General features: G+C 42.3%; 1 protein-coding gene across 1 annotated transcript; it reads right to left on the bottom strand.

Moving 5' to 3' along the window:
* Positions 1 to 112,309: 112,309 nt before the first annotated feature.
* LOC126273374 (piggyBac transposable element-derived protein 3-like) lies at positions 112,310 to 112,975 on the bottom strand. Its single transcript, XM_049976926.1, has one exon. The coding sequence runs from the start codon at positions 112,973 to 112,975 to the stop codon at positions 112,310 to 112,312; it is 666 nt and encodes a 221-aa protein (XP_049832883.1).
* Between the last annotated feature and the right edge of the window lie 31,204 nt (positions 112,976 to 144,179).

The raw sequence follows: 144,179 nt of genomic DNA, 5'->3' as shown, positions 1-144,179 counted from the left end.
GCTGTCCAGCACAGCATGTAGTTCGATAGCTTCTTAAGCTGTTTGGTCATAGTTTGCGTATAGTGGTTACTGCTTCCTTGGCTGTTTCTGAGCCGCGAATTTCTGAAGACTAGTGCTGTTCGTATCCTCATCCTAGGCCGATATTTTACAACGTTGTGCCATTGGTCGGGTGGAAGGGAATTGGTTAAATTGTTGGTCGGTACTTGGGCTGTCCCTAGTTTGGGTTGCCAACCGATTATTTAACTTGAACTCTTGGCCGCCTGTCTCACCTCACTGTACGCTACCATCTGAGGCCGACCCTTGGGAAACTTGTGAGCACCACTTAGTTTGAAGTATTGTGTGAGGCCTTCCGCCATGTATTAGTTCTGTTCTTTTAAATTTTACATTAAGGCCTTCAGCAATGTTAAATTAAAATTCTGAAGATTGATTTTGTTTTAAAAAAATTTTCTCGTTCTTTATGAAATTCTTTGTAATCCAGGTCCAAAGCCCTTAGTTGCGTTATGTGTGGCCTTGAGCTGAGGATTTACGTGAACACCTTTTAATAAGGGCTTCAGCCTCATGTATTCTTTAAACAAAATTTTTTTATAAGAGGGAAGGTGTTTATTTTAAATTGTTGTTTGACTTTTTGTTCAGGCCTTTAGCTGTTGTTTCAGATTTGTTTGTGGCCTTCAGCTGTGCAACAAATTAATATTTCCTTAATTAGGTTTTGGCTGTTCTATTGAAAGTTTAAAAAGAAATTTCTCGGTAGGAAAAATTGTTTATTAATGTGTTTTAATTATAGTTGTCCTTCAGGCGTGTAGTTTAGGCCTTAGCCTCTAATTGTTTCCAATTGCAGTTTTTCTTTTAAAGAAAAAATTTACCTTCTATTTTTTTAATTGCTTTTGATTTCTAAGACAGGCCTTCAGCCATTTTTGTTTTCGGTGTGGTTTTGGGCCTTCTGCCCAGAAAGCATCTCAAGTTCTTTAACTAGACCACAAGCCGTATTTTTTAATTGTGATTTCCTAAAGCAATGTGTAAATGAGAGGTTCTTAGAAAAATCAAGTTGCATGTTTGATTGTTCAACTCACAGTAACTGTTTACTTCCTTATCCACAATCATAACCTTATCCTGTGCGCTCTCTGAGTACCTCACAACCACGTTTCCACCGGCTGCGAGGCTCACTGGATTAATTGCCAATCCGACAGCGTTCTCTTTAATTTTCTTATCTATGGGCAGCAACGATCCTGTCGTCTGGTGAAGATTCCAGGCAGAATTACTGTACGCTGCATGAGCAGAGCCGCAGAGGTGGACATAGGAGACAGATGTTTATTTTCATTTCTTCTGCTTATTTATATATTTTTTTAAATTTATTCAGGTTCAGAACGTGTACATACACCATCTCAACATTGGAAGTGCTTTGGGCTGTTTGTTTTGATAGTTGAGAGTGTACACTAGCTAAAGTCGTACCCTATGTGTCATTGAAAGTGATGCTCATATCCGACGCCACTGTAAAGTAGAGGTAGACAGTTTGTAAGCACACTCCTTTTAAAACTATACCTCAAAGTTCGTCCAAGATGATCAACTAGATTTATGCCCTGAAATATACTGCCAGACACTGAAACTGACCTATTAATTACGCTATTTGACTTACACGATTGAGGTCGGTGATGACAAAACGTACAAAACACAACAAATAGGGATTACTTGGAAGTTGCACAGTTCAAAATTAAAATAACACATTAACTACAAATCTTATTCGATACTGCTTCAGATCGTACCTTATAGGTTCGATTTGTGCAGTACAAATGTTTTTCCCATCAGTGTTTGTCGTCTGTTGCCTGCACTACTAACAACGTAGAGAGAGAGAGAGAGAGAGCACATGCGGTGAAAGCAAATATACATGACGACGTCTTCCCGGCTGCTGTATAACATGCAGAACTGCAACAACGTCACGTAACCTGTATTACTGAAATTTCTGACGGAATGTAAATGCAAGGGTCCTTAGCATAGCCCATGAGGAAATGAATTATAAGTGAACGGAGCACGTTTATCATGACACGAAGATCAAGTACTAAAGAACAGATTTAAGGTAAACGTGGTAGAAATTTTGAACAAAACGAAGGTGTAAGATGATGAACTTTCGAGGTTCAGGTGTGTAAAAAAGCCCAGTACAATACACAAAGAGATATTATACACTTGTTAGCCGCTATGGCTACGAACAGACATTGAGTCAAACCGTATAACATCGCTTCCGAGAATTACTCTAAGATATTACGCAAAAATAACTTTAGAAACCATTTAGAAATATGTTCAAAGTACTTACGGGCATTCAGCCAGGTTGAATTTTCGACAACTGCCGATATTTCGGCGGATGCACACTCCGCCATTTATTTAGAAATATGTTTGCAAATAAGAGAAGTTGTTTGAAAGTAAAGACGGATACCGATCACCGTGATTTATAAAGCAATTGAAAACGACAGGTCCACATGCAGAAGGCAGGGCGAAAAGAGACAATTTTATTTAATGTAAATACTATCGCGTGATCCGGTCATGCGAGATCAACCCGAATGCCAGCTACCTTCTGAGATCTCACAATTTTGTTAAAACTTTCTGGTCGAATATGCCCGTGTCAGTATACAAGACTGATGCTCCTGGACTTACGGGCAGTTTTTGAATGACGGTTAAATCACAAGAAGACGACTATGTGTTGAACGTCCACACTTCATCACAGACGTGGATGTCCGGAGCTTTCCCGTTCTGTGAAGCAGGGTGGGCAGATTCGGTGACAAAACTGATGACAGAGTGCAGTTGAGGTACAGGTGCAAGTGTTTTGGAGCACACCGTTCAGAAAACATTGCTGAACTTTCGGCTCCAGAACAGACGACCGGTACGTGTTTCCATGACGACCCAAGGACAGCGTTAATTACAAATGCAGTTGGCACAGCCTCATCAAAATTGGTCCGTGGGTCAATGAAAGCGTATCGACTGGTCGGTGAACCTTCTTACACCAGGACGATAACAGTGTTCAGGTGCATCAGCACTGTTTTGCATCACCCCGGTTCCCAGTACTCCTGAAATTAGACGTTGACTGTGGATATTATATCACAGACACAGTCCCTTTGACTATTCAGTGATGTCACTAACCCCTCCCCCACCCCAAAAAAAGATGTAAACAACTATGCATGAGCAGAGCTTATTAGACGGAGGGGGTCCGACAGCCGGTCGGTTCCCGTCATTCCACCAGGAAGGAGGTACACGGCTTGTGTTGTCTGTAGTTCAACCATACCTAAACGGTCAATACCGCGGTTCGATCGCGGCCGCATTGTTACTTTGTGCCAGGAAGGGCTCTCAGCAAGGGAAGTGTCCAGGTGTCTCGGAATGAACCAAATCGATGTTCTTCGGACATGGAGGAGATACAGAGAGACACGAACTGTCGATGGAATGCCTCGCTCAGGCCACCGAAGGGATATTACTGCAGAGGATAGAAGCTACCTAAGGAATAGGGCTGGGTGGAACCCTGACAGCAACGCCACCATCACTTTCTTTAACAGTTGGAAATTGAAGTTTCGAGTGCCTCATACCTTAGTCCGGGATCAGGGACGAACTTCGTTTCAGAATGTGTGAAACAGCTATGGCATGTTTTAGGTATTCGGAAGTTATAAACATGCCCGTTCCACCCTCAATCCAACGGTAGGACAGAGCGCGTTGATAAGTCCATTTCGAAAATCTTCTACGTGAAAGCTAGACATGATTGGGACGCCTATCATCCGCGTATGGTTTATGCGTACGGCCTAGTAGCTCATACGGGAACAGGCCTGTCACCATTCCAGGTGGTGCAGAGTTTAGTAGGTATGGGCCGAGGGAACAGCCGATGGAAGCAACACCACTGTATTTAACCAGTATAAGCATTGCACTAAGGACTGTATTACAATAAGGTTCTGAAGACCATTCTTTAAATGTAAGTTCATGTTGGTAGTGGATAAGGGAGAAACCCACGTGGAACAGCTCATGATTAAAGCTGGGTGTTGCCATCAGCATGGTATGGAGTTTCTTGGGTTAATTTTTTGGGAAGCCTAGTCTTCAGAGCCGAGATGAATCTTCAAAGAGGAAGGTGTGGTGCGTACTGCGGCGCATGATTTGTAAATTGTTAAAGTTTTCGTCTAGCCGAAGCCAGTCGAGGGAGGCCAAGTTTTTGATGTGCTAATCAAGTGAGCTCAGTGGGCAGTACTATTGACATACGTCAAAACACTCTGGCCGGACAGAATCTGTGATACCGGTCACGGCCAAAGCGTATGGAACAGCTGATTCCTCAACACTGTATGACCAAGAGTGAAGTAACATTTTCTAACTCGAAGCACCTGCATGTTACCGAGAAACTCAGACATTGAACATTTAACTGGGCGTAGCAGCCTATGCTCGATGTAGAGCGAGCTGGGAAAAGCTGACAGGATGAGTAAAGTGACAAACACAATCCTCTCCACCCCCCCTCCCTCCCCCCGAGTAGGACTACGTCAGAAGTGTAGCTGTAAGGCTACAAATAACCGAGCTTAGGGGCCAAGGCATTCAGTCGTGCCGCCATTTGGTCTACAACTTGAACCGGAGAGAATGACGAGCCTTTGAGTAACAGAGAACCACGTCAAACCGTTGCTGATGATCTGTTGGCTGCCGACCCGAAGATTAACTCGTCTGGCACGGGGCTCGCCTTGACAGTGGCGAGGCAGCTGCATAACGTAGGAAACGCCACCAGTGCACAGAGAGGGTGTGTGGCCAACTGCTGCCCTCTGAGGAACTTCGGCTAACGGTCAGCTCTACGATCCGGCTGTGGGAGGCACGCCCTAGCGGCCTCACAGCCACCCCAATGTCATCGGCCGTCGTCCAGGATCGACCCCTGGTGGGCGACCAGGGCATTACTGCTCAGCGTCGGACATGTGGTTCAAGTGGCTCTGAGCACTATGGGACTCAACATCTGAGGTCATCAGTCCCCTGGAACTTAGAACTCCTTAAACCTAACAAACCTAAAGACTTCACACACATCCATGCCTGAGACAGAATTCGAACCTGCGACCGTAGCGGTCGCGCGGTTCCAGATTGAAGCGCCTAGAACCGCTCGGCCACAACGGCCGGCGTCGAACATGTAGTTTCGGTTATTGCACTCAAGTGCAAGACGTGGGGACTGCGAGAGTGCATAGCCTGGAAAAGTCTGTAGATTCTAAATGGTCCGCATTTGTTCGTCGTCCGCTGGCAATCCACATGGCACTGTTGCAGCTGCTAGTCATGACTCAGAGTAGTGGCATCATAGGCACCGAAGGATTCCGCAGCAGGCTGCGCAGGCAAACAGTGCGGCCTCGAGGACAGACGGCGTGCTGTGCAAGACAACTTTAAATAAACACGTGTCAGCACGATCGCTATTACACCCTGGCGTAAATCTATCCTCTACAGTATTTCTCTCATCCAGCCTGACGTGTAGCGGCCCGGAATAGGCCGGATTGTCACAGTACTGTGGTTTCCATTGCCTTCTGAATCTTCATGGGGTTGACCATTGCTGATTTTTTTGCAACCTGGGGCAGTTTCCCGCCACAAGAGCAAGAGAGTGCTCTGAACCCCTGTCCACCCTCCTCCCACTGGAACAAGGCTTTTGGCAGAACGAGGAAGTGTTTGGTAGTCATGGTTGACACTTTTCTTCCGAATTTAAGCAGTAGTTCATTTCGAAGCTACGACAAAAGAAAATTTTGATTACTAGTCAAAGACATTAGCTCTAGACCACGGGTGACTTATAGGCGCTATTCATTGCTTCCTACATATTATTTGATGTGTTTGCAAGTATATATTTCCTTACGCAGTTTAATATATACATTTTGGAATTTTTGACGTCAATTTTCTCATTCTTTCTGTTCTTAGAAATGTAGAGAATTGACTAAACGACCATTCATAGGAAAATCCACTATGAATTTTGTTTTAGTTATTAGTAAAATCTGTTTTCATAGCTTATTCATGTATTTTGTTAATGCATTTAGGTTTTTGTAAAAATGGGTGGAGAGCACAACAGGCATTACTCCCAGCACTAGCAAATTGGCGCTGCTGTGTTAACGAAAACGACCACACGTGACAAGCGGGAATGAGTAAGTACATGAAACGTAAGGAGCTCTGCAGTAGACTTACTTGCCAGTAGTCGAATGGGGCCAGAAAGTTTCTAGTGTAAATGTGGCTTAAGGCCCTCGGCTTTCGGATCATGCACTGGAACGTTGAACGTAAGCACGCCGAGTTTTTGATGTCTTAGCGTGGAAAAAGAACTTTGGGTAGTCTTTCCGAATATGTAGCATGTCAGAGACTCAGAATGTGCATTTGAACCTAGACCAATGAGATGGAAGAACGCCACCCACGTCCCATGATGCCATATCCGTTCAGTACACAGAATAGAGCAGCGAGACTTCATTTTGGCTTTAAATTGAAGCCCACATAAAAATATACCGTTTCTAAGCACCAGAAAATTGTGGATCTCTCGGATACCCGTCTTTAATTGTATGACTGGTTCTAACAAAAAGACGGAAAACATCATATTCGATGGTTAAAGATTTATTGTACCTTACCTAATACGACAATATGCCGTTTTAAGGGAACAGAATATCGAAGATCTATCAGAAACTCATTTTGCTTGGCACAATCTGTTATGGAAATGTAAATGAGGGTTTGGTGTCATTGGCCAGGAGGCCCCTTACGGGACAGGTCTGGCCGCCTTGGTGCAGGTCTTATTATATTCGACGCCACATTGGGCGACCTGCGCGCCGGATGGGGATGAAATTATGATGAAGACAACACAACACCCAGTCCCTGAGCGGAGAAAATCCCCGACGCAGCTGAGAATCGAACCCGGGCCCGTAGTATGGCAATTCGTCACGCTGACCACTTACCTGTCGGGAAGGACACAATTTGCTATACTGTCAGTTGATAACAAGACTTTCAGGATATGGTAAAATGCAAAGTACGGTAATATATCGTTCCAGGAGGGAATTGGGGCGTAGTGTAATGAGTAGAGACGCACATTATCAGCTTAACATGAAACGTGTAGGTCGCTCGAGTCCCACTGGATTCAAATATATTTTCGTACTGACATTCGTGTTTCTCACTAGACAAATAAATCCTGGTTCGTTTAGCAGAAGAATATTACTCTCAGTAAAGGGTAGTGTTACGGTGGGGGAGGAGTCCAGACAGTGAGGTCATCGGTCTCATCGGATTAGGGATGGACGGGGAAGGAAGTCGGCCGTACCCTTTCAAAGGAAACATCCCGGCATTTGCCTGGAGCGATTTAGGGAAATCACGGAAAACCTAAATCAAGATGGCCGGACGCGGGAAACAGAAGAATATTCTATAATATTCCATATTACGTAAGAGTAAGTGCGCTCTTTATGACGACTGAGTTTGTTCGATTGGATTTGCTTACAATACAGCTTGCAATTCTTGCAGTAAGGTATTTTGTACTTTCTTGTTTCAGGTTTTGTATTTTACATGTTGCAAAGATTCTGTTACTGAATAGGAACAGTCAGCAAATAAGAATGAACTCAGGGTTTTACTGGAAAGCGAGAATGATGAAACCATTTTTATCTTATGGAAAGAAGTAAATTGGTAGCGCACTATATGTAATGGAATTTTTACAAGCCGATGCCCTTATTGTCTGAAAATGGTACTATCCTTTTTGCCTTATAGCATGTTCACAGATATTGAAGTATTTATTTGTATACACTTCATGCAGAAAAACATGACTAACACATGAACAAGAAGGGGAATGTGCGTTTTAATAGAGCTAACATAGGAATTTTACGCCCGTCCATTTCGTAAAATGTGTGATTTACAAGCCAGTTACACCCGACAGCTGCCGCTGGATTTTCTGCGATCACGTCTGCCTCACTGAGGCAGGCGTACAGTGAGCACAAATCGCATAATTTCTGAGCCTTCAGCAGCACTTGGAACTCTGCACGCTCAATATTTACAGTAAGTTACCTTTAATTTACGTCTATGTTCGCAAACTTTTTGCTAACAAATTATCTGTTTCGGCCTTTAATGACCATCATCAGATTTGCAGCAAGAATGGGAAAAACATAAATACACTCGCAAACTCTATAAAGCTTAAGAACAATACATAGGCCATAATGAAAAGTATTTTCTTCCTTTATTGAATTTCGACTCCCCCCGGAGGGGGTGGGCTGGCAGCAGCTTATTATGCCGCTCCTCAGCCTACAGACTTTGTTTTAAAAAGATGCAGAGGATAAATCATAAAAACAGGCGACAAAATCACAGACTTCAATAGTAATATGGCGAAAAAATCGTGGAACTTAAAACATAGAACAAAGGGATGATGATGCTAAGAAAATACATAGGAAGCAGACAGGTAAAATAATAGACAGACAATAAAAAAAAAACACGGCGACAGTCTGATTTCTGTTCGCAAAAATAAAATTCACACCCAGTGACAACATGGTTTCTGTTCACAACACTAGAAAGACGAACAACACGAAACATTCACTGGAACACTGCACTAAAAAGTTGGCAAATGTGACATACCACAGCTGAGTGCAGGGGGGGGGGGGGGGACTGGATAGATGATGGGAAAAGTAAAAAGTGGGGGAAGGAGAGAAAAAGCGAAGGGGGAAGGGGGGGAAGGAGTCCATCGAGGATGAGGATCCATAAGAGGGGTGGGGGGATCTTGGGCAGACTCTACAGGGAGTGGGGAAGGCAGAGGAGGGGAACACAAAAGGACTCAGGGGGGGGTAGGGAGGGAGGGAGATGTTTGCCAGAGAGAAAACATGATGGAAGGACAGGAAGAGGGAGCCCAGGGAAAGGATGAAAGAAAGGAGAGGGGGTATGGGTCAGAGTTGATAGGAGGGATAGATGGAGGGATAGAGGGCATCATCTGGGAGAGGAAGTTCATGGAAGCCAACTTGGGAAAGGAGATGAAGGGTGTTGAGATGGAGGGTAGGGGGGGCGGGGAACACAACAGTGAAGGCATGGCAGGGGGCGGGGATGGGAGAGGAGAGGAGCAACCAGGGGGTGAGGGGCATCAAGGCGGCGTGAGGTGTAGAGTATGTGGATGTGTTCAAGGAATAGGTGCAGATGGGGGAAAGGAATGAGGTCATAGAGGATCCGCATGGGGGACGGGAGGCCTATGCAGAAAGCAAGGCGGAGTGCATGATGCTCAAGGATCTGGAGGGACATATAGAATTTAGAATTTGGGGGGGGGGGAGGGCAGATATCTAGGCAGGACTGGCATAATAGAGGATGGGGCATTAAGGATTTGTAGGTGTGGAGGATGGTAGAGGGGTGCAACCCTCATGTCTGGCAGAGAGGAGTTTGAGGAGTCAGAGGCGGTTGTGGGCTTTGGATTGGATGGAGCGGAGATGGGGGATCGAGGTGAGGTGACAGTCAACGGTGAGGTCAAGGTAGGTGAGGGTGGGGGAGAGGCAGACAGGATGGGTGCAGATGGTAAGGGAGAAATCCAGGGGCGAGTGATACGACCTATGATGATGGCCTGGGTCTTAGAAGGATTGATTTTCAGGAGCCACTGGTTACATCATGCGGCAAAATGGTCAAGGTGATTCTAGAGAAGGCGTTGGGACCGTTGGAGTGTAGGAGCGAGGGCGAGGAATGCGGTGTCATTAGAATATTGCAAGAGGTGTACTGGAGGGATGGAGGGGGGGCGGTTGGGGCATACCTGCCGTGTACAGGAGGTAGAGGGGAGAGGACAGAGCCCTGGGGCACACCTGGAGAGGGGTAGAAGGTGTGGGAATTGGCATTAGCATCATGGATGGTAACATAGGAGGGGTGGCGGGAGAGGAAGGAGGCTATCAGATCGATACAGTTGACAGGAAGGGCGTAGGTTTGGAGTTTAAACAGGAGACTGGGATGCTTTCGAGGTTGAGGGAGAGAAAAATGGCGGAGAGACGGGAGTTAAGCTGCAGGGAGAGGAGATGAGTGAGGCGGAGGAGCTAGTCATTGGCAGAGAAGGAAGGTCGAAAGCCACTTTGGGTTTCGGGGAGGAGGTGGTTTTGGTGGAGGTGGTGATGGATGCGCCGGATAAGGATGGAAATGAAAAGTAGTACTGACAAAATTTACATTTATACGCTTTAAATATGAAGAGGCATACCTTTTTCATAAAAACAAAATCCTAATGTACAGCAGCCATAGTGGCATCGTCAAATGTTAAATGCGGAACCAGCACCAACATCGTCAATTAATGTCGGCATACACCAGTTTTCAATAATTAGTTGAAACAGCGGAAATAACGGGGGGTACAATAGTTGAAGTCTGTAATAAGCTTATAACATATAAAAGGCATTACAGCAATAAAAAGATGAACAAGACAAAAGTAATATTGTTAAAAACAGGAAGAGTTAAAAACAGTGGTTGACATGTTCTCTAGTGCCAATATTCTAGATAATAACGTAAATATTAAACACCGTTGATAGTGTACCGGGTAATATTAAACAACCATAAAACAAATCGCTCAAGGAGCCACAAATGAAAGAAAACACAGTGCTGCACATAATCAGCGCCCTCTGTTAACGCTAACGCCAGAATTCCGCACAGGTGGGACGTGATTGGAGGAACGTGACCTGCAGAGGACCCCTCGTACCCTGCGGTACTCCGTTGCAAGAAAAGAACGTTACAATTCCTTAACAGTGGATGATCCACATTATCTGATTAATGTAGTCTATGAAATGAACAGAGAAGGAACAGGAACGTACTAGTCATGCGTAAAATGTATGAAAACGAAGTAAATATGTGATGCACTCAAGAGTAGGTAAACTTATCAACACGCTATATATAACAGAGGCGCGCAGTGATTAGAGTAAAACATTATCAAATAAAGCAAAGTAGGCATTAAACACAATGTCATTTTGCCAGTTAAGCAGTTTAGTTGGTTATCTATTTTTTGCTACATAAATTTCAAGCTTCTTTAACAAATTGAAGGTACGGTTTTTTTCCACTCTGTGAAGAATACGCATACATTATTCAGTGCTCACTATGGAATGACCAGTTTCAAGTAAATGATGTCCCAAAGCCGTTTTCTTTCGTGGCTGTGAGTGTTCTTTAAACCTTATCTTAAAAGAGTGGCCTGTTTGACGGATATAATATTTGTCACAGTTACTGCAGTCAATCCTGTATGCTCCATAACCAGCAAATATATCATAGGTCCCTTTCAGTTTATGTTTTATTCGTAGTTTTAGGGTGTTATTAACCTGAAAGCCACATTTGACATCAGCCTTTTCAAAACATTTTTCTACTTGCAGGGACATTTTGCCGTTAAATTGCATAGGAATGGTTTTCATTCTATCTTTGCCGCTTGTCTTTTGTGTGTGTGTGTGTGTGTGTGTGTTGTGTGTGTGTGTGCGCCTGCTGTTTGTTAAACGTTTACGTTTGAAAGCACGGTCCGTGTACCGATTGTGGCCGCGGCTGAGACTGCGAGCGCCGCCACAGAAGCTCCTAGCCGTAAGGCGAATGGCGGGATCGATCCTTTGGAAAGATCCGTGCCAATATATTCCCCACGTCTGTGCTGTCAAGCCTTGTGCTTCACCACTAATGACTTATCTAATGACGTGGAACGCCCTGCACCCTCCTTTCGATGTCATTTACTATAAGCCACCATTTTCTGTCATCGATACACCATCTTCAGGCCTTAACTGACGCCCTAATTGTATACACGATCCCATCAGTGACCAACAACTAAGAAACGGTTTCCGTAGACTGTAACAACGATGTTATGTCCATCAGTTCATGGTTGGAGACAAAACCGTTGTGACAGTCTACGGAAACCAGTTTATTGATAATAAATGAAAAGCGCTGTTTTGCTTTTGTTCTACAGTATTACTTTTATTTTGTTAACCAGTTTTTGGCTTATAAGGCCATCTTCAGACATTTTCTGATTATTGTTACGATATGTAGACCTTTCGTTTTATTGAACTTGTTTACGTAATCCATACAGACTGTAGTTACAACAGTTTAATCTTTGTTGTAACTGGTATTTGTTTTACTTTCCTTTTTCAATACCTCTTTTACTCCTTCCATTCATTTAATGCAAAGTGTTATATATATATATATATATATATATATATATATATACATATATATATATATATATATATATATATATATATATACTCCTGGAAATGGAAAGAAGAACACATTGACACCGGTGTGTCAGACCCACCATACTTGCTCCGGACACTGCGAGAGGGCTGTACAAGCAATGATCACACACACGGCACAGCGGACACACCAGGAACCGCGGTGTTGGCCGTCGAATGGCGCTAGCTGCGCAGCATTTGTGCACCGCCGCCGTCAGTGTCAGCCAGTTTGCCGTGGCATACGGAACTCCAACGCAGTCTTTAACAATGGCAGCTTGCAGCGACAGCGTGGACGTGAACCGTATGTGCAGTTGACGGACTTCGAGCGAGGGCGTATAGTGGGCATGCGGGAGGCCGGGTGGACACACCGCCGAATTGCTCAACACGTGGGGCGTGAGGTCTCCACAGTACATCGATGTTGTCGCCAGTGGTCGGCGGAAGGTGCACGTGTCCGTCGACCTGGGACCGGACCGCAGCGACGCACGGATGCACGCCAAGACCGTAGGATCCTACGCAGTGCCGTAGGGGACCGCACCGCCACTTCCCAGCAAATTAGGGACACTGTTGCTCCTGGGGTATCGGCGAGGACCATTCGCAACCGTCTCCATGAAGCTGGGCTACGGTCCCGCACACCGTTTGGCCGTCTTCCGCTCACGCCCCAACATCGTGCAGCCCGCCTCCAGTGGTGTCGCGACAGGCGTGAATGGAGGGACGAATGGAGACGTGTCGTCTTCAGCGATGAGAGTCGCTTCTGCCTTGGTGCCAATGATGGTCGTATGCGTGTTTCGCGCCGTGCAGGTGAGCGCCACAATCAGGACTGCATACGACCGATACACACAGGGCCAACACCCGGGATCATGGTGTGGGGAGCGATCTCCTACACTGGCCGTACACCTCTGGTGATCGTCGAGGGGACACTGAATAGTGCACGGTACATCCAAACCGTCATCGAACCCATCGTTCTACCATTCCTAGACCGGCAAGGGAACTTACTGTTCCAACAGGACAATGCACGTCCGCATGTATTCCGTGCCACCCAACGTGCTCTAGAAGGTGTAAGTCAACTACCCTGGCCAGCAAGATCTCCGGATCTGTCCCCCATTGAGCATGTTTGGGACTGGATGAAGCGTCGTCTCACGCGGTCTGCACGTCCAGCACGAACGCTGGTCCAACTGAGGCGCCAGGTGGAAATGGCATGGCAAGCCGTTCCACAGGACTACATCCAGCATCTCTACGATCGTCTCCATGGGAGAATAGCAGCCTGCATTGCTGCGAAAGGTGGATATACACTGTACTAGTGCCGACATTGTGCATGCTCTGTTGCCTGTGTCTATGTGCCTGTGGTTCTGTCAGTGTGATCATGTGATGTATCTGACCCCAGAAATGAGTCAATAAAGTTTCCCCTTCCTGGGACAATGAATTCATGGTGTTCTTATTTCAATTTCCAGGAGTGTATATATATATATACAGCATTGAGTATAGTGTTAATGCTTTCGCTATTTTCTTCTTTTGTATTTAATATACCAAAGTCGGCCTCAGTTGCGAAATGTTACTGGTCTTAACCCAGGTTTCAGCTAGAGTAATCTAGCCTTATTTAGAAGCATAAAATAAACTAATACATTACAGAATAAGGCTCGGTCAAACATAAAAATCTAAAGTACCGTGGTAGTATGTAAAGCTACGTTACCCAGCTGAGAAACAGCCCCGCCCCACATCGTGGAGTTTCAACGTAGCGTCTGGGGCTGTTCCTCACCTAGGTAACGTAGCTTGACATGGTACCTAGGTATTTTAGCTTTTTATGGTTGACCGTGCCTTATTCTGGCATGTATTACTTTATTTTATATTTCTGAAGAAAGTTAGGTTACTGTAGCTTAAATATTGGTAATGACCAGTAGCATTTCGCAACTGAGGCGGATTTTTGACATTAATTTACCACACTTGTTGACAGGGCTGAAACATGTTAAAAATTCTCTTTTATATTTGTCTATTGTTCAACTTTTTACTTTTTAAAATGCAGTACCACCACACTCTCAAAGATAGCATCTACTGTATGTTCCCTCACACTTCTCCATTTTCCTAGATTTTTTCATTTCTGTTTATCTTATTGATTTTACTTAAGTTCCTCACATACTCCGTAGTCACTCTGATAATTCTTTCTTTTAATTGGCTTACATATCACTCTCCATCTCTTATACCTCCTGAAATAGACTTATCAAGTACTAATTTAATTTTACTTTATTGGTTTTGTTTATGAATATAAACTGTTCTGTAGGATTGCTGTTCCAGTTTTGCGTTAAAGTTTTTTTCTGTATAGTCCCTTTATACTTATTTACTTTCAATTTTATACTTTTTATAGTGCACTACTACCAAACTGTCAAAGATGTTGTTTTCTGTACGTTTCTGCTTCAGTCCGATATGGTACTTCTGTTCCAATGTCGTTTCCAAACACTGTAAATTATTTGGCAACAATGGTCGTTAAATGTCTGAAGATAGCCTTGGAAGTATCACACTGGCCTACAAAATAAAAGTAATATTGTAGAACAAAATCAAACTAGCACTTTTCATTTAGTACAAAGTTATTCTACCAAGAGACGACGGAAGATTCACTCATCAGTTCATAGGTGTAGGCCAACGTTGTGATCGTGTATGCGGTAGGAGTTAACCCCTTCAGTATCAGTTAAGGCCAGAAGATGGTGTACTGAATCACTAAAACTGGTAGCTATTTAACAAATAAGATTGAAAGGACGGCTGCAGGCGCTCCTTTTCATTACGTAAGTGACCGTCCGAAGCCCCTCAAAACCTTCAATCAGAAGGATGGGCATCCAGAAGCTAATGAAGTCGTAGTTCACCGGACATTAAACCCTAATATTCCTTCCGCAAATCACGCATATAGTTCTGCACGTGCGACACAAATCAACAGTGCCGCTGGCCCACGCTCCGAGCGACCCAGAAAGCAGATGTAAATACGCCTGCCAGAGACTGCCGCTCTATGCGGCGAGGCGGGTGGGTGGGTGCTGGCCCGCTCGCTGTTTGCACATCACCAATATTGGTCCAGCCAGCCAGGCGCGGCATGCCGCGGAGGGCCGTGTTTGCCCTCTGTGGTCGCACAGCACATGCGTCACCACATAACACCCTGCCGCCGGCCGGCGTTGCACGGCTATCTTCGCCATGGGTGTCATTCACCAGACCATACACATCTATTTTTATTAAAAGAATAGTTGCTACTCATCATATCACAGACTGTGGTCATGTGTGTGTGTGTGTGTGTGTGTGTGTGTGTGTGTGTGTGTGTGCGTGTGTCTGTCGTCTATCGTTGACAACGATTTTGTTGGCCGAAAGCTTACTTCCAAGGGAACATCCCCATCGCACCCCCCTCAGATTTAGTTATAACATGGCACAGTGGATAGGCCCTGAAAAACACAGATCAATCGAGAAAACAGGAAGAATTTGTGTATAACTATGAAACAAATAAACAAAATATACAAACTATGTAGTCCATGTGTAAGATAGGCAACATCAAGGATAATGTGAGCTCAGGAGCGCCGTGGTCCCGTGATTAGCGTGAGCAGCTGCAGAGCGAGAGGTCGTTGGTTCAAGTCTTCCCTCGACTGAATAGTTTTCTTTCTTTATTTTCGCAATGTTATGATCTGTCCGTTCCTTCATTGACGTCTCTCATCACTGTAATTAGTTTAGTGTCTGCGTTTTGCGACCGCGCCGCAAAACCGTGCGATTAGTAGACGAAAGGACGTGCCTCTCCAATGGGAACCGAAAACATTTGATCGCAAGGTGACAGGTCAACCGATTCCTCCGCAGGAAAACACGTTCCAGACTGAAGCGCCTAGAACCGCTCGGCCACACCGGCCGGCAGACGCCTGATATATTCTATACAACACTGGTGACAGCATGTGCGTCACATGACAGGAATATGTTGTCGACCCACCTAACTTGTACACGTGGCGAATGGGTGAAAAGATTCTTGTACCTTGCCCGATTTAGGTTTTCTTGTGGATGTGTTAATCACTCCCAAAAAAGTGATGAAAACGTAAGAGTTTGTCACATCAGCTGCAACAAATGAATGCAACAGTTTCACAGTCGCACAGTTATCCGTGTGCTCTGTCAAAACATATGTTTTGTTTCGATGTTTGTTTAGGTGTAGCGTCCCCATACTACGGCGCAGTTACCTTCCATCGGACGGACGGACAGACAGATAATAATTGTCTGAAAATAGATCATTAAACTTCCCATTCGAGGGAAGACTTGAACCAAGGACCTCCCGTTCCGCAGCTGCTCACGCTAACCACGGGACCACGGCGCTCCTGAGCTCACATTATCCTTGATGTTGGCTATCTTGCTTATGGACTACTCAGTTTGTATCCTTTGCTTATTTGTTTCATTGTTCCACACAACTCCTTCCTGTTTTCTCGATTGATCTGTGTTCATTTTGTAAGTAGGCTGTGTGGTTCTTTTAATTGGTAACGCCACGTAGCGCTCTGTATAAAGATCACTGGCTGTGCTGTGTGCAGTCTGTGGCTAGTTTGCATTGTTGTGTGCCAATGTAGTGTTGGGCAGTTGGCTGTTAACAGCGCGTAGCGTTGCGCAGTTGGACGTGAGCCGCCAGCAGTGGTGGATGTGGGGAGAGAAATGGTGGAGTTTTGAAATTTGTAAGACTGGATGTCATGAAGTGCCATACATACACTCCTGGAAATTGAAATAAGAACACCTTGAATTCATTGTCCCAGGAAGGGGAAACTTTATTGACACATTCCTGGGGTCAGATACATCACATGATCACACTGACAGAACCACAGGCACATAGACACAGGCAACAGAGCATGCACAATGTCGGCACTAGTACAGTGTATATCCACCTTTCGCAGCAATGCAGGCTGCTATTCTCCCATAGAGACGATCGTGGAGATGCTGGATGTAGTCCTGTGGGACGGCTTGCCATGCCACTTTCACCTGGCGCCTCAGTTGGACCAGCGTTCGTGCTGGACGTGCAGACCGCGTGAGACGACACTTCATCCAGTCCCAAACATGCTCAATGGGAGACAGATCCGGAGATCTTGCTGGCCAGGGTAGTTGACTTACACCTTCTAGAGCACGTTGGGTTGCACGGGATACATGCGGACGTGCATTGTCCTGTTGGAACAGCAAGTTCCCTTGCCGGTCTAGGAATGGTAGAACGATGGGTTCGATGACGGTTTGGATGTACCGTGCACTATTCAGTGTCCCCTCGACGATCACCAGAGGTGTACGGCCAGTGTAGGAGATCGCTCCCCACACCATGATGCCGGATGTTGGCCCTGTGTACCTCGGTCGTATGCAGTCCTGATTGTGGCGCTCACCTGCACGGCGCCAAACACGCATACGACCATCATTGGCACCAAGGCAGAAGCGACTCTCATCGCTGAAGACGACACGTCTCCATTCGTCCCTCCATTCACGCCTGTCGCGACACCACTGGAGGCGGGCTGCACGATGTTGGGGCGTGAGCGGAAAACGGCCTAACGGTGTGCGGGACCGTAGCCCAGCTTCATGGAGACGGTTGCGAATGGTCCTCGCCGATACCCCAGGAACAACAGTGTCCCTAATTAGCTGGGAAGTGGCGGTGCGGTCCCCTACGGCACTGCGTAGGATCCTACGGTCTTGGCGTGCATCCGTGCGTCGCTGCGGTCCGGTCCCAGGTCGACGGGCACGTGCACCTTCCGCCGACCACTGGCGACAACATCGATGAACTGTGGAGACCTCACGCCCCACGTGTTGAGCAATTCGGCGGTACGTCCACCCGGCCTCCCGCATGCCCACTATACGCCCTCGCTCGAAGTCCGTCAACTGCACATACGGTTCACGTCCACGCTGTCGCGGCATGCTACCAGTGTTAAAGACTGCGATGGAGCTCCGTATGCCACGGCAAACTGGCTGACACTGACGGCGGCGGTGCACAAATGCTGCGCAGCTAGCGCCATTCGACGGCCAACACCGCGGTTCCTGGTGTGTCCGCTGTGCCGTGCGTGTGATCATTGCTTGTACAGCCCTCTCGCAGTGTCCGGAGCAAGTATGGTGGGTCTGACACACCGGTGTCAATGTGTTCTTTTTTCCATTTCCAGGAGTGTATTATGACTATTAAGGTAGATACATTGTTTGTTCTCTATTAAAATCTTTCATTTGCTAACTATGCCTATCAGTAGTTAGTGCCTTCCATAGCTAGAATCTTTTATTTAGCTGGCAATAGTGGCGCTCGCTGTATTGCAGTAGTTCGAGTAACGAAGATTTTTGTAAGTGATTTCTGAAAGGTATAGGTTAATGTTAGTCAGGGCCATTCTTTCGTAGGGATTATTGAAATATGAAACGTCCCCTTAGAACAATTATACATGACTGTGCTTAAACTGACACCCAATATTTTTTAACGCAACTCAGTCTGACTTTCAAAAATCCCTACAAAAGAATGGCCCTGACTAATATTAACCTATCCCTTTCACAAATCAGTTACCTCACAAAAATCTTCGTTACACGAACTACTGCAATACAGCGAGCGCCACTACTGCCAGCACCGAGCGAGGTGGCGCAGTGGTTAGCACACTGGACTCGCATTCGGGAGGACGACGGTTCAATCCCGTCTCCGGCCATGCTGATTTAGGGTTTTCCGTGATTTCCCTAAATCGTTTCAGGCAAATGCCGGGATGGTTCCTTTGAAAGGGCACGGCCGATTTCTTTCCCAATCCTTCCCTAACCCGAGCTTGCGCTCCGTGTCTAATGACCTCGTTGTCGACGGGACGTTAAACACTAACCGCCACCACCACCACTACTGCCAGCTAAATAAAAGATTGAAACTACTGAAGGTACTAACTACTGATAGGCATAGTTAGCAAATAAAAGATTTTGATAGAGAACAAACAATGTATTTACCTCAATAGTGTTCAAAAATGATAATATATATAGCAGTTCATGACTTCCAGTCTTACAAATTTCAAAACTCCGCCATTTCTCTCCCCACATCCACCACTGCTGGCGGCTCACCTCCAACTGCGCAACGCTACGCGCTGTTAACAGTCAACTACCCAGCAGTTCAATAGCCAACAACAATGCAAACCAGCAACAGACTGCACACAGCAGAGCCAGTGATTTTCATACAGAGCGCTACGTGGCGTTACCAATAAGAAAACCTAAACAGCCTACTTACATAGCCCTCATGGTCCCCACAAAAAATTTTACAAATTGTTTTGGGCAGTGGCCAATACAGATTTAAAAAAAAAATTCATAATAACAATAACAAAGAAATCAAATGCACACACTTATCGATACAATGTTGGTCAAAAGCTAAAATTTTCTCACAGTCCATAAAGACAGTATTGATCATTCATCACAGTAAAAGAAAAGTAGTGGATTTCCATGCACTCTTGAAGAAGTACTGTTGTCCTTCAAACGGAAAGACAGTGCTGTCTCTTGACATACAGACAAGTAATGGGCCACAACAGAGCAAACCCACAGCAGAGTCTGTGGAAATTTGGAAGAATATTGGTAGGTAGGTCATCACAGAGCAGACGCACTGTAGTCCTAGTAGAGATTATGGTATTGGTGGGCCACCAGAGATGCAGACCCACTGTCGTCCTTGTAGAGATTATGGTATTGGTGGGCCACCAGATATACAGACCCACTGTTGTCCTTGTAGAGACGGTCAGCAGCCATCTGTTGCGACTGTGCAGGTGCACAATCACCATCGAAGAGTTTTGCGGAGAATATAGCAAGTCCATAAACCACCACTTGTGGACTCACAAAGTTTTTGGAATTGTCCTTAGAAACAGCAATGCTGTTAACCAGTCCCTTGCTGAATTATTGACACTCGTGCAAACACTAACAGTCCTCTTTTTTCACATATTGCACGTAGCGCACTGTATGAAGATCAGTGGCTGTGCTGTGTGCAGTTTGTGGCTAGTTTGCATTGTTGTCTACCATTGTAGTGTTGGGCAGTTGGCTGTTAACAGCGCGTAGCGTTGCGCAGTTGGAGGTGAGCCGCCAGCAGTGGTGAATGTGGGGAGAGAAATGGCTGAGTTTTGAAATTTGTAAGACTGGATGGCATGAACGGTGGACGTAAGCCACAGTAATGTCAACAGGATAGAAACCAATATGATCAAGTGTATACGAGGCGTTTCAGATGCTCTATAACTTACAAAATAATGAGAATAAGACGTGTATTTAGATAATTAAACGAGAGAAACGTTACACTCCCTGGACAGCTATGAATATAGATGATTTACTTTTTTTTGCTTCAACAAGTTGTAATTTGTTAAAGTAACATTTTTTTTCTGTCTTGTAACTGCGCGCTAAGTGTTTCCATCAAATTTTTATCAACTGTGGTTGAGGAAATGGAAACGTTCGAAGTTTCAAAGGAGGATGTAACGTGTTATTCATAATATTGTTGGTATCATGGAACGACAAGCTTCGTCAACGCGTAGGTTAAGGCCATATTATGTTGGATTGCACAGTATCCTGACAATGGCTTATACAGCACCTGTCGGAATGCACTAAGAGACAAAGTTCAGTCTGCCACGGATACTGACGTGGAACAAACATGAAATACACATCCTCGAAGTACATTTCTGATGCTCGTCGAATGCCGCTACGATACTAATGAAGTAGCCGTACCTTTTACAGTGAGATGTCCTGGCCTAAGTTCCTAAGTGCCGAACAACGACTTCAAAGAACAAGTAATCTGAGAAGTTGCGGCGGTAATAGACGAGGTCCAGCAAGAAGTGAGAGTACAGATGTTTTTGTTTTAGTCAGAATACCGACAAACCGTATGTCACCATACGAGATACTGCTGCGGTCACTGGTGTCAGCCTTACATATGTACGGCGAATATTACTCGGTCACAAGTTTCGTCACGATAACTTATCAATGACACAGGAGCTGCATGGGAACGATTTCAGTCGAAGATTTAGACTCTGAGAATGGGTCGTAAATAACTTCATCCTGGATGTATTAAAACGTGTTTTGTTCTCTGATGAATCCACATTCACGATTTATGCTCCTGTTACACATGAAAATGTGCATTACTGGTCCACAGAAAATCCCCAAAGAGATAAAATCGTCCGTCCACACTTCGTTGCAGGTACTCTCACTGTTGAAAGTTATTGATATGTTGGGTCCTCTCCTTGCAGCTGTCATTCTAGACATTGGAGATAGTATGTAGATGAAGCACAATGGTCATCATGTCAGCTGAACAACAGATTTCCAGGAAAATGGTTAGGATGCCATAGATCTTAGGAAAGGCATGCTGAACCACCCAATTTAACAGCACTAAATTTCATTTTGGGGGGCTATTTAAAGAATCACGCTTATGTCACCGAACCCACGATCACTGATGGCTTCAAATGCCGAATGGAGAAAACTTCTAAATCGTTTTGCAGTTAGTTTTGATCTTCTGATGACCTTATTAGTCGATAAACGACAGCGTCATCTACAAACAACCGAAGACGGCTGGTCAGATTGTCTTGCAAATCGTTTATATAGATAAGGAACAGCAAAGGGCCTATAACACTACCTTGGGGAATGCTAGAAATCACGTCTGTTTTACTCGATGACTTTCCGTCAATTACAACCAACTGTGACCTCTCTGACAGGAAATCATAGATCCAGTCACATAGCTGAGACGATATTCCATAAACACGCAATTTCACTACGAGCCGCTTGTGTGGCACAGTGTCAAAAGCCTTCCGGAAATCCAGAAATACGGAATCGGTCTGAAATCCCTTGTCAATAGCACTCAGCACATCATGTGAATAAAGAACTAGTTACGTTTCACAAGAACGACGTCTTCTAAACCCATGTTGACTGTGTGTTGTTTATGGTTTTATTGCACACGCTGAAGGTTCTCCTTCGTGATGGGATTGATGACGCAGTGTGTGTGATGGGTGAATGTATGAATGAATGCATCATATTCCTTTATGAAGAAACACACCAGTTTATTAATGCAGCGACATGGAAGGAACAGAAAAAGTAACAGAATAACAAAATACACTGACAATGGCGATTACCATTGTAGATAAGGTGAAGATAGTGAAGCGAGGGCTTGAATCAATGTGGTGCAACGAATACCATACCCCGACGAACAGCGTATTAATTTTTCCTACAGAAAAAACTTAGTAGGACGAAGAGCCTGTTTGCTCAGTGATGATGCAAGCGTATTTGAGGTGTTATTCTACAATGGAGTGCTAGCTTATTTTTCTCAGTTTTACTTTCATTTTGTTACTTTATTTCTATTATCTTTATTATTATTATTTTATGAAATGGACATGGGCCATAAAATTATTATAACGGTCGTGCTAAGTACAGTGAAAGCTATTTTCACACAGCCTTTTGTATGAAACCAACTAACAATGTGTGTGTGTGTGTGTGTGTGTGTGTGTGTGTGTGTGTGTGTATGAAGGTGAATATATGTTTGTGAATTTGGTAAGCCTATACAAGTGCTGCTATTTGTAACATTGTAAAACCTGCTCACTAAAGTCACCTCGCAGTACATGCACCTTGCGATAACGGGAATGTTTTAGTTTCCCTAGACACTTATTCTTCAGAATCACACAAAAATCCCTTGTATTATCGTTAAAAAGCACGGAAAAGTGATACAACAAGCCCCCCTTATACTAATGGAAGTTTCCCCTTTGTGACATGATTGGAAATATGACGACTACTGTGGTAGAACGTAGTTGATATAAAATTGAATGCAACAACAAAAGAAGTTTATTAACTACGCAGTCTAGAAATATGAGAAGCAGGGGAAATATTTTCATTGAGCTGAATAACAATTACGAATAAAAGCAGTCGGGCTAACAAAACAGGCGGGTATTTTCTCTTGTAACAGGAGAGCGGCAGCGCTTGAATAGAACTCAGTTTCTGCGCGCTCAGATTAAAACCGGGAGCCCTCACTACAGCCGGTAGACTGTTAACAAGGCCTCAAGGTGCTGCAGCCTGAAATTAGGTGCTCGGCGACTTTGCATTTACAAAGTCTTAGGCAGCACAGGGCTTTAAATACAGAAGTTTCGAATAAATCGAGCTTTGTACGTTTTTCTCTTTCATTCTTGCCTGAAATGATGCCAGCATACATAAAAACGTTAAATTTATTTACTGCTTAAGGAAATGTAATTTAATTTTTCTTGTTGAAGTAGTGGCCCGTTGATAGGGAATTTTGTTTTAGATTGTAGTGACGTGAAGATTCTATTTATGAGGGCGTGCTGAAGACTCTTAAGTCTCTTTACATAAAAGAAGGTTATTAAAATTGTACATCTTTACATTCTTCATATCTACATATTTGCAGCCCTATGCCAATAGAGAGCTTTGCGTTGTAGCACGTAACATGGCAGTGTGAAAAACAGCGTGCTGTACGTGATCGAGTTCATCCACAAATGGAACACAATTCCCTTCAACATGACAGTGCGAGACCACACGCGGGCTTTGTCATTCCTGCAACAATCATCTTCCACACAGTTACGACCTGGCCCAAAAGTTAAAGAACACCTTCAAGGACCTGCGGTGCCAGCAGAGGTGAGGTGGTGTCTCCATTAAAAAAGTCAAACATTCTCGAGTAACGGTACTAACAAAGCTGATCTCTCATTGGGAAGAATGTGTTCGTCTTTAGAGCGAGAAATAAAGAATACAGATGTATAATGTTAACAACGCTTGTTTTATATTTAAAAAAAAAAGCTTTAATAATTTTCACATAAAAATTAGGAGGCATTGCTTTTCAGAAAGCCCTCGTAATCGCACTAAGTTCTAGTTGCAGTTAACGTATGGCTTACAAGCTTCATGTTGTGCTCATCCCACAACATCTGGCCTCATTCGTTCTGTGGATATTCATGTAATTGACAGCCGTTGGTTTATAACAATATAAAAGATGTACTGTCATACATGTCCATAGGACTGCATGTAGCAGATATGCCAGAGACAGTTGACAGGACATAACAATGGTTACGGTGTGACCCTGAAAATAGGCATTTGCTCCGATATCGGCTCTGCAGGATAAAATTTGAAGAATAAATTTTATGCCGCTGATGTCGACTTTTAGTCATAAAAAATAATGTTCCTGAGATCACTCATAAGCAAGCTATTCCGTTAACAGCTAACTTCATCTTTAGACCTGTTCAGATGGTGTACACCACAAACAAAGTTACTTATCTGAGGTATCTGCTCGGAAAAAATACAAACACGTGAAATATGTACCACTCTTATGACCCTCTGACAATGATATCTGTAGAGCTCTAGGTCAATGTGCTCAGAAACGGGGATGGTGGGCTATATGGCAATCACTTTAATTAGATTTTCCAGTCGTTTAATTAGATCCTTCACTTAATTTTAGTACATATATATTTTTTCTTTTAGCTGGTTTTTAGTAGTTCACTTTCTTATCTGTTTATCCGTTAGATTCAAATTTTTCAGTTAATTTTAAATTAACTTCCGAATGGGCTAGAGACTTGAAACGTTCAACATAGCTCATAACTGGATGACAATGTAATATTAACTCGCTTTCTTCTCCGGTACATTGTGGAGGGTATTTTGTGCACCACTGTCCTGTTCCTGTTCCAGACGCGAGCGGTTCGCGCGACGAGCAACTGCTGGTAAGCCTCCATGCGTTCTCCCTAAATTTTACGTTTTCGATCTTTTTTGGAGACATACGCAGGAGGTAGCAATGTCATTGGTTGACTCAGGTGAAGAGAAACTGAAATAAACGTGAAATTTTCCACGTTTCTCTTTTGAAATCTAATCAAAATGTAAATCATCAATTTAAAAACTACCCAAGTACTCAAAACTAAAAATCGGCATATAATCATACAGTAAAAATTGAATTTTTAGTATAATATGTTTTTGAATGGGACTGGAAAGTGTAAAACAATTTCTCCTAGCCCAGTAGAGATTGCAAACACCATACAGGTAGTCCTGAAAATTTGTTATTGTGAATTTTTTCTGAAAATACCTCTAATTGTAAGATAAAAACGAAAAACGTGAGTCGCATACAGTACATAAATGATGCGTGGATGGTTCCCCTCATTACTATTGTCTATTGCTTGCGCCCCACGTTTCCGTTTTTAATTCTTCCAAATATTTTCACAGCTATTAAAAATTCACAATCACAGATTCTCAGAGCTACCTGTATAGGGTTGTGAATCTGTATGCAGCTAGGAGAAATTATTTTGTAACTTTTAGTGCGATTTAAAAATGTAATACCTTAAAAATAACTTTTTTAAAAATATTACTTGTATGTGGTTGTAATTTCCAGTGTGTCGGAGGTCAAAGAACATGACAGATAGTAGAAGTAACACATATTTTGTGTAAAAAAGAATCGATTGTTAGAATACTTTCAGTCTGTTGTCTGGCACTAGAAGTAATGTGGTCTATCAAATTCGTTTGTAACATACTGACATGCAAAGCAGTTGTTGGAAATTATAAATATTATTTATGAATATGATCGTTCGTAATTGCATGAAATTTGCGCTAATTGTTGGTATATAAAAAGTATTGAAGTGTTTCAGAAAAAGCCTAGTTATGTTGTAGGTCATATGGTTGTTAACAAAAATACAATACAAAGCGTAAAAAGACACGGATGATTCTAATGTGTAATAGGTCGATTACAGTCAAGGTTTTGCAGGTTGGTAGTAAGACAAGTGATCGCCTCCTTCCTGATTGGCTTATGTTTGTATGTTTTCTGTCGAAAGAGGTTCTGGAGTACTATTTCTGATGTGACGTTCTGTAGTTTGTTTAATAATTGCTTTCAAGATAAATAGGAATGTAATTTTTTGACGCTATTCAAAGTTCACAGCCACATATTTCGCAAAAAGTCGGCAGTTCGCCACATTTGGAGACCGATATTAACTTCTTACTTCTCTTACATCAGTTAAACATTGCATAAGATAGTGGAATTTTCGCTGTGTAACACATACCCAGCCTTTTTTATATTTTCGGAATGAGCCACTGAAAACAAGATGTGCTGTCGTGATACCCGTATGCTTGTATAACCAAAAAATGTGCAGGACTCAGAGGGGAATGAAGAAACAAAATGAAACTTCACGGATTGGGAAGGTATGTGATGTTATTTCAGTGATTACAAAATCGAGTCATACTTACAAGTAACAGGGCTGTATGAGCTTACTCTTCAGTAAGTTGCTCCATCCAGTCTCACTTGGGTGAACACACTGGTTTGGGATACTGTCACAAAACTGTTGTATCCTCTCCTGAGGCAAACTGGCCCACAGTTGTAGTAGCAGGTGTCTGATATCCTGGATTGTGCCATGGAGATGGCGTCCGATCTGGCCCAAACGTGTTCTCTCGGGGGTAGATCTGTGGACCTTGCCATCGCAGGAGTATCGCAACATCACGCAGAGAGTTCATAGAGACGCATGCCATGTGTGGACGAGCTTAGTCTTGTTGAAAAATGGCACTGCGATACTGTCGCATGAGAGACAACAAGTGAGGGGGCAGTTGAGAGTGCATTACTTGTTGTCCGATGGCTGAGATAGACGTGAAGGAATTACGATGCACCTTGTAATCGACAGACATGGTCTATCAGAACCTCGATGACAAATAGGTCTGCCCTCACGTTCCCATATATAGACCACTGTGGTGCCCGAATGTCTCTCAAATCTAGATATTACACGATTAATTCAAGCGGCCAAACGGATACCCACAATAGGAGCCCTTTCACATTCTGCCAGGTTATGATAATGCTGTGTTATAGGAGTACGCTGCACCTTTGTCGTGATTACTCAACATCTGTGATATTCACGCCCCTTACATACTCTGCCACTTTTCGTGACGGCACTAAACACGTATAGTATCAGTGCACTCTTGTGGCCTTTCTGTCTGTTACAGAGTACTGCAACCCTTACCATTTATATACCCGTCTACGGTATGCACTTGTACGAGATTACGAGAGGAATTCAAAAAGTAATTTAATTATTATTACGGCAAACTAGGTAACTTTTATTGAATACTGCACCACAGCTCAAAGTGAGTCACACGATGCTACTTTTCAACGTAGTTATCAAGTCTGTGTAGATAACGGTAGGAAAGTTCTACCAATCGTTCACTTCCTCGACGACAGTGGAGACCGCTCTGTGGTCAAGGAGCCAATCGAAAACCGCTCACCTTTGGATATCCTCTTTCCCCCAAGTGTCCTTTCAGTTGCCATAAATATGCAACTTGTATCCTACAAGATCTGGACTTTCCAATTGACATCATCCATGTCTGGGTAGCATTGTCTATTTGTTGGCACCATTTCACTACTGTTCAACGAGAAATTTCGTTTGGTCCATGCTACCCCAGAATTTCACGGTGAGCCTGTGTGCTGTTTAGACGTTTGCCGCCACGAACCATGTCTTTCCCAGTTGCGCACCACTTCAACCACACACGGTGATGCACCAGTTATTCGTAGAACAGCAGAACTGTGCATGCAGGTAACTTTGAACATGTATTATGTTCTGAAAGTGCGCTACTCTGATTGTGGAATGAACTTAACGTGACACAACATGTCTAACTTACTTTCTGAAGTTCCTATGCACACTGTAATCTCACCATGTATTCTGGGTGCTTCGCTTTTTTTTTTATTTTTTTTTTCTACAGCGATTGTATCGCATCAGCTGGGTAAAATAAACCTCATGGTTCCTTCAGTATTTTGTTACATAAAGATGTTACATATGTACATTGTACATTGAAACACATCATTTACCAAAAACCGGGTTTTGATGACTTAACCTATCAATGCTTTAAAGGGTGTCAAGCTAATGTTAGTCTGTGTGTCTGTCGATCCAATTACGGCCTCATAATTTTTATGGGACAATGCATATTTCATACCGTTTTTATACTCTAGAAAAGGCAATGATCTGCTTTATTTTCAGGGCAGTCTGGCAGACAGAAGTCCAACAGTGATTCGTCAACAGATGCCTAAATATTCTACGGCGTTCCTCAGTAATGTGTGGTAAGAGTATTCACGACAACCATGTTGTCATTTGTAAATATTTCTATAGCTAATAAGAAATAGCATCAAAGACTTGCATTTGAGTGTCCACGAAAACAAAAGGAGTATGTCCTGTATTGATGAATACATCAATAACACTGAGACAGTCAACACAGTCAACTATTTAGTGCTTATATTCATGACAAGACGACTATACATAACATAAATGAAAGTCCCCCGTCACAATTTTCTACCTATGTGAGGTCGCTCATGTGAGGAACTATTGTAAATATTTTCAAACAGTTTCCACTAATAGTGTTTCACGATGAATTTTTGTGTGCATCACTACATAGTATAAATAAGTTATCTGCCTGTAGAACTGTAGGGCTACCTACGCGAAGCCAGAATGGGTCTGTAGTATAGTATGAACTAAAGTTTTCATCGCTTCATACACCATTTTGTGTTGAATCTATGCGGGAGGAAAAACTACAAGGGTGTGAAATGTGTAAGAATGTACATTAACAATGTACATGTACATTGGCTTCTTTGAAGAATCACACAGAGAGATCTTTGGTGTGACGTCACGTGTGCTGCACTGCTGTTGAAATTGCTCGTTAGTATTTTATAAAATTTTAGACTTCATTTACTTATTTTAAAGTTCATTTGTCTTAATATTTGCGTAAAAGTAACTTATTAGTGGATTTTCATTAATCTCAGTCTTTCTGCCTATGTTATTGACTCTAGTGGTCTATTATTCGTGAGTGTGCTTGCGTCGTTCCTCTAAGCCTCGCGCTTCAGTTGTGTGTTTACATTTTGCGGCGTACACTATAGCTGTAGCGGTTATAAAGTTAAGTACTGACAAACTTACTTGTGCTCTGTAAAACTGTTACTAAATTTAATAGCTTTCAGCCGTGTTGCGTGCCGTTCCTAGCGAAATAACGACTAATAAACTTTTGTAATCGTTCGCTCGCTATGTGTTTTGAAGTTTTATGTGCGTCGAAGTCGTTTACTAAATTTCATGTTTTAGTTTTCAACTAACGTTTATCATTGTTTCTAGTGAAATATTTCAGTACAGTTTTCTTTCAGTAGTTTAACTCCGGTTAGTGTTCCAGTGGCCGTCTGAATTTTTTGATTTTATCTAATAATTTTGTGAAATTTTGTTCGTTTTGGTATTAGTTGTGGTGTAGTAGTATTAATACGAGTAGATGCTTTCCTAATAGGCAGAGAATTTCGAGACCATTATTGCAGTTCTTAAATAGTTCTACTGGTGTAGCTGAACTCTGGAAACGTAGATATATAGTTTTTTTTTCAGTTACAGTAAAATAATACCATGAGTGAGAAGTGTGGGCTCTGTCGTAGGTTTGTGAGTAGTGGGTTACTGTGTGGGATTTGTTCAAGGTACTTTCATTGGGGGGAATGCAGTGGGGAAGCCAGTACTCATTTTAGTGATATCCCCTCCTGGGAGTGCAGAGTCTGTAGTAGAAATAAGCTGACAGAGGAGCAGGAGCGTAAGATCTGTGCCTTTCAGGTGCAGTTACAATGCGCAAAGGAGGAACTAGATAGGATGATGAGGGTGAAGGGTGATGGGGAATGGGAACTGGCAGTTGGCAAGAAGGCTGCTAGGAAGAGGAGGTATTCAGACAGTTTCAGTTTGCGTAAATGCAATAGGTACGACCAACTGTCCGAGATGAGTGGAGAGGAGCCTCGTGTAGCTGTGGATGTCGGGAACATGCAGCGGTCCTCAGCAATTGGGAGGCCTAGGTTAGTCGCAAAGTATAGCAGAAAGAAGGTTCTGCTGCTAGGTAGTTCTCACGGTAGAGGTGTGAGCCAGCAGTTGCAGGAAGTGTTGGGGAGTGAGTACCAGGTCACCAGCATTGTCAAGCCTAGTGCAGGGTTGGCTCAGGTGACTGACAGCATAGGGGAGTTAGGTAAGAATTTTTCAGAGGAGGGTCAGGTAGTGATAGTGGGTGGAGCAGGGAATGGTCTCGATAGGGATGGGGCATATGATGTACGTAGTGACCTGGTAAAGATAGCTACTCAAACTGGTGGTACAAATGTGCACTTCATGCAACTTTGTGTCATAATCGGCCTCAACTTAATACGGCTCTTAGGCGCTTTTACGTGGGGCTGGGGAGGGCGCTGATGGCAGAGGGCATGAGTCACATCTCAGTGGTGCCAGTTGGGTCTATCAGTAGATTGGGTTTCACTAGGCATGGCCTGCACCTGAATAGGTATGGGAAGGTGATGCTGGCTAAGCTTATAGGTGACAATGTAGTGGTGGTATCACTCATGGAAAAATTCCTGTAGTTGTTGGTGTTAGAGGTGCACCTTTTTTTAGATTGAAGTCAGCTGATAGGTATACCTACTTAAAGGAAGTCCCTCTAACTAAGGACTCACCTTCTGAGGATGGATTGTTTCCAAGTAATGAATGAATTAGCATATTTCATCAAAATATCAGGTATTAGAGATAAAGTTAGTGAACTACTTATAGATGTTGACTATGAAATTATTGGAATATCAGAGCACCACTTAAATAATCCGACAATTCAGAGACTTTCTTTACCAGGCTTCAGATTAGCTGGCTGTTTCTCAAGGAGTTCCTTGAGGTGTGGGGGAGTAGCTCTGTACATAAAAAAACAGTATTCCATTTGAGTTCATAGACGTATGACACTGCACTGAGCAGATCACTCCTATTCTGTCGAAGAGTTCCTTGAAAAATTAAGATGTTTTTTTTATTGTAGTGCTGATAGCGTTTATTTAAACTTATGGACCGACATTTTTAAGGTTCATGAACATTTATTTTTATGTTATTACGTTTGTTGAAATTTCATGGACTGACACGTTCAACGACCTTGGAGGTTTGCTCCTCAATTTGGTCCTACGGAACTTGACGAGTAAATAAAAAAACTAAACAAAATACAATACAATCTTGCAAACTTAATCATTACACTTTGTTACCAATAATCACTGTAACTGTTAATGCTGTTCGCTTTTAGACAAACTAAACGTCACATAATAAATATGAAAAACTCATTTACGTCAAATAAAGCTTGTCCTCTTAAATTATATTAGTAGTTGTGGTTTACTCTTAGTGGTAACTTGATACTTATTTGAGGGGATTTGTATTTTCGAAAGATAAGTTACCTACCAACTTCTGTATAAAATGAGGCCTGTAATACTATTAAACAACTATTTTCGAAAACTGTGTTGTACACTAAGGATAAAGAGTTATGTTCCGCTGTTTTAAACAGACTGGCCTTGTATTCCTGTCTAAATCTCCCCTCCCCGCCCCCCACCTCCAATATGGATTTAGCTTTTCCATTATTTCCCAAAGTACTTCACGCAAATGCCAGGATGGTCCATACCACAAGGACATGTCCGACAGCTAGCTGTATCCTTGTCAAATGAGACCTGTAATGACATAAAAACATGTACACGAGATAGTTTTTCGTCGTAAAATGCTTTACTAGGAGAAGTACCCTTACAAAACTGACCCACAGATGCGTAAAACAATTACGCTACTGTTGTTACAATGAACACTGACACTTGTCATAAGTTAAGACATTTTAGTCCTTTGATTTACATTAATACACAATTCCGTAGCGCAGTTTTCTAATCCCGTCTTTTAATTTTATGTTAAATTGGTAAAAATTCCCAACTTCTTCCCCCCGCATCATCCTTCTGAGCAATAATCTCGCAACACCAGAATGGATACCAAATGAGAAACGTTACCTATTCTACACATAGTGCATTACAAAGAATAAGCGATTAAATCTGTAGGTGATTTGGTCTCGTAGAGGGTGTGAAATTTAGTACACAGCGCTACCACTTCTAAGAATGATGAAGCGTCTTACTCGCCAGGGCCTCGAACTGAACCGCGTTGGAATGACAGGCACTGGTGCGTCACTCCACGCTGTCCCAGCACTACGCCAGTGTTAATCAATCGTAGTGGCTGGCGGGTGTTGTTCATCCCATGACCAGATGTGTTGAGCGGGTGTGAGGTCTGCAGACTGTCCTTGGCATCAGTCCAACAAGTTCTGTTTAGTGGTAGCTCGGACTAACACAAGAAACATGCGATCTTGCGTTGGAAACGATAAACTTCGATGATAGGATAGAGCCGCGAGCCTTAAATCTCAGAAATGTAACATCTCACGAAATTGCGAGTTAAGCGAACAACAGGTGATGGTGTTGTGTAACCCAGCACCCCATATCATCGCACCAGATTCTGAGCATATATGACAATTATGAATGCAATCGGACAGATTCCTTGGAACTTCCTAACAGGGATATATCTACAGAGTGAATCAACTCATTCACCCCAGATATTGGGAAAATGAAAAGTGCTGCTGATGCGCGGTTTTCACATGAAGGATTGATATTCAGGGGCTCTTATGATTAACCAATAAACAGATTCTAATAATAATTAGAAAGTGCATTTTTGTGGAAATACACACTTTTTACATGGAACAATGCCTATTTACATTAGCAAACTAACAGCAGGGTAAATCAGAATGTCAGTGGTGCTTGTTAAGATTCTAGTGTGAGTGGTTTAGGAGATACGTGTTTTGAAAAGTTTCCACACCGTCACTTGGTCGTGCCATTCGACCTGCGTAATGTTATGTTACCTTACAGCGTACTTTCTTGCTTCTTGTGTGCACTGCGACTTGCTAGTCAGTGTGTGACATTCGAAGCAGTATGTTGTGAGTGAACAATGGGATATACTGATGCAGATAAAGTAAGCTTACTCATGGTGTATGGAGCGTGTGGGGAGAATACAGGTTCTTCTTGCATGGTGTATGCGGCGAGTTATCCCAATAGACGTCAACCATTTCGCAAATATTTATCGACCTCTTCCGTCTTCAAAACGTTTCTTGAAACTGGTAACTTAACAGCTAGACAACGTAACAGTAGGAATCAGATAATGACAGAAGGGGATGTTCTTGCTGCTGTTACTGTCGATCGGACGAGAGAGCTTGACTTAAGCAAGTGCTTTATGCATTCTCCACCGTCATAGGTTCCATCCCCATTAAACCTCTCTGCATTCAGGGCTGCATAGAAACTTATATGAGAATCGTGTTAACTTCTGAACATGAACAAAAATTAAGACAGGATACGCCAGGTGTATTATGTATATTAGTGATGAAGGCACGTTTATCAATTATGGCCTAAACCGGCGAAACATGTACTACTGGTCTGTCTACAATCCCTGTTGCCTTTGCCAGGTAGAACGTCAGCATCCATCGCGTATAAACGTGTAGACTGTGATAGTGAACCATCAGCTTATAGGCCCATTTCCCACAAAGCACTGACCGCAGCCTACCTACAGACCATCTTCCAAAAATGCTAGGAAATGTGCCTCCCCAGACGAGGAGGCATCTGCGGTACGAATGTGATGGTTGTCGGCCGGGGTGGCCGAGCGGTTCTAGGCGCTACAGTCTGGGATTGCGTGACCGCTACGGTCGCAGGTTCGAATCCTGCCTCGGGCATGGATGTGTGGGATGTCCTTCGGTTAGTTAGGTTTAAGTAGTTCGAAGTTCAAGGGGACTGATGACCTCAGAAGTTAAATCCCATAGTGCTCAGAGCCATTTGAACCATTTTTGTTGTCTAGCCCATAGTGTCTTCACGATTTGTTTCCAGACCTTTGGTATGGACACAGTGGACGTGTACCTCGGCGTGCTTGTTCGCCGAATTTGACGCCTGTAGACTTTTTCTGAGGGGAATGCTGAAAGAAGCTGTCTACAAGGACATATCAAATACACCCAATGATATGCTATGATATATTTCTGTAGCCTGCTCGGACATGTACGCTGAAATGCTAGAACGTGTGCTGCACTCGTTGCATAACAGAATGGAAGAATGTGTGCAGAGCCTGTTTCCAGTGTTATCGTTGAGAGCATCACAGTTCGCGCACCTATCCCTGTGACGGCGACGAAGGAAGCAAAGAAAATGGTGTTCCAGATGTAGTCGCACAGTTGCTGTGGAAATGTCATGTTGCAAATAAGCTATTTTCGTGAATCGTATAAGGTGACTGTGCGATCAAATATGACCGAATGGTTAACACATCCGTCCCCCCGCCCCTCCCCCCCCCCCCCCCCCCCCCAAGCGCTAGTCACGTAGTGCCATTGACATTTTGTATGGCGTTGAATGTTGTCCTTCTGAGCTCAACGATTCCATATTTGCCTGAGAATCGTAGGATTCCTAATAGTGCAAGCATCACAATCGAGGTAAGATAAGATACGGTCTTCACAGTCCACTCTTCTGAAACTGTAGGATTCTGACACTTATTGGTAGACGTTTCGTCTTCCATGAATGGTAACACGTCCTTACCATAGTCAAAAACAAGAAAAGAAAGAGAATTCAAATAAAATTTCTGAAACCGAAAGGCACTGCACGTTTCCTTATATGCAGGAAGTGGAAGGTTTGACACGTAGTTTGTTCGGTTGCCGTGTTATGACTCTCTTTTGCATATCTAAGTACACTTCATATCAGTTTGACATATGTTGCATGATGCCTTCATGATGTTGCACGTTTAACGGACACCAGTGTTGATAAGATCTTGCTGAATATTTCGCACCAAAGTGAAAATAATTTACTCTAATCCTAGACGAGAAGGCTAAATGTAAATGAAAACGATTTTATGCGTTTTACTCTGATTGTGCCAATCTCAATTAAACTGAAACTGATTTTTATGTAAGTAAGAAATACAATTAAGTTGTAAAAGGACTAGAAAGTTAGAAAAAGAATTATTTTTTCTTTAATGCTATCTCTGCGAGATGTACTAATATTTACATTATTCAGTTACCTACTGTTTGCTCCTGCTCAAGCACTTTACTTTCTGTGCAGTAGCCCAAAACAACTACATAAGACAACAGAGGAAGGAAATGCACAAAATAAGCCAAGACGCAGTTAGTTCAAAGAAAATTTTACGACAAAATTCAGAACAACACAGGATTTCGTAAACTAATCCTGGCCAGGAGTGGCCAGTAACCTACTCGGGGTGTTGGTTAAGGTCTTTGGCACAGCCTTATAATGCTAAAGACCGATCTCTGGTGGGCAAAAGAAAGAGGAAGCACCCATTATGCTCAGGCACATTAATTAAATGATATAACAATGTTACACAAAGGAAACGTCTTACTGAATGACAGTTACTAGGAATGGTCCAATTAGACATGCAATATAGGTGCGACACCACGCATACAGACATATTAATGAAAGATAGTATCCTCTAACAGAAACAAGCGATCACTATTAAAATCATATTTACTATAGTAAAGTAAAACAAGAGTTACCTACTGAGATAAGCAACTAAACATTAAATTGTCGGACAAGAGACTACAAAGGTGAACTATAACGGAAAGTTATAAGTACAAAATTGATTTGATCAAATTATTCAGCTCAACTATTGTTGGTGTAATGACTAGCATAAAAGTTACAACCATGACTCTATGAAAAGACTAATCCTTCTCTAAATCAGTAACAGTATTCAGCTTCGTAAATTTAGACAATGCCCTGTTCAAAAACGATCACAGTCATTAGTAGATTTTTGAGAAATCGCAGAAGTATTCATGTCTCACAAGAAATGATTTGCGTTGTGGCGAATGACATTGAAATGTTGATCCCACTTCACACACACACACACACACACACACACACACACACACACACACACACAGTGAGATAGAAGACTTCGCTGGTAACAATAATTTGCATGTCTTTGAATAGGATTCAGATGTATAACGATAGTTGTTCGTTGACAAATGTGTAACATCTACATCGACCTAGTGGCATCTCAGTGGTCTTGGAACGCGGGTTGTATAGATCTTCCACATAGCGCTACTGATGGTTCTCATCGACCAAAAGCATGCCTGACAAATGACGTTGTCCCTGTGGGTTTGATGAACTATGTCACATAGCTTCATCTGTGGAAGGGATGGTTAGCAACTACAGTAAGTGCATCAATGCCAAGCTATTTCTTGTAGCAGTGGGTCAGCGCTCAAGTAAAGTGATTAGGCGTTCGTGGAGGAGAAATGAGTTATTCAGAGGTGAATAGGTGGCGTCTCAACGTGTGATCACCACGCGCCGTTGGTAATGGGGGCTCCCTCTGCTTAGCAGTAGCTGAGATGGCGAGCGTTGTAACGGAATAAGAGGCACCCAGTGGGACGTCTAGTTCTGCCTTCGCTACTGAGTCACAGCCGTGTCGCTTCGGCCGGGGTCAGCACTGTCTTTCATAGACCCGCGCTTCGAGTTTCCGTGCGATCATCCGCCTCGTGTCCAACGTACAAACTCTCGAACAGTTACATCATCACATTAGAAGTACAGTAATGAAGTTCCACATAAGACCATTGCACATGACACTCATATTTACACAAGATACTACAAATTTAATCAAGATAAGGTAATTCTGATCTGGAGAAATACAGTGCTAATTACGGCTCTGTGGCCTTAAAAAGTTTTACAATAAGTGCTGTTGCTCTTAAGTCTTTAAAATTCTAATCAAGTACTGGAACTCTTAGGCCTTCAGATGATTATTACTTAGGCTCCATAGACAAACACGTTAATAACTATAGCTATCTTGCCTCCTAATAATGGCAGAAACATCTGATAAATTAATTTTACATTAACGTCACCGTCGATATTAAATTTCTGGTGGATAGCATGAGATCATTTTTTTAAATTTTCCATCTGATTTGAGATGTAATAGTCCCCCATATGTCTATACACAGTGATTCATATCCGTCACCTGTCCAGTTGCACTTCTACCGCATGAAATGGCATCCCATCATATGATAACAAATTAGATTCTGCGTTTCATACATGTTCATATACTAATTGGCCAGTGCTCAAGAATTTCACTGGACAAAATACTTACTACCTACTCAATTTCTAAACTTACACAAACTACATCTTATTTATGAACAAAGAAAACTCCTCCCGTTGGCATTTCGTCTAACAGAACAGTCGAACACGGCTGTCGACAGATATCGTCTCGTCACACTACAGTTCCACACTGAGATTCGTAAGATTCTCAATGTAAGAATTTCAGTTTTATCTCTAATTTCCTTCCAGTTGTACCCTATTGCATCCCCTGGTCTGGTTTCAAGAAATGGAACGAGTACGCACGGATAAACACTTCTCAGTAATCCTAATCCGCCATCCATCTCATACACAGCAACTCTACTGCTCTTCGTTTTTCTTTAAATTTTTTTTGACTCCAGAACTTGGGCTACCCGTTGCCTAGTGGCTAAAGATCTCACGCCTCTTATTGGTACCTTATCCAAATTAACAACAGGCATACCTCATCTATTTTGCTTACTCTTTCTCCATCATTATAATCTCGACACTGTCTTAATATAATCAAATGATTCAAATCCACAGCAGCTGGGACAGCATTTACTTCATTAGCTATAATTACTCTCTTCATCTGTTCTTAGACAGCAGCACTTGTTACATCCGATTCATCATTAATTAACCTAAATTGAACGGTATCTCCTAGCTCCACACTGTTCTCTATTGTCTGCAATCTCCTCAGTTCAGCCTGCTCCATTACTTGTCTTTGTTAACTCAACTTGAACTACATCCTCTACCTATTGTTTAACCTGCACTGTATGTTCATCTGGTACAGAAACGATCTCCTCTTCAACATCTCTAACCTCTTGCATTTCAATATGTCTTTAATTTGGATTCAGATTTCTTGAAGTTATTAAAATTAGGTTCCTTTTCATTCGCTACATCTGATTTCGTTTCTATCATTTCTGATTGTCTACGAATATCCTCTACTCCTTCACTCTGTTAAGTTTCTCGAATTCCTGTTCTTCCAATAGACGTGATCTCTATCATTTTCGTTGCAGTCGTCTGAGACAAGTCTCCCTAACTTTCAAATCTGTTAGGCGTATCATACACGATACGAGTAAACTGTTCTTCTGTAATCGTATTTTCCTCCTCGGAAGGTTTGAAGCTTCTGTTTTGCTGTTTCAGAGCGCTTGGCCGGGCACACCCGAAGGTATCATACACATATCAAAAAAAGGTTTGCAACACCTCGATTCCAAGAGTTGCGGAGCCTGTACAGAAAACTGGAATAGAGACAAACATAAACATCATTTCCGTCCTTATTATTAAAACCACACATTGCATGTTGTACCACCATACAGTGAGACCTTCAGAGGTGATGGTGCAGTTTTCTGTACACACTGGTATCTCTAATACCCAGTACCACGTCCTCTTGCATTGATGCATGTCTGTAGTCGTCGTGACATACTATCCAAAAGTTCTTCAAAGGTACTGTTGGTCCAGATTTTGTCACTACTCAAAACCTGCTGATATTGTTGCATTATCGGTCGGAGGATGGCATTCACGTATCGCGCAGCTGTTATGTCGCCTTCCCTGACAACCAGCGGCGTCCGTCGGCCCCACATAATGCCACCCCAAAACAGCAAGGAAGCACCAACTTGAGGTTCTCGCTGGACAGTGTGTCTAAGGCATTCGGACTGACCAGAATGCCTCCAAACACGTCTCTGGGGATTGTCTGGTTAAAGGCATATGCGACACACACGGCTGAAGAGCACGTGATGCCAAACCTGCGCGGTCTATTCGGCATGTTGCTGGACACATCATTACCGCGCTGCATAGTGTCGTGCCTGCAAAGATGGACCTTGCCATGGACATAGGGAACGAACTTGCGCATCATGCAACCTATTTCGCACAGTTTGAGTCGTAGCACGACGTCCTGTGGCTGCACCAAAAGCATTGTTCAAGATTTTGGCGTTGCTGTCAGGGTTCCTCAGAGCCATTATCCGTAGGTAACGGTCATCCACTGCAGTAGTAGCCCTTGGGCGGCGTGTCGTCGACAGTTCCTATCCCTCTGTATCTCCTCCACGTCCAAACATCGCTTTGGTTCACTAAGAGACACCTGGACACTTCCCTTGTTGGGAGCCTTTCCTAGCACAAAGTAACAATGCGAACGAGATCGAACCGCGGTACTGACCGTCTAGGCATGGTTGAACTAAAGACTACACGACCCATGTACCTACCTCCTTCCTGGTGGAATGACTGGAACTGATCAGCTGTCGAAACCACTCCGTCTAATACGCGCTGCACGTGCATGGTTTTTACATCTTTGGGCGGGTTTAATAACATCTCTGAATAGTAAAAGGGACTGTGCCTGTCATAAAAGATCCACAGTCAAAGCCTATCTTCAGGATTTCTGGGAACCAGGATGATGGCAAAGTTTTTTTGATGTGTGTATATATCTTTTATCTTACTCCTATCTATCTCTACACGATAAACGGCTAACAATATGGACAAAAACTTTAAAACTTAATGAAATCTTCCCTACGTAAACACTAAATAGAATTTACTGAAAAGAATGTAGTCTACTCTGGGAATAACCTGATATCGTCCTTCATTTCTCATAATGCAGACCAAAACCCTACTGTGCAAAAATATCTTAACAAAACCTTAATCAACCCCCAGTTCGGAAGCAACATGACTAAACCCAAACCTAGCACTTCTCCTACTAATGGCATTTCACTACGGCGTAATAAAATATTAAACTCAACTTCCAAATCACAAATACAACAATATCCCCCTAATAACCAGCTTTATAACTCATATATCTCAGAACATAATAAAGTCCTGTCCGAATACAAACACACAATATTTCCCCCAAAATTTCAAAGACGAAATCTCATGACCACAATGAACTTTTACTCAACAACCTTACCTGTAACGCAGTATAAAGTAGTAAAGGAGCCTGCAGCTTTCTTTTACAAAATGAGATTTTCCTCTGCAGCAGATTGTGCGCTGATATGAAACTTCCTGGTAGATTAAAACTGTGACGGACCGAGACTCGAACTCGGTACTTCTGCCTTTCGCGGGCAAGTGCTCTACCATTCTGAGCTACCCAAGCACGATTCCCGACCCGTCATCATACGTCAATTCTGCAAGTACCTCGTTTCCTACCTTCGACACTTCAGAGAAACTCTTCTGCGAGCCTTGCTGATGTAGCCGGAAAGAAAGGATATTGCGGAGACATGGCTAAGACAAAACTTGGGGATGTTTCCTGAATGGCAGAGCACTTCCCGCAAAAGGCAAAGCTCCAGAGTACGAGTCTCGGTCCGTCACGCAATTTTAATCTGCCAAGAAGTTTCAACTTACGTCTATTATTAATTCTTGGTGTTCATTTTTTTAATAAATTGTTCGTCCCTTTTTCCGATTAAAACATATTTTAAACAAATTGTGACTACGAAAATCAGAAGATCGGTATGTTTCATAAATTAATGCTAAGATCTTGTGTGATGTGTCGGTTACGCTGTTTTACGTACCTCTATGCTGGACTCCGATCTCTGGTTACTTACAGATACCGAAAACGTTTCACATTATCATGCCAGTTAATTAAAGGAAATGATGATGCTATACAGTGGAAGCGTCTTATTGAATAGTAATTGATAGTGGTGGCTCAACCAAACATGACAGTGTGGGCATCACAACACAGACGTTGACATTAATGAGAGGAGCAATCATCTAATCTATAACACAATCAAGTGGTCAGCATAACAACCAGATCTACTACAGTAAAGTAAAACACGCGAGGTACCAATGAGGTAAGCAGTTGGACATAAAATACTTGGACAGGCAGTTCTAATGGTGAACTGTTACCTTGTCATAGGATGGTCGACACGATAAATGCAATATCATGTGGATAATTCACGAATACGGCCAATGACTGTAAGCATATTTAGTAAATTATAGGAAGGAAATAGAAAAATGGAATCGAACATCACCGAGATAGCCAAAGGACGTATTGAAATCAAACTAGCTGACTGCGAAGTACTGAAACGGAATAATTGGCTCCTGAAGGTAGTGAATTAATATCGTTTCCCTAAGAAACTGCCGATTTGCAACAATGGTGCATCTTACCATTCTCTTAACGTAAAGAAGACACTGGCGGTCGTGGTTGGATAGAGTTAAACTCTTTTTGTGTCCTCAGCACCAGAGGAAAAACATTCTTCTCTGTTGGGACCCTTCATCAGTCATCCAGCAGCCTGTGTCATTACGCTCCAGTAGCTCAGCATGAAGTCATTGTTCTCCAAAAGCCTAATGTGAAATCCTCTGTCTGGACACTCTGTAACTTGGCTGCTCTTCGTCACTGCAGGAACTCGCAGACATCGCCACTTCTCTCCTGCAAAACCCAAGTAGAGATGTTAAATAGTCTCCTACCCTTACCGATCTTTGCTGTTTCCAGGAAATAGTGCTCTGAGATGAGGAGGAAGGCAGAAAATATCTCCTCCTACATGGCCTAATTTTGAAAAGGTGCCCAACGCTGGCACAAAGGCACTGTGAGCTCTATCGAAAATATCATTAAGAACCAACAACGACGCTGGGTTCTAAAATTGGAACTGAACTTTATTCCCTGGACGTCCGTGAAGTAACGCGGATTCACTCACTACACTCTAGGAAGCGACATCTAGCAATCTTTTAGCTCCCTAAAAGGATTCCATAGAAAGTGGCCATCCCATGGCCTGCCTGACGAGTATGCAATGAGGGAACTGAATGCCTGCCTCTTTAGCTGAGGCTGTGGATTTATATAAGATTCAGAACACTTTTAGAACAGCTAACTCCTCTTCCAAGGATTCTTATCTTTTTGTAGCCTGCTCACAGGCTTCACACTGTCAGTCCTCCCACCATACTAAAACCAGAAGTGAACAGAAAGGAATAAAAGGAACAGTCACTAGTGGTATTGAAGCTTTGTTGCAATCATAACCAACTGATCAAGGTAAGTGAGCATAGTCTAAAATATCTTCTTGTAAAAATAGGCAATAAGTTGCAAATTGGAAGGTTTAGCAAAACTCTTTTACTACATGTACGTTTCTTAAATCGTCTTTTTAAAGGACATATAGACAACTGGATCACATGTTGTGGTAGAGGCACCTTAAACATATCCGAAAGCCGTTAGTCAAATATAAACCAAGATGGCCGCCAAGTGAGATCACAGGTATTATCTTCGTCCGCTAAAACTCATTTAAGAGGAAATAGTGTCAAATTTAAATTTTCTTTGTTTTGTATACTTCCTATAGTGTCTGCTCTTTTCACACAACTGAATATCAGCGCCCCAGCAGCGCTTGTTCTTGAAAAGTTGTTCTTTAGCCGAAATCCCAATAACCGCGGCATAACCCGAAATTTTGGGTGACATAAACACAAAAAATTCTATTCAAGTTTTCTTGATAGTACAATATTCGTTTAAAAAAGACAGATGCTAGTTTCATCAGCGTCTGTAGTCGCAACAAAAGTGTAATTAAACTTTCTAAATCGTATTTAACTAATACATTTCGTATTGTTTACTAGTTAGACGCTATCTAGGCCTAAATTTTCCGACTTATAAACGTTTACAGAGTTGACGAAAACGCCTGATAACGTGAATTCTCTAAAAGCAAATTAATTACAAACCCATTCTACGGTCATTGTATCTCTAAATCAGTATAAAAACAGTCACGCGGGATTAGCCGAGCGATCTCGGGCGCTGTAGTCCTGGACTGTGCGGCTGGTCCCGGCGGAGGTTCGAGTCCTCCCTCGGATGTGTGTGTTTTCCTTAGGATAATTTAGGTTAACAAGTGAGTAAGCTTAGGGACTGATGGCCTTAGCTGTTAAGTCTCATAAGATCTCACACTGTACAAAAACAACCACCACCACGCACAAGTCCTTTGTGTTTTTTTGTTTACACACAGTCAACTCGCGTCCTTGACAAATTTCAAACATTATTTACACTTAATTATTCTTTCGAAACTGAAAATGGGTGAGAAATGTGGGAGCTTTTATAGGGTAGTGAGTAGAAGGATTTGTTGCCAGTCTTGTAGGAAATATTTTCACTGGAAGGGGGTTGGGGTGCAGTGGGGATAATGATGGGAGAACAGAATAGGCTCCCTCGTGGAACTGAAGAGTATGCAGTAGGAACATTGTGATTGAGCAACAGGAAAGGAAAATCTGTGCCCTTCAAGCACAGTTGGAGGAAGCAGGGAAGGAACTCATAAGGATCAAGAGAGATAGGGGAGGAGGGTGGCTGGGAACTGGCAGCTGGTATGAGGATAGAAAGAAAGAGAACGCGATCCGACAGTTTTATCATCGACACCGAAAACAGGTATCTACCACTACCAAAGTAGAAAAGAGACTAAGGTCGAACGAGGAGCAGGAAATCTGCAGCACACTTCAAACAAGGCCAAGAAGCCTAGGAATGTACAAAGTCTTAGGAAGAAGAAAGTGCTGCAGCTGCTGCTAGGTAGTAGTCATGGGCGAGGTGAAGGCCCTCAGCTACAGGAAAGTTTAGGGGCAGTGTACCAGACCATCGGTATCGTCAAGCCAAATGCAGTGCTAAGTCATATGATGGAGGACCTAGGGTCTTTATGTAAGGACTTTACAAAAGAGGACCATGTAGTGATAGTGGGTGGAAAAGGAAACTGTTTGGACAGGGATGGGGCATGTGACATAGGTGGTGACCTGGACAAGATAGCTTCCCTGACTCATAGGAACCAATGAACACTTCGATGAGCTGTTACGGCGTCATGATCGACCACATCTTGATGGATCTGCGAAGCGAATGAATGTGGAGTTAGGAATGGCCCTGAGGACACTAACTTTGCTCATGTTTTTTTCTGGTGGCCGTCGGGACTATCAGGAGATGGGGTTTCACTAGACGTGGCCTACACCTAAACAGCACTGGGAAGGGAAGATTGGTACAGCTGATTCATGAAAATATAGGGGGTGGATTTAAGGCCACACATGGTCAAATACCTGTTGTCATAAGTAGGAAAAGTAGGTCTGTATTAGGATCAATCCTGCCAACAGTTTCCCCTGTCTAAAGAGTATCTCCAGCACTTTAAAAAATACTGAAAATATCACTGACAAGATAGATTTTAACACTTCAAATATCACATATACCAGATGTCACACAGAAAAACAAACCATTGAAAAGTGTATCATGGAGCATTTCACAGACTTAACAATCCTCCATCAAAACATGCAATCAATAAAAAATAAAATACGACTATTAGAAGTTGAGCTAGAATCTTCGAACTGCATAATAGGTTGTATAACTGATCACTGGTGTAGACACAGAAATCCAGCATGTAGTATTATCATTGTATAAAAACGCAAACTCTTACTGCAGAACTTCAAGAGGTGGAGGATCATGCATTTATGTAAGAAAAGGACCACACTTCTAATCAAGATATGACCTCAGTACAGTAAGTGAAAACAAATACTTTGAAATATCAGATATTGAATAAACAGGGCTCGATATCACCAAGAAATTAATCATGTTGTGTGTATAGATCTACCAGTGGTAGTGTGTACACTTCTTTCAATACGTTAACAGAAGTTCTAGATAAAGTCGCAAGTACAAAGATGTGTGGAGACATCACCAACACTAATATCATAAGTGAATCCAGCAGCACCTTCATAAACATCCTTCAAAGTTTTGGCATGACCCTATTGGAATATACTGCAACAAGGGCTTCTACAAAGACTTCATCAGTAAATGACCAAGTGGCCACAAATATGGACAGGGCAAAATGTGATGTAGCTGTAAAAGATATTGGACTATCAGATCGTCTCTGTCAAATAACAACAGTAAAATCAGACATCGAATCATTCCCTAAATTACAAGCCTACAAACGACATCTATCAGAAACCAAAATAAAAGATTTTTCAAAAGAACTACTGGAACTACTGGAACTACTGGAACTAGAACAACAAGAAAAATAAAGCTGGGATGAAGTGTATAAGGAAACCAATGTGTATATGAAAGTCTCTAAATTATCCACGTTGTTTAAATTGAATTTTAAAAGGCATAGCCGGCCGTGGTGGTCTCGCGGTTCTAGGCGCGCAGTCCGGAACCGTGCGACTGCTACGGTCGCAGGTTCGAATCCTGCCTCGGGCATGGATGTGTGTGATGTCCTTAGGTTAGTTAGGTTTAAGTAGTTCTAAGTTCTAGGGGACTGATAACCACAGCAGTTGAGTCCCATAGTGCTCAGAGCCATTTGAACCATTTTTTTTTAAAAGGCATTTCAAAATATATGCATGTCTGTATCAACATCTCACAAAAACAGACGGATAACAGTAGGTATTAAGAAGTCCTCCAAGGAATAAAACTGTACAATAAATAACCAAAAGAGATTAAAAAATTGCAAAAATACTTATTTAAAAAGGCAACTAAAAGTACCTGTTATGCAATACAATTTATACATTGGATTACTTAGCTAAAACAGAGTAAGGCTATGATAAAGTTACACAAATAAATAATAATGATTATAAAATATCCAACATTCCTCATAACACCTTCACTTTGTTTCTTTCCTTCTTCTTTCCTTTCTAGAAATACCTACCCCCAAGCTATGCCAAGCACAATACTAACACCTCTTCCTCTTTCTGCCCTCAACGTCTCTCTTTATGGAGGGATACTGACTCAGTTTTCAGTATAGCAAATGTGAAGTTGGAGTACAGAAAGTGGCCCTAAGAACACCAGTGTGTGTGTGTGTGTGTGTGTGTGTGTGTGTGTGTGTGTGTGTCGCGCGTGTTTGTGTGTGTGTCGCGCGTGTTTGTGTGTGTGTCGCGCGTGTTTGTGTGTGTGTCGCGCGTGTTTGTGTGTGTGTCGCGCGTGTTTGTGTGTGTGTCGCGCGTGTTTGTGTGTGTGTCGCGCGTGTTTGTGTGTGTGTCGCGCGTGTTTGTGTGTGTGTCGCGCGTGTTTGTGTGTGTTTGTGTGTGTTTGTGTGTAGTGACTGATGTTGGGATAATCGTGAACAGTGTGGCATTACATTATTTAATAAGTTATTTGTAAAAATAGTATTTTATACCAGGAGTAAATGTAATGATTGTCTCTAACTCTCTAATTAGAAATCTGTAAATGTATGTGTATACGAATTAGCTTATTTTAAATAGATCTAAATTTCTAAATACTTTGACATGTCCTATATCGTTGTAACAATAGATTACAGATGAATAAAGCTACTACTAAAACAAGAAGTTTTTAACTCCATAATAAATTAAATCACGCAGGACATGGTTGTTGTGAAATGCTGTTTTCTCTCCATTGCACAGCAAGTGCATTCATTGTTTCTTTGAGAATGCACATAGCAATTAAATGAGAGTATACAAATTAACAAATCCTATCACTGATCATGATGCATAGTTAGGAGAAAAGAGCTGATTGTTAAGAACCCTGTTTCTTAGAAACATGCAGATTTGTCTAGTTGAAATTATCACACACACTAAAGCCTGTGGAAATAGGCACAGTAACAACTTTAAGCTTCAAGTCAATGTAGCCCAGTTAATTCACATATTTTATGCTCATATACTCACAACACCTATAGGGTACTTCCATTCGACTTGGAATAATGATATTTGGTAAGAAACAAGGTTTTGTGGAACAAGTAAACAAAAAATTTGAAAACCATTAATTTCTCATTACACCACACAAAAAATTAGTTTCGTTATCCGACTGTCTTTCGCCGTTCAGTGTGGCTGAGCCGTTCTAGGCGCATTAGTCCGGAAACGCGCTGCTGCTAAGGTCGCAGATTCGAATCCTGCCTCGGTCGTGGATGTATGTGATGTCCTTAGGTTAGTTAGATTAAAGTAGTTTTAAATATAGGGGACTGATGACCTCAGATGTAGTGCTTAGTCATTTGAACCTTTCTGTCTCTTTCCTTCTGTTAAAAGACCCCTTTTTCACATAAATAGGTGCACATACTTACCTGTATATATATATTAAATATAACTTCTCGCCACATGAACTATTCGCTTATAGCCCCTCCGCTTAAATCAACCTGTTGAACTGTCGTTTCACACAAGCCACATAGACTGAAGCCTGCATGCGACTTAACTAATTTCTGATATAATGTTGCAAATTCCATGATTTTTACTAGCTTTTGTTAGTAATTTTTGTAGAGCACAATTATTGCCGGTTCGTTACTTGCTCTTGAACAAATTTATTTTCTCCTTAGTTTCCATGAGACAGTTTAATCCTGATGATTTTGTACAAAGCTGCTTGGTGTCCTTTCTGATTAGCTGAAAGCTGTTTTCAATTTGTGATAAGAATCCATTACGGTTTGTATTAAATCTTGTGTGAGCATTAGGTTCATTATAAATTTCATTTCAGGTCATGTCTTGTAAACCATTCTTAAAAATGTTTGTCGTGTAATAGTTAATTAGCCTGATTTCCACTTAGGTGTATTTATACTTTATAGCCCTATGTTCTTTCTGATAACTGCACATTATGATCAGAGAGGGCATTTCTTACTTTGTCTACTGTTATTTTCTGGCTATGAGCTTCTTCAAAGAAACCGCAATGAAGAAGAATCCTACTGTCTTTATACATGCATGTTACAAATTTAATTACTAAAATTAAAGTTTTAGGATGCAAACGGTTTCCCAAACAGTTTTCCTATCCGAATCGTTTTAAAAATCTAAGCTGCATACACCACACACTATTAAATGCTTGCTGCTGTCTGACAGATGGCATAGTAAGGAATCTGTATGTCTTATAAACCCTTCAAATTTTCCCACTAAAACGTCTGCTTTTTCTGTTTTTTTAACTTGGGTCTGTCTTAGTATGGTACCAACTCCCACTTTTCCCAAGAGAGAGTGTATGCTTTTATGCACTAAAGCAGCAAAGAAATTGGTCTAGGTATGTGTATTCAAATACAGAGATGTTTAAATGGGCAGAATACGGAGCTGCGGTCGGTGAGGGGGAGTCAGGAGGAAAGGTACATGCTTTGAGGGGTGGTAGTATTAGTGATTATGAACAAAAAAAAACTTCATATTGACGTATGTCCTATTCCGAATGGTTTCCGAGTTAGAACAAGTGTAATATCACTTTTGTACGTTTTTCAATATTTTCGCGCTCTCTTCGCACAAACCATTAGTTCTAGAGAAAAATAAATAGGACTTTTTCTTTGCACGAAATTTCATACAATTTAATTTAGTACCACGGCCTGTTTTCACTGGTGGTTGCTGTTTCCTAGTTATTCGAGAAAAACGTACAAAAGTGATGTTGAACTTATTCTATCTCGGAAACCATTCTGAATATGGCCTACGTACATATGAAGTTTTTTGTTCAGTATCACTATTACTATCACCCCTCGAAGCATGTACTTTCCCTCCTGACTCACCCTGTATAATGCAAAACGTGTCTAGCGTAGTTGTTTGATAGGTTACTGTCCCCGAAAGGGCAGGTTATCAAGATTTGATTTTGAACGTTGTGGTACAGTCGGCGTACGAGCGATGGGAAGCAGCATCTCCGAGGTAGCGATGAAGTGAGGATTTGCCCGTACGGCTATTTCATGAGTGCACCGTGAATATCAGGAATCCGGTAAAACATCAAACCTCCGACATCGCTGCGCCGGAAAAAGATCCTACAGTGGGACCAACGGCGACTAGACCCTTTCGCAAATTGCTGCAATTATCAGTACTGCGCCATCAACCATGTCAGCGTGCGAACCATTCAACTAATCATCGTCGATATGAGCTTTCGGAGCCGTAGGCCCACTCTTGTACCCCTGATGACCGCACGACACAAATCTTTAAGCCTCGCCTCGACCCGTCAACACCGACGCTGGACTGTTGATGACTGGAAACATGTTGCCTGGTCGGACAAGTCTCGTTTCAAATTGTATGGACGTGTTCAGGTATGGAAACCATCTCATAAAGCCACGGACCCTGCATGTCAGCAAGGGACTGTTCAAGCTGATGTAGGGGCTCTGTAATGGTGTGGGTCGTGTACAGTATTAGTGTTATGGGACCTCCGATACGTCTAGATAAGACTTTGACAGGTTACACGAACGTATACATCCTGTATGATAACCTGCATTCATTCGTATCCATTGTACATTCCGACGGACTTGGGGAATTCCAGCAGGTCAGTGCGACACCCCTCACATCCAGATTTGATACAAAGTGGCTCCAGGAACCTTTTTCTGAGTTTAAACACTCCCGATGGCTCCCGACTCCCCAGACACGAACATTATTGAGTGCATCTGGGATGCCTTGCATTGTGCTGTTCAGAAGGGATCTCCACTCACTCGTAAACTTACGGATTTATGGAAAGCCCTGCAGGATTCATGGTGTCAGTTCCCTTCGCACTACTTCAGACATGGTCGAGTCCATGCCAAGTCGTTTTGCAGCACTTCCGTGTGTTCTCGAGGGCCTTACACAATATGAGAGGAGATGTACCAGTTACTTTGGCTCTTCAGTGTATTTCACATCCCTAACTCTGTGATTATGTGGTGCTCAGATAAGTACTAGATTTCTACGTCTTCATACTTCTAAATTTTCGAAACAAACTCTTCTGCTTTATTTGTCTATCCTCTAATATTCTGACGAATTTTGATTGAATTATTATCCATTTTGTGGGACTCTTACGTAGTTGCAATTTCTTTCGGAACAGAATGACTTTAATAATGATTGTAACTCTAAAAAGATACTTCTCTGACACCAGTAACCACAGAGATCTTCTACATCTACATCCATACTCCGCAAGCCACCTGACGGTGTGTGGCGGAGGGTACCCTGAGTACCTCTATCGGTTCTCCCTTCTATTCCAGTCTCGTATTGTACGTGGAAAGAAGGATTGTCGGTATGTTTCTGTGTGGGCTCTAATCTCTCTGATTTTATCCTCATGGACTCTTCGCGAGATATACGTAGGAGGGAGCAATATACTGCTTGACTCTTCGGTGAAGGTATGTTCTCGAAACTTTAACAAAAGCCCGTACCGAGCTACTGAGAGTCTCTCCTGCAGAGTCTTCCACTGGAGTTTATCTATCATCTCCGTAACGCTTTCGCGATTACTAAATGATCCTGTAACGAAGCGCGCTGCTCTCCGTTGGATCTTCTCTATCTCTTCTATCAACCCTATCTGGTGCGGATCCCAGACTGCTGAGCAGTATTCAAGCAGTGGGCGAACAAGCGTACTGTAACCTACTTCCTTTGTTGTCGGATTGCATTTCCTTAGGATTCTTCCAATGAAACTCAATCTGGCATCTGCTTGACCGACGATCAACTTTATATGATCATTCCATTTTAAATCACTACTAATGCGTACTCCCAGATAATTTATGGAATTAACTGCTTCCAGTTGCTGACCTGCTATTTTGTAGCTAAATGATAAGGGACCTATCTTTCTATGTATTCGCAGCACATTACACTTGTCTACATTGGGATTCAATTGCCATTCCGTGCACCATGCGTCAATTCGCTGCAGATCCTTCTGCATTTCAGTACAATTTTCCATTGTTGCAACCTCTCGATAGACCACAGCATCATCTGCAAAAAGCCTCAGTGAACTTCCGATGTCATCCACCAGGTCATTTATGTATATTGTGAATAGCAACGGTCCTATGACACTCCCGCTGCGGCACACCTGAAATCACTCTTACTTCGGAAGACTTCTCTCCATTGAGAATGACATGCTGCGTTCTGTTATCTAGGAACTCCTCAATACAATCACACAATTGATCTGATAGTCCGTATGCTCTTACTTTGTTCATTAAACGACTGTGGGGAACTGTGTCAAACGCCTTGCGGAAGTCAAGAAACACGGAATCTACCTGTGAATCCGTGTCTAAGGCCCTTTGAGTCTCGTGGACGAATAGCGCGAGCTGGGTTTCGCACGACCGTCTTTTTCGAAACCCATGCTGATTCCTACAGAGTAGATTTCTAGTCTCCAGAAGAAGCCAGTTCAGCCATACGGTAGGTGCGAAATGCGATAATGTCTCTGTCGACAAAACTTTCAAGTCCATTTACATTTGGTACTCCTGTACCTCCTCGAACAATGGCTACAGTAAACCAACCGTTACCATGACCAAATGAATCATTTATATCTAAACTAAAATTAAGTCTACAACTGCAGAAAACAGCAGGGCCGTCCAGCAGTGCTTGAGCAGCGACTGACTTGCTTTTTATGAGGTCCTACTCCCTCTCCACCAGCAATATTTCCTGCAAGAAACTCACCAAAACATTTTTTCCTTCTCTTATTCAGGGGTAGGCTATGTCTTGTATGTCCCCATCTTCCTGTTATAGTTTATACACGCAACCTGTGGGTAGATGCTGGGTAGATGTTGGTGATTTTCATGGCTAAATTCTTCACTAGCTGTTCCTGCAAAAGATATCAGATAAACCGATAAATAATAATGTAGGTTATTTCTTGGATGTAGAAAATGAACTTACTTTCATTATTAATTGCAATATGAAATTTTGTTGTGTTAATGTGGCGTGATGCGGTGTTAAAGTGGTTCAAATGGCTCTAAGCACTATGGGACTTAACATCTGAGGTCATCGGTCGCCTAGAACTTAGAACTACTTAAACCTAACTAACCTAAAGACATCACACACATCCATGCCCGAGGCAGGATTCGAACCTGCGACCGAAGCGGTCTCGCGGTTCCAGACTGACGAGCCTAAAACCGCTTGGCCACCACGGCCGGCGACGCGGAATAAAATCGTATTGACCCAATAACAATGTACATTGATTTGTTAGGTTGTACATCTATCTTTTTCACATATGAACCGACCTATGGGGGCAGTGGTTAGCACACTGGTCTCGCTTTCGAGAGGAGGGCGACTGTTAAAATCCTGCGTTAGGCCATCCAATTTACGTTTTCCGTGATTTCTCTAAATCGCTTCAGGCAAATGCCGGGATTCACAGGTCACGGTCAATTTTCTTCCCTAATCCTAGATTGTGCTCAATCTCTAACTACCACATTGTCGACGGGACGTTAAACACTAACCTCCTCCTCCGTCACGTTGAGATTATTAACTAGGACAAACACACATCACTGTGCAGTTGAATTTACAAATCTGTGTCCTAATACTGGAAGAGTATCTGCTGACGCTCCCCCACTAGTGCCACAGAACTTGTGGAGAGTGGTATTTCTGCTTTAGAGCTTAGCAGATGTTCGTGTCAAGTGCTCGTTAAAAAAAGTATATTTCTAATGTGCTCCCAAGGTATTTTTGATACATCTTATGACATAGTCCATTTCCGTCTAAGAAGTATAAAGGACTCTGTGTGATAATCGACTGGACAGATGAAAACATGCAAGAATAACCTGTAAAAACAATTTACGGGCGTAGAGGTGAGGTATCTACTCTAATTAAAGGATAAAGTTATCGAAACACTGTAGTTGTGGCCCATTCTAACGCATAAGTTTGAAGTTTGGCTCAAAGATGCCTACATCCTCCCCTGTAATGGTGCAAAACCATGGCGCTCTGTGATGTCACGCTCGCGCTCAACTGCGCTTCAGACAGAAACGTATCGACACTTACGAAAAAATATTAAGTAGTCAGAAATTTACGTGATATGTAAACTGGATTAATGATGTCACATTGGCACCAAATTTCACCACAGCTCCGTCCAACACCCCCCTGGACGTGGCACGATATAGGTAGGTCGTCACAGCCTCTCTCAGCCACATTTCACCCCTTCTCTTGACGCCTCTGCGTTGGAGGTCAGAACTGCGATATACCGCATTTTTCTTGTGAGTGGCCTTGGAAAACCCAGACAGACAACGTTTGATACGGATGTCACCTTCAAAGGTTTCAGCCCTTCTGTAGGGACATTGTAAGGTTCCATCCCCAACTTCGGAGTGCAGCGTTACTGCAATCTCTGCACAGGTTGGAACCACTAGGGAGAGTTATAATCATTCAGCGAAATATGAACGTGATCTGAAGCAGTAAAGCGTAAGTACCCTTTTTTTCAGTGTTCCAGTTTCAAGCCCTATTGTAACAAGACCGGAGAGACGTGTGAAATAGAGATACGCGAGATAAAACAGCAAAGGGTTCCTCTTAAGACCCCACTGTTCGACAAAACCCCATCCAAACTTATCGACAAGTTTCAAAACGTGCGTTTACAGAGAAACCCTGCAAAGTAGCCTTGCCACACCACTAAGACCGGTTGCCTGCAACCACACTCAAGTGGTGTTTCTCAGATTTTTCTCCGTGAAGAATAGCCAGTAAACGTTGGCGGGTGCACCGAGTTTTTGCCAAACAGGGTGTTACAGAGGGACACCTTTACGTTTTATTTATGAATACGTAAATGTCCCAAAATGTCCCATCCATCCACAATCACCATACACGAGGGCATGAGAGAGGAGCACTGGAAATGCTTAAGGGTACTTTGGTGCTTCGGACCACGTTCAAATTTCTTCAAATGAATTTGAACGGTCCCTAATGGTTCATCCCGTACATCAGAGTGAAAAGTTGTGATTGCACTCCACTCCAGAAGGGTGAGGTCATGTTCATTGGGGTTACAGCTCTCGTTTACGACTGCGAAATGTGTTGGAACAATTCCCCAGGGAAAGGGTATTTTTATTGACTATTTTTATGCTACCTCCTGAAGTCACTTTGTTTAGAGTCTGACCACTCATGAGAATACCGCGTGATTTCAATGTTGAGCGTCCGCGCTCTGACCTTCAGGGCACAGGCGTCAGAAGATACGAAATGTGGTTAAGAGGGACTTCGAGGACATTCCTGTCTTGTAACATGTCACATGAACTTCTAAGCTGCGGATTTCTCCCCACATGTATCGATGTCTTGATGTTTGAAGCGTCGTCGACCTCGAAGAGACTCACGCTTTTGCACTATTACAGAGGGGGCACTGTAGGGACCTTGGCCCAAATTTTAAACTCATGAATTTCAATGCCTTAAATTTGTGGGATTTCGAAAAAGCGATCTTTTAACTCTGTTGTGGAGTGTAGAAGAGAAGTTATTTCTTCAGTTTTTTCAAATCTTTTGTGTTGGATTGCTATTGCTCAGTCATCTGCGTAGCAAAAGCTTCCGGCTGTGTTGGAGGACTATCAGATACATACAGTTTAAAGAAATAAGTGTCGACAAATCCCTGCTGTAGCCATTATTTGTTACTTTTGGAGATATAGTCTATTTTGCTGTAATTACAGAAAATGTCCTTTCAGCTAAAATGTTGTCGGTTTTGCTGTCTTTTGCATGGAGTAAGCTGTAAAAATTTGTAAAGCCACCCATAACTCGAAACGGTATCAAATGCTGCACTCAGATTAACGGAAGCAACTGATGTTTTCTGTTTCATTTGATATCTTGTTTCAATAAAGGTTATTAGTGCTTAGACCTGATCAGCGTAGCCCTGTCATGGTTGGAATCCACTTTGCTCAACAGGGAGATTCTCAAAGATCACTAGTGCTAAAGGGAGATTCTGAAAGATTACTGGTGCTAAAGAACAGTCACATAGAGGCAAATATCTAAAGCCGAGCAGCACAGACAGTAAAATAATCACAAAGATGTCCTGGCTAAAATGAAGTTATCATAGATCTGATAATTTTATGTGAAGTTCCTATAAAATTGAGCAACGGAAATGTAATAATAATAATAATAATAATAATAATAATAATAATAATAATAATAATAATAATAATAATGTTCTTACACACTAGGGAGATGTAGCATAGACCGTCGCTCCACGGTAATTCTTTCACTTTATCTTGCTGAAAATTAGCAAAGCACACCACATGGCTACGCAGGCGCACGGCTTTTACTTGGATATCGACAGACGAGGTCTGCGGTCAAATTCAAAGCACTCCAGGCGAGGTGCGGCTCCTGAGATAACTATATGACGTTTGGCACCTCTGATTCTTTATCAGTTTTCTGACTGGTTTGACGCGGCCCGCCAAAAATTGCTCTCCTATACCCTCTTCATCTCTGAGTAGCACTTGCAACCTACATACTCAATTTTGTGCTGGATGTATTCCAGTCCCTGTCTTCCTCTACACTTTTTGCCTCTAAAGCTCCCTCTTGTACCATGGAAGTCATTGCTCATGTCTTAACAGATATCCTATCATTCTGTCCCTTCTCGTTATCAGTGTTTTCTATATATTCCTTTCCTTTCCGATTCTGCACAGGACCCACTCATCACTTTCCTTCATCAGTACACCTAATTTTCAACATTCGTCTGTAACAGCACATCTCAAATGCTTCGATTCACTATTGTTCCAGTTATCCCACAGTCCATGTTTTACTACCATACAATGCTGTACTCCACACGTACATTCTCAGAAAATTTTTACTCAAATTAAGGCCGGTATTTGATATTAGTAGACTTCTCTTGGCCAGGAATGCCCTTTTTGCCATTGTTAGTCTGCTTTTGACGTCGTCCTTGCTTCGTCCGTCAGTGGTTACTTTACTGCCTAGGAAGCAGAATTCCTTAACTTCATCTACTTCGTGACCATCAATCCTGATGTTACGTTTCTCGCTGTTTTCATTTCTACTACTTGTCATTACCTTCGTCTTCCTTCGATTTATTCTCAGTCTATACTCTGTGTCATTAGACTGTTCATTTCGTTCAGCAGATCACGTAATTCTTCTTCACTTTCAATGAGGGTAGCAATCTCATCAGTGATTCGTATCACTGATATCTTTCCACCTTCAATTTTAATTCCACTCCTAAACCTTTTCTTTATTTGCATCATTGCTTCCTCGATTTACAGACTGAACAATAGTTTTAAAGGCTACGTCCTTGTCTTACACCATTTTCAATACGAGCACTTCGTTCTTGGTCGTCCACTTTTATTATTCCCTCTTCGCTCTCGTACATATTGTATGTGACCTGTATCTCTCTATAGCTTACCCCTACTTTTTTCAGAATTTTGGACATCTTGCACAATTTTACATTGTCGAACGCTTTTTCCACGTCGAAAAATCCTGTGAAGTTGTCTTGATATTTCTATACTCTTGCTTCCATTATTAACCGCAACGACAGAATTGCCTCTCTCATGCCTTTACCTTTTATAAGCCAAACTGATCGTCATCTAGGACATCATCAATTTTCTTTTTCATTCTTCTGTATATTATTCATGTAAGCAACTTGGGTGCATGAGCCTTTAAGCTGATTCTACGATAATTCTCGCACTAGTCGGCTCTTGCCGTCTTAGGAATTGTGTGGATGTTGCTTTTCCGAAAGTCAGATGGTATATCGACAGACTCACACATTCTACACACCAACGTGGATAGTGGTTTTGTTGCCGCTTCCCCCAATGATTTTAGAAATTCTAATGGAATGTTACCTATCCCTTCTGCCTTATTTGATCTTAAGTTTTCCGATGCTCTTTTAAATTCTGATTATAATACTGGATCCCCTGTCTTTTTCTAAACCGACTCCGGTTTCTTCTTCTATCACATAAGACAAATCTTACAGAGACCCTCATAGACGCTTTCAATGTACTCTTTCCACCTGTCCTCTCTCTTCTCTGCAATTAGCAATGGAATTCCCGTTGCACTATCAATGTTATCTCCCTTACATTTAATGTCACTGAAGGTTGTTTTGACTTTCCTGTATGCTGAGTCTGTCCCTCCAACAATCATTTCTTTTTAGATATCTTCACATTTTTCCTGCAGCCATTTCGTCTTAGCTTCCCTGCACTTTCTATTTATTTCATTCCTCAGCAGCATCTATTTCCGTATTCATGAGTTTCTCGGAGCATTTTTGTACTTCTTCCTTTCATTGTTGAACTGAAATATTTCTTCTGTTATCCTTCTTTTCTTCTCAGTTACTCTCTTTGTACCTGTATTTTCCTTCTCAACTTCAGTGATGGCCCTTTTTAGAGGTGTACATTCCTCTTTAACTGTATTGTCTACTAAGATATTCGTTATTGCTTCATCTATAGCCTTAGAGAACTTCAACAGTATCTCGTCACTCCTTAGTACTTCCGTCTTCCACTTCTTTGAATATTGATTATTCCTGACTAAAGTCTTAAACTTCAGCATACTCTTCGTCATTACTATATTGTTATGAGTCTATATCTGCTCCTGGGTACCCCTTACAATCCCGTATCTGAATTTGGAACCGCTGTCTGACCACGATGTGATGTTACTGAAATCTTCCCGTATCACCCGGCCTTCTCCAAGTACACCACCTCCTCTTGTAATTCTTGAACAGAGTATTCCCTATTACTAGCTGAGACTTGTTACAGAACTAAATTAGTCTTTCTCCTCTCTCATTCCTCATCCCTAGCACGTATTCTGCTGTAACCTTTCCTCTTACTCCTTTCCCTACAACTGCATTCCAGTCCCCCATGACTATCAGATTTTCATCCCTCTTTACATACTGTATTACCCTTTCAATATCCTCATACACTTTCTCTATCTTTTCGTCTTTAGCTTGCGACGTCGGCATGTGTACCTGAACTATCGTTGTCGGTGTTGTTTTGCTGTCGATTTCGATAAGAACAAACCTGTCAATGAACTGTTCACAGTAACACTTTCTCTGCCCTACCTTGCTGTTCATAACCAGTCTTACTCCCTTTATACCATTTTATGTTGCTGTTGATATTATCCTGTACTCATCTGACGAGAAATCCTGGTCCTCCTTCCACTTCACTGACCCCTACTATATCTATATTGAGCCTTTGCATTTCCCTTTTCAGATTTCCTAGTTTCCCTACCACGTTCAAAGTTCTGACATTCCACGCCCCGACTCGGAGAACGTTATCCTTCCGTTGATTAGTCTTTTTCTCATGGGGACCTTCCCCTTGACAGTCATTGCCGGATATCCGAATGGGGGACTATTCAAGAATCTTTTGACAATGGAGATATCATCAAGACAGTTCTTCAGTTACCGGCCTCATGCCCTGTGGATACACGTTATGTGTCTTTAATACAGTGGTTTCCATTGCCTTCTGCATCTTCATGCCACTGATTATTGCTGATTCTTCCGCCTTCAGGGCAGCTTCCTGCCCCTAGAACCTCTGTTCACTCCTCCGTCGTCTTTGACAAGGTCCTTCGCAGATTTAGTGACTTCTTATGCTGGAAGTCTTTGGCCACCAATGCTTATTATTAAGCAGTACACAGATAATACGGAGTCTACTGATTCAGCGAGATGTTGGCTCCACCTCAACCGGCGCTTATGTTGAAAAACAGGGTTTTACAGCCGAAAGAGTGGGAAACAGTATAAAGCCACTCTAGTTTCAGAAAAAAAAGTTGCATTACTTACTGAACGACGCTCTGATCACAATGCAGCTATAAGGGACCTAAGTACAATGAGTTTTGCGCGTGAGCTCTTCGCTGATGGACAGTGTATAACACTCCCATTTTCCTTATAGTTCGTTGCACGACAGTGACTTGCAAGAAAGAAACAGACAAACCATAAACCAGTGGTTTTATTCGATGATGGAAAACAAATGGTTTTGGGAATTGCTTGGAACTGTTTGTACTCTGCTCATAAATATAATATTTTATCAATAACTTTTTCATTACACGAACAATGTTAGTATTGAGATGTTCACAGCTAGGAAGTTATTATTTTTGTCAATAAGGTGTTACTATAAAATGGATGAACTGCCTTCTGTTGTTATACACTGAAAATCATACGCAGTTTTCGACAGCACAGGACCGACGAGAGCGAAAAGTTTCGGGCATAAACGTGGATTATAACATTACAAAACAGACTTATAGTGCAGCTTTAGTGACATTTAACCCAAGAATATCTTCTTGTTTTGTGACGCTGTTAGGAAAAGAATTGTGAGAAGTCAAAAAAAGATACTAACTATAGTAAAGTATAAAAATAATTGAAAGATATTATGGAGGTTCATAAAAGAGCGGTAGATAGTACCAATTTTCTCTCAGTGATTTTCGTATATTGCGTGAATAACAGGGGTACAAGCTAAGTGTTTCGTTAGCACTTATCTAAAGATCATTGAAAATTAAGTTTAAATTAGCTTACTGAAGTAAAACATAGCAACACTGGTGCCAGTTCATTGTTGCTACAACATTTCATTCTTATTTCTTAACCGAAGTAATAGAGCACATTCATTATTTAGTCTTAATAATTACAGTACACTACTGTTCTAGTAACCATCCAGTAGCTCATCTGAATTTTTCAGAGCTGTCTGTATTCCTTACTTTGGGTAAGGAGACCAGACAACGAGGTCATCGGTCTCATCGGATTAGGGAAGGACGGGGAAGGAAGTCGGCCGTCCCTTTTGAAAGGAAACATCCGGCATTTGCCTGGAGCGATTTAGGGAAATCACGGAAAACCTAAATCAGGATGGCCGGACGCGGGATTGAACCGTCGTCCTCCCGAATGTGAGTCCAGTGCGTATTCACAGTGACATAATAACTTCTAGAGAGACCATCATTTACAGCAGGGATTATTAACAGTACCACTAAAAGCAGTATTACATTAATAACGCAGCATAATAAAAATAACTGATAATTTGGATAAATCAGAGCTGTCATTCTAAGCTGAAATTATACACAATGAAATTAAATATGGGAAAATACTTTGGAAAAGCTAACATTCTCTCTTTAGTATCATTAATCTATTGCATGCCTATGTATATATTCCGTTCGTTAGAATTCGATAACAGAAGATTCTTGGTTCATTAGAAAGAGGCGTAACAGCATCCGCAATATCTTGCACGTTTTGAGGATTGTCTAATGTCGAATTGAACATCTTAATTCATATGGACACATTGATCCATTATGGTTTGCTATTCGGTTTTAATTTCAGTTCCATTTAAAGCAGACTGACCGTTTAGATTGTCAAACATTCTTGAACTAATGATGTATTAATTATGAGTGTTGTTACATAATCGTCTGTCGCTACTCTGTTCCTTCCTTTGCTCTCTCCAAGTGTACTGACCAGCCCATTTATTGTGAATATTCTCTAAACGTGTAGCAAAACTGTTCATTTATAAACGATATTGCGTAGAACACTATTTCACCTTCATTTATTCCTTCATTTGTTCAAGGGTCACTCTTCACTTGATAAAATGATTACACAGCTAGATATTCAGTTTTCACGGCCTTCATGAAATTCTTAAATAAGTATTTTATATGCTCAATATAGCAGTCTTACATCATAAACACTTTGATTTATTAATAATTTCCCCTTAAAACTACCGTGGCAAATTTCCTTTATTGTATCGAAGTGCCATCAACTCTGCTCACTGACAACAATACTGCTGCAAAGAAAGTGAGCAAATGAGGCTATTGCCGTAAACCGTCTATTGAAATATATCAATATTAATAAATAAAAGATTGCGGAAGGAATTGAATTTAGGTAACGGATTGCATAATAATCCCTATCAGTCATAAATTTCCTGAAATTACTCTATCAGATTATTCTTAGTGCTGTTGTTTTCTGTCTCACTTCATTCCAGAATTTAAGAGTTAAATTTGAATTTCTTTTATGTTTCCAAACGTATCTCGCTATTATTATCTATTCGTTAAATTATTACTGCTATGGGTGTCCAACTGACTGAAAATTATTCGAATATAGATTTCTCTTATGAGATAAGAAATTGCTGTCACTTCAAAACCTCATACAGAAAAAGTCATGAGCAGTTTGTTTCTTTTAAAGTATTTGTTTCGATGTCTGATGATACTGAGCATCATAAGTGTACCTATTAAAATATTTTCTAATAAAACTTCTCTTATCTTACTAAGAAACGAATGAAAGTTATCACACTTGAGGTGAGTATCATGCATTGGTTTGCGCCAGCCTGCAATGAAGTGTACTGTTGGTGATTCATGATCCGGGAGCCTTCCATTGAAGCGTAGAGATTAGACCAGCAAATTGACCAGTTACATTTGTCAGTTTTTATTGCATTCTTTAGTGTACTTCAGAAAGATTTCTTTCTTTAATATACACCCATTAAATCATGTGCCCTTTCAACCACCCTCTTAACAATATGAATGTTCTGCAACAAATAGTGGCTATGAATGATCCGACAGCGTAGTTAACAATACAAATCATGGGACTTCAGTTTCCACAATGCGGATGGAGAGTGATCGACGGATAAAGAAGTGACTTATAGGATGCCCCAAGGAGTGTGGTGTGATCCTTGAGGTTTATGTTGTTTATTAATGACATTCCAGACATTATTAATAGTGGACTCAGAATGCCTGCAAATGATGCAGCTACGTGTAAAGACGTTCTCTCTCTAGAAAGCTACACAGCTATTCAGTCGGATATTGATAAAATTACAGTGTGGGTTGAAAGATTTCCAACTTGTTCTAGATGTTCATAAATATAAGTGTGCATTTCACGAAATGAAGAAACGCATTTGCCTGTTAATGCAACAATGAGTCACGTTCAGAATCGGTAACCCATGCAAATAATTTAGTGTAACAATTTGTAGGGATACGAAGGAGAACGATCACAAAGGTTTAGCCGCAGGTAAAAAAAGTAGCACATTTGGGTTTATTGTTGGAATGCTAGGGGAATGCAAGGGAAATTGCTTCAAAACACTCATGTGACACAACCGAGCATATTGCTCCAGTGTATTGGAGGAGTGCCAAATATGACTAGCAGGAGATACTGAATACACACACGGAAGGGCAGTCCAATGGTCACAGGTTTATATGGGACGTATGAGAGTGTCATTGACATGCTAATAAAACTGAACTGGCAGGCACTGGAAGATAGATGCAAACTATCCCGAAAAAATCTACTTACAAAGTTCCAGGAAGCAGTTTTAAATGATAAATCTAGGAATATACTACAACCCCCTATGTATCACTCCCGCAGGTATCGTGAGGACAACAGCAGATTAATTATATCACGCACAGAGGGATTTAAACATTGTTCCTCCACTCCATACGTGAATGGAATGGGAAGAGGATTTAATAACTGGTATAGAGGAAAGTTCCTTCTGTCATGTACTTCACAGTAATTCGCAGAGGATGAATGTAATAATAAATACACTGACGGAAAAATGTCACAACGTCAAGGAGTTGTGGGACATTAATAAACGTTCGTAGGCGTGTTTCTGCATCTTGTAGCGGCACTGAGGATGCAAATCAAATTTCATTCAAATACACGCAGTAATCGTCGTGAGCATGTGTTACCTTTGAGACTGGACGTGGTGAGCTGATGATAGTCATTAATGCCTTTGTCACAAAGACGTCTTTATCAGCACGTCACTGAGTTCGAACGAGATCGTGTAATAGGGCTACGAGATGCTAGAAGTTGCTTCTGCGACACTACAGATAAACTTGGCAGGAGTGTAGCCACCGTATACGACTGCTGGCATCGGTGGTCACGAAACTATGCGGTTTCAAGCCCACTGTCCTCCGGACGGCCACATGGCACTACCGAGAGGGAAGACCATAGTGTTCGGCGTTTGGCTCTGGAGCATCATACTGCATCTGCAGAAGCAACTTGTGTGGCAGGTGGCACCACAGTGACTCAACGAACTGTCACAAATCGTTATTTCAGGAAAGCTGCCTAGCCATACGCCCCATACCACGGATTCCACTGGCCCCAAACCACCGCCATCTGCGACGTCAGTAGTGTCAAACGTGAGCTCGTTGGAGGCCATGGTGGAGGTCTTTTGTGTTGTCTGATCAATGCCGATTCTACGTCGGTGACAATGATGGCCCTGTTGGTTAGGAGGGGAGCAGTTGAGGGCCTTCAACCATCCTTCCTGCGTGTTAGACACACTGACCTACACCTGGAGTTACGGTCTGGGGTGCTATTTTTTATGACAGCAGGAGCACTCTCGTGGTTATCCCATGCACCCTGACTGCAAATTTTTACGTGAATCTCGTAATTCGACCTGTTTTGCTGGCATTCATGAACAGCATTCCAGAAGACTTTTTCCAGCATTCGCCCACATATCACTACTGTAACCCAACTTGCTCTGCAGAGTGTCGACATGTTGTCTCGGTCTGCTCGATCACCGGATGTGTTGAATCGTGCACACATGCGGCATCATCGGATGACAACTCTCACGTTATCCACAACCATCGTTAACTACCCCTGCACTGACCAAGTGCAACCGGTATGGAACTCCATTCCAAAAACTGACATCCGGCACCTGTGCAACACAATGGAAGCACGTTTGAATGCCTGCATGCAACATTCTGGGGGCTACACCGGTTACTGACGTACCAGCATTTCACATTTCCAATGCCTTACCTCACTTATACATTAACCTGTGATCTTACAATGTTAATCACCTAAGTATGTTACCTAGACAAATGTATTCCCGAAATTTCATTACTCTGCGTTAATTAATTTTTGGTGTTGAGGTTCCTTTAGTCAGGATATAATAGTTGGTTCTTAATACCAAATAAAAAAAAAAAAAACGTTTCTGTCCGTGAAGAAAAGAAACCAACTAAATGCTTTGCTGTTCTCAAACTGTACAACAGAGTACCTGGTAAGATCGTTCTAACTAATATTAGATTAGATATACTGTTAGTTCCATAGGTCTATGGTTAAGAGATCCTGGAGGGTGTGAAACGTGATGCAAAAGCGTTAACATGTAACACATACCTACAAAAGAAATGATGCTCGTACCAGAGAGCAAAAGTGAAATGATCCTCGAGGATATGCACATTTGTAACATTTACGTGCTGTTTAAAATGTTGAATGTTACTTCGAACCAAATTCCTTTGAAACTTTCTAAGCTTCTTGGAATTTAGAAGTGATATTGCCACCATGTTAATAGGAGCTATCGCCTGTTCATTCCAAGGTAACTGCAGCCAAACATAAACACAAACAAAATTAGTTTACGAAACTAATTACAGTGATAGCGTTGATACACTGAACTTGGGCCAAAGCCAGATATTACAACAACAAGTCGTGTGACGAGGACCTCCCGTCGGGTAGACCGTTCGCCTGCTACAAGTCTTTCGATTTGACGCCACGTCGGCGACTTGCACGTCTATGGGGATGAAATGATGATGATGAGGACAACACAACACCCAGTCCCTGAGCGGAGAAAATCTCCGACCCAGCCGGGAATCGAACCCGGGCCCTTTGGATTGACGGTCTGTCGCGCTGACCACTCAGCTACCGGGGACGGACAGCCAGATATTAATCAGCATTCATATTATGTGAAGTAGTTAATAATATACGCGTTTATTGGTTCTACCATTGACCGGTGTAATAAGAGCAATTATATACCAATAAATCCTTTAGGCATCTCTTAAACTAGTGTCTATTAGCAACTGAGCTATTCATGAAGTGGATGAAATTGTGTTTGTCCATAATGAACGTCGGCGTCATGTAACATAGCAGACATGATTTTTACAATGATGTGTTCAATATAAATTTCTACGTATTGTTGATTTTTTCGGATGTCTGTAGCTGCTTTAATCGTACTTAGCTATTAAGAGAGCTGAATTTCTTGTGAGTGTTTAATTGCCTCTCCTTATGTTTCTGATATGCCAGGGAGTAGGTGGCGCCAGTGACTGGTCACTCTGGTGATGTCTGGTGATGTTGATGTTGCAGGCATTGATGTGTGCGACACGCTGAGGCGGCTGCAACGCCGCTTGCTGACGGGCCTGCACACACAGGGTGAGTAACGCTGCCACGTCCACCATCTCACTACCAAGTTTTAAGCCTTTGCCGCCTGCTCTTGGACATCGATCGACGTACAGAGTTTCGTCTTTCGTTGCAATATCACATGTACAGCATTCGCATTCGCAGAGTCTGAAGAAGGGAGAAGCCGTGGAGATGATGTAGCATAATATCTTATAAAATGAATATGAATATCATTACAAAGCTGTGCTTATTAATTACCTCACATACAGTGTGAACCTGAAATGCCCATGTAAGAATTTATCGTCGCAAACGTTGACATGATCTTTGGCCAGATAACGTCATGACGTCTACCAGCACGGGCCTATTGTGAGGCTATCACGACTGCAACTGCTGCTCAGTTCTTCCTGGTGAAGATGATGGTGTCGAAAGCGGGAATTTTCTTATCTGATTGGATGTGGCAAAAAGAGTGAAAATTACGAACAGTTCAGTCTGTTCAACCGCTCAGATTTATATGTCCAGTATTATCTGCGTCCTGTCATGGGCTTGGGAATTATCTGACGGGACCCTGCCTACGATTATCTGGAAACTAACAGCAATCCCATGTTAGTTTTTATAGATTCCATTATTACTTGGTTATTGCAATAAATAGTCTACGTAAAGTAGTCTCATAAAATTTCTTGAAACCACTATGCAAATTCCATACGATATGTGACTTCACTTGGTCCTACTGTTGCCTTCTTCTTAGGCTGCTACTCGTGTAGATTGTCCCCATGTTATTATCCAGACATAATTATGTGATCTGTACATACAGGATGAGCACACACAAAATGTACACTTCTGCAGCTCGCTATCAAGATACTCCCGCAGTACTGGGGAAGCCACATCACGGATGCTATTGCCATCATTTACCAGGGTACCTATGCTCGTATATAAACCAGATTTTCTTCCACTGCCCCTCACTTCACCAAAAACGTATTCACGTCTACGAGCTCAAACCATGCTGAGACGAGAACTTTTCATAATGAATATTTCCTGAAAATTAAATTTTAAGCACAGTTCATTTATGATCTTCCAGTTGAGATTACATTATATTGAAAATGTATAAGATCCTTCTACCTCGCGTTTAAGGAGTCTGTTGTGTTGTTTCAGCACAGAGTATCACACCGTAGTGATGGAGGTGGCTAAAATCGCATAGACGCTCGTCCCAGAGGTAACAGGGTCCAATAACGGCTGGGAATTAATTTTGTCACTGAAAATACGAGACGGAGAGATTGCAGCGTTCAATTCCTGACCTGAACCTCTGCACCATGATTTTTGTATTAATTTCCAAATCTCTTCTGTGTGTCTGTGTCTCTCGTGGTAAATGCATAAGCATGTCCGATGGGTGTAGACGTAAAGGCAAGTGGCCTCCTCATTGTGTTTCCTAAAATTAATACTCAATGTTAGTACTGTGTTTCAACACCTTCCTTAATGAACCTCCATCACAAACAGAAAAAAAGCAGTGGTGAACTCCAAAACTTTCAAATAACGCACTCTGATCAGTTACATTTATGTTTCTTAAGGAACAGCGTCAATCTGTCAGTTTTAAGGAAAACACTTCAAGTTATGACCGTTTAGCTCCCTCTCAACTTCTTCAAGATGACTGTCGCGTTTCATCAGCACTGCGTAGCCGCAGCAGTAGCCGAGTCGTGAACACGTGGTTGTAAGGTGGCTGTTGATTAGTAGGTAGCCAAGTGAAATCCTGGTAGTGGAAGGAACTTCCCATTTTTCCAGCAAGATGAGGAGATATGCTGCTGTATATCTAATGTAAAGACGTAACAGGATCTGCACCAATTAATTACAAACCTTTCTCAAGTGTCTCATGACCTCCAAGTATGTAACTCTAGTGATGGTGACCTGTCCATCGGGATGGGGGCGTTCAGTTAAGCGAATCCCCATGTCTGTGTGTTTGTGTTGGCACTGGTATTCACCCTTTCTCTTCTCTCGTAATGTCGGCAACAGCTCTAAATAACACACACACACACACACACACACACACACACACACACACACACACACACACACACCTACGTCATCTCAGTAACTGAGAAGATATACTTACTTCATAACACTCGAATGTCGCGATAGTAGGATACTATTGGCGTGAAGTAGGAAAACATTTTCAATTAGGTGAATGTATTTCCCGTCGGGATGTCCTAGTCAACAATGCCAAACTATTTTGTTTTACCCCGAAGAACGTAAACAGGTAGATTACGTAATGGCTCAAGCGACAGCTGGACTTAGATTTACAGCGTGAGGCTAATCAACAATAATTACGGATGTTTCAAAAGTTAATTGCACTAATTTAACGCAGTTATGAAAGGAGATACATTTAGTCTCAACAGAGCGAGTATTATTTAATACGAGATACAGATACCGCACGGATGAGATTAATTTAGGTCTCCGTTTAATTATTCGGGAAATTTATATTCATTCTAATCGTATAATTAATTGCCGAATGAACATCACAGAATTAAGGCTTAATACTGCGAGCAATACAACGCAATACAACGCAAAGGCTTGATAATCATCGTAGGGGCTGGACAGGTATAACAGCAATTCGATTCGAAGAGCTCGGCAGAATATTTTTTTTATTGTTATTTTTTTTATCGGAAAGCTTATTCACCATCCGGCCATCCGGCCATCGCCGTGTTTCGCTGACGGTGCAAAGCGAAGCGCGACGGCACTGCGTGTGCAACCAACATTCACTTTCATGACCTGTTCGGCAGTAAGTCTCACTATGAAGAAGACTTAGATGTGTGTTACCCTAGAGAAGAGGGATGGAAAGCTTCGATTCATGTTATCAGCAAAATAAATAACAATTTTTAAATAGCAACTTTTTATTTCTTACAAACATAATAGCCGCTGTATGTCAGTATAGTATTGTTGCGGTGAACCGAGCAAATTAACGCGCGAATTGAAGTTCTTCAACAGCAGTTACAAGAGTGTCCTCTTGTCTGCATCTGTCATCATCTTTCTGTTTCACGGCGAGAAGAAAGTGGACTGAGTAGCAACAGTACACAAACAAAAACCAAATCCGCAATTAGCTGCTCGGAAACAAGTTTATGTGGATACATAAAAAGTTGGAGACGAGAAATAAATATTTTTGTAAAATAAAGTTCAGTCTAGCCAGTACGTGATATATCATAGACCTAACCCAGTCTTGTGTTTGAGAAGCACGTTATTTTTCACATATCCCGATGAAATAATTTTCCATCAGTGCCACATTACTTCATTGTTATTAAAGCTAGATTTGATATTTTTCTATTTCGTGTATACTTCATGCGATCACAGTTTTATGAATAAAGTCGCATGTAAAAAAGATCCGGAAATGTCAGAGTACCATTACAACAGTTCGAGAGAGCTGGAATTGCTGATATCGAGCTCAGTACGGGAAGTTGATAAGGTCGCCATCACCATATTACTTCCGTAATGAATGTTAACCAGTAGCTAACGTACTAGGGGCATTTGTCGTCATGATATCTAAATATTATTTTTCTCTCCGCCGTTATTTTGTCATGTCGTGAAACTGGTGGATAGTTCTAGGCTCTAAAATTTTTCGGAAGCGTAAGACACTGAATTCGTCATTTTTCATGTTGACATCTCAACCAATGTAAAATAGAAATGAATATAGAAAGCACTCGCATATATCTGAACGCCACATCTGCGTGACAGCAAAATAGCGAGTAAAAATCTCATACATACAATATTGTCAGTTACATACGTTGTACGCAGTACAGGCCAATTATAGTATGCACCTGAACTTCACCAACAAAATTTCGCACTCTCATACAACCAATTCTCTCTGTTACGTACGCAATAGGCTCCACGTGGCTATTGCAGTAAGCATCTGAGCTCTAGACACTAAATTCCGCTGACTCTTTCAGAGACATTTTCAGAGTATATTAAGATAAGGGACCCGTGATCACCAGTACACAGCAATTGGTTTCATTGATATCTTACCCATCCATTTATCTTTGTACTTAGACTGAAGGAAGAAAGCAAATCTCAACACCAAGATGAAGTTGTATGTCGTAAACGAAAGTTGCTAGGCGTATTTCTACATCTGAAAGACGATGTCTCTTCCAATTTCACGCTAATCTCGTAAGAATGGCGCTAGCAGCGTCACTGTGAAGATGCAAATAAGGTTTGCTATAAATACATGTTGTAACGGTCGTAAGCATTGGTTACCTTCGAGACTGCACGTTTTGACTTCTTGTTAGTCAAGAATGCCTTTGAAACAACTAAGACGCCATTATCATCATCTCACTGAGTTTGAGCAAGTTGGTGAAGGAGAAGCTGGGCGCTCCTCCTGTGATATTGCAGAGAGACTTGAGGAATGTAGCCACTGTACGTGACTGCTGAGAGCTGAGGTCACGAGGATGTACGGTTCAAGAGCACCGGGCTCCGAACGGCCACAAGGCACTACTGAGAGGTAAAACGACCGTGTTAAGCGTATGGCTCTGTCACACCGTGAAGAATATGCAATAACCGGTTAAGCAGCAGTTGGTACGACAGTAACACAACGAACTTTTATAAATCGTCACGCTTAAAGGACAGCTCCTACTCAGATGCACTATAGGGTGCATTCCACTGACTCCAAACCAGCACCCCATAGGACTTCAGTGGTGTTAAGCGGGAGCTGACTGGAGGGCAGGGTGGAGGTCTGTTGTGTTGTGTGATGAAAGCTGGTTCTGCTTCAGGGCCAGTGATGGCTGTGTGTTGGTTAGAAGTAGGCCAGTTGAGGGCTTGCATCCAATCTATCTGGATGTTGGACACACTGGATCTAGTCTGGGGGGTGCGATTTCGTATGACAGTAGGAGCACCCTGATGGGAAATTTGTACGTGAATCTCGTGATTCGAACTGTTTGCTGCCATTCATGAACAGCATTCCATGGGATGTTCTCCAACAGGATAACACTGGCCCAAATACCGCTGTTTTGACCCTGTACAAGTGTGTCGACATGTTGCCTCGACCTGCTAGATCACCGGATCTGTCTCCAGTCGAGCACATGTGAGATATCATCGGACGGCAAATCCAATGTCATACCCAAACAGCATTAACTGTCCCTGTATTGACCGAGCAAGTGCATCATCCAGCAGCTGTACGGCACAATCAATGGAAATCTGCATGCTTGCATTCAACATTCTGGCTATAATTGCGCCAGCATTTCCCATTTGCAATGGTTTATCTCACGCTTAATTTAAACTGTGATCTAGCTAAGTTAATCACTGAGGTACACTACTGGCCAGTAAAATTGGTACACGACGAAAATAAAGTGCTGCAAATGCGAAGTTTAACCGACAGGAGGAAGATGCTTTGATATGCAAGTGATTAGTTTATCAGAGCATTCACACAAGGTTGGCGCCGGTGGCGACACCTACAACGTGCTGACACGAGGAAAATTTCCAAATGATTTCTCATACACAAACAGCAGTTGACCGGCGTTGCCTGGTGAAACGTCGTTGTGATGCCTCGTGTAAGGAGGAGAAATGTGTACCATCACGTTTCTGACTTTGATAAAGGTCGGAGTGTAGCCTATCGCGATTGCGGCTCACCGTATCGCGAGATTGCTGCTCGCGTTGGTCGAGATCCAGTGACAGTTAGCAGAATGTGGAATCTGTGGGTTCAGGAGGGTAATATGGAACGCCGTGCTGGATCCCAACGGCCTCGTATCACTAACAGTCGAGATGACAGGCATCTTATCCGCATGGCTGCAACCTCTCGATCCCTGAGTCAACAGATGGGGACGTTTGCAAGACAACAACCATCTGCACGAACAGTTCGACGACATTTGCAGCAGCACAGACTATCAGCTCGGAGACCATGGGTACGGTTACCCTTAACGCTGCATCACAGACAGGAGCGCCTGCGATGGTGTACTCAACGATGAACCTGGGTGCACGAATGGCAAAACGCCATTTTTTCGGATGAATCCAGGTTCTGTTTACAGCATCATCATGATCGCATCCGTGTTTGGCGACATCGGGGTGAACGCACATTGGAAGTGTGTATTCGTCTTCTCCATACTGGCGTATCACCCGCGTGATGGTATGGGGTGCCATTGGTTACACGTCTGGGACACCTCTTGTTCGCATTGACGGCACTTTGACGGTTCTAGGCGCTCAGTCCGGAACTGCGCGACTGTTACAGTCGCAGGTTCGAAGCCTGCCTCGAGCATTGATTTGTGTGATGTCCTTAGTTTAGTAAGGTTTCAGTAGTTCTAAGTTCTAGGGGACTGGTGACCTCAGAAGTTGAGTCCCATAGTGCTCAGAGCCATTTGAACCATTTGAACTATCCCGTCATTTGGCTGAAGTGATGTAGGGAAATCACGGAACACCTAAATCAGGATAGCCGAACGCGGCCTCGAAACGACGTCCTCCCGAATGCGAGTCCGCTGCGCTAACCAATGCCCCACCTCGCTCGGTCCCGCAGCAAGACGTTTTTACCAAAAAGGTTTCTTAAACTTTTTGCGACGATGGACTCATTGCTTCAATGCTCACGACGATTTTGCGTCATTGGCATACCGATTCTGGCGTGTACGACATTCGAAAGCGAACTTATTGATCGCCCACTTGAAATAAGTAGACAAGGTGGCGGGTCTCCTGCGCGCGTGGATGCTGCAGGCAGAGCAAAAGTGTGGCAGTAGGCCGCAGTGAAGCTGTCAGCAGAAAGCGCCCTCCGCCACTTTCCTCTTCCGGCGGCGGTCTGCCCGCGGCAGATGACGCCTTCGCACGTCGCAGGCAACCGGGTCGCTGCTCTGCCTACTGACATTTCGTCCGCTGTCCGCGATAGACAGCATCTCTGCAGGTCGTCGAGCTGTCGACCGACAGTTTTCCTATCCTCCGACACTGCTCCAGACTAGCGCCACCAAAGTATGAAAACCACGGAAGTGTAAATTTACAATTTAATCAATAATTGTGAACGGCAACCAATAATTCTACAAAACCCGAAAAGTTGTCGGTAGCATTTATGGATGTAGAGAAATCTTTTGGCAATGTAATGAGGTATAAGATGTAATAAAATTGCTGTTGAAATATGGAGATACCCTACATTTACCAAATGAATGGTGTACTGTAAACTTTTTATAAAGAGTTGTCTGCCTGTGAGAAAACTGAATTTTTTGATTTCTTCGCTTGTAACGTGCACTTCAGGTATCGTGGACAACTGACTGACTGTTGGTTGGCCCTGTGTTGCGCATGTGAACAATGTCGTGAAATAAAACTTTAACCTTTATGAAATGCAAAATTTGAAATAAAGAAAATGAATCTAATTAAATTCCAAAAGTAACTGTTTGCTCCAAGAAATTATATAACTAAAACTGAGTACCGACGTACATTACGAACGTTGCTTGATATGAAGTATAATGTTGGTTTTGGAATCTCGACAAAAAATAAATTGCAGTTGTACTCGGAAGAAAACAGCTTTTTGAACGAGCGAGGTGACGCAGTGGTTAGCGCACTGGACTTGCATTCGGGAGGACGACCGTTCAATTCCTCTTCCGGCCACCCTGATCTAGGTTTTCCGTGATTTCCCTAACTCGCTCCAGGCAAATGCCGGGATGGTTCCTTTGAAAGGGCACGGTCGGTTTCCTTCCCCGTCCTTCCCTAATACGATGAGACCGATGACTGAGCTATTTGGTCTCTTCCCGCAAACAATCCAATCCAACTGTTTGAAATTACCAGTACTCTTCACTGAAAATTAATCTGCTTGCTAGCACCTGACAATTCTGACTACTCATTGTTGGCTCAAGAACGCAAAGTGAGATCTGCCCTGAACTAAAAGTGACTTACCTCTTGCACAGTGTGCTGTTTTGTGTCTGATGCACTGACGGAAGCAAACTCAAATCAGCAGATGCAGCGGCTGAAGATAAATAATCTACTCTAAATTTTATTGTTTCTCAGAAACAATTTATAACTTCGTTTAGCGTAATGTATAATGCAAACAGTACAAAATCTTCATACCTTTACTATAAATCATGGAGGTGGGTTTTACGCTAAAGAACATCCTCCTTGAGAAATTCAATTCTTATCATTGACAATAATTACAAAATTCTCTGATTACAATAATTACAGACGTAACAACCACTCGTGTGATTAGTGACTTAATGAAAAACAGAGATCACATAAACATTAATCATGAAAGCTATTAGTTACCTGAGGGACAAAGATTTCTTCCAGTTAATAGTTCTGACAAACATTTAATTCCTGTGCATGTCTTCGTTACCTTTATAATTCCACCAACAGTAGAAATTAAAGTGGAAGATCAATAAAGACGAACATCCCAAAACGGGTCTAAGAAACGGTAGCAGCGTCTCACGTCTACTCTTAGTAATACGGGGAAGAAGCAATAAAGGAATCGAAAGACACACTGTCGAAAGAGGAAGGAGTCCAAGGGGAATAAATACGAGTGACGGGTTTCGAAGCAAAAGTAGCCATTCCATCAGGACGTGAGGGAGCAGAGAGCACCTGAAAAAGGAAATGAGCACGTAGTACTAAAGTAGAAGAAAAGAAATGAACGCCTTCCTTAACATCGAAGGTGGGAACCAGTCATTAGGGAAGCAGTCCTGGAATTTTCTATAGCACAACTCAGTTATGGACTTCTTCTAGCAGCAGGTTGGTTGGGTGGTTCGTTGATTCGGGCAGAGGGGACCAAACAGTGCGGTCATCGGTCGCATCGGATAAGGGAAGGATAGGGAAGAAAATCGGCCGTGCCCCTTCAAGGGCACCGTCCAGCAATTTGGCTGAAGTGATTTAGAGAAATCACGGAAAACCTAAATCAGGATGGCCGAGCTCGGCGATGTACCGTCGTCCTCCCGAATGCAAGTCCAGTAGTGGTCAATAGCTTAAGAAGAAAAGTTACATCAACGAAAGAGCTGACATCATACTAAAATAATAAAGATTCGCAGAAGTGTGTGTCAAAAGTAAAGCATTCTATACAAATGAAATGTAGACCATCGGAAATCTGGAGAAACGGGAACGATTGAAGGGTGGTACTATCGAATAATGTTACGAGTTAAGTGTACAGATAAAGTAAGAAATGAGTAGGTGGTAAAGAGAATAGATAGGGGAATAAGGGGGATGTTAGTCGGATGGAGCATTTTCACTGATTTCAGAAATAGTTAACTCGGGCCTGGAAGGAACAGTAGAGGAAGAAAGCAGGAGAAAACCAGGACTAGAATATACAAAAGAGATTATGAAGGTTGTAGGAGGTCGCAGTTAGGTAGACATACGAGCTTAGCAGATGTATGACCTGTGTTGTGACTGAACTGGGGAAGCTCTAGAAAACGGAATGCGGGATGTGATTTTTGGCAGCGCGAAATCGTCAGTGGCGAAAGTAGCTTCAGGCGTCCAAGAAGGGACTGTCGCAGGACCTTTACTGTTCATGATATGTTGGAATGATTCTGCTCTTAGATGAAATTCTCGAAAATATGCAGAGGATCGACAATAAATTGGTGCAGAGGCTGTAGACAAGAGTAACATAATGAATGCATACAGACAGGAACACCAGTTACTGTTCATTACACTTATTGTTATTCATTACCATAAATATTTGCAGCCAAAAAATATCAAACTGTATCGTCCGGAGTGATCTTAAGTGTAATAACAGCACATAAATAGTTACAGAAAAGGCAGGCATAAATTCCGAAAAATGTAACTTATTGACGAAAGAAAAGAAATGCAAAACTCTCTTTCGGCCGATTCTTCCCCTTCAGCCTATGATATTTATTAGACAGGATTAATAGAAGAAATAGAAGAAAGCGAAGGAAAGAAAGAAAGAGAGCGAGAGAGAGAGGGGGGGGGGGGGAAATCCAATGAATAGCGATGCGTTCCAGTGGGGCTCGTTTAGCAAGAGCAAGAGTATTAGAAAGATGGTCATCAAACTCCACCGACATGCACCAAGCAATAGGCCTTTTGGACGAGAGTGATGTTTACCACTGAAATTCCGAGAACGCATGTTCCAACAAGAGTCAGTTTTTGTGACTTCACTATCAGTCAGTTTCTCTACAAAGAAATGACACCAATTAGAAGAAAAAGTATTCTCGGGGCATGAATGAACTTTCAGAAAATTGTTAGTAAACATGTTGGAGTATAGGTACATACAACGCAGTCAGGTCTTCACAGCTTTCGTTGGCTGAGGTACTTTTTGTGTCGGCCTATATCAGGCAGAAACCTGTGTGGAGCTTATTAACATAAGTGAAACAGCGTTGCAGGAACATTTTTCGGAAAGGAATAGCAAGCCATTACGTCTGAGCTCAATGCGTTCGAACGTCAGCAACTTGGTGTTTGTATGGTAGGTGCATATCTAACCAAGGTAGACGAACTGTTTGCTGTTTTAAGAGGTACCGTATCCAAGATTTATACTGTATACTGGGAAAACGCAGAAACATTATCCTCTATGACACAACGTTGACGAAAATGTGTGGTGAGTAATCGTGACGCACGTATATGATGATTGCGATGGAAAGTGAGAGATAGACGGTTGTGGAAATCACTGCAGAACTGAATGTCGTTTTCACGAACCATGTTATCAACAAAGAAACGAAGGGAGCTCCATAAGCTGGGAATTACAGGGCAGGATGGAGTTCCAAAACCACTCATCACTAAAGATGATGCCCGTAACAGGAAATCGGAATGGTGAATCCGTCAAACTTGGACTATGTTACAACGACAGAAAGCCGTTTAGTTGGGTGAGTCTCATATTACTCTGTATCCAATGCCTGGCCGAGTTTCTCTCCCAAGACTGAAACATGTCGGGGATTCGTTGATGATTTGAGCAGACATATCTCGGGATCCATCAGATTCATGGTTACTCTGCAAAGATGCATTACTGCCAAGGACTGTGTGGCAATTTTGGTTGGTCAGCTCTGTCCCATGATACAATGTTTGTTCCGCATTGGTGATGCTGCGTTCTAAAGAGGACAGGAACTCTTTTGACGCAACTCACATCGTACTGGAATGTAACTGCGTAGGCTTCAGCGACCACAGTCAGTCGACATAAGTTTGCTGAGTATGATACCGCGTCATAATGTGAAAAACTACTGCTGCTGGAGAAAAACCAACTTTTCGGCCGCGGTTGCAGCGGCCTTCTTCTGGATCTAATGGACCCAGAAGAAGTAGGTTTTCACATTATGGCGCGGTATCATACCCAGAAAACTCTTTTGTTGACGTACTGGAATGGTTTCGTCAGCACGAGGATGTACTGTCGCGTTTCCCTTGGTCACCACAGTCAGGAGATCTTAATATTAGTCTTACAGTCTACTTTGGAGAGAAGGTTGCATGATCACTATCCACCTCCATCATTTTTACCTGAATTTGCCACTCTTCTGGAGGAAGAATTGTATAAGTACGACATTGCAGTGCCTGTGACATTCCGATGACGATGCAAGTTTCCTTTGGACATGCATGCGTGCATAAGCTTTCCTTGGAAATCTTACCTGACCTCTGCTTTTCTATGCCGATACACTGGAAGACATTTTGAATGCCAACGGTTGTCCCACAGAGTATTAGGCATGGTTATGTGTTGTTTTTGTGGTGCTTCCATATTTTTGCCCAAACCCTGTAACTCCACAAGTGGAGGGCGGCTGGTGCCTTCACTGCCACTGTCAGTCTCTGTTCTTCCTTCTCTGTTCCACAAGCGAAATATGCATGGGCAGAAAGACATTCGGTAAGTCTTCTTATGGAATTTGCTCGTGGTGGTAATTTTACGAGACATATTTGGGAGGAAGTAATACGTTGCCGAACTCTTCTTGGAAAGTAAGCAATCGTAAGTTCAGCAACAAACTTCTCCGTAATGTGGAAAGCCTCTCCTGTAGAGACTGACTGTGGAGTTTGTTGAATAATTTCCTAATACTCTCGCGTTTACTAATCGATGCCGAGACTGAACACGCCGCTGTTAGGTACGCTCTGCCCCTTGGGTCCATCCCCTTAAGTGTCTCAGACTGATGAGCGATAAAGAGCCAGTCTTACGAGTGTTTTGTAAGGCACTTACTTCCTAAATGAATTTCATTGGTTAAGATTCGCAATCTGGAATCTGATTTTACTCTTACTCGTTTTATGTGATCACTTTATGTAAGTCTGTACGCTTAGGTCGCCTCTCAAGGTTAGACCTAGCTATTATACGGTCATTACTGTTTCCAGTGATTGAGGGATTATAGCATGATCAAACAGCAACAGATCTATTTGCCTGGTTATACGCAATACGTTACATTTATTTATTTTTCCGTACTTAAAATAAGCTCTGTTTCAACTGTGTCACAATTACCTCATTTACTTGCAAGAGGGTGACTCAAATTAAAACCTGAAAAAGGCAATACAACTCATAGAAAATGTATTATCGATATGGCATGGCATTTTCCTTTTGCTTTTTTCTTTTATTGTATATATTTCTGGTGTTATTTATTTACGTACAATGCATTACATTTATTTACGTTTAGGGTCAACTGCGTGTCCCTAGACCAGGGCTTCACAGAAAACATGCCCCGCGAGCGGGCAGTGAGTACATGCCTATCAGAACGACTGCTTTCAGGCTACACATCAACGCAAATTTGGTACTGGAAGTTGTTTCATTTTTACTTGGGCTACGAATTCTGATTTTCCAACACGACTGACGCTTCGTTTGTAGAAGCATAAACTAAGAAATTACACGACAAACCTAAAATTTTCTACGCTTTCTGCAGCGCTACTAAAAATGTCACATTGAGCAGTATGTTTGTGATATCTACATATTCAAAGAGCGCTAACGAATATGCAGTGTACTCTTTACATAGATTATGCAAGCTGGCTGTGAACGTGGTCTGTTGTAACTCATGCGCGGTGCATGATCGTCATGTTTGATAACGGCAAAGCGCGAAAGTTTTGAGCCTGAAGTGGATGTAAATGTTCAGTTGCCACTGTCGAGTATTCTTTCATTGAATCACTACTCATGAAAGAAGACAAGAGCTTTGGTTCCTTCCTCCACTTCAGAGAGTATCTTTTAAGTTTTAAAACGCTCACAACTTCCAGATTTTATATTTCCGCATTCTTTGCCGTTGTAAGAAGCGTAGCGCCTTCGTACTCTGAACTTCCCGAAAGCATTGATAGTTTTATGATAAAGCATTTGCGAAGTTTTCTTTCCTCGCACTGCGCATTGAAATGTGAAGACATTTTCTCCGTCACACGACGCCGACTCGCCGTTACTGCTGTTAGATGCTTCCAGAGTCAAAACTGACCCTCCTGTGCGTCAAATACGGCGATCACAGCGTGCACGCGCAATTTCCTCACTGCTCACTCGCCACCACACCGCAACTGCTCTGCTCGCGAGCAAGAGTAGGCGCGACTGCCCACACTCAGTATAAGTTAGCTGTTAATCCCTGCCCTAGTCGGCGATCCTCTACATGTGTTCCTACATTTCGCTGCAGTCTTCTGACGTTTTTGACCTTCGTTTGATCGCACATCCTCTTTAACGATGAAAACTCTTGTGGGCATTATGATGGATGAACTATTCGCACTTCTCTAGTGCAAGGTTCTGTTTATCTTTGTCTTGCTACACTGCTGTTTGCAGCCTTTCTAAAATATCTTTGATTTAGTTTCTAGGCGAAAATCATGCTTTCCTTGCCTCAGTGTTGAACCATTTCGTATTTCACTTGCCTATCTACTTTTATTCTTCATGTAGTTGTGCCCTTACGGAAAGTGAATTCTTTGTTTCAATTGCGCCTATAATTGTCTCAGTTACGGCATACTTTCATATACGAGGATGATTCAGATGTAAATCTGAAAAAAAAAATTCCTAGACATTATACTGTCGATTTGGCATGGCAGTTGGTCATAGCTGTATTTCGACAAATAACCAACAGTCAACAGTCTGTTGTTACATCACAGAAAAGAAAGCTGTGTCAATGCAACGATGACAGCCCATAGTCGATTTGCACCCCGTTGGAAAAGCGATCTGTGATCAGTTCTTTCCAGCGAAGCTGCTAAGGCTGCGGGAATGCATCACAGGTAGAAAATTTTTAAAAGACGCTTAACTCCTGTGAAAGATGCTCCGTGTCCCGTGCAGGCGACCCGTGTGATGATGCAGAGAAAGAGCTTGCCAAGGAAACAAATGTATTACTGTAAACATAATAGCAACTATTTTGGTTATTAATATTGGTCCAGCACTCATTATTGTAGCTGACATGCTGAAATTAAATAAAGGACGCGCAAGAAGGGTTGCACGCCAGCTGACTGCCGAATTGAGAGATCGAGGTGACTATGCCTAAGAGGATTTTTTGTAACGTATCCAGGTCGAAATTAACATATTTTTGAGAATTGTTACAGGGTATGAAATCTGGGTGCGTTATCACCAACGTGACACGAATTTATCGCACAAGGAACGGCATCATAGCTGTTGGCCGAAACCTAATTCCGCACTCAGCCACTGGCACGAAAAGTCATGTCCACTCAAGATGCAGAAAGGACACATTTGGAGCGCTACATGGAAAGAGGATTAACTGTGACCAATAAATCACAAATTAGCTTCGAAATTACTATCGCCCGGCAATAAGGAGTAAACGACGAGGACTTTTTGCTGCAAGTGTTTTGATGCAAACATGACAAAGCTCGTCCACATACTGCCCGTGCTGAATATGAAATCTGAGTATCTCCAACACCCGTCTTACTTAACAGAACGCGCCCCCGCTCCTCCTTCATTGTGACTTTTCATGCTTTCGGATGCCTCAAAAATGCGCTGGAAGGCAAGAATTTCACGAACAATGAAAAATTGAAAACTGTGATGGACGGTGGCTTCATTTACAACCAAAAGAATTTGTGCAGAAGGTATGCATATGCTTCCAAAGCTAATTAGTAAGAGTGCGTGTGTGTGTGTGTGTGTGTGTGTGTGTGTGTGTGTGTGTGTGTGTGTGTGTTCCGCGTCTCCTCCTGAACCACTGCATCGATCACAACCAAACTTGGTATGGGTATCAGTTACTGTCAGTTAAAAATCGCTGTCGGGGAAAGAACCACCTACCTATCACATTCCAGAAGATAAGAAATCGTGAAAAATGAGATGCGTGAAAAATTGTCCCATAATGGTTGACGTTTAAATTTATTGCATCTGTGCTGCTAACTCTATTCACAATAAATTTCGCAGACAGTATCCCAACATGCGGCTAAATGCCCATACAAAATTATGCTATGGTACCGAAAATAGTTCAGGAAATATGATTTCATAAGCACTGCGATGCCTGAGAAGCTGCCACTTTGTACATGACATTTAAATTCATTACTTTGTAACACCCCACCCGTCACTTATCTGGTTTTGGCGTGTGTTCACCCCAGCTAATTGACTAACAGATCAACAGAGAGTGCAAAACTGCCGCAAAATCGGATAATGCAAAGAAAGTAATAAGGCCCTGTGACTCCTGATTGAACTGCGGTGGCAGTATTGACATTAATTGATTCAGAATCAATTCCTTTAAATTAAAAGGGGGTGCACATTGATGTTCAGCTAATGAACGCCAGATGCAAATGTTAAACATAAAATTAATTAAGGAAGTGACTTGGGATTTCAACTACTTGACTGAAAACAGATGCAGTCGATTAGCACAAATTTATTTTAACTCACGACCTTCAATCATCACATTACATGACTCTCCAAAAGGCAGTAGAAATAAATTGCGTTTATGTGGAGTAGAGTGCGATAAATCAAAACTAATTCCTATCGACTGAAGTGCGAGAAGAATTCTACAATACACGGTCCATGAAACCCTCGAGGAAACTTTGCCGACGTAATCCAGCAAATTAATCACTGGCCGAACTCAAGCTGGAGTGGGCGCAATATCACCAAATTCAGCGGACGTCAGCCAGCGTCATGGTGCTGCAAGGCTGCAATCGTCTTTTCACTCCTAGCTATCTTGCTCAGTACATAGCTGATGGAAAAGTCTCAAAGCTCAATCGTTCCATTTGCTAAGTCCTAAACTGCAGAGGAGCTCACTCTCTCCCAGGCAAGTGGAGTAAAGATGGCCACGTCCGCACTCTAGGCAAGCTGGGAACGGAAAGCAATCTACGGAGACTTATGCCAGTTCACTCTTTGCCTCAGTTTCCCCTCCAGCAAGATCACTTACGCCAATTGCAGAGCAAATAGTGTTAATTATGCGTTGCTTCCCAGCACTGACCAATGCCTGCTTTTGGAAGTGAACAGATTCCCACAAAATTTACCTTCCTCTCAGCTTCTGCTATTTAGCTCCTCCCAGGTCACCCATCAAGGTTAGCATTTGCACACAACAGGACTTTTTCCGAAATTCTGACTCCCAGATGAGTACTTCAAATTCCTTGGTCCTACATTTCCATCGGAAGCTAGTGTATTTCATTCTGTTGCTCTTCACCTGATTTACTTCAGACTCAATGGACTGTGAATTCAGCGTGAAGTTGCTATAGTCAAGAACACGCGTATTTCGGCCTCTGTTGACCACTCCACCATAGCTTTGCGTGGCTTTCTCGCATGTTTCACTGAAAACGGGACGACGGACATTTATCAACAGGTTACAAGTTCTCCGTCTGCTTTCCAGTACACCAGCATGGAGTCAACCATCCCCTCACTGTCACTCATCTTCAGGCAGCTGGAGGCCGCTTTCCGTTACCGCTTTCTCAGAGTGCGGGACGCCCTAAGCTGCCCATTGTCGCTTCCCTTCGCCTCTTCCCAGCCACGTGCTGCCACCCAGCCGCAGTCAACTTTGAATACCTCCCTGGTATAAACTAGAATCCAGTAAAACGATGCGTTTCCACAAAGTTTTCACGGTGCGTGAATTACTTTAAAACCATCACCCAACATTAAATATTCCAGTATGTCCATACTATAACCTCTACAAGATGCATTGTGCCTTGTCAGTCATTTTTGTTTGGCCCTACTGTTTGCTCACGTGAGTTCGGTGATCTTTAATGACTTCATTTAGGGGGCATAGTTCTTGCCATCTTACAACTTCTTCGCTACTAAATCGGTTTGCAGTACATTTTGCAGACAGTATCCTCATATGCTTATGAGTGTACCTACGAAATTATATCATTGTATGACAACAGATAAGATGTCATAAACACTGAGATGCGTGAAAAACTGCCTCGTGATGCATAACGTTTAAATTTATCACTTCTTTGCTACTAGCTGTATTCGCAACATATTTCACAAAGCGTATCCACAAACGCCTCTGAATTTACCTACACAAATACATCATTTACGACATGCATTTCAATAAATGTGACATCTTAATTTTTGAGATAGTGGAAAACGGCGTGTGATACGGGAAGGTTTAATACGTACATTTACTCTTTACTACCAAAACATTCCTACGGTGGAGCAATTTTAGGAAATCCCTGATACCTGGTAGCGCTTTTGGCCGCTTTCAACAGCGAAATGCAAACGTCTGTAGGCGAAAACAAATCCTTCTATAAAGCTAGCAGAAGGCGTCGCCATTAAGACGTTTACAAAGTCGCGTAGTAGGCAAGCGAAGAAGCTGTACTTATACATTTGTAAATTAAGCATATTTCTTGGTATGACTGTTTTATAATTTCAAATTTGTTTTCATGAATACAAGGAAATGAATTTTTTCCGATATTTTACTACAAACACGGTTCATTTTTTGTTTCCATTACTAACTGAAAATTGGGAAAATGAATATCTGGACAAAGACCGTTTTTGTCAGCTAATAATAAATAATGAAACTTATTATTTAAATCGCATTCGTATTATCTACTGGTGTCAATATTCACACATTACCGAATCTAGAGATTGCTACTGATTTCTTGGAGCCCCTTCCAATTTCGTAGTATCACTAACGCGTCGTGTTGTGGAACAGCTAACGCTCTAGTCTGTAAGAAGTGATAATTCTCTCAACCATGACCTCTTAGGTGTATTTTACGTTTTATTTCCTTCATTGGCGTCTAGTGTAAAAATCTGCAGCCATCATCATCTTGCAAAAGTAGCACTTGCGGAATATGTCGCATATATGAAGTGCTGGCCGGAAAACCACTCACACGAAAAGAACAGGTTACATACTTCACTTTCTGCTGTCTTCATTGTTCCAGTTTCTCATTGCATTGTAAGTCATCTCTTTAGGTTCAGGGATGCGGTCGGATCAATGTCCTGTAGGTAATACCTTTGGCTTTCCTCGATACGTAGGTTCACCAAAGTATAGAAGAAAGTTGATATATTGAACATTTCCAATGTCTGATATTACCGTACAGTTTAAACATGATTTTGACTGTTCTTGATACTAAGGCTCCCAACCACTGAAGTAAGATTAAATGACAAGCTGTTCTACCTCGTTGTTTCGCACCAGCAGATAATCTGTTCTTTTCATACTGAGCACTAGGCTTTACTTTGAGTTATTTTTCTCATATTTTAAAACATAACACTCAGGTCTTCTATATCTCCTGCTACAATTACCTGATCTTCATCAATGACGAAGACGTTTTCCTTTCTAGGAAAATAAATTTAGAAAATACATTCACATTCGACTATATGAATAGTTGTCACTAAAGTCTGCTAGTTATTCTCACAGAAAATTAGGTTTTCTTACACTGGTAATTAAATGCGACTTCACTTAATTATCCTAGAAGCATATACCCAGTATTTTACATTATACACACAGTTAAGTGGGTGCCATATTCTCAGTGAAGGGCAGTTTAGTTAATGTCAAGTTTAGTTAACGGGAATATCTGGCAAAAGAATCCGGTACATTATCATTTCTAACATTTCACTTAATTTTACAGTCATCTCTGTCCGTTATACACTTTCACATTTCTCGACCAGCTTGAAAGTGTTTACTGTGGCAGTATTTCAGGTTCAACAGTAATTTCATTCCTTGTCTCCAGCTCTCACTTCATGACCCTAGCTACGGACGCACTTCTCGTTGGCAGGGCATTGCCGTCAACAGACAAGCAGAGCTGGACTTTACAGTCACGGCGGCAGCTTAATGAAGAATTAAAAGCGGTGGCCAGCACGGTTTACTGCTAGGACGCGCCTGCTGTAGCTTTAAATACCTGTTGCATTCAGCGATATTTGCGGCCGCAGCTCAAAATTAATTTCACTGAACTTTAGCGAATGACCGGGAAGTCGTGTGTGCTGTAAATTCCGAATGTGAACGTAAAGGTCCGAGTGCAGTTCCCAGCTGTTAAACTACCCCCGTTGCGGCTGACGTGACCTTTTGCAGCATGCCACCATGTAAGCAGTCACCACATGTGCTGGCGGCGACACTGTTTCTTAATTATGAGGAGTCGTATTGCTGCTTATCTCTAGACGTGAAAGATTCACTACGCACGTTATCCTTAATCGATCAAACACATAAACAGAGAAACGTAGTGTGCCAGTGTGATCTCTTTCTGCTCATTTCCAATCTGTACTAGTATTCATTTACCTCATGAGCTCCACAAGCCCCGTACCTGGTCCACCTGAAGAAAGCTATAACTCAGTCAAGAAACAGATGTAGAAAATTTACTGCACTGGACGTATCTGCAAACTGCCTTCTCTTATGCGAGGGGCGTAACGCAACGTACTTTTTTTTCTGGAAGCAGGTTCGTTTTATTAACGATTCCAATACACATTATCCCCCACTATTTTTGCTACAAAATCATGTTTTTCAACACAACCTCCGTTCAATGAGACGGCATTACGCTACCTTACCGTGAGGGCATGTGTTCCCAAATGGTACCACTCTACTGGTTAACGTCGCATCCAACGACTTGCTTCATCAATAACCTTCCCATCGCTCACGTACTGCTTCCCGCAAAGTGCAGCCTTCATTGAGCCAAACAGATGGAAGTCGGAAGGCGCGTGATCCGGGCTGTAGGCTGGATGAGGAAGAACATCCAATGAAGGTTTGTGAGCTCCTCTCGTGTTCGCAGACCTGTGTGAGGCCTTACGTTCTCATAGAAAAGGAGAAGTTCGTTTGCATTTTTGTGGCGACAAACACTCGGAAGTCGTTTCTTCAGTTTCTCGAAGGTATGTGCTGCCAGCCGACAAGCGGTTCACTGCAAGGTCCGAGTAGATTTTCAACTGCCTATAAATAACTGCGATGCTCGGGTTTTCCGCTAAAAGAAACTCAGTGACTGCTCTGTGCTTGGAAACGCACCTCCCTTTTGAAGGCGAAATATGGCACCGTCTATCGGAACTTCACGGAACTATAAGGACTGAAGCGGGAAATATCATGATTGTCCCACAACATATTCCGATTTTTTCATCCTAAACTGTCCAAGAAAAAAATGTGTTGCATTACTTAGTGAACACCTCTCCTATATTTGTTTCCTGTAAACTACTTTTAGGCCTCAGTCTCAGGCTCACTTGGTAAATGATGTAAGCTCTTTTAGATAGTACTGTGCTATAGTTCCACACCAAAAGTCATAGATACTGCCACCAAGCTCATACTAAAAGCCAAGTATGTCTTTTTAACGCGCAATCGTGGGTATTAATTTTAATGTTCATTATTTTCTTATACTATTTATTTCATTCAAACTGTTCACTGGAACATGAAACTAGGAACTAACTCCCTCAAACAGCCAGCCTCCCAGTCGAACCCATGGACCTCTTGTTGACAACTGCAACCATGACCAGTCCTTTATGATAAAAAGTTACACATTATTCATGAGCATATTAGCTCGACAAAATATTGCACAGCATTCACTCCGCTCCATTGTTGACTGATTGAAGCAGCAATCGGCTTTCACGGTTGTTTCGAAAATGAAACAGTCACAGTTACAAACTTACATTTATTTAAAAGTAAAGCGTTTCGCCGTGGTCCGTCATCATCAGATAACGTAAAGTTCATTGCACTAATACTAAAGCGCTGTGTCGGACACATACACAAAAAACGGTCGGAATAGTAATTCAGTTGTCAAAATAACTAAAAGGAACAGACGCGAAATTTAATTGACAGGAAGAAGATGCCGCGATATGCAAATGATTACCTTTCCAGAACATTCACACAAGGTTGGCGACGGTGGCGACAAATATAACGTGCTGATATGAGGAACGTTTCTAGCCGATTTATCATACACAAACAGCAGTTTACCGGTGTTTCCTGGTGAAACGTTGTTGTGATGCCTCGTGTAAGGAGGAGAAATGCGTACCACCACGTCTCTGACTTTGATAGAGGTCGGATTGTAGCCTGTCGCGACTGCGGTTTATCGTATCGATACATTGCTGCTCGCGTTGGTCGAGATCCAATGAGTGTTAGCAGAATATGGAATCGGTGGGTTCAGGAGAGTAATATGGAACGCCGAGCTGGATCCCAACGGCCTCGTATCACTAGCAGTCGACATGACAGACATCGTATCCGCATGGCTGTAACGGTTCGTGCAGCCACGTCTCGATCCCTGAGTCAACAGACGGGGACGTTTGAAAGAGAACAACCATCTGCACGGACACTTCGACGACGTTTGCAACAGCATGGACTATCGGCTCGGGGACCATGGCTACGGTTGCCCTTGACGCTGCATCGCAGACAGAAGCGCCAGAGATGGTGTACTCAACGACGAACCTGGGTGCACGAATGGCAAAACATCATATTTTCGGATGAATCCAGGTTCTGTTTACAGCATCCTGATGGTCGCATCCGTGTTTGGTGACATCGCGGTGAACGCACATTGGAAGCGTGTATTCGTCATCGCCATACTGGCTTATCACCCGGAGTGATAGTATGGGGTGCTATTGGTTACACTTCTCGGTCACCTCTTGTTCGCATTGACGGCATTTTGAACAGTGGACGTTACGTTTCAGCTGTGTTACGATCCGTGGCTCTACCCTACATTCGATCCGTGCGAAACCCTACATTTCAGCGGGAAAATGCACGACAGCATGTTACAGGTCCTGTACGGGCGTTTCTGGATACAGAAAATGTTCGACTGCTGCCCTGGCCAGCACATTCTGCAGATCTCTCACCAACTGAAAACGTCTCGTCAATGGTGGCCGAGCAACTGGCTCGTCACAATACGCCAGTCACTGCTCTTGATGAACTGTGGTATCGTGTTGAAGCTGCATCGGCATCTGTACCTGTACACGCCATCCAAGCTCTGTTTGACTCAATGCCCAGGCGTATCAGTGCCGTTATTACGGCCAGAGGTGGTTGTTCTGGGTACTGATTTCTCAGGATGTATGCACCCAAATTGCTTGGAAATGTAATCACATGTCACTTCTAATATAATATATTTGTCCAATGAATACTCGTTTATCATCTGTATGTTTCTTCTTGGTGTAGCAATGTTAATGGCCAGTAGTGAGTATTTGTTTCCCGTAAATTAGATTTAAGCCTCAGGCTCACTTAGTAAATGAAGTAAGTTCTTTTAAATAGTACTGTGCTATAGTTTCATACCAAAAGTCATAGATAATGCTACCAAGCTCATACTAATCGCCAATTACGTCTCTTTAACGCGAAATCATGGGTACTAATTTTAATGTTGATTATTCTCTTGTACTATTTATGTCATTAAACGGCTCACTAGAACATGAAACTAACTATCTCCCTCAAACAGCCAGCCTCCTCGTCGAACGCATGAACCTTTTGTCAACTGCAACCATGATCAGTTCTTTATGATAAAACGTTACACGGTATTCATGAGCGTTTAAGCTCGCCAAAACATTGCACAGCTTTCACTCCGCTCCGTTGTTGATTGATTGATGCAGCAACCGGCTTTCACCGGTTTTGAAAATAAAAGTCATAGTTACATGTATTTAAAAGTAGCGCGCTTAGGCATCATCAGATTACGTAAATCATTCTAATGAAGTTCATTGCGCTGATACTAAAGCTGCCAGCCACAAACTCATTAAACGGTATGAATAGAAATCCGGTTGTCAAAATAACTAACAAGAACTGTAAATAACTTTGAGCTCTGCCACTCTCCGTAAGGCCGCCCATCTGTTCGGCATCCAGGCAAATGTACTGTACGCATGGCTCTACGCTGTGCTCTATTTGTGGCTATAATAGTTCATAGGTTGCCACAGTTCCTTCTAGTTATTCTGACGTCCGCATTTTTAGCCAGACGATTTTGTGTGTTTATGGTTGGCATAGAGCTTTGGTATCCGGCGCAGTTATCTTCATTTGGCAGTTCTGCATAATCTTATGTCTAACCACGCGAAATGCGTTATTTTTAAATGAAAATAAATTTGCAACCGCCACTGTTTTATTTTCAATAAATTATGCAGTTCCGTACTTCTCTACGTGTTAATGTTTAAGCACGGCACGCATGAATGGCGACGATAAATTTGCATTAAAATGACTTACAGAGAAATGAAGAAAAATTGATGATCAAACTGTAATTGCCTTTATAGATTCATAAACACTTTCGATCTACGTCCAAACGTGACTAAGAAACTTCTAACACTCTAAAAGAAGTATTACATTTTAGATGGGTAAAGGGAGAATCTCATAAAGGTGGATGCTCCATGCACCGCTTACAAGTCTTCAGAGGAAATACAGTATGATGCAATGAGCGTAAATTGCCGCTTTCCTAGCGATTCATAAATTTTCAGAATACTTTTGGGCCAGTTTCAACAACCTGCTCTCACCAGTATCAAAAATAAGCTTTCAGCTCTTGAGGAAGAAGGTATTACTACTGTAGTGAAGAAAGTGTATGTCACAGCTGCGGTGTCGACGGTATCTCGATTGACCGCACTCTGAGTGCCGCGTGTCGCTCAGAAGTATAAGAGAGTCGAGAAGTCTCCCAGCAGTGCGCCACCGGAAAAGCATCACTGTTCACCACTTGCTGTTCTCAGTTGGGTGGTGCCATGCATACACGTCAGCAGAGAACACTAAAATCACGTGATCTTACTGCGTATGACTCTAACTGGCCAGGGCGTCTCTCAGAGATTTAGCACAGAATAGGGTGTATGCAGAATGAAAGCTCGAGTGCAGTCCGTGTGCTAAAATTTGGTGGACATTCGAGATATATGCCTTATTGAAACCGAGTAAAACGCTGTGTTTGAATCCAATGGTGAAAGGATATATTTTGTTTATTTGATTAATTGAGAATTTTAGCTGCTGGAGTTACCTGCAACTAAACAATTGTTTCATGTTATACAACAGTGAGAAATATATAATGAGCAGTAGTAAGAGAAAGGAGCACAGAGGAAAGCGGCCAGCGGTTCCCACGAATCGGCTGACAGCAGTGTGTGATAAAAATAAACTTTCCTATTTTCTTGCTGTGGGCAATAAAGGCTCATTCAACTGTAAAAGTTACTGAACGTAAATGAAACAAATCTATATCAACTCCTCGAGTTAGTTTTTCGGTAAAGACTCTCCTGTTCGTTTAAATAATTAAAAAGTACGTGTTTCACATTTGCGCGATTTCATCGCCTTTGCGTAGAGGGTGATTCAGCTGCCACTACCCATTGCTTTTGTCTGACCAACAACACCTTCAAATACAATTTCAAAAATTTTTCACGTTCTCTCGCTCGCTATGCACAAACTATTAATCCTTAGTTTTCGAATTATTCAAGAAAAACGTTCAAAAGGACGTTCAAACACATTATTCTTGAATAACTCGAAAACTTTCGCCTCCAGCGAAAATGTATCCGAATACATAATTTAGCTACATTAAATTTCATACAAAAAGTCTTCACTTTTTCTGTACGACTAATAGTTTGCAAGCGAGAGCATATAAAAATCTCGCGAGTGATAATTCAAGGCGTTGCGGGGCATAACAACAATCGGTTACGGGCTTCTGAATCAACCTGTATAATACCTCTCATTCCAGGAGAGTAATGGGTGCACAGTATTGATTTCTTAGGTATTGCTTTTTCGGTAATGGTCATGGTTACTCTGGTACTTAATTTCCCAGTTCTCTGTAGCATTTAAATTTGAAGGGTGTGCACTGAAAAATATGGACACTGGATACTTTGGTTGATCTGTGATAAATGTAGCTAATATATCGAAATTTGTGTTTAAAGTTGAACTAAAGCTGCGTCTCAAGACAGTATGGAGAAAATAGATGTAATAATATTTTATCTGACCGTGCTGCCTGAGTGCGCCACATGGAAGTAACCTGTAGCTCAATCGAGAACAAGTCGTGCAGGTATACAATTTGTTGTTGTACTTATTGCTAGAAGAAAATGATGAAGACATTCTACACCAATAGTTGCATAATAGAAAAGCTTGACAAAAGTTTATGACACTTATCCGTCATCATTTATTAAATGAATGTGATTTATATTACATAATGTGTCAGAGTGAACTTGTAGGTCTGGGCGTAATTTAAAACATCTTTATAGATTAAACTTTAATGCATCCTACTCTCTTCATTTAAAGTAATACCGAAATGTTACTTTCAGTTTGAAAACGTGAACGAAAGTTCCTGCACTGATACACTGAAATTCCTGTACGGTGTCTCATAACAGCTGTTTGTGTTGGGAATGAAGGTGAGTTATCCCCTCAAAGTCCCAAAAAAGAAAAATTATGAAGTAGAACTAAACTGCTGTGAGGAAGAAATCTATATTTACAAAACTAAGTAGCTTCACTGTCATCTGAACCTAGGAGCAGCAGCTGTTCACAGCTCCCACTTGTGAACAGTAATGAATTTAAAAGCTTAGGTAAGAAGTTTTAACTAAAGATTCATCATGACTTTTTACTAGCGTTTCCTTTCGTAAAGTTTTCGTTTAGTCAGTCAGATTTGTTCCGTTTCTTAAGAATATCCATTGCGAAACATAATAGTAAGCAGAATTAGTTTCACGTTTACTCGGTTACGGTACGGCTCCGAGAGCAACCCTTGGCTCTTTACAACTCAAAGACTCTGCTTTCCTTTCTGTATGCTCGCTGTTCTGTAATTTTGCACCCCCCCCCCCCCCTCCCACCCAACCACGAATCAGTGTAACTAGTGATACTTTAATACACACTCCTGGAAATGGAAAAAAGAACACATTGACACCGGCGTGTCAGACCCACCATACTTGCTCCGGACACTGTGAGAGGGCTGAACAAGCAATGATCACACGCACGGCACAGCGGACACACGAGGAACCGCGGTGTTGGCCGTCGAATGGCGCTACCTGCGCAGCATTTGTGCACCGCCGCCGTCAGTGTCAGCCAGTTTGCCGTGGCATACGGAGCTCCATCGCAGTCTTTAACACTGGTAGCATGCCGCGACAGCGTGGACGTGAACCGTATGTGCAGTTGTCGGACTTTGAGCGATGGCGTATAGTGGGCATGCGGGAGGCCGGGTGGACGTATCGCCGAATTGCTCAACACGTGGGGCGTGAGGTCTACACAGTACATCGATGTTGTCGCCAGTGGTCGGCGGAAGGTGCACGTGCCCGTCGACCTAGGACCGGACCGCAGCGACGCACGGATGCACGCCAAGACCGTAGGATCCTACGCAGTGCCGTAGGGGACCGCACCGCCACTTCCCAGCAAATTAGAGACACTGTTGCTCCTGGGGTATCGGCAAGGACCATTCGCAACCGTCTCCATGAAGCTGGGCTACGGTCCCGCACACCGTTAGGCCGTCTTCCGCTCACGCCCCAACATCGTGCAGCCCGCCTCCAGTGGTGTCGCGACAGGCGTGAATGGAGGGACGAATGGAGACGTGTCGTCTTCAGCGATGAGAGTCGCTTGTGCCTTGGTGCCAATGATGGTCGTATGCGTGTTTGGCGCCGTGCAGGTGAGCGCCACAATCAGGACTGCATACGACCGAGGCACACAGGGCCAACACCCGGCATCATGGTGTGGGGAGCGATCTCCTACACTGGCGGTACACCTCTGGTGATCGTCGAGGGGACACTGAATAGTGCATGGTACATCCAAACCGTCATCGAACCCATCGTTCTACCATTCCTAGACCGGCAAGGGAACTTGCTGTTCCAACAGAACAATGCACGTCCGCATGTATCCCGTGCCACCCAACGTGCTCTAGAAGGTGTAAGTCAACTACCCTGGCCAGCAAGATCTCCGGATCTGTCCCCCATTGAGCATGTTTGGGACTGGATGAAGCGACGCCTCACACGGTCTGCACGTCCAGCACGAACGCTGGTCCAACTGAGGCGCCAGGTGGAAATGGTATGGCAAGCCGTTCCAAAGGACTACATCCAGCATCTACGATCGTCTCTATGGGAGAATAGCAGCCTGCATTGCTGCGAAAGGTGGATATACACTGTACTAGTGCCGACATTGTGCATGCTCTGTTGCCTGTGTCTATGTACCTGTGGTTCTGTCAGTGTGATCATGTGATATATCTGACCCCAGGAATGTGTCAATAAAGTTTCCCCTTCCTGGGACAATGAATTCACGGTGTTCTTATTTCAATATCCTGGAGTGTATTTAACAACATTAGTTTGGGAGCCAGCAGTCCAACAGTGAGGACATTGCAACATGTAACACAGCGCTGCTAGTAATACTAATATTGGGTGAGTTATACAGGGCGGTCCATTTATAGCGACCGGGCCAAATATCTCACGAAATAAGCATCAAACGAAACACCTACAACGAACGAAACTCGTCTTGCATGAAGGGGAAACCAGATGGCGCTATGGTTGGCCCGCTAGATGGCGCTGCCATACGTCAAACGGATGTCAACTGCGTTTTATTAAAATAGGAACCCCCTTTTTTATTAACATATTCGTGTAGCACGTAAAGAAATATGAATGTTTTAGTTGGACCACATTTTTCGCTTTGTGACAGATGGCGCTGTAATAGTCACAAACGTATAAGTACGTGGTAAAAATGGGGGTTGCTACTTTTAAAAAACGCAGTTGATATCCGTTTGACCTACGGCAGCGCCATCTAGCGAGCCAACCGTAGCGCCATCTGGTTTCCTCTTCAAGCTAGGCGAGTTTCGTTCTTTGTAGGTGTTTCGTTTGATGCTTATTTCGTGAGATATTTGGTCGCGTCGCTATCAATTGACCACCCTGTATAAGTGCATCAGCATCTGTACTACTCGTACCGATCAACAACTTTACTCTCTTTGTATGTAACTTAGTCACAGAAGGAACTACAGCATTCAAAGCAATGTCTAGGTGGATTATTACACGTACCTAGTGTAAATAAACGAACTGATGTATTATCTTTGTAGCTATCTGATTGTATATATTGGCCACCTCAACGGCCGATACAACAAAAGGTATAAATTCCATCGGATCTCATAAGGATAATGGTAAATTTAGAACTGGAAGAGGACGTCCTGGGGTAATTATACAGATCAATAAACAGGGAGTTTGAAGATGGAATTCACGTTGATCGATTGTCTGAAATATCTTCATTCTGTTAATGACATTGCAGTGGCTCCTACTGCAGGTTCACTACAATATCGAAGTGACGAACGTAATAGAGCTGTTGGAACAACGGAGTAGAGCTGTTGTCATTGTAGGGCTGAAAACCAATTACGAGAATCTAAAAATTAGATATGATCACCATATCGTGAACAAATACTCAAAAGCAACAAATAAGCTATTGTACAAGATGAATTTGCTTTCTGGAACAGAAGCCAATAACTCGAAACGAAATAAGTGTACAAATAAATTTGGTATAAAGATACGAATAAATTTGGCATGGAATGCTTCTGCCAAATAAAATAAGATTTTTAGAAATAGATTTGTGGAGCGCCTGATAAGGAAATATTACATTAAATACGTATCACCTTGTAATGATGGGATTACACAGTTGTTTGTAGATATGGAAGCGACCTCCTTCGTGATCAACGTATTTAGTTTTCCAATATGGGAAGCATGTTGTTGTTGTGGTCTTCAGTCCTGAGACTGGTTTGATGCACCTTTATCCTGTGCAAGCTTCTTCATCTCCCAGTACCTACTGCAACCTACAACCTTCTGAATCTGCTTAGTGTAGTCATCTCTCGGTCTCCCTCTACGATTTTTACCCTAAAATACTAAATTGGCCATCCCTTGATGCCTCTGAACATGTCCTACCAACCGATCCCTTCTTCTGGTCAGGTTGTAGCACAAACTTCTCCTCTCCCCAATCCGATTCAATACTTCCTCATTAGTTATGTGATCTACGCATCTAATCTTCAGCATTCTTCTGTAGCACCACATTTCGAAAGCTTCTATTCTCTTCTTGCCCAAACTATTTATCGTCCATGATTCACTTCCATACATGGCTACACTCCATACAAATACTTTCAGAAATAACTTCCTGACACTTAAATCTATACTCGATATTAACAAACTTCTCTTCTTCAGAAACGATTTCCTTGCCATTGCCAGTCTACATTTTATATCCTCTCTACTTCGACCATCATCAGTTATTTTGCTCCCCAAATAGCAAAACTCCTTTACTACTCATTTCCTAATCTAATTCCCTCAGCATCACCCAACTTAATTCGACTACATTCCATTATCCTCGTTTTGCTTTTGTTGATGTTCATCTTATATACTCCTTTCAAGATCCTATTCATTCCGTTCAACTGCTCTTCCAAGTCCTTTGCTGTCTCTGACAGAATTACGATGTCATCGGCGAACCTCAACATTTTTATTTCTTCTCCATGGATTTTAATACCTATTCCGAATTTTTCTTTTGTTTCCTTCACTGCTTGCTCAATATACAGATTGAATAACATCGGGGAGAGACTACAAACCTGTCTCACTCCCTTCCCAACTGCTGCTCCCCTTTCATGTCCCTCGATTCTAATAACTGCCATCTGGTTTCTATACAAATTGTAAATAACCTTTTGCTCCCTGTATTTTACCCTTGCCTTCTTCAGAATTTCAAAAAGAGAGTATTCCAGTCACCATTGTCAAAAGCTTTCTGTAAGTCTACAAATGCTAGAAACGTAGGTTTGCCCTTCCTTAATCTAGCTTCTAAGATAAGTCGTAGGGACAGTATTGCCTCACGTGTTCCAACATTTCTACGGAATCGAAACTGATCTTCCCCGAGGTCGGCTTGTACTAGTTTTTCCATTCGTCTGTATAGAATTCTCGTTAGTATTTTGCAGCTGTGACTTATTAAACTGATAGTTCGGTAATTTTAACATCTGTCAACACCTGCTTTCTTTAGGATTTTAATAATTATATCCTTCTTGAAGTCTGAGGTTATTTCGCCTGTCTCATACATCTTGCTCATCAGATGGTAGAGTTTTGTCAGGACTGGCACTCCCAAGGCCGTCAGTAGTTCCAATGAAATGTTGTCTACTCCGTGGGCCTTGTTTCGACTCAGGTCTTTCAGTGCTCTGTCAAACTCTTCACGCAGTATCGTATCTCCCATTTCGTTTTCATCTACATCCTCTTCCATTTCCATAATATTGTCCTCAAGTACGTCGCCCTTGTATAGACCCTGGAAATGTCTTACAATTTAAAACCTGGTTCCTAAATCTCTGTCTTACCATTATATAATCTATCTGAAACCTGTCAGTATCTCCAAGCTTCTTACATGTATACAGCCTTCTTTTATGATTCTTGAACCAAGTGTTAGCTACGATTAAGTTGTGCTCTGTGCAAAATTCTACCAGGCGGCTTTCTCTTTTGTTTCGTACCCCCAATCCATATTCACCTACGTTTCCTTCTCTCCCTTTTCCTACTACCGAATTCCAGTCACCCATGACTATTAAATTTTCTTCACCCTTCACTGTCTGAATCATTTCTTTTATTTCATCATACATTTCTTCAATTTCTTCGTCATCTGCAGAGCTAGTTGGCATACTGTAGTAGGTGTGGGCTTCGTATTTATCTTGGCCACAATAATGCGTTCACTATGCTGTTCGTAGTAGTTTACCCGCATTCCTATTTTCGTATTCATTATTAAACCTACTCCTGCATTACCCCTATTTGATTTTGTGTTTATAACCCTGTAGTCACCTGACCAAAAATCTTGTTCCTCCTGCCACCGAACTTCACTAATTCCCATTATATCGAACTTTACCCTATCCATTTCCCTTTTTAAATTTTCTATCCTACCTGCCTAAGGGATCTGACATTCCACGCTCCGATCCGTATAACGCCAGTTTTCTTTCTCCTGATAACGACATCCTCCTGAGTAGTCCCCGCCCGGAGATCCGAATGGGGGACTATTTTACCTCCGGAATTTTTACCCGAGAGGACGCCATCATCATTTAACCATACAGTAAAGCTGCATGCCCTCGGGAAAAATTACGGCCGTAGTTTCCCCTTGCTTTCAGCCGTTCGCAGTACCAGCACAGCAAGGCCGTTATGGTTATTGTTACAAGGCCAGATCAGTCAATCATCCAGACTGTTGCTCTTGCAACTACTGAAAAGGCTGCTGCCCCTCTTCAGGAACCACACGTTTGTCTGGCCTCTCAACAGATACCCCTCCGTTGTGGTTGCACCTACGGTACGGCTATCTGTATCGCTGAGGCACGCAAGCCTCCCCACCAACGGCAAGGTCCATGGTTCATGGGGGGAGGATGAGAAGCAGGCGGTAATAGTTGATTTTGGGGTACTGACTAGTTTAGTTCCGCCACCGGGTACAAGCGACGCAGAAAAACCTTATTTAGGCTGGTTCAATAGACTGCGTAAAATTTGCTCCAGTCTGCCGGAAATCGTTTCCCAGTTAATCTCCAAAGCCGTACGTCGGTACGTGGATTCCGATAGGGGTTTCCAGTGACACCAAGTACACCACGAAAGATCTGAAAACAAGAACAACCAAATATAAAGGAAGAGGGAAAAGCTGGGAGATGTATTTCGTGATATCAACGGACTATGTCGAAGGAAGAAATGCTAATGCAGACAGAAGAAACCGTTGCAAGAGATGTCGGGATGGCGATCATCAGAGGTAAAAGACTATCATGAGTGGAATCAGTAACTCATGATGAAACCACAGGTTTCGAAATGCATTGTGAATAAATAAAAAGGCATTGGGTGTGTAAGGAGGCAATTATTTGTAATTAGAAAACAGGTTTTTAGTATCAGTCAGTCACTAAATATGTAGGCACACCAGACCGAACGCACCCTCCTGCAAAACTTACGAACGAGGTAGATAAAGTAACATAACACATTGAATACTCGGTGGCAATGAATGAAAGTACGGGAGCGTAATACCAGATGCCTCCCAGTCGTGCACAGGAAGTTTGGCGTCCTATAAAACATCAGTGTGACTCAAGCGTGAAATGGGTCTGGCTCCGCAGCACAAAAGAATTGAACGAACGGGAAAACACGGTGTGTGTCAATTAGCGAGCACTTACGATGCTCTGTGGTGAAGTTCTTCATCACAAAATGGCCCGCAGACATTCGAATTACTTCATACCAGGAAGAGGTTTCGGGAAACTGGAAGAAGGACGAAGTGTGAGGAGTGAACCCCAGGCGTTTGTTATTGCTCAGAGCATTGTTTCAATTGCGTGGCGAGCGTTCCGAACCGTAGGCACTCCCACCGGATGGAGGGGAGGTGTTCGACCGCGATCGACTGTAGCAGGAGATGACCACCACATTGTGCAACGGATAAGAAGCGATTCACGTCCAACAGCGGGTGCAATTCAATCACATTTAACACGACTGGTGGCTAGCAATCTTGCGCTCCATGGTGGCACGGCAAGTGAATGTGAAAGGTGTCTTTCGTCGATGGCCTGTACGTAATATACCTGTGGCACCCGCTCATTGTCGGCACCGCCTACAGTGGTGTTAGTAGCATCGGGATTGCACCATCGATGGATGGGATGACGTGCTCTTCTCGTGTGAGAGCAGATGTAGTATGCATAGTGATTTTCAACGTACCCTCATATGGCGAGAGGTGGGAATAAAGTAATATACCCTGAAAAGTTTTTCAACATGATTGTTTTGTTAGCCCAGGAGTTATGGAGCGGGTAGGCATAATGTTGCGTGGGTGTCCTGACATCCAAATCTTTAAATACGGTGTACTCACTTGCCAACGTGGCGCTCTACTCCTTCCCCATGTGCATATTTTCGGCGGTGCATTCGACAATGACTTCATTTTCATGGAAGGCAATGCGGAAACATATCTAACAGTGCACGTGGAGGAACTTCTGGAACGAGATTGTTAGGCAAATGAACTGATCTAAACGTTCTTGCGCTTGAATCACATCGAGGACTTCTGTCATGTCTTTGGCAGACATATTTGACCACGTCCAGATGTAACATCGACCATCCGGCAGTTGCCGGCAGCACTTGTAGAGGAATGGAACGCCCTACCACAACGAACTCTTAACGACCTTATGGTCAACATAGGAGCACGTTGCACAGCATACCTCGACTTTAGTTATGTCAGGAGGATCATCTGAAACTGCGGTCTTTCTGTGTAAATATTATCTTGAAATAAAAATGTCATTTCTGTTCGTCCCAATGCTTATCTCTTTCAGCTACCTTCTGCACTATACTGTAGCAGTTCTTTCTACGTAATGTGCGAGTTTCATCCAGCTATGTTATTCGGCAATGATGCGTAATGAGAGAGTTACCTTCGTCCACAAGTTTTACACTTTAAAGAGCAGACTGTCCGCTCCTGTCGGTTATATGGACTCCAGTAAGATGTGCCGAAATGGCGGGGAAGATCTATAGTATTTTCATATGATCATAAAACTCCTCAATTTGTTGTTGTATCAACGAGGACTCTATGTACAACGTGTCAAGAAGGAACTATGTACCACTCTCAGCCATTTAACACGTTGGGAGAACATGGATCGATGACAGTTGTCACGGCTTGTAAATGACTATCGGTTTCAACCCCGACAGAGATTGCTGTTCGAGAATGTAGGTCCATCTTAATATGTTTCCGAGTGAGCATTGCAGTCAATGGGCCTTTCGAGTTGGTACACTTACTGTTGTACATTAAGATGCACGTCTTGAAAGAGTCACACAACGCAGAAACTAGACTGTAGCCTGCTAGAGACGTGTCGTATTGCAGGATAAGTTGCTATTTTGCCACTTTTGAAATTACACCACTGAGGTGACAAAAGTCATGGGATAATGATATGCATATATACAGATGGCCGTGGTATCGCGTACACAAGGCATAGAAAGACGGTGCATTGGCAGAGCTCTCTTTTGTACTCAGGTGATTCATGCGCAAAGGTCTCCGACATAGTTATGGCTGCACGACGGGAACTAACAGACTTCAACGCGGAGTGGTAGTTGGAGCTATACGCGTGGGCTGTTTCATTTCTGAAATCGTTAATGAATTCAGTGCTTCAAGGTCCACAGCGTCAAGAGTGTGCCGAAAATACAACATTTCAGACATTACCCGTCACCACGGACAACACCTAACGACCAAGAGCAGCTGCGTTTCCTAACAAACAAGCAACACTGCGTGAAACAAGCGCAGAAATCAATGTGTGACATACTACAAACGTATCCGTTACATGTGACGAAATTCGGCGTTAATAGGCTATCGCAGCAAACGACCGTCGCGAGGGCTTTTGTTAACAGGGCGAGATCCCTTGCAGCTTTTCTCCTGGGCTCATAGCCATATCGGTAGGACCCTAGATGTTTTGGAAACCGTCGCCTGGTCAGCTGAGTATCTATTTCTGTTGGTAAGAGCTGACGGTAGCATTAGAGTATGGTCAGATCAGTAGAAGCAATGGTCTCAAGCTGTCAACAGAACAAATGGTTCAAATGGCTCTGAGCACTATGGGACTTGACATATGAGGTCATCAGTCCCCTAAAACTTAGAACTACTTAAACCTAACTAACCTAAGGACATCACACACATCCATGCCCGAGGCAGGATTCGTAGCAGTAGCGCGGTTCCAGACTGTAGCGCCTAGAACTGCTCGGCCACTCCGGCCGGCTGTCAACAGAGGAAGTGGTGCATGCTCCATAATAATGTTGGCTGTGTTTACGTCGAATGGGCTGGGTCTCTGCTTCAATTGAACTCATCATTCTTTTACTTTTTTATACTCAGCCGTCTTCTCACTGATGCGGCCCGACATGATTTTCCCTCCTGTTCCGTCCTCTTCATCTCAGAGTAGCAATTGTAACCTTCGTTGCCAATTATTTGCAGGATGTATTCCGATCTCTGTCTTCCACTGTAGATTTTCCCTTCTGCAGCCCCATTTAGTACCATCGAAGCTATTCCCTGATGTCTTAATAGGTGTCCTACCATTATGTCCCTTCTTATTCACAGTATTTTCCACATACTCCTTTCTTCGACGATTCTTCAGAGAACCTCATTTCTTACTTTATCAGTTCACCTAATTTTTAGCATTCTTATATAACATCACAACTTAAATGCTTCGATTCTTCTCTTGTCCGGCTTTCCCACAGTCCATGTTCCGTACCATACAATTCTGTGTTCCAAAAGTACATTATGAAAAATTCCCTGAAATTAAGGAATATGTTTGATACCAGCAGAATTATCTTGGCCAATAATGCCCTTTCTGCCAGTGCTAGTCCGCTCTTAACGCCCTCCTTGCTCCGTCCGTTATGGGTTATTTTGCTGCCTAGGTAGTATAATTCTTTAATTTCGTCTACTTCGTTATTACTATCTCTGACGATAAATTTCTCTCTGATCTCGTTTCTACTACTTCTCACTACTTTCATCTTTCTTCGATTTACTCTACGTCCACATTCTGTACACGTTAGACTGTTCATTCCGCAGAGTCTATAATTCTTCATCACTTTCACTCACGATAGCAACGTAATCAGCGAATCTTACCAGTAATATCCTTCCACCTTGAATTTTAGTTTCACTCTTTTATTCTTTTATTTCCGTCATTACTTCTTCAAAGTATAGATTGAGCAATAGGGGCGAAAAACTACATCCTTGCCTTTACTCGTTTTATCCCGAGCACTTCGTTCTTGGTCTTCCACTCTGTTTTCTCTTGGTTCTTGTATGTACTGTACATTACCCGTCTAACCCTATAGTTTCCCCCCTTTTTCTCAGAACTTCGAACATCTTGCACCATTTGACATTGTCGAACGCTTTTTCCAGGTCGACATATCCTATGAACGTGTCTTTTCTTTAGTCTTGCTTCAGTTATAAACCACAACGTCACAGTTGCCTCCCTGGTGCCTTTATCTTTCCTAAGGCCCCAATTCTTCGCAATTGATTTGAAGAACATTTTGGACAATTTGAGCGAATAATATGATTGCTCTACAGTAATCCCGTCGAACACTTATAGGACATAAACGAAAGATCAGTTCGTGAACAAAATCCTGTACTGGCAACACATTCGCAATTATGGACGGCTATAGAGGTAACATGATTCAGTATTTTTGCACAGGACTTCCAACGACTTGTTGAGTCCACGTCACATCGAATTGCTGCACTAGACCGCGAAAAATGAGGTCTGACACGACATTGGTTTGGTTTGGTTGTTTGGGGAAGGAGACCAGAGAGCGTGGTCATCGGTCTCATCGGATTAGGGAAGGATGTGGAAGGAAGTCGGCCGTGTCCTTTCAGAGGAACCATCCCAGCATTTGCCTGGAGTGATTTAGGGAAATTACGGAAAACCTAAATCAGGATGGCCGGACTCGGGATTGAACCGTCGTTCTCCCGATATCCCGATATTAGACGGTATCTCATGACTTTTCTCACCTCAGTGTTTGCTAGGCAACTAGCGCACCTGTGCTCCCAATGAGGAGTTTCATCGACAGTATGCGAACTATGAAGTTCAGGTATTGGGTGGTCCTGTGATGATTAAAGGATGGTTCTTCGTATCGTGGCTTGGGCTTCCTCATTCAGATTACTGTGAACGTTATCCAGGATGTTTATTTCAATATTCTTGGAGACTAAGTGTTGCTCTTTCTTCAGTATGTTCATGATGAGAATGCTATGGAAAGTTCAGTCGTCCGATGTAACAAAATCCGTTTGCATAGGAGTGAATGTTACATTCCTGGTTTGGCCAATATTCAGGCTCCCAGTCGCACTGCATTTACTCACAAAATCTTCCCATCTCAATTTCACCGTTGTCTGTCGCTGTTTGTAACAAAGTGAAATGTATCAGTCAGCATTGCCACAGTTTGATAACTCTATGGATGAGTGGGTTCAGGTAGATGTGGAGCTAGTGTACCGCCTTCCTTGCAGATTTGAGGCCACTAGCAAATGTAGAGGCCCTGTTACAACAAGCGCAGCTGCACTGGCCTATCACTGAAAATACACACTGTTCTACTGAATTACTTAATCTCAGTGGAAATACACTTCCTCCACCAGTGGGTTAAGACCGTAACTAACGTGCTTCATCAATCCGTATTGTTGCAGACACAGTGTAAGTTTTAAGCAGAATTGCGTAATTAATTTTTTATTGTCCACTAATCGGTCACTGAACTACGACATAGTATAGGTTTGTACTGATTTACCTCTAAATTTTTCATTGTAAGCAACGTGCCCTTGACAGCTTAGAAACTGGAGGGCGGAAATCACAATCGTAACTGAGGTCTGTTACAGCACGGACGTGAATTAAACGCTACGTGAAGTATTTTTCTCTTTAACTTTGGAACATGCAGACAGAAAATGTTACATCAACAACTAAAGGGAACTGATCTTTTCACAATTCCAGATCTCTTCCAAAAAGGCACAAAATCTTCTCTACAAACTGAATATGCTGCTATTATCTAAAGCATAAAGCATGTTGGCTGAGTAGATGTAAGTTAACAAAGGGTTACCATGTCTGAATATACGACGCGCAGGCTTTATATGTGAAGCGTGTCATGTTCGAATCCATTTGAATTTCTTTTTTTTTCCTTTAAGTCATTTTTCTAGTTCAACAATTCATAGTCTTTTAAGATATTCATTTTATAATATGAAACACGTTTCGATAATATGCAGCTAATTTCCAATAGAAGATGCGATCGAATTTTGGCTATAAATGAATGAGTCACTTCTGCTAAAGAATTATCTCTCCTGAGCCGAAAAATTAAACTTCCTACCTCCGTTTGATGTAATACGTAAGAATCATTCACACTGTTTCATTGATGTTACTCGGTAATAGTCTGGCGCGATAAGTTAGGTCTGCGAGAGCGCAGGGTATTCTGTAATAGCCAATGACAGTACATGGGCAGGGGCAAATACCTGCACCACATCCCTTTCAGTCGAATCACAGTGTTAATGCGTCATGTCTAATCGTCAACAGACTATTCGTGACGGCGTCATCTCACTTGTCCAGGAAGGGAATTTGACGGCGTCGGAGGCAGAGGCACAGTATGTAGTTCCTGAGTGCACTGCGCGACGACAGATAAAATATTATCTAGGCACTTGAGTACACATTAGACTTGTGGGAACTCGATTTTGGTGTATAACCTCACTTGTCCAGGATAAAGGACTTGTCAACAACTCACAGCGAAATCCTTTCTTTTTAAAAGCGATACAGATGAAACATAGACCTTGTTTCCTGGGTCGGTGGACATGGTTCGGCGCCAGTTCGGGGGAGTGAGTACTACTCAGCAAACGTGCGGCCATTGCGAAGAGGCACCGTGACGACCATCGACTCTACCTATTAGTGTGTACCATGAGAGGCGGAACGTGGTAGTTTCTGTTATCATTGCCCTCACCGAGTGATGGTCCATTGGGATCCCAAATACATCCGTGGATCATCTCGCAGCGGCCGTGTGTCCGGAAATTTCAGGCTGAATGTGTTCCCGTTGACCTGTAATGTTTCACTGTACAGATGGTCGACTTGATTCTGCTCTGTATGTCGATATTATGAGTAATATTATGGTCCCATCATTGTAACAACTTTATCCCGAGGGAGTGATGTGTTTATTGCAGGGGCAGTGACGCCGCATGAGTGGTTTGCAGAAATGACCAGTATTTCCAGATTTGCTTCCTATTGCACCAGAGCTAAACGCTATTGCAAACCAATGGCCAGAGACAAAACTGAGAGAACTGATCTGATTCCTCCCCACAAACCCGTGATGTAATCTGGAACGTCATTCCAGTAGGCCGGAGGGGTGTGTCAGAAAATGAGAGATTTATTATTCACGTCATGGACTCACTTCCACGCAGACCGCAATCAGCCGTAAAGGCCTTGGACAGAATATTAATTAGTAAGGAAACCACACGCTGTGCCCTTTTGAGGACAAAAAATGTCTTAAGAAGAAATGTAAACTAGTCGTTCGGTTAATTTCATGATTTCTGCCGATCAATCAAATTAACAGAGTAACGCAAGAAATATGCACTAAGCGTTATACGAACCAATGCTAGTCGCCAGGCAGTTAGGTATCACATCGTGGATATTGCCACCAGCTCAGAGTGCAGTGTGCTCCAGCTGACGACGTTTAGATAGTTCTGTCCGCTCTTGACTCCACGTTACGAAAGGAAGTGCCTTTAACAGGTATGCGTGCTACGAATGACGCTGCCATTTCTTCTTGTGTGTTTTTAGGTTTGTCCTAAGGCTAAGTACAAACACTGTTTAATCCTTACACTGCACTCACAGTTAAGTGCTCCTTACTTTCAAGAGCAGATCTTTACACCCGGCAAGTAACCGACTCATGCATAGCATGAGGGTAATTTCAGTTTCAGGCATGGTCATTGTTTGTGCTGTGAAGTTTGTTTTAACTTTTACTGATAATGTAACATATTTTACAACACGGAAAAGGATGCTTGTAATGCATTTCATGCCTTCCGGCTCCACAGATTTTACGTGTCCGTGTGAACTGTATTACGATACCTGAGGATGGTGTGAAGACTGAAATTGGTAGTGGTTGTAACGAATGATGTACTATTAGCACTTGGTGAGTCGTCTTGCTGCCAATATTTTTTTCGAAACTGTTGTCGCAATCCTGTGTAACCTCAGTACAGTGGGCGATGAAGCAGAGTTCGCTTCGGTCATTTCTTGTGTGTGTCAGGACCTGCTACGCACACGTCGTCATTATCCATGCCCGTTCAGCACTTGTCGTCTGGATTAACGAGGCAACTTCACGTTGTAAATTTCTTTTTAAACGTTTTTCACCGTTATTCTTACACGTAATATTTTTCACGTCAATCTTTCCTGTCGCGTTCTCCCTCTATTTTTTGCTGCTTATTCGGCTTACGGAAGTGGCGCACTATTAAGTGAGAAACATTTTTCCTGCTCCATGTACATGTTATGTCACAAGCAATTGTCTCATTATTCTGTGCCACTTAGCAGCTAAGTTATTTACCATCTGGATGTAAATTTACTTAAGACTGTGTGACTGCTGAAGTCTAAACACAAATGAAATAAAAGGAGAGGTCTAAATAGATTGCAATAGATTTCTTAAATCTATTTCCCCTGTTTTGTCATTCAAGATCATGTGCTTGGTTGCAAATTTTTAATTAGCTGACCGATAATTTTTGCTGTTACAGTTCCTTAAGCATGTATGGCTTGATCATTATAAAATGACAGAAGATTCATCAATAAGGACCTTTCTAAGAATCCATTATCATATGGCATTAAGATAGCGTTTCTTTTATTTTTTTAACATCGTTTCACAAGACTTCTAAGAAAGGTGATACCATTTTTTCGCCACAATCGATGCGGATGGTGCCGTAGTTGTTGTGGGATATTTAGCTATTTTGTATTATAGCTTGCAGTTTCAAGGCAACGGCGCATTGAAAATCTCTCACAAAAACGTCTTCCTTGTCATTAAATGACCCTTAATATTGCATCAACGATATCAGCCTTCAAGAGATACTACGGTAACTGAGACAGAAGAGAACAATTAAATGCGTTAATGGATGACGCCGTGGTTTACATCGTCGTAGAGTGTACGTTGGGGTCCCGCCACCTGTTAATACTATTTTTTTTATCTTAGGGCTGTTAATATATCTGACACTTTCCTATGTATCTAATACAACTGTGTTCTGGAATACTCGATATTCGAAGTTATTTACATTTCCATCTGCTTAGATAATGAAGGATGAAACGGGTGCTTATGTTCGAATATGCGGCGATTTCCGACTGTGTAGTTTCCCTAAGGGGAAAGCTTAAATCGCTGCCAGTGAATAACACCATCTTCGTCGTTGTCACAAAAGTTTCGCAGTTTAGTTACGAATGTGTGTTGATTTCCGATTTTGTGGAGTTCGCAGGAAACTAAAAGGACAGCTTTAATTGCTGCTCAAACGAGCACCAATAAAATATTCTTCCTTCTCTCAAACATTTTGCTCTTTATTTCCAAAATTGGACGATTACCGACGTACCGTCGTAATGATTACGCACAAGTCGCAGACGACAGCTTCTATTGCAAGCGAGTGAAATGAAGTTAAAAAACATTCTTCCTTGTCACAAATATCTCTTGGGTAACATTCATCTCACCAGACTTACAGAAAACCAATGATATTTGTATATTTCTGACGCTAATGACATGTATTAACTCTTACCCGTGAGAGAAGTTGGTAAGTAGTTCCCGCAGTTGTCAACATTGCCTGTGACGTCAGTATTATTTCACGTTTGCAGGAAATCTTGTGAAATAAGTGTTGCCCGATGTTGCTGTATGTCAGAGTCTTTATCGTATCAGAGGCTGCAGCGTAGAACGCTGGTCGCTTATTGTTACCGCTGCTGCTCTTAGTGTTCCGAGATTTCCCACAAAAAGAAAAAAGTTAAATGAGCGTTTTGGCTTTATCTGTTGGTAGAGATAGATTTGTACTTGTTATGCGCTCGGTTATAGTTTTCGTTGACTGAAGGTATATGTTGTAAATCAATATTGTTGTGAGACTGCAATTACATAATCAACTATTTTTTGATGTACTGGATGTACTGGATATTACTCCTTATAACGCATATGTGCGTATTCTTATGCAGGATGGTGCTAGTTGCCGAGTCATGGTACAGAGCTCTGGAGCCTTCAGCTTTGAAACCGGTTTCATTTAATTTTCCGCTACTAATTATCTGAAATTACTAATGCTAACCATAAACTGCGCTACCGATCACCTTTGCGGCGTCCGTGATATTTCGCTAGGGGCTCAAGACTAATGTTTACTCCCAGTTTAAAAAAAATATTAATCAGTGATTCGTATTCTATGTGAAAGAGATTTTTACAAAATAGCTAGAAGCTTTATTTATAAACAGATAGTGTAAGTGGCTTTGGAGTTCCAGGACATTATTCATCAAGATATACACACTTCGAGGAGTATACATGCACAACGTAAGCAGCAGGTGTACGTTACAGGGAAAAATAATTTCAAACCCAGAGTGCAGCATAATTTTATGTGCTGTTGTAACGCATGCATTAAGACAGGCGGAGAGTACTTTTGGTACTAGCTCGTAATGTACTGCTATAAAGCCGTTTAAAGAGAATTTTGTTTATTTATTTTTAAATCATTTCCAGTCTTTAAATTCTTTATCTTGAGGATGATTGTTTTTGAACCTCTGCCATCTGCCTTACTTTGACAGTAAGGTTTGACAGTAAGGTTGCGGCCCATTTGTATTGTTTGGTGCCTTCCTCAACAGTGATGGGATCTTCCAGTAGGATCTGTAAGTTTCACAAGGCCGTAATCGTAAGAAGCAAGTTAGTGAACTCACGTTGTCACCTTGGTCATGAAATTCTGCCTGCCGCTGTGACCCAGCGGTTCCAGGTGCTTCAGTCTGGAACCGCGCGACCGCTATGGTCGCAGGTTCGAATCCTGCCTCGGGCATGGATGTGTGTGTGTGATGTCCTTAGGTTAGTTAGGTTTAAGTAGTTCTAAGTTCTAGGGGACTGATGACCTCAAATGTTAAGTCCCGTAGTGCTCAGTGCCAAACAGTGACAGCGAACTTGGGTGGACTGTTGTCTGTCCATCCTAGCGGTCTAGCGAAAAAGCTCCAGGAACTGTTTGTGACGTTGTACACGACGGTGTGTATTGGCCCTAGATGAATTCTTATCGTTTATCCGGTGTGGCATACTATTGCCCCTGACTCTCGTAAGTGGTGGACGCACGACATTGAGGAAAAGTAAAACATGTCAGAAGTTGTGAAAAAAAAAAACTCGTGAGACACGACATGTGATTGTGGGAGGAACATGGCTTCTTGTCACGATGCAGAGAATAAGAGGAGCTATGTTTTGCCTTTTCAGTCTAAGGGTACATAGCGTACACTTGTTCTGAAAGTCTAATCCACGAAGTACTCAAGGTGACGATGTATATGACGGAATCATTTTTATGCACGTAGGTTACTTACTGTCGTGGATTCTTGAAGTCATTTCAAAGTGTTGGCCCTAGTGAACGATTATTTGGCTAAGACTGACATGTAGAGTGCTTGATTTTCTTAAGTCTTTCAAATGCATTAATGTTAATTATTAGTTTTCCACTTTCAGAATTGCTACATATCAAAGGTTTCGTTAAACCCATTTCTCATGCGAATAAGATTGAAACTGGTATGAGAAGTGAGTCTAGTTTCTTGTTAATGCTAGTTAATGATTAATTTTCTGCTACATGTGTTTTTTTCAGTTTGTGCGTTACTGAGAAAACATATGATTGATACTTTGACGGATTGTTTGGATCTGCAATATCAGTGGTTATTAGTTTATGCGTTTTTATATCGGTTCTGGTATTCATTCTGATGCATCAGTCTGTTTGAGTGTAGTCTGTATTAACAAAATGTGGTATGTTATTGCTGATTCCTTAAGATTCTCACCTTGGTAAACCTTATAAATATCTTTCAGAATTGTATCCCAACTCAGACTCGATCAATCGCTCCCCGCCTTCACATCCACCTTCCTGTTAGAGTTGTTAATCTTGGGAAACTGAAAATGTCGAAAATGAAGCAGGTCTCTTACAAAATCCTTGTTCAGTCAGATTTTGAGTATTGTGCGTCAGTCTGTAGGATTTAATGAAGTTTACAAAAGAGAAATTGGAAGGGAAGTAGTCTAAAGACAACCAACACGGTTATTCATATTTTGTTTAGACACCGAGAAAAGCGCAGAATCAACAAACTGCCATGGGAGACGCTCGAAGAAAGATGTTGCGTGTCATCTACAATCTAACTCGCAGTGTTGTGTGAAAGCCTACCTTTCAGTACATGGCTGGTAATGATTGTTCCTCCTGTGTACCATCCACGAATGGGACGGGAAAAGAGATAATGAATCGCTGATCATTTACCTTCCGCCATGCGGCATACAGTAGCGTCCGGAGTGTAGATGTGGTGGCGGACGGAGAAGACAACGCTGCCTGGACTTTTCTCCTTCTCCGATTAACTGAACACAACTATCTGGAACTTTTCCAAGTGAATTTGCCTGTACTGCTGAAGACATTTCGCCTGCACTGCAGATTGTTAGTCTGGTGACACTTAAGTAAAGTGTCGCAAATGAGATGCATTCTTAATGCCAAATTTAACGCCATCAAGTTATTTCTTAATCCCATGAAAAACAGCGTATACAAAACAATTTTCAACTTTCCTTTGAAGAGCTTGTCACACGAATTTATGAAACTGTGACAATTGTTTGCAACACGCAACGATTATTTAAAAGTAAGCGCCAGTCAGGTCTACGACAGCGTCATTTTAATGATGGAGTCAGACACTTTAATCATTTAGAGAAAACAAAAGTCTGTTAATTTGCTCTTTTTCAGTTTGTGGCATTCTTTTCATTAATTATGCACTGAATGTTAATCAGTATTTTCTACTAATTAGTGCAAAAAGTAAAAAATGGTTCAATTGGCTCTGAGCACTATGGGACTCAACTGCTGTGGTCATCAGTCCCCTAGAACTTAGAACTACTTAAACCTATCTAACCTAAGGACATCACACACATCCATGCGCGAGGTAGGATTCGAACCTGCGACCGTAGCAGTCGCACGGTTCCGGACTGCGCGCCTAGAACCGCGAGACCACCGCGGCCGGCAAAACAAGTAAAATACCAGCCCTTTGGCATCCATTATTGATAGCATTAAGCCTTACATTAACTCATTAATAACCCCTTCGTTGTTGTCAAACACTATGAGATCAGCCTTGGAAATTTTCAAGCTTCCGACTCTATCAATTTCAATTAAGACTATAATAAAATGGCAAAGTTCATGTAAATCAGAACACTGGGAGGAATTGTGGTCTGAATAACAATTGATTTATTCAATATTAATATCACATGACAAAAAACGGCTAAAGAAACGCCACACAAACATTTTTATCTGACAAAAGCTTACTACGATACACGATCTATGGTTAACAGAGTAATCTGCTGGGTATCAGCAACCAGAAATACGGAAGTACGCGGTCTTTCATTCGGATGTTTGGAATGCACATACTTCCCTACGAGCCTCTGAAACCCCAGTGGATTCCAATGTGCAGATGGACCAATTTGCTGGTCTGCCAAACCAATCTGACTCCGTGACATGACCATGCATGGAAGAATATGTCAAACGTTTACAGCTCTGACTCAAAACAAATACATCAACATCTGTATCTGCATCCATACACCAACGAATAGTAGTTGTCCTGCATGATGCCAGAAGCCGTACCTCTGATGGCTCACATTGTGACTCTCACTGGCCCTAAGAGGCACACTAGTGAAGGACGCAAGTCTCACCATTTAGGTAAATACCTGCCGTTCTTTACTAGCGAAGTGCCAGTACAAGAGTGAGAACCTTCTTCAGCTCAGTAACATAGTACATTTATATGTTTAGACTAACCCAACGTTGCACAAGCGAATCACGAGCTGGAGCTTGGCCTTCGAAGCTGGGAGGCCGCCCCTTGCTCTGCATACGCAGATCTAACCAACCAGCGACTTTAAAATTTAATTGGGAGAAAAGGAAAAAAGATTCAGCTTCGCGCACGATTTCCCATGTGTTTACGTCATGTCTTTGCTATAAACATGATTTCGATGGAAACACGGCCCTCCATAAAAAGATCGTTATCTCTCCTGTTGCATCCATTTCGAACTTTCAAAAAAAAAAAAAAAAAAAAAAAAACACGGCCATACGCTCGCTAAAAGCCTCATGCCTTCACAAATACGTTTTGTAGCAGAGTCTGGAAGCCTGGGCGCCACTGCCCTATCCCACAGAATTCGCAGAAGCTTACAGCCATCTCATCCGCTTTCTACCAAACAAGGGCCCATCCCCTGCTTTATTGCCGGTCAGCAGATATTACAATGCTCTGCTCATAGCTGCAGCGACTCCTCGGCGCTATTCTGCCTACCTGGAAGCACCCACCCACCGACCGACCGGCGCCACCCAATGTGCCTGCACAATGAGACTGAGGGATTTGGCTGGCGGCAAACGTTTCCACCAGGTTCCACAGAAAAGCTCCCCTTGTCCCTTAGCTGCCATACGCTTTTACTGCAGTCAATTGACTCGGCACCCTCTTTCTTCAAACGCAGGTAAAGCCTACCGCTATGCCTTCACTAGAGGGCACAAACAAGAACGACAAATGCTGCCAACCATTTCATCAAGTGAATGAAGTTACATCGTGTGAAGTATAGGAACCATGTAATAAAGGTCACCTTCCCTATGAACATTATGCAACATGAACACCATATCAAAAATGAGTGCCCTGCAATCGCTCACGAGCTCCCCATTCCTCTCAATTTTATTCTAGGGGTGTGTCACACTTTAAAATTGTTAGTGTGATAGAGAACAGAATAAATTGTGGCCTCTAGTTGGTTCATTATCAAAGTAATAAATATGAAGCAATCTTTGTTCACCGTAAACCCCAGCACATTGTTATACCCTGTCATTACTACATTCAAACAGGTGTCATACATACACTCTCTACTGCATGCGTGCAAAATTAAAGTGAGAAATAATGTGATGGGGGTAAAAGTGGGTCACATTCTTGTAGACCCAAACTTTCATGACAATTACTAAACATTTACTGGGTCATTCAAACATTTATCTACCCATTTGTTCAGAAATTAGGGCCAGAGAAGGTTATTTTCCTAACCAGAATACAATATAGTTTTGTCTGAGGATTCTCTGCCCCATATAAAATTACTACCCCTGTTCAGTTATAAACATGGCTGCATTCAGTCCTTGACCGAACATCGATCACAAACTTTCTCGCATTCACCCAATATAAAAAAATCATGTCTGTTCCTTTAGTACAAAGAAATAGGTAAACACAACAAAAAACATGTGACATAATACTAATGAATCTTTACATAAAAAAGAAAATAATTTTTTTTTTTTTTTTAAATTTGTGGTAAGGTTTTATGGGACCAAACTGCTGAGGTCGTCAGTCCCTATACTTTCACACTAATTAATCTAACCTATGCTAAGGACAACACACCACACACACACTTATGCCCGAGGGAGGACTTGAACCTCCAATATGGGGAGCTGTGTGAACAGTGACAACGCGCCCTAGACCATGCAGCTACTCTGGCCGGCCAGAAAGTAATACATTAGCGCATTAAAGAGAAAATAAAACTTGGTAAGAAAACACACAAAATACATGTAATCTTGTAAAAATGAAAACAGAAAAGCACATATAAAACAAATTAATTTAAATCAACAAATACTCTCTTCAGTCCCGAGCACGTTTTAAAATTCCAAGTGAGCTAAATTTGTGTTAACTGAAATCTGTTAATGCTGGTTAACAATGAATGACCTTCAAAAAAAAATTTTAACCATTGACAATTTTTTATAGATGGTATCACATATGATACCTTGGGACTCACAGGGCATTTATACACACAACTATGCAGTTTCATTTTTGTTTATTTCAAAAAATTTCCAGTCAGAAATATTACACATATTGTTCATATTTTCTGTAGAGGCCATGACAGGCGAGAACAGAAATTTGGTATCAAAACTTTTAACTATATTATGTAAAGAATTAAAAATATATAAACAAAATTACCACAGTAAAATGTGTCAAATTACTGTTCCTCTTTTGGTTTTATCACAAGTATCAAATGTAAATTAAAAACACTTGTACTAAATTTATTTTATTTTTGTGGAATTTGTTAATACAGTTCCTATCAGCAGTGAAGCAATGGAACACTTCGCACAGCTCACATCGTACAAAAGTGAGGCATCTACAGCCTCCTGCCTGGAATTTTTACCTGTTCTTCTGAACATGGTTCATCATTTCAAGCAAATGAATCTTGCTTGCTTTTCTTTTTTCCATTGATGGTAGTGGGATGGGACGTCTTGGTCTTTTCCTACCTTGCAATTAATTTTCATCTTGGGAGTCTAGTTCTTGCTCCACATTTGGTGAAAATATATCATTTTCTGCAATATCAAGCTTGATCTGATAGTATGGCACTGTATGTTTCTTTGCAGTACCATTCTGCATTGCAGTCCCTCTGTATTCCAATCATGCAGCAGCAACTGCAAAATCAATAAAGTGATCAATCACTCTGTTGGTCCTTTTGTGGGTCCAAGCTCTCATGCCATACTTCCCCACCATCCTATCTAACAGGTCAACACCTCCCATGTTATTATTGTATGCCTTTACTACACATGGGCGAGGAACTGTAATGTACTTTTTCTCTTTTTTAGACCACCGAGTGCATTTTTCAATTGGCTCAACACCTGCTTCTGTTGAAGCCAAATAAATCGCTCGGTTGTCAAACCATTTGATAATTGCTAAGTTCCCGTCATTCCTTACCACCTGATCATGGCTGCCTCTTGTTTTTTTCATTGTTGCATCTTCCTCAAACCGTATACTTCTGGCGATGCGACTCAACATTATTGTGCCAGTGGCAGTAATGTTCCTGTCTCTCAGTAACTTGTCGAGGAAGGGAACAGAAGTAAAACATCTGTCAACATAAATTGACGACTTCTCTGTTGATGTATCAGTAAGTTTCACCACTACCTTGCCTCCTACATCTAACTTCTCTGGAGGGGGCACTTTTTCAGACTGAATTTCTTTCCCATTTCCTTCATACATACAGAAATCAAGGGGTATGCCACTAGGGTTTGCCATGACAAAACACTTCAAACCTTCTGGGTCAGGTTTTCCCTTTACATACTGCTTCATTTTCACCTGTCCATGAAACGGAATCATCTGCTCATCGATAGATATTTCCGTTGTCGATGGTTTTCTAAACATCCCTTTCTAACAGTCTTCAATATTGGTTTTATTTTCCAAAAGTGATGTTGCTTTTCCTGTTCACTAACAACATTGTCAACTAATTTTATATTGTTCCTCAGTAGGTAAAAATCTGTCTCTTGAGACATCGTCTGCAACTAGTGAATACCTACTTTTCCTCTCCCAGCACATTCTTAGACATGGTACACCTATAAGTGCTGCAACAATTCTCACTCCCCAAAACTTGTGCATTTCTTCTACAGTACAATTTACTGATTTTCCTGTTGTATTGACATGCCCATAATATGTGAATTGAGACATATCCTCAAAAAATGAGCCATGAAAGTATTTTTGGATGTGCTAAGCCCCTGAAAACTAAAAAAAGGCAAATTAGTTTTTTTAAGTAAATCATCTATTAAGAGACCGTAATTTCTTTAATAACACATTTACTCTTACACATCTGTATGCCTCAAAAACTCGCTTCTTTCTCGGATTTTAGCAAGAAGTACTGTTTCTCCATCTGATGAACTTTCATCACTATGTAATTTCTAAGACTTTCCCGGCGATTTGTTGACATCTCGTAAAATCGGGTGTACTGCCGGTGGTCCGCGTCTTCCCAACACGATATTTCGACGTCGTAACTCGGCGTCTTCTTCAGGTGTTCCCTGAGACTGGTTGGCGATCTGACTTCGTCCCATATTTGGCAAAAACAGGCACCACGTCTCCTTCTCTGCATCTGAGCAGGAAGCTGAGAGAGCTCAACATCCTCTCTTTGCGCTGTCGTAGCTTGTCCTATAACTTCATCAGGTGATGACGCCGAGTTACGACGTCGAAATATCGTGTTGGGAAGACGCGGACCACCGGCAGTACACCCGCTTTTACGAGATTTCGTCACTTTGATTTCTTTGTATCAAAGCGCCATCTTCATCATCAGACTCATCAAACTCTACGTAAGACTCACTGGATGAATTCTGTTAACCATCTCAGTGATCACTTCATCAGTCAAACCTGAGAATCAAGCGTAAAACAAATATAACCTCACTGAAGTGAACAAAATCGGCATTGAGTACCAGGGTATAGTATATGATCCCCAAACCATTAACTTTTGTAAATCCCCTATAACGTTAATTTATAGTTGAATATTGAGTTAGTATTGTCTGTAGAGCTTTCCTAAGTTGTTAAAGCACGTGAAAGCACATGTAATTGATAAAATTTATGTCCTTGCGTTTACTTCTCCGAGACATGCTGTGCAGTTCCAGAATCCGTATATTCCAATCACGTAGTGTCACCTAGTGGCGCTTGGCAGAAGCACGAACAAGCGAGCTGCGGCAAGCGCGGTGTCTATCATGTATGATACCACAGGCCAAAAAAGATTCCGCTGCGTACGCGCCCCAGAAAAAAATAATACCTGGAGGTATCATATATGATACCTGGGGACTGAAGAGGATACGACTCCCTTCTCAAAGATCATTAGGAAGTCCAATTTTTTAAATCTACAATTTTTACATGCAAAAACACAACACTGCACATGTCATGTAGTTATTCAGGATGAGTTTGCCAATGTGGGTTACTCCTTTTACTCGGCATGTAGAGTACAGGCAGCAGCCTTGGTGTGGCACCAATCAATGGCGTCTCGTTTACTGACCGTCCTGGTGACGTAGTAGTCGGCAATGCACTGCTGTTGTCGAAGACGTTCATGGAATGAGCTGGGTAGCATATGGGCACAGGTTTGAGGTGAGTCACCACCTGCTGTCGCCCTCTGCGCCGTCCTGTCTCTCCAGAGGCCTAACTACCTCCAATCAGTGGTCCACAGCTTCGCCCCTTTAGCCACACTCGCTCTTCCCTTCAGTAGTAGGTCCCACGGGACCTTGGAAGCCGGAAGAGGCGGCAGAAGTACTCGTGTCTCACCAGGGCACCAACCCTTTGTTGACAGCTCGTGGTGCATAGAGACTTGTCCGCTCCTGTCCCCATTCACACAGCACGATGATGTCATATTCACCAGTTGCCCTACTGTCACTATGTGGGTCATCACCACCCGCAGCCAGCCGCGCTCCCTTGGGGCTTTCAGGGCTGGCAGACTACCTGCCCTTCCCCTTGGCTTCCTGTCCATCCAGCTGCTATGGCTGCTCCTGCAGACTGCACAATGCTTAAATGTGGGCTTAGTGCTGTGTTTTTACAAATATGTTTGCAGCATAAATACAAAGAGAATTATAACGAAATTGTAATTCTGTGTTTTAATCTTTATAACCTAAATTAGTGTCGAGGTCACGATGTTGTAATATATGATAGTATGGTGTTAATTTCCCATAACCTTTCATGCAACTGAAAGCACTAAGCTGACAGACTACACATGCACTTCAATCACACTTACACCATCTAAGTCTACTACTTATTCATGCAACACAGGTACAATCAGAGGTATATGTATGATCTACTGAAGGTAATATGAATTACTTTCCCATTACATAGTCGTTATGATGACACTAACGCTTGTGTATGGCATGAATCTCGATGGGTGCCGACGTCACCAGTCTGTTCTCTGTGTTACGTGGGCAAATCAGTTCTGCTGCGAAATTAGCTTTTTGCTGAAACTGACACAAAAATCTGATTTATGAAAAAAAAAATTCTCCAGTTGCTGAAACAAACATAAAAAAGCACAAGGTATTATCGACATTTGACTGCAAAGCTATATTTCTTCCGTTCTTGTCTTTCTCACAAATTGATGGTGTGTCTCACTCACTCTGCAAAAATATATGAAAGTGACTTGCACATTTCGTGTTCACGCCACATAGTACAAACTGTCACACAAGATCTACCACTCAGGCACTCGCGAAAGCCCACACGAATACCAGCGCAAAATAGTGCGGAAACCAAATGCGAATACCACAATCGAATAACCACACTAAACAACAATCGCATGAGACGCGAAAGCTCATCTGTGTAATCACACTGGAATGAAATATCCCATTTGCGAGTAACACCGCACCAAAGGCGACATCCATAGACGAAAAACACACCACAAATACATCGCGCCACTGGCGATGACAATAATCAGCACACAGCGGAGACACACTGCACTGGGCAATGGTCAAAAACCACGGCGAAAACACACAAGAAAGGCAACACGCCTCTCGCTTCGGCATTACACGCCCATCCTGCAAAATACCTCTATGGGTCTCGCAAACTAATCTCAAACATTCCCCTCTCACACACTATTGCTACGAATTGTATACCGGATCGTACAAGGTTGTTTACTGCGATGCACAAACAATAAACAGAAGAAATTTGATTGTAGTTGAACTCCAAGATGTTACAAGAAGAATCCCGTCCCCAATACTCGTGCACTTACTTCGGACTCGAAGACATAAAATTCTATTGTTGTTGTGACAACTGATTCTGTCGTTCCATACAAACTGCAAAAGTGCTATGAGAACATATTAACTCACGCGAAATAGGACTCAAATAAACAATGAAGTTTCCATCGTGAAATATGCAGATTTCTACTCTCAACAATTGTAAATAGTCAGCTCTGCTATGACCAGATGGACATCTATAAACTTCATACATGTTCCGAAGAAATACTTGTACAGTGAAATACTATGAATGCCTAACGGATAACAGTAATGGGAGAAAATCGTATGCTAATATCCAGGGTCAACCAGAAAAAATCTAAAGAAACGATTGTTGCCTTTAATACTATTATGATTAAACAAAACTTATACTACTATACTAATGTTCGACTGTCACCGACCATTACACTACCTGTGATTGTTCAGAATAAGAATGTTCCAGCAACGATTCTTCCAGATCTTCGTATCTACGCGTATTGCCGTTGATGAGACTAGTTCCGAGTTCAGTTACAGATGCGCTTTGTGCCTCTTCCGCATTTTCAACTAGTCATTGACGTTGGTTGTAATTTCCTCGAGCGCACTCGTCCTGCGCTCCGTCCCCGATTCTCAATTTCTTCAGCCTGACGTCCATTTCCGTTTCCTCCGTTGTCCATTCGCGCACATCTTCCATTGTCATCGAAACCGGATCCATGGTTTCGCCATCCATTGTTTTGTGCTGCGCAGCCTTCATTCCAGCTTCCATTCCAGCCTCTGTTGCGTAGTAAATAACAATTGCGGTTCCCATTCCAGTCTCTTCGTTGTTCCACGGCATTACTCCCGAAATTTCCAGACCGTGAATGGTCTCCGTAAGGCGTTCCATGTCGTACCTTGCCGTTCCTATTATCATAATTCTTATGTTGCGGACGCGACACAGAGCCTGTGACGTATCTGTTAGTTTCTCTGTGTTCTGAGATACACTCTGTTCGGAATGCGTACTCTAATTCGTGAAGTGTGTTGCGGGAAGTACTGAGCTCCACATTACACCAGCTAGCTAATACTTGTTGTTATGCTGAGGGAAGTTTGGTGTAACAGTGACATATCATTTCACAGGTAGAGCATGGTACGTCACGATACTGCTTCTTGTCAGTCATTGCATTAAGGAAAGTGACTGGTCTTTTGTAGACTGAACTCTCGAAATGTTTGCCAACAATCATCACGTACCTTATGTGCTCTTCCGTCTCCTTGGACAAGTAGAGATTTAGGAAACTGTCCTTGAACTCCTGGTAACTTCTACACGTCGCTGACATGCCACGCCGGCCGCAGTGGTCTCGCGGTTCTAGGCGCGCAGTCCGGAACCGTGCGACTGTACGGTCGCAGGATCGAATCCTGCCTCGGGCATGGATATGTGTAATGTCCTTAGGTTAGTTAGGTTTAAGTAGTTCTAAGTTCTAGGGGACTAATGACCACAGCAGTTGAGTCTCATAGTGCTCAGAGCCATTTGAACCTTTTTTTTTTTTTTTTTTGACATTCCGCGTATTTTCTCCTCAACTGACCCCTGCAGGTATGCTCAAATAAAGTCTGATTTGTATGTTACAGGATTACCTGGAGTTAGAGAGGTCAGATTGCGATATACAAATGATGTGTGAGTAAAATTAACCTCGTTTTTGAGAATTTCGGATTTTCGTACTTGTAAGAAAAGTTGGAAATCAAATGACGTTTAGTTGACAACTTCCGTTCTACGGAAAATATCACTGCTTTTTATGCCCTGTGCTGCCCCCACGGCTTCGAGAAAATGCAACGTTCATCTCACCATGTCCTCTGCTCGCTGATAAGGGTAAGCAGATGTATCCGTCCCGTCTCAAGTTGTTTCCGGTCCTGTTACGTTCGTCCTTGGTCATATTTGAATTTGTTTCCTTAGCGCCTCCTCCAATTTTTTCTCCATACGCGTTGTTTGATAGCTTCCTATTGAGACTGAAGAGTCCGGATCTCTTCACTCTCGTTCACTGGAGTTGCAGTTGTCACTTCCGAACCAGTCCCTAATTTGCGCAGCTCAGACTCTAATTTGTCCATGGCCGCTGTCGCATGAAGATCCGTGGCTTCACATATTTTCGTGTCGATGCGCTGCTGTGCGTCATTTTGCCGCTTTTCCACGCTTTCGATCTTTTCGTTCAAATTGATCACTGCCTCTTGTCCTTGCAGTTTTGTGCGTTTACTCGTTTTCAGTCCTTCTTCTGCTACTCGTCTTGCGAAAGTTTCTACTGCCTCGGCGCTCCCTGCCGTCTTCTTAGCATCATGTGCAATCTTTAAACTTTTGATTGCTTTAGTGTTCACCTTACGTAGGTTCTCTCTTGAGTTCATTCGCCCACGACTTGAGATCGTCTCACATCTGATCTACTTGGGCACCGTTATTTTTGATGTCCATACTCGACTCGTTATTATCTCGAACTAATTCATCAATCTTTTTCTTCATTACCATTAAAATTGCCACCAGATGAAGTCCACTTCTTTTTCCTCGCTATTGTGATTGACCGAACTCGTAATTGATTTCTGCAGAGTTTCGCATCATTGCGTTCTGGTACCTCCCTGTCTTCTATCTCCGGATTTATAATAATCACTTCTGCTTCGATATGTTATCTTGCCGCGGTGGATACACCGGTTCCCGTGAGATCACCGAAGTTAAGCGCTGTCGGGCGTGGTCGGCATTTGAATGGGTGACCATCTAGGCGGCCATTGCGCTGTTGCCATTTTTCGCGTTGCACTCAGCCTCATGATGCCAATTGAGGAGCTACTCGACCGAATAGTAGTGGCTTCGGTCAAGAATAGCATCATAACTACCGGGAGAGCGGTGTGCTGACCCTACACCTCTCATACCCGCAACTTCCCACGAGGATGACATGGCGGTCGGATGGTCATGATGTGCCACTTGTGGCCTGTAGACGTTGTGTGTTTCGATATGTTATGGTAGGCTCACATTCTCTGTCACACACACACTATGCATCCCCTCAAGATAAGCCATATCTTTCGTCTCCCAGCTTTCCTTGCTGCACGACATATTTCTTGCAAACACCATTCAACAGCAACGCCTCCATATCTTGAAAATTGTGCCTCCAGCGTTTTATTGCGCTCTTGCTTCATGACATATGATTAATTTTCCCGCTCCCAGTCTACTTGTCTCCATGCCCTACGTCTAGTTATATCATTCAATTTCTCTATCAACAATGAAAGGGTACAGTACCGCCCGACATTGAAAATAAATAAAACATTCTTCGTTATTCTTGCAGTACAACATATTTTTTCTAATAATAACTCAATTTCAATTAATACAGCGAAGCCGAATACCAGTGTGGGAAAGAATGACAATTTATTTACACTCTTCGAAATGGAAAAAAGAACACATTGACACCGGTGTGTCAGACCCACCATGCTTGCTCCGGACACTGCGAGAGGGCTGTACAAGCAATGATCACACGCACGGCACAGCGGACACACCAGGAACCGCGGTGTTGGCCGTCGAATGGCGCTAGCTGCGCAGCATTTGTGCACCGCCGCCGTCAGCGTCAGCCAGTTCGCTGTGGCATACGGAGCCCCATCGCAGTTTTTAACACTGGTAGCATGCCGCGACAGCGTGGACGTGAACCGTATGTGCAGTTGACGAACTTTGAGCGAGGGCGTATAGTGGGCATGCGGGAGGCCGGGTGGACGTACCGCCGAATTGCTCAACACGTGGGGCGTGAGGTCTCCACAGTACATCGATGCTGTCACCAGTGGTCGGCGGAACGTGCACGTGCCTGTCGACCTGGGACCGGACCGCAGCGACGCACGGATGCACGCCAAGACCGTAGGATCCTACGCAGTGCCGTAGGTGACCGCACCGCCACTTCCCAGCAAATTAGGGACACTGTTGCTCCTGGGGTATCGGCGAGGACCATTCGCAACCGTCTCCATGAAGCTGGGCTACGATCCCGCACACCGTTAGGCCGTCTTCCGCTCACGCCCCAACATCGTGCAGCCCGCCTCCAGTGGTGTCGCGACAGGCGTGAATGGAGGGACGAATGAAGACGTGTCGTCTTCAGCGATGAGAGTCGCTTCTGCCTTGGTGCCAATGATGGTCGTATGCGTGTTTGGCGCCGTGCAGGTCAGCGCCACAATCAGGACTGCATATGACCGAGGCACACAGGGCCAACACCTGGCATCATGGTGTGGGGAGCGATCTCCTACACTGGCCGTACACCTCTGGTGATCGTCGAGGGGACACTGAATAGTGCACGGTATATCCAAACCGTCATCGAACCCATCGTTCTACCATTCTTAGACCGGCAAGGGAACTTGCTGTTCCAACAGGACAATGCACGTCCGCATGTATCCCGTGCCTCCCAACGTGCTCTAGAAGGTGTAAGTGAACTACCCTGGCCAGCAAGATCTCCCGATCTGTCCCCCATTGAGCATGTTTGGGACTGGATGAAGCGTCGCCTCACGCGGTCTGCACGTCCAGCACGAACACTGGTCCAACTGAGGCGCCAGGTGGAAATGGCATGGCAAGCCGTTCCACAGGACTACATCCAGCATCTCTACGATGGTCTCCATGGGAGAATAGCAGCCTGCATTGCTGCGAAAGGTGGATATACACTGTACTAGTGCCGACATTGTGCACGCTCTGTTGGCTGTGTCTATGTGCCTGTGGTTCTGTCAGTGTGATCATGTGATGTATCTGACCCCAGGAATGTGTCAATAAACTTTCCCCTTCCTGGGACAATGAATTCACGGTGTTCTTATTTCAATTTCCAGGAGTGTATTTAATTGATCAAATGTGCACTCCGTCAAAAATAAATCCCTACACCCTCTTTGGTGAGATCTGTAAAATGAATGAATGCATCGTCGTCTGCTAATCGCAGATAGTGAATGTGGATATATGATCATCTTTGAGACGACCCTTTGGTCACCTTCGGTGGAACCAAAGAGATGAAACTCACCGGAGCTTTGAGCGCCTGCAATGTGGCTGACCAATACAGTAGCATGGTCTTCCCCACCTCGACAGAGGTGCGAGATGACCCGAAGAACGACCATGTTTCAGCACTCTACCGCTGGATCTAGTGTTGGTAAGACCTGTCTTAGGTGTGTTCCGTAAAGACAAAAGAGTGGAGGCATGGTATCCAAGTGAAATACGTAAGAGCAGTTTGGAATAATACTTTCTCTATTTCAGGAACTTTTGTGGGAAGAATTAAATGTCAGGCAGGTAACATTAAGGGGGATCATAGTTATCTTCGGAAGTGACCAACGGTCACAATGAAACCACATGAGGCAATGAGTAGAAATACTTCCGAGTTAGCTTAATTACTAGTGTGTGTACTGTAAGTTGGAAATATTTTAGAAATGGCGTGTGTAGGACTTGAAATTAGAGACGAGTAGTTCCACATGGTGAGTACTGTGAGAGTCTCAATCTGTGTATGAGACAAAGGATAAAGAGAAGTACTCATCCATGGTATCAGTTGAGGACTAGCGTGTGTGGTGAATATGTTCTTAATATTACTTTGCGTGTTATGTTTCCGTGTGACGCTTCATTCAAACTATAATACTGAGAGAGAAGCAAGGTGAGTCAGCCGTCTATCCAGCAACGCCACTTCGCTTGCATTGCACAGGAAGACGTGCATATATCCTCCAGAGTTCATAGTAGGAAAGAAAAATTACGAAGTGAGGCAGTATCGTGTGAAACTGGGATAAATAATAATTGAAGTGGGAAAGCTGAAAGTGATGTGATTATAACTTTGTGACTATTCTTTGTATTGTATGTTGCCAGTGTGATGTATTTCATGAAAATTAAGTATGTGTGGTTGGCATGGGAGAGTAACAAGATAGTTTCAGAGTCAGTGGGTTATGCATGTTGCTTTTTGTACCGCTCGGTCTAGACGAAATTTTCGTAATGATGGGTGTGAGAGTCGAAGTGTGAGATATAACAAAAGATCCACCATCCTATCCAAAAAGTGCACTGTAGCGTTAAATAATTACGAGACCATAAGATAGAGAATCACCAATGTAAAGCCATTCCCACTTGGCGTAATTTCTCATGTGTTATTGTTGTAAGTTATAGAATTTGTGTGTTTAGGTTATAGAATTTATCGGAATAAGTAAGATAGTGAAAAGAAAAAGATTGGTGGCCTTTTCCTTCGAATTGTATGTTGTCATGATATCCAGAATTTATAATGTGTGCGCCATTCATATTGAGTGCGATGGCCACGTGTTGATCAAAGCCGTTAAATAAGAAAGAAAATGTGGTATTGCCAGTGCGTAGTGAACAGTCAGAGTTGTGTAAATTACTAATAGTCAGATGTGCGTTTCCGTACCCGTTGCGTAATATTCAAACAGGATAATAACTTGTAACTTAATTGTGGGTACTAGAGTTCATATTACTCGATAAATAAGAATGAGTCTACTCGCTTTGCAGACTACTCATCTTGCAGACCTGACTGCTTGATGCCACAGTATGAGCAAGGCATGTGGGTGCCTCTCAGCAACAGACTTCAATTATCCGTGCAACACGTGGACAACTGTGTTACCTAACTCACAAGGTATACATAGTCCAATACAATGACATAAAAAATAAGCAAAGCAGAATACAGTCGGAGATAACGACAATAGTACATGAGATCCAGAATCAACACAACAACCAAATACAAAAAATACAGTAGTAAACACCACAAAGCACGACAACGCCGTTCGCAACGACGGGAAAACGGTCGACAAGTGACACAAAAGCTACTGACTCACATGCACTGTAAATAAAATAAATACATAAACAACAAAATCATAGAAATAAGTATCAACAAGATACTACTGAACCACATATTTCATCATTTCAACGTAATGTGAACCTGTTTGGCAAGGACACTTGATGACAGCATCGCAGAAGTGCCAAGAACCTGAAAGCGGTTCGCCAATTTCAAGATTATGACTATCAGTTGCAATCAAGACTTTAATAAAATGGCAGAGCTAATGCAAATTAGAAAACTGAGAGGAATTGTTGTCTAAATAAGAACTGATTTGTTCATTTTTAACATCACATGACAAAAAATGACTAAAGAAACACCACACAAACATTTTATCTGACCAATGCTTTCAAAGGTATGCGGTCTAAGTTAACAAAGTGATCAGCTGGGGCTCAACACACCACACTAACCTGAACTAATTGCTTTATCTGACTGTGCCATGGCTTATAACTACGATACTATCAATCATCTACACCCTATTTCTCTCTAAAGAAAAAAAGGTTCCAAGGAACAAATGCGGACGAGAGACAGACGAGCAAGGTTGGGACGAGAGACTGACCAAGAAAACAAGTAGATTTTAACAAGGAAATGAAACAACATATCAGTTATCACTTAACTTCTAATAAACTGCGATTTCTGGCGAAGACCTGGCGCAGCACCCCCAAAACGCTCTCTCGAACCATCCGCTGCCAGCCGCTTCAACGGACGCAGGATTGCGCGCCGATCTCCCGTCTCACGGCGTCGCAGCTCGCACCGGCGAGACAGATGTCGTGGGTTGACCCCTGTTGCTCTCATGTGGGCCGCGAAGCCACCACCCCTCTTTATACGGCGAGGCCCACTGGACTAATGTGGCGACCTCCCATGCGCCGACGCTCAAGATCCAACCGCCAATAACCATTGCCTGAACAAACTAGAGCAGACTGGCGGCCCAACACATACTAGCACTCCGGACGACAGACCGGACGACTGACCAGACTCGCCACCTAGCGAGCTCATAGCGTCCCTTAAACGCACGTGAAGAGGCTACCTTTCCGCTTTCCCACCAGAGGGAGGCACCAAAGCTGCGAGGCCACAGCGTCGCCACCGCCAGAAACGGAAGGCGACTGCTTCACACTACGCGCTGTGGTGCACTGTTAAAAACAGCAGTTTTTACCACGGCTCACCTATGCTGTAGCAGCGAATACTTTACGCATCTGCCTGTCAGCGGGGCACAGCACGACACCTCGGCGACTGCAGTCGCGGACAGTGACATTCTGTTATTGACGGAAATATCCAAGTACATGTTGCAGCATTTGGGTGATTCGGTATGCAGATACTCTTCCATGAGCCTCCAAAACCCTGGCGGATTCCAGTGCGCAGGTGGACTCGTTTGATGGTCTGCCAAACCAGTCTGACTCCATGACACGACTATGCATGCCGGAATATGTCAAACGTTTAGACGGCCGTCTCAAAACAAGTACAACCATGGATAACTCATTGTGTGCATGATGCAAGAAACAGTTCCTCTAATGGTTCATATGGTGACCGGCCGAGGCTCTAAATTGTACACTAGCAAAAGACACAAGTCTCACCGTTAGGTAAGGACCACTTTCTTGTCTAGCAAAGTGTCAGTACAAGCGTTTCATCAGCTCAGCAACATAGCACATTTATATACTTAGACTACACTCGCTCTGGCACAAGCCAATCACGAGCTGGAGCTTGGCCTTCAAAGCTGGGAGACCGCCCTCTTACTCTGCGTACACAAGTCTGACCAACCAGCGATTTTAAAATTTAATTGGGCGAAAAGGAAGAAAAGATTCAGCTTCATTCCCTCTTTCCCATGTGTTTACGCCATGTCTTTCCTAAAAGCATGAATGGATGGAACCACAGCCTTCCATAAAAAGATCGTTATCTCTCCTGTTGTGTCCATTTCGAACTTGCCAAAGAACGGCCATAAACTCGCTAAAAGTCTCGAGCCTTCACAAATATGTTTTGTAGCAGAGTCTGGATGCCTGGGCGCCACTGTCCTCTCCCATAGAATTCGTAGAAATTCACAGCCATCTCATCCGCTTTCTACCTGGCAAGGGACCATCCTCTGCTTTATTGCCAGTCATCAGATCTTACAATGCTCTACTGATAGCTGCAACGACTCCTTGGTATTAGTCAGTGTGCCTGGAATCGCCCACAGACCGTCTGGCGCCACCCAATGTGCCTGCACAATGAGACCGAGGGACTTGGCTGTCGGCGAACGTTTTTACCAGGTTCTGCAGAAAAAACTCCCCTCGTCTCTTAGCTGCCATACACGTTTACTGCAGTCAATTAACTTGGTACCATCTTTCTTCAAACGCAGATAAAGCCTACCGCTATGCCTTCACTAGAGTGGACAAGCAAGAACGTTAACTACTGCCAACCATTTCATCATATGAGTGAGGTTAGATCATATCAGATACGCAACCAAGTAATAAAGATTACCTTCCTGATGAACATAAGGTAGCATGACACTGTATCAAAAGTGAGAGTGCCCTACAATCTCTCTTCCTCTAAGAGAAAAAATAATAAATAAATGAAACGACGTCTCAAGAAGGGATCAGATGAATGAGACGTAAATCTGTAGATCTGATGTTCAGTTATACATGTGTACACCAAAAAATGATTACAATTACACAAAAATGGAGCGATTTATTCAAAAGAAAGAGGTTCTTAAATTGTGATCCTAAGTAATGTGTTGGTTCACTTTTGGCCCTTATAGAAACAGTTAATCGGCTTGGCATTGATTGACGGTCTTTTATGACCCCCTGAGCCATATTCTGTCTAGCTGTTGCTCCGGATCGTTTAAATCCCGATGCGGTTGGAAGGCCCTTTCGAAAATGCTGCAAACGTTCAGTTGGGAAGAGATCCAGTGACCTTGATGGCCAAGGTAGGGTTTGGCAAGCACGAAAACAAGCAGTGGAAAATCTCGCCGTGTGCGGGTGTACGTTATCTTGCTGACATGTAAGCCCACGATGTCTTGCTATGAAGGACAACTCTCGAGGCACAGAATGCTGTGTACGTACCGCTGTACTGACAGGGTGCCGCAAATTACAGTCAAAGGTGACTTCCTACGAAATAAATGGCACCCCAGACCGTCAATTCAGGTTATTGGGACGTATGGGGGCCGACAGTCATCTTGATATCCCATCACTATCCGTGGGGGGCGGGGGGGGGGGGGGGGGCGGGCAAACACGTCTTCGCTGGCTATCCGGTTTCAGTCTGAATCGAGACTCATTGTTGAACGTAATTCTACTCCAGTCAATGAGATTCCAGGCCAAGCACGTATCTCAGGACGCCCTGGATATTGATGGGATACCCACATGGCTCTGGTTGGAGAGCCAGCAGTGATGGTCTCGGTTGCCATTTGTTTTCATAGGTGGATCTCATCGGTTGCCATCCGTGTCACTATTCCAGCACAGCAGTGCGTCGACCATATTCTACCCTACATTTTATTGTGCTTTATGGCAAATTATCTTGGACTAATATTTGAGCAAGATAGCTCCTGGCCGCACACGATGGGTGTTTCTACTGTTTGCCTTTGCTTTTGCCAAACCCTACCTTGGTCATCATGGTTACCAGATACCTCCCAGCTGAGAACTTATGGAGCATTATGGAAAAAAAAGTTCAAATATGTGTGAAATCCTATGAGACTTAACTGCTAAGCCCATCAGTCCTAAGCTTTCACACTATTTAACCTAAATTATCCTAAGGACAAACACAAACCCATCCCCGAGGGAGGACTGGAACCTCCGCCGGGACCAGCCGCACAGTCCATTACTGCAGCGCCCGAAACCGCCGGCTAATCCCGCGCGACGAGCACTATGGACAGGGCCTTCCAACCATCTCGCGATTTTGACGACCTAACGCGTCTGTTGGACAGAATATGACACAATATCCGTCAGGAGGGCATAAAACGATTCTGCCAGTCAAAACCAAGCCGAATAACTGCTTACATAAGGACCAGATGTGTACCAGTGCATGACTGCCTTGCTTAATTTGTGAAGCTTTTTCTTGAATAAGTCATCAAACTTTTCAGAAATTGTGATCATTTTTTGTCTATACATGTACATCACATCTACCGATTTCCGTCCCATTCGAATAACTTCTACGTGCTGCTTGTTTTCTGTTTTTTTCCATCTTAGAGTGTATGGGTGGTCCTATGATATAATTTTACAAGCACATTCACGGAAATGTGTGTATACTGTCTGCATACTTTGTAAGCCTACGGACCAACGGACCGATGACGTCAGCAGTTTGGTCCCATAGGAACAAATTTCCATTTTGTGGCGAGTTATGCTGCCTCAAGTCATATAATCGGTTCCTACATTTAATACTTGTCTTCTTATGTTCAGCCTTTAATGTAAGACCTGCTAATGGATAGATTACGACAGTACTTGAAAATTTTAAATTCGGTCAATAATTGTTCGAAATACTGAAAATCAAACATGTTCTTTTGTTACTGGAGGCAGGCAGACAGGCAGCCTGCAACTGGAACATGGTAACCATTTTATAAATTCAGTAATGTGGTGCTCCTAGAGTAGCTAACGTAGCAGTCAAGTTTTACCCAGTAAATGAGAGAGTTGTACTTGAGAACACGATTTAGACTTTCACCTCCTGTAATAGAAGTTTTGTAGTGTGCTGACATCCACTGGAAGACTTTGCGACAGTCGCTACCAGAAATACCGTGGACGTCCGTCCACAGCAGGTCTATCTCTGCGCGCAAACCAATTACGCTGCCACGACAAATCACACCCCCTGGAGCGTCAGTGCCAGCAGGATTTTTTTTCCTTTTTTGTTACTTCATCTCCCTCACCCAATAGAGGCGGGGGTGAGTTGTCAGCGACACAAATCTCCGCTCTTCAGCCAAGCGAATTAAAAAAGTATACAGTGAGAAATACAAACAAAATTTGGATTTTTCTATTTTAAATTAAAAGTCAAAGAGGATAGTTTAAAAATGGAGACGTATACATTTTCAATACACATTGCAGGAAGGTGAAATTCTTCTGATGAAAACATCGAAGTGCGGCACATTCACTTAAAATCAGAAGGACCAGTACCAGCGTGAGAGGTATTGCCAGAGGAGAGAATATGTTCTATAGGGTTAGGTAATGTGGAATGAAAGATAGGGATCCATTAGAGAGGAAAGCTATTGAGAAGAGAAGTAAGAGTTGAGGTGGATAGTAAAGAACAGAGTCGGTGGGAAGGTGAGGAGTAGTGTGCCATGTGGGGTCGCAAGAGGAAAGGGACGGTATAGGTGGGGAAGAGAAAAAGTTTGTACGAGGGATAAATATTGGGGCAGATATCATTACCTGGGAGAGGGAGTTGGTTGAAGTTGCGTTGGGATAGGATACCGAGAATGAGTAGGTGTGGCCACCAGGAAGAGAGGCAGCACACGAACAGAAGCTGGGAGTTGCAAGCAATAAGTCAGTTCTAGTCGTCCTAGGGGGTTCTGGAAGAAAGTTCGTTGTGTTTTCCAACCTTCGAGTCATCGACTGAGATAGAAACGGTGGCCAATAGATAAGCTGTAGTTATTCTTCAGTAGAAACAGAGTAGTGAATAGAATTAACATGCGTGGACAGAGAGCACCGGCCAAGAGAGTTGACTGAGCATTGTTAGTCTGGAACTTTTCTTCGAATAGTAAATCAAAAGAAGAGATTATATTTGAGAGAACATTATTTAGTTTGCGTTCCATAATTTCTATTAAACAACGTTACCAAAGTTGAGTAACGTATTTTCCTATTCATTATTGTGTGTTACCGTCATATTGTGTGTGTGTGCTGCCCTAGAACTCAGGGATCTGTTCTACCAGGACGCCTCTATTAGTTTTCTTTTTTTTTGTATTCTCTTTACGTGTGCGGTAGTCTTCTTCTGAAAGTACAAACACTGCTCTGGAAAAGCAAGATTTTTCCAAAAGTGAAAAACTGTTCTAAGTTACAACATGGTCATATACCCAGTAACAAATATTACCGCGGCTGCTCCTGGCGGAGGTTCGAGTCCTCCCTCCGGCATGGGTGTGTGTGTTTGTCCTTAGGATAATTTAGGTTAAGTAGTGTGTAAGTTTAGGGACTGATGACCTTAGCAGTTAAGTCCCATAAGATTTCACACACATTTGAACATTTAAACAAATATTAATTCCAATTTAAAAACTCTACAATCTACGAAATCTTGTCAGTACTGTATTTAATAATCTATGTCTTACTTTTTTACTCTATTACACACCAATAATCAGTAAGTGAAATAAAATTAAGAACTATAGTAAAAAGAAACAGTTACTACACAATTTAAAACATTTTCAAACAAAAGCTATTGGCAGCTAACACAAGTTTTCACTTTCAACAAAGGAAAATTTAAGATGTTGAAGTTAACTCAGTTCATTTGTAAACGACATGTGTTCCCTCGTACAAGGCCTTCCATGTCAAGGTACAAGATGATGCATGCCGAAGTTGGGCTTAATCGTCTATACTTGATGTAACTAGTTATAAAAGTGTACAGGATTTTACTCACCAAAAAACGCTCCAACTGAAGAATTAACAATAACCTCCAAATAACTTCAATATATTATATAGCACTTAAGTATGTAGAACTCGTAATACTTACAAACCCAGCACAAAACAACCTCGTTCTCACAGCAACAAAAGTAGAAGAAAATTCTGGAAATTTTTAATGTGCATTTCTTTTTATGCTTTTAAAATCAGTCATTAGACTGAAACACCGAGGAGGAAACATGATGTGTTCCTGTATGCACTATCCTCGGTGTTCCAGACTGTCCCCTAAACGTCCTGACATACCGTGTTTGACATAATTGTGCTTGGGAACAAATCTCAAATTAGCCTACCTGTGTCCGTTCAACTTAATCAATAGACATAAGGTAGCTGCAATATGAGCTTTTGAGCATGACACGTTCCAAATTACAATGTATGAACCAAACTTCTGCACACTCATCACTGAGTGACAGCCACACTCCGCATTTAAAACCTAAGGTCACATGAAGTATGTTTGCTCCATTGATCGTTGTGTGTCATGTTCCTTTTTTTCTTTTGCATCCTTTACGTCATACCGTTGAGGGAATGGGTTAGCGAAAATCATAACGGAAGAGCAAAAGAGCAGACAGAATAGTGGGACGTAAACAGGAAGCATGAATCCGTATTGTTATATCATGAGCAAGATAACAGTGCAAATTCACCAGTGAGGATATAGAGTGAGGAAAACTGGGAAGGTTCCAATACTGTGACAGTATCTCCCTGAGCACTAGGTGGAACTTTCTGCATCTACACAATTACATACTCGACTCCTAGCTGTACAACGGGAAGAAAGTCTACTTCTTACAAATTTTAGCCATCTTCTGTTCACATTCTTATCTTATTCGCATGGACCCTACGCGACATTTACCGTATATCTCTACATATATACAACGGGATTTTAATCTCTATTCTAAAAGCTCTTATTTTAGATTTTCAAGAATCTTCCTTAAATTTCACTATGGTCCACACCAACGTTTTATGATGTCTGTTGTCATGCCGTATTGATAACGGCTTCATACACTGGAGCAGTACCTCGAACTGTGCGGAATGCAATTTCCTTTACGTATGCATTCAAATTTGCGAGAACCACAGAGCTTCCCCGTTATTGATTTAATGTGTTCATGGCATTTATATGTCTTTTAGTATAACCCCAGATATGTAAACGATACGATGTGGTCCACTACCAACACAATCATGATCTGTTCCATTACCAACGCATTCATTGCCAGTGCTTCGCTATCGGTTGTCCCCACAAACGCAATTTCTTTGTAACTTCGCCGGCCGCGGTGGTCTCGCGGTTCTAGTCGCGCAGTCCGGAACCGTGCGACTGCTACGGTCCCAGGTTCGAATCCTGCCTCGGGCATGGATGTGTGTGATGTCCTTAGGTTAGTTAGGTTTAAGTAGTTCTACGTTCTAGGGGACTAATGACCACAGAAGTTGAGTCCCATAGTGCTCAGAGCCATTTGAACCATTTTTTTTTGTAACTCCTTTTGCAGAAAATGCCGATAATTCTGGATTACTGACATCGAAATCGGATTTTTCCAAGATTTACTGTATCAGTGGACCAGTCGCTTATCGACTCCTACAGTGTCGTGACGTCCCACAAGTTATCGAGATCCATTTAAAGCATATCTCACTGTTCATACTAAAATAGAAATCAACGCTGAACTTCTTACGAAACGTCAACATTGCTAATGATACGTGATACAGTTCACATGAACATCGAAAATATAGCAACTGATGAACTTTTTTCCTTTTATCATTTTGTAGGGAGAGGGAGCAAAACATAGTTCGAAGTTCTATACCGACAATGAATGCAATGACCATACTGTGCTGTGATAAATTGGGCTTCATAAGCTCAATCTGTATGGGACAAATTTGTTTGTTATTTACGGCATACATTGGTTAATAACATTAAGACTGTGAGCTAATCTCCTATAAGCCAAATTTACGATGACACTGTCTCTGCAACACCGCCTCTCCATGCACTGTATTTACGTCGCCGTACCTGGATTGCTGAAAAATTCATGGAAGATAATTGCAAGTGCTGCAATAAGAACAGTGCACAACTTCTGTACTGGTCCTTAAATAAGAAGCCACCAACTGATAAAGCAATGACTTTATTTGACGCGTTTCGGGTAGAACTCATCTTCATATCGTCATGAACATACTGATGATTAGAAACATAAAGACAGAAAGTAACAAACGAAACTGTTACGGCAGTGTGTAATAGCAGTCTGCCACGACAGCTTCGTTTGTTATATACTGTCTTTGATTGCTGATCAATAAGATGTTCATGACAATATGAAAATGGATTCTACCCGAAATGTTCAAATAGAATCATTCGTTTATCAGACGATGGATTTTTATTTAGTACTTAGTTTACCGACTTGTAGTACGGTCACACTCTTCCTGCGTGATTTTATGCCACAATTACAGAGTGCATACATTGCTTATTATGTATTGTAGATCCTTAACAGATGATAATATAAGTGAAAGGATCACGTTTTTATATGAAGCAAATCTTAAGCATTCTCAATTGGAGGTAATGTATACACAGCGGAGTTTCTGGAAAGGTGCAAGGAATAAATTCTCGAAAATCAAACGTATGAAAAATGTAATATAACTTTTGAGTACGCAGCACATACGAAGTTAACCATCACGGCCTATGCACAAACATCTGACTAGACAGTTGAATATACCATCCGAACATCAAACCACAAGAATCCTTAAATCTAATATTAGAAATTTGTGAAAAATGACTTGTTAGTGGTAGCATTTGCTTGGAGATCACTTGAATTTATGGATACTTATGTTCAAAACGGATATCGATGACCAGATGTTCACCAGGTGCTCTAATTTTATCAAGGACGACAGCAAAAGTGTAATATCTTCCACGGCAGGTCCGAGTGCAAAATGCAACGTGGAAGTGGTACAGTTTCATGGAAGCACAGTACATTCATGATCCTCCGTCACATAAATACAACCAGAATGCTTGCAACTTACTGTAATCTTGCCGCTAAGGTGAAGGTTACTGGTCAAATGCACCAGTATCGAATACACAATACAAGTCTCTAAATAACTGTTGCTCCATGACCTGCTTAGGGAAAGAGAGCATTGCGCTTGCATTGCACGAGTCGAAGTTTTAGCGTCTCCCCAAGAGATACCAACGCGTTCCTGTTGCAAGACGTACCGCCCCAGCAGACGAGTCAGCCAGTGATGGATCGTCCGCGAGTTGACAGCTGAGTTATGTATGGGATGTGAGTGCGAGCAGTATTATGAAAGAAACTCTCGTTGCAGAAGCCACCTTCCAAAGGGAGCGTACATTCAAGTGAAAATTTTGTCCAAGTCGTTGATTATTTTTGTATTTATTGTACCCGCTGAGATTACATGCCATACAAGGACATTATTCTGTCATTTCTTTAGGAAAAGACTCTGCTATGTTTGATTGTATTGTTTATAACTGTAGACCTATTTCACGTTATGTGTGAAAAGTGTATAGTTTTGCTAAATATTTAAAAATTTTATGTAAGTAATTTAAGCTGTTACACAGTTATGGTTTCCTGCGCACATCAGGTGGTCCTGATTTCCATGTGACATAGATGTCTCAGATACTCTCAAACTATTTTATAAGTTTGTTGCTTTCATGCTGTTGGAGTTATAGTAGTGTCAAATGTTTGATAAAACAGTTATTTATGTAATTGTCGAATTATGTATGTTTATTTTATAATGAAGTTTCCTGGCAGCTGAATTAATATTTGAGTGGTTACAGGCAGGTTGCTACTTTGATATTCACTAGGTCACATCGTTCTTCTTAACAGCTATATTATATTGCTTGTTGATTCGTGTTTATGTGGCTCTTCGACCAAATGTTATTTAATCCTACTGTTTTTTATGAAATTGGCTATGCCGTATGGTGTTGTAGTGTTTCCCGACGTTGATTACGTAAATGCGTGCTTTCGTGTGGTTACGTTAATGTCGTGGTAACGTGATGTCTGAAATGTTTTAGACATTGTTTCTCTATTCATCACTTCTTTCGAAGAAGAATTTCGATAAAACAATAGTTATTTCAGTGTAGACAGCGGCATCGTCGGCGAACAATCTGGCAGAGTTGCAGTCCCTATCTGAAAAATCGTTTGTCTATTAGACACATCAGAGATCCTTTGAAGTTTCCGCTGGATGTTCACCATCTACTATAGTGTAGTGAGTTCCATTTGAAATCAGCTCAACGAGCCATTCAACTACACGTAAAAATGATGCTCTTGATTTTACCTCAGTCATTAACTAGCTATGTAATGGAGGTATCACCTACGAATAAAGCAGGAAGAGCTTCCATTGCACAAGTGTCTTTTTCCTGAATCTGGTACTCGGAAAGAATTATTTTCTTCCTGGAAGGCCATAATGTCTAAACGCAGAAGCCGGCCATTGTGGCCGAGTGGTTCTAGTCGCTTCAGTCTGGAACCGTACTGTTCCTACGGTTGCAGGTTCGAATCCTGCCTCGAGCATGGATGTGTGTGATGTCCTTAGGTTAACTCAGGTTTAACCAGTTCTAAGTCTAGGGGACTGATGACCTCAGCTGGTAAGTTCAATAGTGCTTAGAGCCATTTCAGCCTTTTTGTTTTAAGCGCAGAATATGTTATATGATTGTGCAACGGACACACATTTGTGATATTATTCTGCAATTTGTGCAACCCACTGATTCACACTTTTTACAAACAGGAGTGACTTCGGTTTCCGAAGGAACTGGTCTGAAATTCATAGTCTCTTCTCGGTAGCACATCTCCTTGATTACCTCGAAGCTTAAACTTCGTTCAATAATGTACACAATACCCATAGTTTAGTTGACATCAAAACGAATTTATTCTATGTGGAGTTCACTGATTACTACGCTGACCAGTTTTTGCACTACGAAAAATAATTAGTGCAACTTAAAGATCAGTCACATTGGCGACATTTCAATGGTGTCACAAAATAGACAGTTCACATTTACCTAAAGAATGACACAGTTCGACTTTATTATAGCAATTTGTTAAATAGAATTGCAATTCTTCGTTCTTTTAAGTGAAGCTATCACACGAATTACTGAATCTTTCAGAATAGTTCTCTCTGTAGACAATTAATTTCCACAGTCTTGGTAATCACAACAAAGTTCAGCTCACGTTTCATCAATCTATGTCACAGATATCACTCGTAAGTAATAGAATATTAAATTGTGGCTTGAATCAAACAACGAGAGCGCCTTCGACATAAAAGTTAACTATTTACTTTCAAATCGCGGATTTCCACTTTGTACGGCGCTCTTCTGTTCAAGTACTGACGCAAGAACCATTTGTTATTTTGAAAAATACATAATGCTTTGAAATGTGACTAGATTGTTATTATTGTTTTTGATGAGCAACAAGAACCAATGGCATTTTGGAGTACAGAAAATGTTGCTGGTTATAAATTTATAAAAATATATCGGCACTATTTTTCTTCTGCATTGTAATTATACTCATTTACATGATTAGGTGCCATATTGTAAACGGAAATGAATTACATGAAATTGTTGATTAGCACATTATTTAATCAGTGCTATTCGTTGAACTGTAAGGTTACAAAATTAGGTAGTCAGAGCCCTGAATGTAGCAGTCGTTATTATAAAATCAGCGATGGAAAATGGTACCAGTTCAGAACTTCAAGTAGAATTATTCCGGAGGGTAATTATTTTTAGTTAATTTCAAATATTCTACACGAAAATGGGACTACCTATCTTTCAAATGGTGTACGTCACCCTTCTCAACTGTAAGTATTAGCTCATATATTTTTCCACGTAGTGAAGAACTGTGTATATTTAACTAACTGCAAATTTTAATAAAAAGTGACCTACTTAAAATTAGTTACTCTTATGGAATTGGAAAACTTGAAATAAGAACCTGAATATTAAATACTAGGGAAAATTTAATCTAAACAAGAATTTGATAATTCTAAGTAGGTGCTGCATATTATTAAGTAAACATAGTGAAAATAAGATGATATTTACCGAAAAACATTTGGTTAACTTGACAAATAGAAAGAATCCATCTGCTTTTTCATAATCTTTTTTCCCAGCCACAAGTCATTATTAACTGCGCAAGATGTTTTCGATACATGTCAGTTAGTAAAGAAGCTAATATCATAGCGTATTGAATGTAAAATCCACATGGAATTCCATCAGCGCTTGATGCACTGATCACAATCAGCTGTATTATCGAAAAAGTGGTTGTGACTGAGGCATTACTTTGTGACAACAGTGTACTTCAGTATTTCTTTTATAAATACTGTAATTCTGGTCAAATTCAACATACAGTTCTGCTGCAGGATATTCTAGTACAGTACCGCCATTAGTTTTGGAACATGCTTTACAATTCATCTGGTCACAAAGCCATTTGGTTCGCAGGTGAAGAAACGTGGATGTATATATCTTAGAAATTTTCTGCTACTTCCGGTATCTTTGAGGATCTGACTGACTGAAAGTACGTTGATGTAAATGAGTTATATGTGGAGACAATTCTGAGTAAGATTTATGTTCTGGATTTTTTCTTCAGCTTTTGGAAGAGAACAAATTTGTATGTATATTATAGGGGTAATTTTATGATAGCATGTATACCTCCGGAAACAACTGAAATTGTAGAAAACAAGTCTCATTAATGAAGTGCAGTAAAGTAAATATAGTTTTATCTGGCAAAAGAATGATGTTTATAAATACAAAATACAGTTGCTCAGAATACTGTATTGAAAGTGTCATTATTTTGTTTCTTCTCATACCATTGAACTTGCAAGTATGTGTCAAAAAGTACGCACTAATTACTTTGTTTAGAGGATATTTTATAAATTGTAAGTGTTGCGACCTGTTTTCTTCTTACACGGTTTCGCTGAACAGATGAGAAAGAAGTGTGTAAAACTTTAGCTGAACTACTTGGCTTAACGCAGTTTTTCTTTTTAATTTATTTTAATGTAGATAGGCCTATAATTAACTTGATTTTAAGAAAAACAAAATAAAAAATTCTCACCAAACTGGTGAAAGTTTTCTGAGTATGGATAAAATAAATTAACAAAACTGGGTAAATTAGTGACAGTGTTCATTGTGACATAAAGAAACACTGGGTCAGTCTATTGTTGTGACAGACGAAACTGCCATTGCTTTCCCTATTTTACGCTTCATGAATCAGTGGTGTCCTGAGCTGGAGGATAACTTCATGACTTAATATTCGATATTGCAATACTTCAGTGCACATAAAAACTTTTTGTCAAATTTAGAGGACAAACGTTAAAAATATGCATTATTTTATATAAAATACTCCCACGTGTATGTGAAAATTTTATGTGGCAGTAGATATTTGTATATATTGTTTTACAAAAAATACTGAAAGTCTCGAAAGTTGATCACTTCTACGGTTTTCTTTTTACGATTGTTGTTATTTCCGTGGCTCTCAACTGTGAGTTCGTGCGCCGCTGAGAGACTGTTGTACAGACACACACGGCACCTGCATTCGGGAGGACGTTGGTTCAAATCCCTGTCCGATCAGCTAATTTAGGCTTTTCGTGTATTCTCTGTATCGCCTAAGGTAAATGCCAAAATGATCCCCCTATAAGCTTGTCTCCGTCCTTACTGACGTAAACTTCGACTGGTTAAAGCCTGATTTTCTTCTTTTTTCAAACATTGACACTGTAAATTGTTCTTGCGTGAAGACATTCACTTACGTAAGGACATAGTATTTCGGCTCTCTGTCTGCTATCTTCAGTCGTAACTCCAGCTTCATCCACAAGGAACATGAAACGTTTAGCTAACATGAAATGTTTAGCTTCCCTAGCTTTACGTTTTACAAGCGATTCCGACAATCCTTCGAAACTGCTAGTTATGTATGAGAATTAGATACACGGACTAATCTGCGATAACCCTGGGAACTGAACCAGGAGACAAATTTCGGTCCCTCGTTGAGCCTTCGCCCACTTTGAAGGTGTGGAAGTCGATCTTATAATAAATCATGCAGAATAATAATAAAAAAGACTACTTTATTTGCGTTTTCGGATTTAATTCTCTATAAGGTTTTATTTCACTTTTTGTACACGACACAATTACAAAACTTTAGAATATATAACATTTTTCCTTTTTTGGGTACTATGAACTAAGAGTAAGAACTGGTCTTTGAACCGATTTTCTAAATTCCCTGCTATCGTAGCTAACATAGATTTTTGTCTAAAAATAGCCTCTGACCTACTAATATAAAGTTTTGGTTTCTGGGATACAATGTCGTAAGAGTTTATGAAAGGTCCCATAAAATTTAAAACACTCTGATCGCAAATAACTTTCAACGTATTTGACTGTCCGACGTTGAACTATCTTTATTGTTGCTGTAAACGAAACACTGATTCGCTTAACATGAATGGGAAAAATCGTTTCCGATCATTGGTATTCGGGGAATGAGAGGCATTTCTAGCTGCTGGATCGGTGAGGATAGTATATTTAACGACGTTATTTCGATGACTATAATCTGTGAAAGAGTAGTATTACAAAGTTTCGGATGATTTAGATTTTGTAGGAGTGTTCTTAACGTAAGTCGAATATATATAACATTGCTAATATACAGGTTTTCTGTTCAAACGGACTGGTACAGAGGAAACAAATACACACATTCGACATCAGAGTTTTCTGGGTATGGTACCGATTCGTATTGCACAAAACTATTGCTGGATATGCAGTGTCCGTTATATTTTCTTATTACGGTACCCAGAAAACATTCATGTCGACTGACTCTGGCAGCGGAAACCTATGCAATTATAAATATACACAATGGTGAGTGTAAAATTTTTGTCTAAAATATATATACATTGAAAGAATATGTATGTGATACACAGGTTTTCTACTGGTTTAAATGCCTTGATATCGTCTTTAAAACCAATTGCTAGAAAGAAAACGAAACCGTACATTTTCGCAACATACGACAATATTTTCTTCCTCGCAGTAATTTTTGATAGAAAACATGGGCATCAGAATGTCTTCTTACAGTATGGTGTGAAACTTTGCTGTAAATCGTTCTAGAATTTGTCGATACGTGTGGAAACATCCTTGAACAACGTTCCTCCTTTATATATTAAGATAGAATTTCTCATGATTTTCTCATACTTCTCCTCCCACGACGTGACTGTAGGAGTTATTTACGTTTCACACATAGTTTACCTGAAGGTTACACGAGTAATTCTCGAGTTCTTACCAGTTTCCCCATATTCTCTTATGTGGCTAGACTAAAATTTACTCTATTTTAGCAACGTTCTCCGAATGATTAAATTAAACTAGTGCTAGTGTTTATTGTATTCTGTTGTATTCCATGACATATTCTTTCTTGCCATGGTCGATATCTTTAAGAGTACACCAAAAATTGTCACATTTGTCTCATTTAAATTAAAAGTTCTCAGTTCGTCTTTCAAGTAGGTTGTCAGTGACTATCAATTCGTCGGGGCACAAATACACTTCTAGTTTTCTTTATTACCTTCTTGCCTTTCGGGAACATCGCTCAGGTCACAACATCACTGTCTTCAATTTATGTTTATTGGTGACTCGAAAAGATAAGATCTCTTTGTACTCAGGAAGTCTAAAATATTTCGTCTGCTTGTGGTTGCTGGACTAGCTGTTCGAGGCAGTTGTCCGGCAGTATACACTCTGTAAGACGTGTTTCTTTACCGCCAGCAATTTATGCGTGTTTTTTGTCTGTACTGTGCAAGTTATTCACCATCTGCTACTGCCGCATGCTCGGGGTATTTGCGTCCTCTCAAATTCAAGATGTCTTGCGACGAATTGGTGACCGATGTGATAAAACCTGGCGGCCGGCAGACACACTTGATTAACCGATTCCGTGCAAAGTTCTGTGAGCGCAGTAGGGTACAGGTCTCTTGCCTGCCTGCGCAGTCACTTGTTAAGAGGCGAGGCTGTCAGCGCAGGGGCGGATGACAGATGGCGCACTTTGTGCACGTGGCAGCAATACCGCCGGGTCGCTAGGAGCAGATTATGAGCTCACAGGGGCGCTCGTCAGACATTCGAGCAGCTGAACGGTAGCCTGCGTCAAAAAGTCGCAAGAAGCGCCACCCCTACTACCTCTGGCAACGAATTCATCTCTGATATAAATCACTACGCAGAGAATGGACAAAAATATTTAATTCTTCATTTGCGTGTCCATGTTGTCCGTAGTTGCTTTACAGTTCCCAGGTGTATTTTCGTTCTGTCGTTACAACTACAAGAAAATGCGTGTTTTTTCGCCAGATGCGTTTCGCTTTACTGAGGTAAAGCATCATCAGTGGTGGTCATTTTTGCCTGGTTTCTCACCTACATCGAGAAATGCCATCTACTGCCATATCTTCGGTATCATTCTTCAGTACGCACTGATACTTGTAGGCTATTTTTTCGTTGATCTGCAGAACTATGCATTTCTTACGTTTCAAACACAGCACGCTTTTGGTGTGCGAAAAAGTGTGCTTCGTAAAACGTAAGAACTGCGTAGTTCCGCAGAAGAACGTAAGATTAGACTACAAGTATCAGTGTGTAGTGAAGAGAGACACCGAAGATATGGAAGCAGACGGCATTTCGCGATGTAGGTGAGAAACCAGGTAGAAATGACCACCATTGATGATGCTTTACCTCAATAAAGCGAAATGCGTCTCTTGAAAAAAAAAAGACACCCAATTCCTTGTAGTTGTACAACGACAGAACGAAAGTACCCTCCGGAAAAATATGGAAATACCAAAAACACATTGCCGTACCTGATACCTTCTAAGAAACCCACTGCCATTCAAAGCACGTACCAGTCATCTCGGAATGGATAAATACAAGTCCTGCATGGTTTTTAAGGGAATCTTGTACCATTCTTCACCCAAAATAATGCAGGTTCAGGCAACGACTATGAAAGTGGACTGCGGCCACGCACCCTTCTCTCCAACGCCGACCACAAAGGCTCAATAATATTGCGATCAGGTGACTGTGGTAGCCAAGGGACCTCGCCTGCTCAGTGTAAACTGTGTGAAGGAGAAGAAACATTGTACCATGCGAAGGGCCTTATTAGCCAAAATTGTCACACAGGCGTTGGCAGTAAAGCAACCTTGCAGATTAATTGTGGGGCTCACATTTTACCACAAACCCCCACCGTGTATCACTCTTGCCGGCCGGAGTGGCCTAGCGGTTCTGTGTGATGTCGTTAGGTTTAAGTAGTTCGAAGTTCTAGGGGACTGATGACCTGAGATGTTAAGTCCGATAGTGCTCAGAGCCCTTTGAACCATATATCACTCTTAGGTGGTAAACACGGCCCGAAGCTGGAAACAGAGTGAATCAAAACACATCTCTCAGAATGACATTCTTCCATTGCACCACAGTCCAGAATTTATGGCTTCGGCACCAGTTTTCCTGGTACGGTTATTTGCATCATTGTGTCTGGTTTTGGAATTCCCAGCTTACTGAGGCCACTTTCTGTCATTTGCTGGCGGATTCGCGAATACGACGTTCAGTTCTGCAGTAGCTTTTGTAGTTTTCATCATTTTACTTTTCGCGATAATCCTTTCCAATGACCGTCAGGCCAGATCACTCAACACAACTTTCCGTCCGTTTTGGACGGAGTATGTTTTTCCACTTTTGCTGTATCAAGCGTAAATCTTCAATGCAATATCTCTTGAAACATCAAACATTTCGGCTAGCTTGGTTACGAGCGCCAGTAACTTACCGAAGTCCAAACTCACTTATCTCCGACATTATGCATTCGCAACTCCATAGAAAACCGTTCTGACCGCAACCGACACTTGCAAAGTATTGAGAACATTACACAGGTGCCGTTCGTGGTTACTATAACAGCGCAGCCTGCAGGCTTGGCTAGAGTCTGCATTTATGTGCAACATACATTTCGCGCGGAGATTCGATATTTCTGTCCAATCCCAGTATCATCTGTTCAAAACGGCTCAAATGGCTCTAAGCACTATGGGACTTAACATCTGAGGTCATCAATCCCCTAGACTTAGAACTACTTAAACCTAAATAACCTAAGGACATCACACACATCCATGCCCGACCGTAGCAACAGAGCGCTTCCGGACTGAAGCACCTAGAACCGCTCGGCCACAGCGGCCGGCCATCATCTTTTACTTTGTTTGAACCCTCCGCCAACCCTCCCCATCGGTCAATATCTGAGATTAATTAATAGACTAAGGCTCAATAACTGCTTTGAGTGACGGTGACTGTGTCTCATTGAGATAAGTGGATCAAAGAGGGTCATCACATTATTGTCACTCGATAATTTTTCAGAAATAGTGACCTCACATTTATCAACATATGACACGGGGGCATTTTGGTGCTACTTGCACAACTGAAAGGCATTGTTATGACCATTGATACATTCATGACGTGCTAGATGGGTGGTGATGACAAAACACTCTCAATATTTGGTCTCGTCATGAAAATCAGACCGTGATGGGTAAAAATACAAAATGTCAGGAATCCGGTAAAACATCAAACTTCCGACATCGCAGGGCCCGGAAAAAGATCCTGCAAGAACGGGACCAACGACGACTGAAGAGAATCGTCCAGCGTGTCAGAAGTGCATCCCGCGAATTGCTGCAGATTTCAATGCTGGGCTGTCAACATGTGTCAGCATGAGAACCATTCAACGGAATATCATCGACACGGGCTTTCGACGCCGAAGACCCACCCGTGTAACCTTGATGGCTGAACGATACAAAGCTTTACGGCTCGCCTGGGCCCGTCAACACCGACATTGGTCTGTTGACTGGAAAATGTTGCCTGGTCGGACGAGTCTCTATTCAAAAATAAATAAATAAATAAATAAAATTAAGAGATTCGAACGCGCACGGAGGCTTTCCAGCAGTCGTTCTTCCCGCTAACCATACGCGACTGAAACAGGAAAAGGAGGTAATGACAGTGCCCTCCGCCACACACCGTTGGGTGGCTTGCGGAGTATAAATGTAGATATAGATACCGCTGAGCGTGAGAACAATGAGAGGAACAACTGAGAAAAGGATTTTCTACGCAGCTAGAGTTCGCCTCTACACTGCAAAATGAGTTCTTGCGGCGACAGCTACCTCTGTGGCGCATGCACTCAATGTCGGGAGCGACGCGGATGTTACGAGAATGTCAACTGCCTTTTACCATCTCGTTATCTGGGGGCCACGGGCAGTCATCTGCACCACATGTACTGGAAACACCTTTAGTAAAACAGACCTTAGACTGTTTCTCCTCTGAACTTACAACAATCTAAATGGTTTTTTCCTCCATCTTGCAATGGTTGAAATTTATTCATGCTATTTTTCGGCATGCTCGTGGACTCTGTTGAAAGTTATTGTAGTATTTTAAGGTGCAATTACGTTTCCTACCTATTATAACCTCTATAGGGGTCTAGGCCTAGACTCCTACACTCGTCAGGAGAGAGCCAGGCGGGATGCGGTGGGAAGTTCTTTGTAACCCCTCGAGGGGGCAAGAACACATGGTTAACAGTAACACATTTAGTAGTCAGTAATACAGGTTTGCTTTCCAAAGCACTGCGCCTCAGCTGGACCGGCGAAGCAGCCCATTGCCAGCATCGGAATGCCGGTGTGCGATTCACTCGCTGTACCGCCAGCGCAGCGGAGCGGAGCGTCAGTTGGTGGCCGTCATCCGCGGAATCCAGCAGCCTCCAACTCTACGAAGGGATATCCAAGGCGTACTCGTTGATGTCGAAGATTTGCGTTCAGATGCTTCGACCCAAATCAACTTGAAGTATTCACTGGCTCATAGGAGTCGGCTCTCAGCTCCCTTTAGGAGACAGGAGCCAGCAACATCAGCGACTGCAGCAGAAACTGCATGACCACTCGAAGACTGACAGCGTCCAGATCATGCAGGCTAAGCCTCCAACAGACCTGCAGGGTGATGGCAGACTCCGCGCTCCATCAGTGTTGCTTCGGACGTTGACAGTTCAGCTGGCAACAGCAGCGACCTTCCAGCTGGATTTGTGCCTCCGCAGACGACTGAAGACAGCTAGTCAAGCTGAGAGTCGACTTCCATAGCTGAAACTGACACAAGGGCTGAGACGACGCACTGGGCAGTCTTCAGTCAGCAATCAGCAATGAGCAGATGAGACTTATTCTCTTTTTTATTTTTCCCAAGGGAATAGCCCATCCACGCCCACACCAACATGACAAACATCACAAATGTTCTGCTGCCACAACCGTATTTGTTAGTTACTAATCAATTACTTCACAAATCCGAGGCCTTTATGTTATCTGTACATATGAGTAGGATTACCCACTAATACAGTCATATCGAGGAGATAGTGGACATCAAGTGAACGAAGGGTAGCCAGTCCAAGGGTGTAGGAAAAAAAGTGTCAAGGCAAGCGCCAAGAGGAAAAAACCTTTTTGATAGTCTGGTCAGATAGTAAGAGCAGTAGCGATTTTCTTACTATCTGCGACAGATGATGCAGGGGCGAGGTTTCGGTTATCGTGAAATACTTGGTACTATTGTCACAGCTTAGGTCCTCATAAAGAT

This window comes from Schistocerca gregaria, chromosome 5, assembly GCF_023897955.1.
Source record: "Schistocerca gregaria isolate iqSchGreg1 chromosome 5, iqSchGreg1.2, whole genome shotgun sequence".
Classification (NCBI taxonomy): domain Eukaryota; kingdom Metazoa; phylum Arthropoda; class Insecta; order Orthoptera; family Acrididae; genus Schistocerca; species Schistocerca gregaria.
This window is presented reverse-complemented; position numbering and strand designations above follow the sequence as displayed.

Bases quoted from the DNA above. Each gene is read 5' to 3' on its own strand.
- LOC126273374 (XM_049976926.1), bottom strand. From the start codon at position 112,975: ATGAAGCAGTATGTAAAGGGAAAACCTGACCCAGAAGGTTTGAAGTGT.